General features: G+C 49.3%; 7 protein-coding genes and 1 non-coding gene across 13 annotated transcripts; 3 read left to right on the forward strand and 5 right to left on the reverse strand.

The window, feature by feature from the left end:
• Positions 1 to 6,671: 6,671 nt before the first annotated feature.
• On the reverse strand, positions 6,672 to 12,390 carry LOC138374333 (sialic acid-binding Ig-like lectin 11). Of its 2 annotated transcripts, XM_069457066.1 has the most exons (11): positions 12,336 to 12,390; positions 11,885 to 12,265; positions 11,526 to 11,795; positions 11,184 to 11,231; positions 10,765 to 11,028; positions 10,451 to 10,498; positions 10,064 to 10,321; positions 9,707 to 9,991; positions 9,396 to 9,492; positions 9,020 to 9,071; positions 6,672 to 7,512 (listed from the first exon to the last, which is right to left on the reverse strand). In XM_069457066.1, exons 1-11 carry the CDS (start codon positions 12,373 to 12,375, stop codon positions 7,348 to 7,350), a joined length of 1,908 nt encoding a protein of 635 aa, XP_069313167.1. In that variant the 5' UTR covers positions 12,376 to 12,390; the 3' UTR covers positions 6,672 to 7,347. The 2 variants fall into 2 exon arrangements, with proteins under 2 accessions (XP_069313167.1, XP_069313168.1); XM_069457067.1 differs by lacking the exon at positions 9,707 to 9,991.
• On the reverse strand, positions 6,949 to 7,159 carry LOC138375223 (small nucleolar RNA U3). The gene has a single exon (XR_011231471.1). It is a non-coding gene; the product is annotated as a small nucleolar RNA U3 (small nucleolar RNA).
• An 8,553-nt stretch (positions 12,391 to 20,943) lies between the features above and the next one.
• On the forward strand, positions 20,944 to 24,345 carry LOC138374559 (sialic acid-binding Ig-like lectin 16). The gene is made up of 8 exons (XM_069457496.1): positions 20,944 to 20,983; positions 21,054 to 21,434; positions 21,524 to 21,793; positions 22,278 to 22,541; positions 22,808 to 22,855; positions 22,985 to 23,233; positions 23,714 to 23,837; positions 24,180 to 24,345. The coding sequence occupies exons 1-8, from the start codon at positions 20,944 to 20,946 to the stop codon at positions 24,250 to 24,252; spliced, it is 1,449 nt and encodes a 482-aa protein (XP_069313597.1). The 3' UTR covers positions 24,253 to 24,345.
• Positions 24,346 to 29,788: 5,443 nt separating this feature from the next.
• On the forward strand, positions 29,789 to 35,278 carry LOC138374557 (sialic acid-binding Ig-like lectin 8). 3 transcript variants are annotated; one of them, XM_069457495.1, is made up of 8 exons: positions 29,789 to 30,255; positions 30,454 to 30,732; positions 30,917 to 30,964; positions 31,496 to 31,753; positions 31,841 to 32,125; positions 32,340 to 32,436; positions 32,761 to 32,812; positions 34,589 to 35,278. In XM_069457495.1, the coding sequence occupies exons 1-8, from the start codon at positions 29,826 to 29,828 to the stop codon at positions 34,745 to 34,747; spliced, it is 1,608 nt and encodes a 535-aa protein (XP_069313596.1). In that variant the 5' UTR covers positions 29,789 to 29,825; the 3' UTR covers positions 34,748 to 35,278. The 3 variants fall into 3 exon arrangements, with proteins under 3 accessions (XP_069313596.1, XP_069313594.1, XP_069313595.1); XM_069457493.1 differs by having other exon boundaries at positions 31,841 to 31,978; XM_069457494.1 differs by lacking the exon at positions 31,841 to 32,125.
• Positions 35,279 to 37,367: 2,089 nt separating this feature from the next.
• VRK3 (VRK serine/threonine kinase 3) lies at positions 37,368 to 77,024 on the reverse strand. 2 transcript variants are annotated; one of them, XM_069457270.1, is made up of 15 exons: positions 76,966 to 77,024; positions 71,961 to 72,023; positions 69,198 to 69,337; positions 66,497 to 66,646; positions 64,986 to 65,180; positions 59,106 to 59,170; positions 56,763 to 56,829; positions 55,712 to 55,796; positions 55,341 to 55,446; positions 53,716 to 53,808; positions 52,319 to 52,451; positions 51,069 to 51,189; positions 45,220 to 45,278; positions 40,465 to 40,624; positions 37,368 to 37,847 (listed from the first exon to the last, which is right to left on the reverse strand). In XM_069457270.1, exons 3-14 carry the CDS (start codon positions 69,334 to 69,336, stop codon positions 40,476 to 40,478), a joined length of 1,362 nt encoding a protein of 453 aa, XP_069313371.1. In that variant the 5' UTR covers position 69,337; positions 71,961 to 72,023; positions 76,966 to 77,024; the 3' UTR covers positions 37,368 to 37,847; positions 40,465 to 40,475. The 2 variants fall into 2 exon arrangements, with proteins under 2 accessions (XP_069313371.1, XP_069313372.1); XM_069457271.1 differs by having other exon boundaries at positions 37,369 to 37,770.
• Positions 77,025 to 77,672: 648 nt separating this feature from the next.
• Positions 77,673 to 93,846, forward strand: ZNF473 (zinc finger protein 473). Of its 2 annotated transcripts, XM_069457752.1 has the most exons (6): positions 77,673 to 77,765; positions 80,099 to 80,177; positions 81,025 to 81,178; positions 87,742 to 87,868; positions 88,396 to 88,485; positions 90,993 to 93,846. In XM_069457752.1, exons 3-6 carry the CDS (start codon positions 81,119 to 81,121, stop codon positions 93,377 to 93,379), a joined length of 2,664 nt encoding a protein of 887 aa, XP_069313853.1. In that variant the 5' UTR covers positions 77,673 to 77,765; positions 80,099 to 80,177; positions 81,025 to 81,118; the 3' UTR covers positions 93,380 to 93,846. The 2 variants fall into 2 exon arrangements, with proteins under 2 accessions (XP_069313853.1, XP_069313854.1); XM_069457753.1 differs by lacking the exon at positions 80,099 to 80,177.
• A 7,644-nt stretch (positions 93,847 to 101,490) lies between these two features.
• Positions 101,491 to 109,628, reverse strand: LOC138374576 (zinc finger protein 665-like). The gene is made up of 4 exons (XM_069457527.1): positions 109,543 to 109,628; positions 108,621 to 108,747; positions 106,603 to 106,704; positions 101,491 to 103,695 (listed from the first exon to the last, which is right to left on the reverse strand). Exons 1-4 carry the CDS (start codon positions 109,573 to 109,575, stop codon positions 101,819 to 101,821), a joined length of 2,139 nt encoding a protein of 712 aa, XP_069313628.1. The 5' UTR covers positions 109,576 to 109,628; the 3' UTR covers positions 101,491 to 101,818.
• A 6,539-nt stretch (positions 109,629 to 116,167) lies between these two features.
• IZUMO2 (IZUMO family member 2) lies at positions 116,168 to 129,151 on the reverse strand. Its single transcript, XM_069458169.1, has 7 exons — positions 128,920 to 129,151; positions 128,691 to 128,765; positions 121,716 to 121,802; positions 121,475 to 121,495; positions 120,025 to 120,105; positions 117,519 to 117,645; positions 116,168 to 116,210 (listed from the first exon to the last, which is right to left on the reverse strand). The coding sequence occupies exons 1-7, from the start codon at positions 129,149 to 129,151 to the stop codon at positions 116,168 to 116,170; spliced, it is 666 nt and encodes a 221-aa protein (XP_069314270.1).
• Between the last annotated feature and the right edge of the window lie 9,906 nt (positions 129,152 to 139,057).

Consider the following 139,057-nt stretch of genomic DNA (forward strand, 5'->3'; position numbering starts at 1 on the left):
GCAACTGAAATCTCTCTGTTCAGTTCCTTTAGCCTTATCTGGGTTGCTTGGGGTGTCTGAGATGTGCATGCATTTCACAAGGGTCACCAGAGATTTGGGAAGAGTTTATATGAAATATATGGGCTCCTCTCTGTGACTCTCTCCTTTCTAAGACGGTTCCTTCTATTTCCACCCACTGTGGTTGCCAAACTCTGTCTTTTAGGTCAAGCCAGTAAGACGGCAGGTTTCTAGCAAAGATTTTTTCATCCCTTGTGATGCCAGCTGAGGTCTTCCCTCAGGCAAAAGTCCTTACAAAAGGGGAACTAAGGGGAACTAATGTCCCCTTCACCCAAGTGTTGACTCGGCTTCAGGAGCTGCCTGCCATTTGTTGCTCTTCACTGTTGGCAGGTGATTGTTTTATATTTTGTCCAGAGATAATTAGTTGTTAATTATCTATGGGAGGGCTGGCCTGAAAGGAGCCACCTGCCATTGGCAGTGGGGGCGTCACTCCTTATTCCCTCTGGCTGTCAAGGAGGAAGAGTCCTATTTATTTCTTTTATACCCCCCTGGAAGCCAGCAGTATGGCTGAAGAAAGGATAACTCATCCCACCTCCTTCCCTGTTTCCAGGGATCTTGTCCTTCCAACATCATCGCATTCTGACAGCACTTTCATTTCTGCCTTCTAAGTTTTCCAAATATTGGCCATTTCTTAATTTTCTAAGCTGTTGAATACATTAATCAATCATCAAGTTCTTTCCCCTGGAGTTCTCTGAGCTCAGCTCAGAGCTTTCTTCTTCCAAGAAGACCACCCATCCCTTGTCATTTACACACTGTGTTAGTTTTCATTGCTGCTATATCAAATGACCACAAGGTTAGTGGCTTAAAACAACACATATTTCTTCTCTGACAGTCTGAGTCAAGGTGTTTGCAGGCTGGTTCCTTCTGGAAGTTCTAGGGGAGACTCTGTTCCTTGCTTCCTGCAGCTGCGGGTGGCTATGAGCAGCCTTTGGCTTGTGGCTGCATCACTCCAATCTCTGCTTCTGTCGTCACACATCTTTTTACCCCTTCTGATGTCACATCTCCCTCTGCCTCTGTCTTGTAAATTTCCTACCACATTTAGGACCCTCCTGGATAATGCAGGGTAATCCGCCACCCCGAGAGCCTTAGCATAATCTCACCTGCAAAGTCCCTTTTGCTGTGTAAGGAAACACATTCACAGGTTCCAGGGCTTAAGATACGGATGTCTTTGGGGGCCTTCGTTCAGCCAATCGCATGCATTGCCTTCTTGAATCCTCCACCTGGAGTGTGGCATTTTCTCTGATTATTTCTATGGCACGAGAGAGAAAGAAACAGGCCCTCTCAGCCCCACCCCTTGCCACTCCCTCTGCCTCTCCCTGGGCAATGCCCCATCACTGTAGTCCTGGAGGTCCTGTCCCTGCACCCGGTCTGAACTCCTTCCACCCCTCGGCCCCCAGGAGCATAGCCAAGACCCTGGGTGGAGTCTGGGGAAGTTACCTGCTTACTCAGCACCTGTGGGGTCCCTGCTCATATTCTTAAATGTGAATTCCCTTTCATGCCCTGACTCTACCTGGGACAACTCCAGGATCCTAGAGGCTCAAGATTTGCCCCCCCCCCACATCCCCCCGCCAGGCCAGCGCAGCCTGACAGAGAGGTTGCTGTCAGTGCAACAGGCCAGGCACCAGGCTCAGAGATACCCCTTGCAAGACAGGAAGGGAGGAGCCTCATCGTGCAGAATGAGTCAGAGGCTGGGGTCAGTCACTCCTGGGTCTTTTCCAACAGGTGACCACATAATATATTCATAATTATGAGCACAATTCTCCTGCTCGTAAACGCTTTATTATATTTACAGAAATAATGACACAAATCCTTAATGTGGTGCCCATGATGCGTATGGTCTCTCTCAATGTTAGCCCATGAGGCTAGTTTCAAATGCCTAGCATGTGCGTGGGTGTGTGTGTGTGCGCGCGCATATACACACACTCACACACACATGGATATTTTCACCCCACGTCAACACACAGGTACAAAACATGCACTCAGAGCCACAGACATGCACACCCACTGGCAGATACACATGCAAAGACACATAGACATGCAAGCAGACGGACACTTTCAGACACACATAGATCGATACATGCACACACGTGCACGCACGCAGATACACAAACTTACGCATACAAATTTGGGTGTTTCCATTGTGAGCACTGTGATAGACTCTTCACCCTCCTACTTCTCCTGGGAAGGCTGAGCTTCTGTGTCTGTGCAACTAGACCTGGTTTCAGCCACTGTCAGTCAACGCCGTATGGTCCTGGGACCCTGGGATCCTACCAGTGGTTGACCTCCCACCCCCATTGTTTCTTGCCATCTTTTGGAAAAATAATGAATACCTTACTTGACTTTAAAGGAGGGCACTTTTGGGGGCCTGCTTTGCATTTTGCAGAAATAAAAACCTGACTCACACCAAGACTAGGAAGAGTGACCGAGTCAGAGACAGAGGCCCGAGAGTCCCCTCCCTGCAGACCCTGCCCCGAGGCTCCTTCCTGGGCTGCTCTCCGTGGAGTCCTGGCTGGGCTGTGGGTGATTGTGTCCTTGTGGTACAACCTGGGACCATTTACTGAAAAGTGACAAATCACCTCATGTTTGAGAACCAAGTACTTGGGAAGTAGAGTGAGGACTTGGTGAAAGATGAGGAGGAACTGATGCTTTCTCTCTGTGGTTTTGGGGGACATCATCCCATTTCCCTTTTTTTATGATAAACTCAGCAGTTTTCTTGGTCAGCAACTTTCCATCTTAGACAAGATCAAGGCCTGTTGGGCGGGACACTGCGCATCCACCAGGGCGCGCGGCACTGAGACCGCTGGGCTCCCGTCGAGAGAATCAACAGACCCAGCTGGGCAACGTCTCGCTCACATAGAGAAACAGTGGCTTCCTGTACCGTAGACTGAGGAGGAGAACGGGCTGTTTTGGGGATCCCCCAGACCATCCTGAGATTTGATGATTCATTAGAAGGACTCACAGAACTCAGAAAAGCTATAGATTCATGGTTATGGTTTATTATGGCAGAAGATTACAGACTAAACCAAGGACTGTTGCTGCTGCCACTGGCAGTGACCCCACTGCCCCTGGCCCAGGAACAGGGCCACAGCGCACTTGCACATGCCCCAAGGACAGGCTCTCTGTGCCAACAGCTGTTGCTGCCACCACCCAAGGCATGCTGCCTGGGGGTGTGGGGAATGCTGCGCCCTGCCCACCACAGCCTGCACCTGTGCGCACCACCACAGGGCCTGCCCGGCCTTGCGCCACCCCCCTCCAACGCCCAGGCCTGCTGCCCAGGTGCCTGGGAATTGCCACATCCACCAGTACCGGCCTCTGTATACTCCTCCTGAGGGCCTCAGGATGGGCCAACCCAGCCTGCCATCACCACCATGACTGGCACACGCCCACATTCATTACCTGGGGACCTGGGGACTGGCCCATCAAGGCTGTCTCAGCCACTGCTAACACCAGTGTGTGCTGCTTGGGAAGGTGAGGGTTGTCTCGCCACTGCTACTGCCATCACCCATGCCACGCATGCTGCCCAGGGAATCGAGGACCTGCCCACCCATCCAGCCAACCATTGCCACTGCTGGCACCCAACCAAGCCACCTGGAGGCCCAAGAATCAGCCCTCCTGGACCTGCCAACACCAGTGCCTGCTTACACCACCTGGACCCAAGGACAGGTATGCTTGGCCTGCTTCTGCCACCACTGGGGCCCAAGGATTGACCCACCTGGCATCCCCATCCCTAGCAAAGCCTCACCATGGTCTCTACTAACAACTGCAGCCTAAGCCACTGAGGAAATAACAGACACTACTGATGTTGTTTACAGCTGAAGAAATCGCATGGGGACTACACTACTGCATGCACCCCGAACCAAAGCTAAAGAGCCGTACCCATCTAACGCCATAGATACATCTTCAGGAAAAAGTCTTCCTCTGTGAAAGCCAGTCCAAAAAATTAGAAGTGACTGTAATACCAGATGCACAGATATCAACAGAAGGACACAAGAAACTTGAACAAGCAAGGAAATATGACATCCGAAGGAACACAATAATTCCTAAGTAACAGATTCCAATGAAGAAGAAATTTATGAAATACCAGAAAAAGAATTCAAAATATCGATATCAAAGACACTCAGAGGGATGCAAGAGAACCCAGAAAAAATACAAACAAATCAAAAAATAATTCAGGATATGAGTGAAAAATTCACCAAAAAGGTAGATAGCATAACAATGAACCAAACAGAAATCCTGTAACTGAACAATTCAATGAAATAAAAAATACCTTCAAGAGCTTCAACAATAGACTAGATCAAGTAGAAGAAAGAATTTCAGAACCTGAAAGCAGGTCTTTTGAAATGACCTAGTCAGATCAAAAAAAAAAAAAAAACAAATAAATAAAATTAAAAAATTAAAAAAATTAAAAAGTGAGCAGAGCAGAGCATGGGGAATATGCTTAGAGTCCCTGCTACTTGGGAGGCTGAGGTGGGAGGATCACCTGAGTCCAGGAGTTTGAGGTCAGCCTCAGTAACATAACGAGACCCTGTCTCTAAACAAACAAACAAACAATGAACAAAGTCTATGTGACACATAGGACACCATAAAGTGACTAAATAGTTGCATTTTGGGTGTTCCAGAAGGTGAAGAGAAGGACAAAGGCATAGGAAACCTATTTAATGAAATAATAGTTGAAAAATTCCCAAGTCTAGTAAGAGATTTAGACATTCAGAATTCCAAAATAGATATAACCCCAGAAGGTCTTCTCGAGGGAATGTTATAGTCAAACTGTCAAAAGTCAAAAACAAAGAGAGAATTCTAAAAAACAGTAAAAGAAAAGCATCTAGTCACATATAAAGGAGCCCTTATCTGACTAAGGATGAATTTCTCAGCTGAAACCTTACAGATAGGGAAAGAATGACATGATATATTCAAAGTACTGAAAGGGAAAAACCCCGGCTACCCAGCAAAGTTAGACTTCCTTACTGAAGGACAAATAGAGTCTTTCCCAGACAAGCAAGACCTGAGGGAATTCATTACCACTATACCAACCCTGTAAGAAATGTGGAAGGGAGTCCTACACCTGGAAGAAAAGGGATGATATCTACCATCTCGAAAACACATGAAAGTATAAAACTCATTGGTAGAGCAAACACACAAATGAGGAAGAGAAAGGACACAAATGTTACCACTACAGAAAACCACCAAGCACAGTGATGAACAGAAGATAAGAAGAAAGGAATATAGGATATATAAAATAACCAGAAAACAATTAAGGAAGTGACAGGAATAAGTCCTCACATACCAATAATAACCTTGAATGTAAATGGATAAAATTTTCCACTTAAACGATATAGACTGGCTGAATGGATAAAAAACCATGACCCAACTCTATGCTGCCTAACAGAAATTCACTTCACCTATAAAGACAAATACAGACTGAAAGTAAAAGGATAGAAAAAGACATTTCATGTAAACAGAAACCAAAAGCAACCAGTAGCTATACTTATATCAGGTACAACAGACTTTAAGTCAAAAACAGTAAAATGAGACAAAGAAGGTCATTATAGAATGACAAAAGGATCGATTCAGCAAGAGAAGATACCAATCTAAATACTCATATGTTGTGCACCCAACACTAGAGCACTCAGATAGATAAAGCAAATATTATTAGCTCTAAATGGAGAGATAGGCTCCAACAATAGTTGGGGACTTCAACACTCTAATCTTAGCATTCAATAGATCATCTAGACAGAAAATTAACAAAGAAACATGAGATTTAAACTGCACTTTAGACCAAGTGAACCTAACCAGTGTTTATAGAAAATTTTATCCAACAGCTGTGGAATATACATTCTTATCACCAATCCATACAACATACTCCAGGATAGACCATAGATTAGGCTACAAAAGAAGTCTCAATGAATTTTTAAAAATCAAAATCATGTCAAGTATCTTCTCAGACCATAGTCGAATGAGGAAGAGGAGGAGGAGGAAGAGGAAGGATTCGTCTTGCCGTCTCAGGGGTTGCACAGGCAGAAGAAAATCTGTGTATAAGTGGATCCACCCAGGTGAAACCTGTGCTGGTCAAGTACCAACTGTATACACCCACACTCCCACGCAAACATACATACATACAACGGGATATTATCTAGCCAGAGAAAGAAAGAACTGTCATTTGCAACAACGTGAATGAACCTTGAGGACATTATGCTAAGTTAAATATGTCACACAGAGAAAGACAAACACTGTATGATCTCACTTATATGTGAACTGTAAGAAAGTCAAACTCATAGAAACAGAGGGCAGAATAAGAACGATGGTTGGCAAAGGCTAGGGGAAGAGGGATATGGGGAGGTGTTGGTCGAAGGGTAGAAACTTCCAGTTACACGATCAGTAAGTTCTGGGGGTCTGCTGTCCAGCACAATGACTAGAGTTAGCAGTATCGTATTGCACACTGGAACTTTGTCAAGAAAGTTGATGGTTAGTGATCTCGCACACACACAAGTGATCACTATGGAGGTGGTGGAATGGGATGGCCAGCTAGTTCATGGTCATCATTTAACAATGTATACATATAGCAAAACATCGTAAGGGTCACAGTAAGGATATTCAATTTTTATTTGCCAATTATACCTCAAAAAGTCTGGAAAAAATACCTGCAGAGTGGAGGGGAAGGAAGCAGGCGGGGCAGAGGCGGGCTGTTCTGGGAAGAGGTGTGTGGGGTGAGGCCTCTCTGCAGACACCTGTGCTGGATGCCTTATGTTAATCATCTCCTTTCTGCCCCACCAGAGCCCTGTGAATTAGGCTCATTGTGTCCAATTACAGAGGAGAACACTGAGAGGTAAAATAACTTGCTCAAACTCAGAAACTCAGGCACTTTTTTTTTTTTTTTTAAATGTGAAAATGGGAATCACTAAAACTGCGTTCTCTCCTTGTTTCTCTCACAAAGGAGGAGAAGGATCATCTGTGCTAAACAGCAGTGGCTACAAGGTGACATCAAGAGCCAGCTTCTCACTCCAGAGCACACTGTACCTCCTCCTCCTGGTGTCTGGTGCTCTGCGCGTTTACAGAAACTTCTCCAGTAACAAACTAGAGAGGTGGTCCCTGACAGTACAGTCTTCAAACTCAGGCTCTCAGTGGGGGCTGGGGCTGAAATTTGAGGCCAGTTCTGCCTGCACAAGTGAGACGCCCATACGCCCATCCATACGCTAGTTGGTCTCCTGTTTACATGGAGAACTGTGATTCAGGATCTGTCCCTGACATCTCCCTCCCCAGAGAAGCCCTTGCTTTATTGGAGGTCGCAGGCTGTCACTTGTGGATCTTGATCTCTGAGTACTCCGTGAAGCTGGTGGCCTCCTGGTCCTGAGCCTCCCGGGGCCTCAGCCCATGGAAGCTGAGGGAGGCGTAATGGAGCTCCTCCTCCTCCTCCTTCTCTGAGGTGGGGATGGCCTCAGGCGGCTCTTGCCTGTCACCCTAAATGGAGGAGAGAAAAGGGGGGTCAAATTAGGATGATGGTGCCTGGGGGACAGCAAGGAAGATCCACAGGTGGACCCGGAAACCAAGCATTGAGAATCTCATCTGTGCATTCCATAAACGCTGGCTGGGCCCTCATTCTCCATTCATTCATACATTCATTCAGCAAATACTTGGCAGTAACAACGCCTGGCCCTTGGCAATTGATTGCCGGTCTCATAAAATCCTCACAGCAATCCACTGGGGAGACACTATTATCCTGTTTACCAGGTGGAGAAACTGAGGCAAAGTAAATGCCCCCAACCACACATCTAATTAGTGGTCAGGCCAAGACTCATGGCCAGGTCTGACTCCAGTGCCTGCCGCCGTATGGAGCGGCTCCCCTGTGCCAGCCCCTAAACACTCAGGGGAACTGAGCAGACACCAAACCTGCCCTCATGCAGCTTGCAGAGTGGAGGGAGAAGCAGGCAGTAAGGAACAGTTAATGAAGTTACTATCTAATTGCAAATTATGATAGGATGCATAGGAATGGGGTGGTGTGAGAAGGACAGGAGTTTGCTCAGACCTGGGCTGCACTCAGGGACCGCAAGGGGTCAGTTATTCAAATACAATTTTGAAATTGAGCTGTGAGCCCAAGAAAGAAAGCATAACTGTGCAGTAAAGGAGTTACCTTGCCCAAACAAAGGTTACTTAGACAATCTCTAACTAAAGAAAGCCCTTGGAATATCAGCCTGACGGAAATATCTTTGTTCACCTGGGAACAATAGCCAGGCCAGACAGTCTATGGCCAGGTGGCCTCAGTTTGACTCTGGAGGGTCTGGAGACTGAGGAATTGTCAGCCACACAGTGCCCCACGCCTATGTGACCAACCCTCAGTAAATACCCGGGACACCAAGGCGCGGGCGAGCTCCCCAGTTAGCAGTGCTTTGTGAGCGCTGTCCCACATTGTGGCCGGCGGAATTCAGTGCTGTCCGTGTGACCCCACTGGGAGAGGACGACCAGAAGCTACAGGTGTGCTCTCTCCTAGACCCTGCCCCATGCACCTCTTCCCGTCACTGATTGTCATCTCTGCCTGTCCGCGGTATAAACTATACGCTATCCCCATGACTATGACACTTCCGCTGAGTGCTGTCGTCCTCCTGAATTATCAAATCTTAGGGTGGGTCTTGGAGAGCCTGGGCTTTGTGGTGGACAATAATTATTTTGGGAGGACCTCTCTGCTATCTTGCGTTGAGGAGGGACAGCAAGGAGGGGCAAGGGGATCAGGGGTCTGAAGAGAAGAGAGGGACCGGGTAGGAAGGGTCCACTGGAGCTGAGCACGGTGGCGGAGATGGGGAACAGTGGGGAAGGGTGGACTCCAGGTCACAGGACTGGGGGCTGCATTGATGGGGACCCAGGCGACACAGCCTATTTGGGGCATGATGATCCTCTAAGTCACCAATTGGAATGTGGCCTCCGTGGGATGTAGACAGATGGGACCCTGGTGCACAGTGGGCTCCTCACTCACCTGGGAGACGGGACCCAGGGCAGAGGGTACTTCCTTCCTGCAGGTCTTCACCCTGAGGGAGGGGGACAGGACATTTCAGCACCCGCTGGCTCAGAGCCTGGGGTGACTGCTGCCCCCCTGCTGAAAAGCACTAGAAGGCCACCAAGGCCATGGAAGTGAGGACACATCTAACCAGGTGACTTCACGATGGGAACAGGTGACCCTCCCGGGTGGTGGGATCAGAGGTGGGAACAGAGCCCTGCTCTGATCCTCTGGCCCAAGCCCCAGTTCTCCCGACCCCTGCCCTGCCCAGGTTCCTGCAGCCAGGACTGTGTGGGCCTTGAGGACCCGCACCTTCCCCGCCCTGCACTCCCCGCCCTCCAGCGACCACACTCACCTGGGGAAGGCCAGGCAGCAGCAGAGAGAGAGCAGGGCGGCGACACCAGCCCCCACCACGGCCCCCAGCGCGAATCCTCCCTGGGGCTCTGGCTTCCCTGCAGACCAGGGGCGCAGGGTGATGCCCCTCCGAGCCCCGGGACCCTCGTGCCCCCTACCCCCACTGAGCTCTGGGGTTCTCCCTCCCCCTGCAGCCCAGGAGCAGGGCCTCTGCCCCCACTGTGTCCCACCTGGCCGCCCGCCCCACCCCGAGCTCCAGCAGCCCGGGCCACGCTCCTCCCTCCCGGGGCCTCAGCCCCACGGGGCCCTGACCTGGCAGCAGCAGGACGGTGCCGCTCCAGGTCCCGTGGACATTGTGGGCCTCGCAGCTGAGCCTGAGGCCGGAGCTGAGCTCCCCTTGGAGGCTCAGGGAGCTGTTGGCCCAGGGTCCCGCTGAGCTGGGGGTGGCCCTGAAGGAACCTTGGCTGCCATTCCCCTCCCACAGCTTGTCCCCGAGCCACCAGCGCAGGGAGGGGGCCGGCTGGGCTCGGGAGCAGCAGCTGCAGCGCAGCCCCTCGGCCTCCCAGGAGCAGGAGGGGCCCAGCATCTGCGGGGGGTCTGTGGGGACAGAGGACAGGACTCAACAGGGGCCTCCTTCCTGGCACCCACGCACCCCCCTTCCCCACTCACAGTGCACAGAGAGGCTGAGAGAGACGTGCCGGGAGCCCAGGGGGTGCTGGGCGTGGCAGGTGAATTCTCCTTCGTGCTCCATTTGGACCCGAGGCAGCTCCAGGACCCCAGGGTCTGAGGGCTGGGACGGGCTCAGGGTCTGGCTCCCCCGGGCCCAGCTCAGCGTAGCTGGGGGATTGCTGAGGGTGACACAGACCAGCCGCAGGCTTTGGCCCTCCAGGACCAGGAGGGACGTGTCATTCCCGAGGGTTTCCAGGACTAGGGAAGGGAAGAGGCAGAATGGATGCCCTCCTGAGGGCACAGGGACCCTCCTGCTTGGGGATCCCCAGACACTGGGCCACCCATTTGGATCTGAGAGGTCCTGGTCCCTCTGTCCCGCTTTCCTACCTGTCCTGTTTGCTTGGGACACCACCACTGTCAGATTCTCTGGAGGATCTGCATGAACACAGGGTACCGCTCTAGTGGGTCCAGGGGCTTCCCTCGGGGCAAAGGGAAGGTCCCTGGAGACTGAGATTGGGGATAGGATGGGATGGGAGGGCCTGAGTCACCCACTGAGTCTCACACACCAACTGCCCAAGGGTGAGAAGGCCTGGTCCCCTAGGCCTGGGTTCCCAGCCCCCTCAGAGCTCTGGGGCCCTGACCTGACCCTGGCCCCTCCCCCTCTCCCTCCAGGACACCAGGCCCCTGCTGGTCACACTCACACTGCACAGAGAGCTCCAGGCTGAGGTTCTGGGAGCCAAGCCTGTTCTCTGCTAGGCAGGTGTAGCGCCCTGAGTCCCCAGCCCTCACCCCGGGCAGCTCCAGGCCCAGGGTTCTGGGGCCCCAGGGGTGGGACCAAGACAGGACTCTGTCCCCCAGGACCCAGCTCAGCGTGGCAGGGGGCTGGCTGTCAGCAGCACAGAGGAGCCGCAGGAACTGGCCTTTCTGGGCTTGCACACGTGGGACGGTGCCCTGGGGCTGCTGGGCTGGAGACAGAGACAGACAGAGACAGAGAGACAGAGAGATAGAGAGGACACGAGGGCTGCAGGGAGCAGCACAGCACGTCCCCTCAGCCTCACCCCCAAAGTCTTTTCACCCCCGAAGAGGACTGGCCCCGCCCCACCCAAAGGGACCTCAGTACCTGGCCCGTTGTCCCAGGAAATGCTGACAGCCAGGTCTCTGGGGGCGTCTGCAACAAGGTTGTGAGGGGGTTTCAGGGAGGGATGTTTTGTTCCCCAAAAGTGCTAATAACTCCCGCAGGGCAAAGAAAGTGTGACTAGCCTGGTGAAGAGAAATGACAAGCCAGCGCCAGAGCACACGCCATTCCCACCCCCCTCCCAGGGCTGAGGCCGCATCCTGGACCCCGAGGCTTCCTCTCCGTGGACCCTCCTGAGCTCGGAGCCGCTGGCTGCCCCGCGGGGCTCCTCCGCCTCCCCATCCACCGGGCCTGTTCGCACACCGCACAGTCCCACGCCACACTCACGGGCCACGCTGAGTAGGACGGTCTTCCGTAGACCCACGCCCCTTCCAGAGAAGGTCACTCGGCAGGTGAGGTTGGTGTTGTGGTCCTGGAGTCTGGGCGTGAGGCTGAAGTGGGAGGTGGTGGGTCTTCGGGAGGAGAGGGCGGGCCCCGTCCAGGAGAAAGAAGGGGCTGGACATTCCTCGAAGGTCCAGTTAAACACACAGATGACTGTCACCGGCCGCCCGGGCTCCAGGGTCTCCGGGATGTAGACATCTGGCTCCTGAGTCAGGGCTGGGGCAGAGAGGGGGTCCTAGTGGCCTGAGAGCCCTCCCTGCTCAGCCCTTCACCCGTCCCCTGGGGGTTCCCACCCCTTTCCATACCTGTCACTTTCAGAGAGAACACGTTCTTGAAATTATATTTTACTTGGCTTCCTCTCTCCACCCGAAAGAAGTATTTTCCTGCGTCTCCCCACCGGGCCTCTCTGATCACCAGGGAGCAGCTCTGGTTCTGGGGGTTCCCGAGGAGCTGGAAGCGGCCCCGAGTCAGCGTGTCCACCTCTCGGTTCGGGTTGTTTGTGGCCACTGGAGCAGCAGTCTTTGAGTTGGCTTTTTCTTTGAACCAGTAGCCATAAGCTGGGGTAGAGTCGCTCCAACCATCCCGGGGGTAGGAGAGGGTGCAGGGCACGAAGACACACAGGCCCCTCTGCACTGAAACCGACTCCTGCACTTGAAGGTCGTAACCTGGATCCTTCTGCACAGAGCCTGGGGGGAGACAGAGGCTGAGCTGCTGTCCCAGACCCCACCTGGGACCCCCGGCCCCTGACCCACTCACCCGCCCCCAGCACGGGCAGCAGCAGAGACAGAAGCAGCATCTCCAGCTCCGAGGGGCTGGGCCTGCCCGGGGACCTCTGGCTCCTGGGTGTGCCTGTCTGGGAAGGAAGCTCCTACAGGGGGTCTGGGGGAGGGGCAGTGGCCACTCACAGAAGAGGAACCTCAGGAGCCGCCAATGTCCTCACAGGTCCCCTCTCCCGACTTCTCCTTTCTGAGAGAGAAGCATCAGGGCAGGGGCCGTGAGGACCTGCCCCAAACCAGGGAGGCCACCCTGGCTCAGCCTTATGGGCGGGAGCCCGAGCAGGGTACCCTCGGGGGACAGCAGGGAGCCATGGCCCAGGTGAGGTGATGCAGGCTCCCATTCATTCATTCATTCATTCGTTCTCCAGGCCAACATCAGGCTGAGGGCAAGGAGAACATGAACAGCCAGCTCCTGCCCCCAGGGGCCTCACTCTCGAGTGCCCCCATACCCAGGGACCCCCCCGGCTCCCCAAAGGCACTGAGTTGCCCTGCCTGTCTCGGGGCATCTCTGACGCCCACAGCAGGCTCCCAGCTCCATGGTGAGAAGCGGGGCAGTTGTACGAGACCTGGCACTCAGAAGGAGGTTGGGGTTTAATGCTCTGAGGCTGCCATCTTGAAATTCTCAAGGATTTTGTCTTTGAATTGGGTTTTGTAAGTGAGGTCTATGGGAATCATGGAACCCACACTGGAGAGGGGGAGGAGCGTGGACCTTGGATCACACAATCTCGCCTTGTCACCTGCCTGCCTCCTCTATCCCCTAGACAGGTTCTTGGCCCCAGCCCACTCCCATTCCCCCTCCTGGGCACTGAGAGGGTCTGGGTTGTTCTGAGTCAAAGGGAAGGGGCCCCGGGCACCTTGAGGGTCTGCACTGCCCAACCGCCAGTGTCCCAAAGGCTTAGGGACTGGATATTAACTAGCAAATAAAAAACACCATGGACAAAATGGGGTCTGTCCATAGAATGGAATCATATTCCGCCATGGAAAGCAATGAAGCACTGAGACCTGCTACCACATAGGTGCACCTGGAAACGTTATACTAAGTGACAAAAGCCAGACGATATTGCAGGATCCTTTCACATGAAATGTCCAGAGGAGGCAAATTTATAGAGACAGGAAGTAGATCAGCGGTTGCTGGGGTAGGAAGATCTGGGGGGAGGGGAGAATGGGAAGTGACTGTTTAATGGGTGTACGGTTTCCAGAAAGGTTCTGGAGCTGGAGGGAGGTGATGGTTGCACAACAATCTGAATGTACTCAGTGCCAACGAATTGTACGCTTTAAAATGGTTAAAATGATAAATTTTATTTTGTGTATATTTTACTGCAATTTTTTCATTTTCTTTTTAATTGACAAAAATGTATATAATTATGGAGTACATTTTGATGTTTTGATATAGGTTTACATTGTAGAATGATTAAGTCAAGCTAATTAACATATCTATCACTTCACATACTTACTGTATTTTTGTGGTGAGAATATTTAAAATCTATTCTTTTAGGAATTTTGAAATATATAATATATTATGATTACCTGTCATGACCATGCTGTGTATTAGAGGTCAAAAACTAGCTGGGCATGGTGCCACAGGCCTGTAATCCCAGGGAATAGGGAGGTTGAGGCAGGAGGGTCACTTGAGACAAGAAGCTGGAGACCAGCCTGGGCAACCTAGCCGCAGCCTGTCTCTTAAAAATAATTAGGCCGGGCGCGGTGGCTCAGGCTGGTCTCGAGCTCCTGAGCTCAAGCAGTCCTCCCGCCTTGGTCTCCGAGAGTGCTGGGATTACAGGCTTGAGCCACCAAGCCTGGGCAACAAACTTTTTTAGATTCTACATATAAGTGAGAATATGCAATATTTGTCTTTCTGTGCATGGCTTGTTTCACTTAATATAATGACCTCCAGTTCTGTCCATGTTGCTGCAAATGACAGTATTAAATTCTTTTTTATGGCCAAATAGTATTCCATTGTGTATATAGACCACATTTTCTTTGGCCATTCATCCGTTGATGAACACTTATGCTGATTCTGTACCTTGGCTATTGTGAATCGTGCTGTACCAAACATGCGGGTGCAAGTATCCCTTTGATACACTGATTTCCCTTCTTTCAGATAAATATCCAGTAGTGGGATTGCAGGATCTTATGGTAGTTCTATTTTTAGTTTTTTGAGAAATTTCCATACTGTTTTCCGTAATGCTTATACTAATTTATATTTCTACCAATAGTGTAGACGACTTCTCTTTTTTCCACATCCTTGCTAGTATATGCTATTTCTTGTCTTTTTGATAGTAGCTATTTTAACTGGGGTAAGATGATATCACATCATGGTTTTGATTTGCATTTCCCTGATCATTAGTGATGTTGAATATTTTTTCATATACCTATTGTCCATTTGTATGTCTTCTTTTGAGAAATGTCTATTCAGGTCCTTTGCCCACTTTTTAATGAGATATTTTGTTTTTGTTTGTTTCTATCTTTTTAGGTAGACAGAGTCTTATTCTGTCACCCAAGCAAGAGTGCAGTGGCACTATCACAGTTCACTGTAACCTCAAACTCCTGGGCTCAAGCAATTCTCCCAGTTTAGCCTCCCAAGTAGTTAGTACTACAGGTGTGCACAACCGTGTCCAGCTAATTTTTAAAAATTTCTTTTTTTCTTCAGGCAAGCATGAAAATGAGGTTTATTAAGGAGAGAAAGATAGGATTATAGGGCAAGAGCCAGATATAGGTTTAGAGCGCATGATACAAACACCACAGATGATGACCAGACCCACTGTTGCAGCAAAGGAAGGGTGCAAAAAAAGGACAAGTTTCTTATATAGATGTGCTCTCACTATGTTGCCCAGGCTGGTCTTGAACTCCTGGCCTCAAGTGATCCTCCTGCATTAGCCTCCCAAAGTGCTGGGATTACAGGCATGAGCCACTGTTCTCAGCCAAGATTATTTGTTTTTTGTTGTTGAGTTGTTTGAGTTCCTTCTATATTCTGGCTGTGAGTCTGTTGTTGGATAAATAGTTTGCAAACATTTTCTTCCATTCAACAGGCTGTCTCTTCACTCCGTTGATTGCTTCTTTTGCTGTACAGAAACTTTTTAGTTTAATATAGTTCCATTTGTCTATTTTGGTTTGTGTTGCCTGTGCTTTTGAGATTTGAGCCATAAAATCTTTGCCTAGACCAATATCCTGGAGTGTTTCCCCTATTTTTTTTTTATAGTAGTATTATAGTTTCTGGCCTTAAGTGTAAGTCTTTGATCCACTTTGAGTTGACTTTTGTGTGTGGTGAGAAATAGGGGTCTAGTTTCATTCTTCTGCATATGGATATCCAGTTTTCCCAGGACCATTTATTGAAGAGGGTGTCCTTTCCACATTGTATGTTCTTTGTTTCTTTTTCAAAAATTAGTTGGCTGGGCCGGGCGCGGTGGCTCACGCCTGTAATCCTAACACTCTGGGAGGCTGAGGCTGGTGGATCATTTGAGCTCAGGAGTTTTCGAGACCAGCCTGAGCAAGAGCAAGAACCCATCTCTACTAAAACTAGAAAGAAATTGTATGGAAAACTAAAAATATATATAGAAAAAATTAGCCGGGCATGGTGGCACATGTCTGTAGTCCCAGTTACTCTGGAGGCTGAGGCAGAAGGATTTCTTGAGCCCAGGAGTTTGAGGTGCTGTGAGCTAGGCTGATGCCACGGCACTCTAGCTCAGGCAACAGAGTGAGACTCTGTCTCAAAAAAAAAAAAATTATAAAAATTAGTTGGCTGTAAATATATGGATTTATTTCTGGATTCTCTATTCTATTCCATTGATTTAGGTGTTTGTTCTTATAGCATTACCACACTGTTTTGGTTACTACAGACTAATAGTATATTTTAAAGTCAGGTAGTTGATACTTTTAGCTTTGTTTGTTTTTTTTCGCTCAGAATTATTTTGGCTATTTGGGCTCTTTTTTGGTTCCGTATGAATTTTAGGATTTTTTTCCTATTTTTGTGAAAAATTACTGGCATTTTGATTGGGATTGGATTGAGTCTATAGATTGCTTTGGATAATATGGTCATTTAAAAAATATTAGTTATTGCGGTCTATGAGCATGGGATGTCTTTCCATTCATTTATGTCCTTTTCACTTTCTTTCATCAGTGTTTTGTAGTTTTCCTTGCAGAGGTCTTTCACCTCCTTGGTCAACTTTATTCCTGGGTATTTTTTTGGTGGCTACTACAAATAAGATTCCTTTCTTGGATTCTTTTTTAACTAGTTCATTATTGATGTATAGAAACTCTACTGATTTTTGTATGTTGATTTTGTATCCTGCAATTTTACTAAATTTGTTTATCTCCTCTAAATTTTTTTGGTAGAATCTTTTTTGTTTGAGAATCTTAAGGTTTTTCTAAATATAAGATCATGTCATCTGCAAAGGAGGACAATTTGACTTCCTGTTTTCCAATCTGAATGCCTTTTGTTTCATTCTCTTGCCTGATTGCTCTGGCTAGGACTTCCAATACTATGTGGAATAGAAGCATCCTATGAAAGTGCACATCCTTGACTTGTTTCGGTTCTTAGAGGGAGGCCTCCAGCTTTTCCCATTCAGTATGATGTTCAGTGTGTTTGTCATCTATGGCCTTCATTATCTTAAGGTCTGTTCCTTCTATGCCTAGTGTGTTGAGAGTTTTTATCATGAAGGGATGTTGATTTTATCATTTTGTTCATCCTTTTTATTTTATTAATTTTTTTATTTTATTTTTTTTTGAGACAGAGTCTCACTCTGTTGCCCAGGCTAGAGTGAGTGCCGTGGCGTTAGCCTAGCTCACAGCAACCTCAAACTCCTGAGCTCAAGCGATCCTCCTGTCTCAGCCTCCCGAGTAGCTGGGACTACAGGCATGCACCACCATGCCCGGCTAATTTTTTTCTATATATATTTTTAGCTGTCCATATAATTTCTTTCTATTTTTAGTAGAGATGGGGTCTCGCTCTTGCTCAGACTGGTCTCGAACTCCTGAGCTCAAATGATCCGCCCACCTCGGCCTCCCAGAGTGCTAGGATTACAGGCGTGAGCCACCGTGCCTGGCCCATCCTTTTTATTTTTAGGCTCTATTTCATGTAGTTATGCGCTGATCTTTATTATTCTTTTTCTCCCCACTAGCTATGAGTTTGATTTGTTCTAGCCTTCCTCATGCACTACACTGCCTGTTCTGCACGGTGCAGGACATTGTGTGTTGTAAAGTGCTGGAGTCACTTCTGCTCTGCTGTGTCCAGCTGGAGTCGTACCACTGCAGCCCTCTTGTGGACATGCGGAAACGTCAGTGCAGCCCAGGGCTGTGGAAGTGCAGGAGCTGTTGGGTTCCAGGCAGGATGTAGTCTGGTGGGGGCTGGGTTCTCAAAGTGGCACTGTGCTGCAGCTGTTTGGGTTTTGGGGGTGTGAAGGACCCCATGTGTGCTCCCTTTCTGAAGCAATGCTGTTGTGTGATCTCCGGGTAGCTCTCTCTGCTAGTTTCAGGGTCTGTGAGGGCTGAGGATCTCTCCTATGGCTAGGGTTGCATAAGTCTGCAGTGGGGATGTGCACCACTGGGACTCTCTCACATACCCTTTCCCTGCGTTAGAGAGCCTCCTCGGGCTCCCAGCGACTCTAGCCGAGCCAGCTGCCTTGCTTGCCGCCCCTTCTGAGCCTCAGGTGTTTCCTGTCACTTCTCTGTTGCATTCAGTGTTCTCTCTTAGATGCTGTATTTCAAGTCTGAGTATCTACTTGCAGTTTTGGTTCTTCTTTGTGGAAGAGGCAAGTGCCAGTTTCCTCTAGTTGGCCAGATTTGGACCGCACAGGGGGCAGGTTCTCCTCACCCCAGTGTTGTGCAAGGGTCAACTATACATACATACATATATATGTGTGTCTATATATATAAAGTTTCTTTATCTATTTATTCATTGGCAGACACTTGGGTTGTTTCCTTGGCCACTTTGAATAATGCTTTAGTGAATATGGGCATACAGTTGTCTCTTCCAGAGACTGATTTCATTTTCTTTGGATATAGACCCAGAAACAGAATTGCTGGATCATAAGGTGGCACTATTTTTAGTTTTTTGAAGAACCTCCATACTGTTTTCTAAGTGGCTGTATTAACTTACATCCCCAACGACAATGTACAAGTGTGTCCTTTTCTACACACCCTTGGCAGCACTTGTTATGACTTGTCATTTTGATAAGAACCATCCTAATAGGTGTGAGGTGATATCTCGTTGTGGTTTTAATTTGCATCTCCCTGATAATTAGTGAAGTGGAGCACATGTTCATGTACCTCTTGGCCTTTTTTTTTTTTTTGAGACAGAGTCTCACTCTGTTGCCCGGGCTAGAGTGAGTGCCGTGGCATCAGCCTAGCTCACAGCAACCTCAAACTCCTGGGCTCAAGCGATCCTCCTGCCTCAGCCTCCCGAGTAGCTGGGACTACAGGTATGTGCCACCATGCCCAGCTAATTTTTTTTCTATATATATTTTTAGCTGTCCAAATCAGTTCTTTCTATTTTTAGTAGAGACGGGGGGTCTCGCTCTTGCTCAGGCTGGTCTCGAACTCCTGACCTCGAGCGATCCTCCCGCCTCGGCCTTCCAGAGTGCTAGGATTATAGGCGTGAGCCACCGCGCCTGGCCGTATATATTTTAAAATTGCTAAAAGAATAGATTTTAAAGGTTCTCACCACAAAAAATTATAAGCATGTGAAGCGATGGATGTGTTGCTTAATTTAAACTTGGAGGAGGGGCGATGCAGACCCTCGAGGTGTTCAGAGCCCCTGCCCCTTGACTCTGCACGACCCGGACGCTGTCTGTGCCCGGGTGGGAGAGTGGAGGAGGCCTGGGGCAGGGGGGAGGTGGGGAGGTGACAAGGCATGACCGTGTGATCCAAGGTCCAAGCCCCCCGTGCAGGCTCCGTGATCTCCTTAGACCTCACTTACAAAACTGGCTTAGGAAAACTCCCCAAACCGTGTTTTTCCTCTGCTCTCACATGACAGCAATCATCAACACAGAAGAAGACTTCTGCAACCAAACGTGGCAATTTTCCGCCACACACCAAGCAGCAGACACCAGCTGGCTGCTGTCTAATTTGATTCTGACAGTATCTACCTGGAGATAGCATCCAATCCTACGGCGTGAGGACTTAGTCCTTACATCTGCCCCAGCCCCAGACACCAGTGGCAAATCTAGCCCTCTGGAACTTCTGACTGACTGGCTTCAAGTTGGGGTTCCCATGACACCCCTCTTTGGGTTTGGTGAATTTGTTGGAGCGGCTCACAGAACTCAGGGAAACACATGTACCGGTTCATTACAAAGGATATTGCAAAGGATATAGATGCAGCGATGTGTAGGGTGAGGTATCGGGGAAGGGGCTTGGAGCTTCCCTGCCCTCCCCCGCTTGCCACCCTCCAGGAATGTCCACGTGTTCAGGTGTCTGGAAGCTCCCCGAGCCCCGTCCTGGGTTTTTATGTTCAACTGTGTGGAAATGTCATTAGGCTTCAGGGTATGGGGCAGAACCCTCTCTGGAATGACAGTCTTAATGACCCACAATCAGAAAGATGGGAGGTTAGTCAGTTCCCTGAGGGTCAACACACTGACATTATAACAAAAGTCTGTAGCAAGGGCTGCGGTCTACGGGCCAGGAACCATGGATGAAAACCACGATCTGTACATATCATAGCACTGGAAAACCCAATTCAAAGATAACACAGGGCTCAGTGGTTCACGCCTGTAACCCCAGCCATTTGGGAGGCCAAGGAGGGAGGATCACTTGATGCTGAGAGTTCTAGACTAGCCTGAGCAACGTAGTGAGACCCCATCTCTAAAAAAAAAAAAAAAAATTAGCTGGCATGGCCCAAGACTGTGGTCCCAGCTACTCGGGAGGGTGAGCCAGGAGGATCGGAGTTTGAGGCTGCAATGGGCTGTGATCCTGTCACTGCACTGCAGCCTGGGAGACATAGCAAGACCTCATCTCAAAAAAAAAAAAAAAAAAAAGGTAATATTAAGCATTTCGAGATGGAAACCTCAAAGCATTAAACTCTAAGGGACAGGCCCAAGCGCCGGGTCTCATGCAACTGCCCTGCTTCTCGCCATGGAGCTGGGAGCCTGCTGTGGGCCTTGGAGATGCCCTGAGACATCAAGGCAGGGCAGCTCAGTGCCTCTGGGGAGCCTGGGGTTCCCTGGGTTTGGGGGAACTCGATGGTGAGACCCCTGGGGGCAGGGCTTGGCTGGTCATCTTCTCTTTGCCCCCAGCCCTGCATGGAGTAGATGTTGGCCTGGAGAACAAACGAATGAATGAATGAGTGAATGAGAGCCGGCATCACCTGACCTGGGCCATCGCTCCCTGCTGTCCCCCGAGGGCCCCCTGCTTGGGCTCCTGCCTCCGAGGCTGACACAGGGTGGCCTCCCTGGTTTGGGGCAGGCCCTCACAGCCCCTGCCCTGCTGCTTCTCTCTCGAAAAGGAGAAGTTGGGAGAGGGGACCTTTGAGGACATTGGTTCGTCTTCCGTGAATGGGCACTGCCACTTCCCCACACTCTCTATAGGAGCTTCTTTCCCAGACGGGCACATCCAGGGGCCAGAGGTCCCCAGGCAGGCCCAGCCCCTCGGAGCTGGAGATGCTGCTTCTGTCCCTGCTGCTGTCCGTGCTGGGGGCGGGTGAGTGGGTCAGGGGCCGGGGGTCCCAGGTGGGGTCTGGGACAGCAGCTCAGCCTCTGTCTCCCCCCAGGCTCTGTGCAGAAGGATCCAGGTTATGACCTTCAAGTGCAGGAGTCGGTTTCAGTGCAGAAGGGCCTGTGTGTCTTCGTGCCCTGCACCCTCTCCTACCCCCGGGATGGTTGGAGCGACTCTACCCCAGCTTATGGCTACTGGTTCAAAGAAAAGGCCAACTCAAAGACTGCTGCTCCAGTGGCCACAAACAACCCGAACCGAGAGGTGGACACGCTGACTCGGGGCCGCTTCCAGCTCCTCGGGAACCCCCAGAACCAGAGCTGCTCCCTGGTGATCAGAGAGGCCCGGGGGGGAGACGCAGGAAAATACTTCTTTCGGGTGGAGAGAGGAAGCCAAGTAAAATATAATTTCAAGAACGTGTTCTCTCTGAAAGTGACAGGTATGGAAAGGGGTGGGAACCCCCAGGGGACGGGTGAAGGGCTGAGCAGGGAGGGCTCTCAGGCCACTAGGACCCCCTCTCTGCCCCAGCCCTGACTCAGGAGCCAGATGTCTACATCCCGGAGACCCTGGAGCCCGGGCGGCCGGTGACAGTCATCTGTGTGTTTAACTGGACCTTCGAGGAATGTCCAGCCCCTTCTTTCTCCTGGACGGGGCCCGCCCTCTCCTCCCGAAGACCCACCACCTCCCACTTCAGCCTCACGCCCAGACTCCAGGACCACAACACCAACCTCACCTGCCGAGTGACCTTCTCTGGAAGGGGCGTGGGTCTACGGAAGACCGTCCTACTCAGCGTGGCCCGTGAGTGTGGCGTGGGACTGTGCGGTATGCGAACAGGCCCGGTGGATGGGGAGGCGGAGGAGCCCCTCGGGGCAGCGAGCGGCTCCGAGCTCAGGAGGGTCCGCGGAGAGGAAGCCTCGGGGTCCAGGATGCGGCCTCAGCCCTGGGAGGGGGGTGGGAATGGCGTGTGCTCTGGCGCTGGCTTGTCATTTCTCTTCACCAGGCTAGTCACACTTTCTTTGCCCTGCGGGAGTTATTAGCACTTTTGGGGAACAAAACATCCCTCCCTGAAACCCCCTCACAACCTTGTTGCAGACGCCCCCAGAGACCTGGCTGTCAGCATTTCCTGGGACAACGGGCCAGGTACTGAGGTCCCTCTGGGTGGGGCGGGGCCAGTCCTCTTCGGGGGTGAAAAGACTTTGGGGGTGAGGCTGAGGGGACGTGCTGCTCCCTGCAGCCCTCGTGTCCTCTCTGTCTCTCTGTCTCTGTCTGTCTCTGTCTCCAGCCCAGCAGCCCCAGGGCACCGTCCCACGTGTGCAAGCCCAGAAAGGCCAGTTCCTGCGGCTCCTCTGTGCTGCTGACAGCCAGCCCCCTGCCACGCTGAGCTGGGTCCTGGGGGACAGAGTCCTGTCTTGGTCCCACCCCTGGGGCCCCAGAACCCTGGGCCTGGAGCTGCCCGGGGTGAGGGCTGGGGACTCAGGGCGCTACACCTGCCTAGCAGAGAACAGGCTTGGCTCCCAGAACCTCAGCCTGGAGCTCTCTGTGCAGTGTGAGTGTGACCAGCAGGGGCCTGGTGTCCTGGAGGGAGAGGGGGAGGGGCCAGGGTCAGGTCAGGGCCCCAGAGCTCTGAGGGGGCTGGGAACCCAGGCCTAGGGGACCAGGCCTTCTCACCCTTGGGCAGTTGGTGTGTGAGACTCAGTGGGTGACTCAGCCCCTCCCATCCCATCGTGTCCCCAATCTCAGTCTCCGGGGACCTTCCCTTTGCCCCGAGGGAAGCCCCTGGTCTCTCTAGAGCGGTACCCTGTGTCCATGCAGATCCTCCAGAGAACCTGACAGTGGTGGTGTCCCAAGCAAACAGGACAGGTAGGAAAGCGGGACAGAGGGACCAGGACCTCTCAGATCCAAATGGGTGGCCCGGTGTCTGGGGGTCCCCATGCAGGAGGGTCCCTGTGCCCTCAGGAGGGCATCCATTCTGCCTCTTCCCTTCCCTAGTCCTGGAAACCCTCGGGAATGGCACGTCCCTCCTGGTCCTGGAGGGCCAAAGCCTGCGCCTGGTCTGTGTTACCCTCAGCAACCCCCCAGCCACACTCAGCTGGGCCCGGGGGAGCCAGACCCTGAGCCCGTCCCAGCCCTCAGACCCTGGGGTCCTGGAGCTGCCTCGGGTCCAAATGGAGCACGCAGGAGAATTCACCTGCCACGCCCAGCACCCCCTGGGCTCCCGGCACGTCTCTCTCAGCCTCTGTGCACTGGGGGAGAGGGGCACCTGGGTCCCAGGAAGGAGGCCCCTGTTGAGTCCTGTCCTCTGTCCCCACAGACCCCCCGCAGATGCTGGGCCCCTCCTGCTCCTGGGAGGCCGAAGGGCTGCGCTGCAGCTGCTGCTCCAGAGCCCAGCCGGCCCCCTCGGTGCGCTGGCGGCTCAGGGAGGAGCTGCGGGAGGGGACCGGCAGCAATGACTCCTTCAGGGCCACCCCCAGCTCAGCTGGGCCCTGGGCCAACAGTTCCCTGAGCCTCCGAGGGGAGCTCAGCTCCGGCCTCAGTCTCAGCTGCGAGGCCCACAATGTCCTCGGGACCTGGAGCCCTGGGTTTGCTGCTGGGCGGTGAGGCCATGCGGCACGGGAGGCCTGGGCGTGTGTGTCGCACATCCAGGGAAGCAGGAGAGTCTGCAGAATCCACGTGCAAGTCCTATTGGAACAGGAAGGACACAGGATTGTGGTTTCACAGGTCAATCTGGCTCCTCCCACTGTGTCCTGGGGAAATCGGGGCCCCTGGCAGAGGTGGCTCTGGTGGCCATCGGGGTTGTGACTGTGAAGATCCTGCTTCTCTTCCTCTGCCTCATCTTCCTCAGGTGACTGCTGCCCCAGGGACCCGGGGGACGGGGGGAGGGCTGGGGACACGATGTGAACCCCACAGCCCTGTGCTGGAAGGACCAGAAAGTGGCACTAGGGCCTGGGCCAGGCAGGAGGCTGAGCTGGTGGTGAGAATCCCACAGGGCCAGTGGTTTCTGTCCCCAACTGTGGCCTAGTGTCCAGAGTGGGGAGGTTCCTGCTGTCATCAAGGGGGCCTTGGGGGCTAGACCTGCTCTCTCCTCCTCAGTCCCCTCCTGCCCCTGACAGGGCACAGGGAGGTGAGGCTGCTGTCCTCTGCACCCTGGTCGGTCCCCCTCACAGGCTCTGGTCTGTTCCCCCAGAGTGAGGTCCCGCAGGGGGAAGGTGGCTTGGGCAGCAGGGGGCATGGAGGATGCAGACACTGTCATGGGCTAATCCCTCAGGTGAGTGACATGGCGTCTCACCCTCCCACATCCCGCTGGACACCTCCCTTGTGATGGCCTCCATGGTTGCTCTGCTCAGCATGGCCAAGGCTGAGCCGCCCATCTCCTCCCCAAGCCCCCTTGTCCTGCTGGGACTCTGTCCTGCTGATGACTCGGTGGCTCAATCTCTATATGCAGAACCAGGGAGAGGTTCCCCACCTTGACTCCCCTCCCCCACACCCGTGAGTCACTCACTCTTGTCCCTCCTTCTCCTGAGCACGGCTCATCCTGGTGCCCTTTTTTCCACCCTGGCCCTGGTCATTCCTGAGGCCTCCCCTCTTCCCTGCTCCCTGAGTCCACCCCACCCCCTGCCTCCGTCTCTCCCCAGCACAGGCCTCCAGACTGTGCTTCCAGATGCGTCCTCGTCCAGCCCCTGTGCAGTGTGAATGGCCGTGTTCCCCCATTGCTGGGGAACGAGGTGCAAACGCCATGCCTGGGACTGGGGGCCTTGCAGGGTCTGTCCCCGGCCGGACTGTCCTCCTGATGCCTCCCTTCCCTGCATCTCCCAAGGTGTCCCCACATCCACCGGGCCAAGTTCTCTGCAATCTGACACTTTGCACATGCAGTTCCTTGTCCTGAAACACCCTTCCCTCCCCATTTCTGCCTATACATCCTGCTCATCCTTCAGGCTCAGTCCTAAATGTGACTCAAGGTTGTGTGTGTTCCTTGCATGCATTTGAGTGGAAGAGGGACACTCAGTCCTTCAGGCATTCCTGGATTCATTCAGGAGGAATTATTGAACACCTACTACGTGCCAAGACTGTCACAGTGCGAGAGTTGCATCAGTGAATATAACTTCAGCAATCTCTGTCATCCAAAGCCTTGAATAGTCGCATTTCCAAAGAAGAGATTCAATAAGCCATTGAGCACATGGAACGATGTCAACATCATAGTGATTTGAAAAATACAAATCAAAATTACAAATGAGATGCTACTGCATGCCCATTACAATAGATGTTATTTAAAGAAAAGAAGAATACAATAGATGTCTGCAAAGCTGTGGAGAAACTGGGATCCTTTTGCATTGCATGTAAATTGTTGTAATCCTGTGGAAAACCCCTTGGTATTTCCTCCAAAAGTTAAGCTTAGAATTACCAAGTGACCAGCTATCCACTCCTAGACATGTTCCCTGACTCAGTGTAAAGCAATGTTCATAGCAGCATTATTTGCAGCAGCCAAAAGGGAGAAACAGCCCAAGTGTCTGCTGACAGATGAATGGAGAAACAGAAAGTGCTACACCCATAAAATGTGATATTCTGATGTCTTAAAAAGGAGTAAATGGACATCTGGCACATGCTACAGCTCGGAGGAACACGTGCTCAGAGAAAGAAGCTGGATGCCAAGGGACACATAGTGTCGTTATTCTGCTAGAACAGGCGAGTGGGTGGACACAGAAAGTAGAATGGGGGACCAGGGGCTGGGGACAGGGCAGGGATGGGGAGGGACTGGGCAGCTGGTGCAGAGTTTCCCTTTGGGATCCTGAGAAAGTTCTGGAAATAGATAGTGGTGATGGTTCCACAATGTTGGAAATGTACTTAAGGCCACTGAATTATACCCTGTACAAGGTAAAAGATGGCAAATTATATGTTACATTTACTTTACCAAAATAAAAATGAGAGCAAAAAATATTTCTTTCATCAAGGTGATGTCATTCTGAAGGCAAAAAGGAAAAAATAAATAACAAATGATAAGTCAAGTGAGAGCCAGTGGGATGGTGAAGTGTGTTTGGGGAAACATCGTGCAGGCAAAGGAGCTTGTGACATTTTGGGGACAGTTTCCGTGTCTGACGGTGTGAGGAGGTGATGTCTGGGCACAGAGGTGAGGGCGGTGAGGAGTCAGACTCCGAGTCTGAGTAGGGAAAAGCGTCCCAGGAGGAGGGAAGAGGGGAACAGCGAGCGCAGTGCTCAGAGGCAGCGGCAGGCCGGGTGCTGTGGACATGCCAGGGGCCGGTGTCTGAGAGCAGAGGGCAGCGGGAGGAGGAAGCAGCGGGGAGCACGGGGCTGACACCCAGGACCCCGGAGCCTTTGGGGACAGCAGAGACACGACTGCACTCGCACTGTGACAGGTCCTGCCAACTGCCCTGGGCAGGGAGCCACTGGACCCCCAGGGCGAGGGATGGTGGCTAAGCAGGGAGGCGGGGCCGGGCTGAGGATGTGCTTTGGGATATGTTGAAGGTCAAGCTCACAGGGTGTTCTAATGGGCGTGGTCAGTGAGGGGACAGGAAGACACAGATGATGCCAGAATTGTCCCCTGAGCTCCTGGAAGGAAGGAGCTGTGTCCCCAGAGGACTGCGGGGGGGAGGGCTTTGCAGGGCAGGGCCAATCCTGAGAGTCCACCTGGCGTCTGAGTGGAGACACCAGGGACACAGCTGGACACGAATGTCGGCAGCTCAGTAGGGGACTCCAGGGGGAGCGTTAAGGGGCATAACACGGCAACAGACGAGGCAAATGAACGGGGAAATGTGAGTAAGTAATTCCTCATAAATCACAAATAGCATTAGCATGATTCAGCAAGTGCACTTCTGTGTATATATGAAAATCACTGAAAGCAGGGACTTGATCAGATACTGGAAAACCCGTGTCCATAGCAGATTTATCCACAACAGCCAAGAAGTGGAAGTGACCCAGGTATCCAGCATCAGATGAATGCATCAGCAAAAACATGGCTATCTGTACACAAAATATTATTCTTCCTTCTGAAAAAGGAATTTCTGACACATGCCAGCAAATGGAAGGACCTTGAGGACATTGTGCTAAGTGAAATATGCCAGTCACAAACAGACCAGCACTGTGGGATTCCACTTATTTGAGGTATCTGAAGTATTCAGTTTCCCAGAGACAGAAGCACAGTGCTGGTTACCAGGAAGTAGGGGATGGGAAGACTTAGGGAACTGCGGTTAATGGGGGTAGAGTTTCGGTTTTGCAAGATGAAAAAGCTCTGGAGATCTGTTGCAGAACACTGTGAATCTACTTAATACCACTGAACCGTATGCTTAAAAATAGTTAAGATGGAAATTCTATGTTATGTATTTTTTCCACAATTAAAATTTTGTAAAAAAACAAATAATGTATTTTATTCCTTTAACAGAGCAAAGGAGGAAAACCACATGCAAAATCACTTGACAAACTTTAATACCAATTGGTGATTAAAATTCTCAGCATCTGGAAGCAGAAGGGCACATCTGCAGTCCGAGGATGGCATCTGCAATATCCCACTTTGACCTGAAAGACTGAGAACTTGCTCCCCCGGGATTGGCAACAAGGCAAGAGGGGCTGCTGTCGCCACTTCTAGTAAACATGTAGCTCCTTCCCGGTGCAACAGAAACAGGACAAGACATAAGAGCTATTCAGATCTTGGAGGTGGAGGAAAATCTGTTTTTATTCACAGACAACATGACTGAGTACAGACAAAATCTACAGTTATCCACAAAGAAGCTACTAAACCAATAAATGACTGAATGAGGTGGTAGCATATTGGTTCAAACTACAAAATTCTTTTGGATATCTGTGTGTCAGCCAAGGACAATTAGAAATAAAATAGTTTTAAAAGTACAATTCACAGTAATAATATGAACATGAAATCAATTTATTAATAACAAATATTAATGCAAGACCTGTATTTGAAAAATATAAAACATTGCTGAGACAAATGAAGACCTAAATAATATATATGTGTGTATGTATATATATGTCTATTTCGGACATATTGTACATATGTATATACAATGTTCATGGAGGGGAAGACAATATTCTTAAGATACCAGTTTTCTCCAAATTGATCCATAAATTCAGTGCAATTCCAAACAAATTTTCAGGCAGAGCTTTTGTGGAAATTGACAAGTTGATTCTAAAACGTATATGGAAAATCAAAGAACTAGAATGTCCTAACAATTGTGAAAATTGCCACTAAATCCATTTAGGGACACTCCCTGAATTCCCGGTCCCGTCTCCCGGGATCCCCACCACTTCCTCCGCAGCCCCCACCCACACAGCAGGGACATGTTCTCCACATCCAGGGGCAGGAGCTGTTTCCCAGCAGAGCCCGATGGCTCCCGGTGGTGGGTCACTCCCTGCCTGGCAGTCCTCATTCCATGTCCCTGAGCACAAACTCCCAGCCAGAGGGGTCTGTGTGAGCAAAATCCCAGAGCCAGGGCAGAGTGACAGGTTCTGGGACAGGGAGGGGAAGGAGGGCCAGGCACGGGGGCAGCTGTCTAGAGATCAGTCTCAGAGGCCGGTGGCAGTGGTGACCAGGGGGCACTGGTCCCTTCTCTCACCTCCCGCAGCCCCAGTGCTCAGAAGGTCCCAGCACCTCTGCTGAGCGCTCACCTGTCCCAGGCGCTGCGCGGTGTGGTCTGCGCCATCCCCCCTACTCCTCACCCCCCCACCCTGGGGTCCTGGCCACAGCCCTCTCCCACTGCTTCCCCAGGACTCAAATTCAGCCTGGGGGGAGCAGCGCCAGCCTCTGCCTGTGCAGCCCCCATCACAGGTTCCTCCCGGGGACCCGGCCAGCTCCCTGCAGGACAGTGAGGGCAGCGGCCGGGTCTGTCACCTTCACCTCCTTCTCTCCCCGGCCCCCCCCCCACAGAGAGAGGACCCCTCCCTATGTGTCTGGAGGAACGAATGACACAGTAAGTGAACCAAAGGTGGCCTCCCGCTACTTACAAGAAACAGAACTAACATGTAAGGTTTCAGAAAGGTTAAAATTAAAGAAGACAAATGATACACTCTGCAATAGTCAACAAAACACAGTTGGTGCCACTTACTGAATATCAGACGGATGAGTCTCCAGGCAAAGTGTTTTACCACAGGTGGAGAAAGGGAACTTCATAAAGATGGAAGGTTTAACCATCAGAATAAGATAAAAGTTCTGAATCCGTGTGCCTCTACTCATGGAGCTTTAAAACACACAAAACACCGATATTCACAGAGTTACAGCTCCTGTCGTGAGACGCTCCAGTTGCTGGGAGACCTAATGTTTCCCCAGATGGACGGTGACTCCATGAGGACAGCACCCGGGTCTGCTGTGCTGACCTCGATGTGCAGAGAGGGGACGGCCACACGTGGTTGCTGAGGGGGGAGGAGGCTGCTGCCCACCCCTCCTGGGCCACCACCATCGCCATGTCCCTGAGCCCCAGCTCTGACCCCACAAACATCCACAGCCTGAGACTCAGGGGTCTGGCCAGATGGAACCGTTGTCATCTTTTCAGAAAATGTCGCCCGAGGAGAATGGCGTTGACAGGGAGGCAGGAGATGTGGTCGGGCCCCACATGCGGTGGGAACTTGGGTGACTCTCACCCTCTCTGACCAGTGTCCCCAGGAGTGGACGTGGGTGGTGACAGTCGGTCTCCAAGGGCTGCCCCGGCCCTGACAGTGTCTGGGTGTGAAGTTCCTCCTCTGAGGAGAGTCACGGTTCTGACCTCGCCCCCGTCTTCCCGTGGGGCCTCCTCTAAGCCCTGAGCTCTCAGTTCCCGAGAGAAGAGCCCCGAGGAGCAGCCTCTCCCCGGCGGCCCTGGCACCTGCCCCCGACATGCTGCTGCTGCTGCTGGCCCTGCTCTGGGGGAGGGCGGGGGTGGAGGGACGGGGAGGGTACGGGGAAGGTTACAGGCTGCAAGTGCAGAGGGTGGTGACGGTGCAGGAGGGCCTGTGTGTCCATGTGCCCTGCTCCTTCTCCCCCCAGGACAGCTGGAACGACTCTGACACAGTTCATGGCTACTGGTTCCGGGAAGGGGCCCAATCACACAAGGAGTCTCTGGTGGCCACAAACAACCCAACTCAAACATTGCAGGAGGAGACCCAGGGCCGATTCCGCCTCCTTGGGGATCCCAGAAGGCACAATTGCTCCCTGAGCATCAGAGACGCCAGGAGGAGGGACAATGGGTCCTACAGTTTTTGGGTGGGCAGAGGAAGACAGGAGACATGGAGTCACACATCTCCCCGCCTCTCTGTGCATGTGACAGGTAAGGCTCGGGCTCCAGGGGTGCCCACAGGGGGCGGTGGTGGGGGCCGCAGGGCTGGGCTGGGACCCTCGTCCTGGGAGGGGCTGGGGGTGAAGCCTGTGGGGCTCAGGGGAGGAGCTGGACCAGAGCCTGAGCTCCTCTCAGGGCCGCATCTCGGACCCTCCCTCCTGATCCCGAGTGTCCCCCTCTCCTCCCCAGCCCTGACCCACACGCCCGACATCCTCCTCCCGAGGACCCTGGAGTCTGGCCGCCCCACGAACCTGACCTGCTCTGTGCCCTGGGCCTGTGAGCAGGGGACACCCCCCATCTTCTCCTGGGTGTCACCTGCCCCCACCTCCCTGGGCCCCAGGACCACCCGCTCCTCGGTGCTCACTCTCACCCCACGGCCCCAGGACCACGGCACCAGCCTCACCTGCCAGGTGACCCTGCCTGGGGCTGGTGTGACCACGTCGACGACTGTCCACCTCAACGTGTCCTGTGAGAGCCTAGCGGGGACACCCGGGGCCCTGAGGGTGCGGGTCGTGGCAGGGAACAGGGCAGGGCCAGGCCAGGGGTTAAAGGTGGGACCTGGTAGCCAAGCAGGAAAGGCCCCCTGTCCCGTCTCCATGGCTCCTGGGGGGAAGGCCAGGGATGTCCAGGCTGCCACATCTTTCTGTCCCAGATGCTCCACAGAACGTGGTCGTCAGCATCTTCCAAGGAAACCGCACAGGTAGGAACGAGCCTGTCCTGTCCCTTCAGGGGCTGGGGTGGAAGCGGGGTCTCTGCTGGGACAGGCCCGAGCTGGGTCTCAGCGCTCCGGCTGACCGGGCGGGAGTCGGGTGTATGCGGGAAGCAGGTCTGAGGTCAGACTCGGGACAGCGACAGCGGAGGGGAAGGGCGCCGCCTACTTCCTCACCCTGAACTTCATGTTTTACTCCCCCGCGGCTTCTGTGGCCAAACCCAAGGGCAGCTGCCACAGCCCTCTCCTCACCTGCTCTCTGACCTGCACCCTTGTCTGCTGTCGCTGGCGCTTCCTCTGTCCACGAAGGGCATTTGTTTGCCACATCGCTGTCCCCAGCCCTCTGCCCTCCGTCTGCTGGGCAGCCCGGGCAGCGCTAGGGAAGTGGTCTGGGCTCCCCAAGCCCTGATGCGCTAACTCTGCTAGGCCCCTCCTCAGAGCCAGTGTGGACACCCCCAGAGGAGAGGGACAGCAGCCCCTGGCCCCCGACCCCATCTCTGTCTCTGCACCCCCTCCCCACAGCCCTGCAGATCCTGCAAAACACCTCGTCCCTCCCCGTCCCGGAGGGCCAGGCTCTGCGGCTGCTCTGTGCTGCTGACAGCAACCCCCCTGCTCAGCTGAGCTGGGTCCAGGGGTCCCCAGCCCTGAACGCCACCCCCATCTCCAATACCGGGATCCTGGAGCTGCCCCGAGGGGTGTCTGCAGAAGGAGGAGAATTCACCTGCCAGGCCCAGCACCCCCTGGGCTCCCGGCACGTCTCTCTCAGCCTCTCTGTGCACTGTGAGTTTGGGGGACACCTGGGGCCAGAACTGCAAGGTATTCAGGAGGGGAGAAGCCCCTGCTGAGTCCTGTCCTCTGTCCCCACAGACCCCCCGCAGATGCTGGGCCCCTCCTGCTCCTGGGAGGCCGAGGGGCTGCGCTGCAGCTGCTGCTCCAGAGCCCAGCCGGCCCCCTCCCTGGGCTGGTGGCTCGGGGACAAGCTGTGGGAGGGGAACGGCAGCCATGGTGCCTTCAGGGCCACCCCCAGCTCAGCGGGACCCTGGGCCAACAGCTCCCTGAGCCTCCAAGGGGAGCTCAGCTCCGGCCTCAGGCTCAGCTGCGAGGCCCACAATGTCCACGGGACCCGGAGCGGCACCGTCCTGCTGCTGCCAGGTGAGGGCCCCGGGGGGCTGAGGCCCCGGGAGGGAGGAGCGTGGCCCGGGCTGCTGGAGCTCGGGGTGGGGCGGGCGGCCAGGTGGGACACAGTGGGGGCAGAGGCCCTGCTCCTGGGCTGCAGGGGGAGGGAGAACCCCAGAGCTCAGTGGGGGTAGGGGGAACGAGGGTCCCGGGGCTCGGAGGGGCATCACCCTGCGCCCCTGGTCTGCAGGGAAGCCAGAGCCGCGGAGAGGATTCGCGCTGGGGGCCGTGGTGGGGGCTGGTGTCGCCGCCCTGCTCTCTCTCTGCTGCTGCCTGGCCTTCCCCAGGTGAGTGTGGTCGCTGGAGGGCGGGGAGTGCAGGGCGGGGAAGGTGCGGGTCCTCAAGTCCCACACAGTCCTGGCTGCAGGAACCTGGGCAGGGCAGGGGTCGGGAGAACTGGGGCTTGGGCCAGAGGATCAGAGCAGGGCTCTGTTCCCACCCATGATCCCACCACCCAGGAGGGTCACCTGTTCCCATTGTGAAGTCACCTGGTTAGATGTGTCCTCACTTCCATGGCCTTGGTGGCCTTCTAGAGCTTTTCAGCAGGGGGACAGCAGTCCCCCCAGCCTCTGAGCCAGCAGGTACTGAAATGTCCTGTCCCCCTCCCTCAGGGTGAAGACCTGCAGGAAGGAAGCACCCTCCGCCCTGGGTCCCATTTCCCAGGTGAGTGAGGAGCCCTTGGTCCACCAGGGTCCCATCTGGTTCCCTCCCCAAGATGGTCAGGGCCACGTTCCTCTTGGTGACTTAGAGAATCATTTTGCCCCAAAGAATCTGCCTCTCCTGGGTCCCCATCAACATAGCCCCCAGTCCCATGACCTGGGGGCTCCCTTCCCCACTGTTCCCCATCTCTGCCACCGTGCTCCGCTCCAGTGGCCCCTTCCTATCCTGTCCCTCATTTCTCTGCGGATCCCTGACCTCCCCTTTCCCTCTCCTTCCTGCCTCTCTTCCTCAACACAGGATACCAGAGAGATCTCCCCAAAATAATTATTGTCTACTAGAAAGCTCACGGGTCCCCAAGACCACTGTCACTTATTATACCAACTACAAGTTGGGCGGTCCCCATGAGCACTCTTCGGTTGGATAATTCTCTAGAAGGACTCAGAGAACTCACTGAAAGCTGTTACACTCATGGTGACAGTTCATTTTATTTTAAGCAATAGGTTCTTGCTTTGTTGCCCAGGCTGGTATGCAGTGGTGCAATCACAGCTCACGGCAACCTCGAACTGATGGGCTCAAACCTCCTGCCTCAGCCTCTCGAATAGCTGGGACCACAAACGTGGGCCACCGAGCCTGGCCCTGAGAGTTTAAACAGTGAGTGCATTCAGATGAAAATCAGTGACAGGAAGAGGCTCATGGGGCAGAGTCTAGGAGAGACCAAGCCCGGAGCTTCCTGTTGTCGTCTCCTAGTGGAGTCACTTGGATGGCTCTTACTTCTCCCAGCAACTTCGTGTGACAACATGCATGAAGTATTGCCAGAGAAGCTCCCCTGAGCCTCAGTGTTCAGGGTTTGTTAGGTCAGACACACAGACAGGGAGCACCTGTGTGACTGACTTCAGCTTGTCAGTCTCCAGCCACCCAGAGTCAAAGTGATGCCACATGGCCCACAGCGCCCGCTGTAAGTCACACTGCCGGCACAGACTGTGTGGCATGGCCTGTGGTTCCCAGGTGAACAAAGATACTTCTACCAGGCTTAAGGATATTGCAAGGGCTCAAGTTAGAGATTCCCTCCCAGGAGCTGGGCACAGAGAGTCAGACCTTGCTTTGGGCAAGCTAAATCCTTCACTGCACTGTGTCCTCTTTTGATGGGCTCATAGTTCAATTTGTCAATTGTGTTTGAATAACAGATCCTCTGTGATCCCTGAGGACAGCCCAGGTCTGAGCAAACTCCTGTCCTTCTCACACCACCCCACTCCTATGCATCCTATCACAATTTGCGATTAGATAGTAACTTCATTGACTATTTCTTACTGGCTGCTTCTCCCTCCACTCTGCAAGCTTCACAAGGACAGGTTTGGTGTCTGCTCAGTTTCCCTGAGTGTTTAGGGGCTGGCACAGGGGAGCTGCTCCATACAGCGGCAGGTACTGGAGTCAGACCTGGCCATAAGGCTTGGCATGACCACTAATTAGATGTGTGGTTGGGGGCATTTACTTTGCCTCAGTTTCTCCACCTGGTAAACAGGATAATAGTGTCTCCCCAGTGGATTGCTGTGAGGATTTTATGAGACCGGCAATCAATTGCCAAGGGCCAGGCGTTGTTACTGCCAAGTATTTACTGAATGAATGTATGAATGAATGGACGAATGAGGGCCCAGCCAGCGTTTATGGAATGCACAGATGAGATTCTCAATGCTTGGTTTCCGGGTCCACCTGTGGATCTTCCTTGCTGTCCCCCAGGCACCATCATCCTAATTTGATCCCCCTTTTCTCTCCTCCATTTAGGGTGACAGGCAGGAGCCGCCTGCGGCCATCCCCACCTTGGGGGAGGAGCGGGAGCTCCTTTACGCCTCCCTCAGCTTCCGTGGGCTGAGGCCCCGGGAGGCTCAGGACCAGGAGGCCACCAGCTTCACGGAGTACTCAGAGATCAAGATCCACAAGTGACAGCCTGCGACCTCCAATAAAGCAAGGGCTTCTCTGGGGAGGGAGGTGTCAGGGACAGATCCTGAGTCACTGTTCTCTGTGTATACAGGAGACCTAGTAGCCTAGGGGAGTCTCACTGGTGTGCTGAGGCCAGAACTGGGCTCATAGTTCAGCCCCACCCCCAATCAAGAGCCTGAGTGTGAGCAAGTGGCTGTATGCCTCAGTTTCCCACTCTGCAATGGGACACAATAAGCCTAACTCGCCAGGCTCTGGTGGGGCAGGAAGGAGATGATTAACAGAAAGCTTCCAACACAGGCGTCTGCAGAGAGCGCCTCACCTGGTCACAGCCCCTCCCAGAACAGCCCACTCGGTATAAAATCTGACCATCAGGCCCAAATGGGGACCCTCTGCAGGGCAGTCCTGGCTTCGGAGCTCCCCCGTGCTCCACTCTGCCTCTGTTCCACCCCACAGGGGCTGGTCCCTGGGGTATCACACTGGTCCCTCACAAACACCCTGCTGCTAGCGTGTCTCCCCGGGAACCCAACCTGTGTCTTTTACCACACGCACACAAATCATTCATTGCTTATCTGAAATAAATTATAAATATCTAAATTACACAGGTCTTTCTTTAATTATATTTCCCTGAGGATTTGCTTCTCCTTAATAGTTTCATCTTTTTGCAGGATTCGCTTATAAGATTCCTTGCAGTGGCAGTCTGTGTTCTGTTCACACTCTAATGTGGTTTTTGCGGTGACAAAATCCAACGTATTTTGTCCGTTTTTCCACGGGACATTCCTTAGTGAGAAAACGCACGCGACGTGAGCATTCACAGCAGGGAGATTGCACAGGAACCGGCAGAGTGGAGGATGTTGGTCACGTGCGCTGCACGTCTCACTTGCTGAGACACAGAAGTCCACCTTTCATGCAGAACTTGCTTTTCCAGGCCTCGGGATTAGGTTCCAACTCTTGATTAATGGCTTTTGAAAATAGTGTCCACAGACTGGCACTGTTGTCAACCGTTGTCCCCCTTTCCAACACTGCACGGTTCCTGCTGCTACAGTGTCTACTAACGTCTACATAAAAGAATCCAATTTGGCAAGGGATAAAATATTTTCAAAAGACAATCATGCCAAATGCTGCAAGAATTATGCCCTTTGAGAAATCAAGAATTTCTTTTCCTGTTCTAAGTAACGTCCCTTGCCTTGACACTTGGAGACATATTTTTCATTAATTCTTTAACACATTTAACAAGTTCTTGTAAGCAAAGGTGCTCTTAACACTGTTTTCTGTTCTTGAAACTTGCATAATCCTGTTAAACATATTGGAAACTATGAAAAAGAAATAGAATGTGTTTCTCTCTATGGATTACTATTTTTTTTAAATATCTCACTGGTAGACAAACTATGGATTATTTTAAAAGTCAAGAATTTTGAGGGCCTTTTCTTCAGAATTAAAGTATAATTTCGGTGATTGACATAAATAAACTGAAGATTCTCTCAGTTTCATTTGTTAAAGAGAGTCGGTGGGGTCTTGAAGGTGAGAGAATTAAGAATACTGAAGGGCAACAAAGCCTAAAAACCCTTTAATCGCTCAGTTCAAACAGGCGCGCGCCACACCTGACTCATTTTTCTATTTTTAGTAGAGAAAGGGTCTCGCTCTTGTTCAGGCTGGTCTCGAACTCGTGACCTCAAGTGATCCTCCTGCCTCAGCCTCCCAGAGTGCTTGGATTACCGGTGTGAGCCACCACGCCCAGCCGGCTTCTGCTTTTATTCTCTTGGCGCTCTGAGCCTCCATGTAAGTCTAAATACCCTACTGGAGAGAGAAGTGCAACCAACCTCCCCCTTCAAGGCACTCCACGGGGAGTGCCAGGCGGGGAAGAGGCCATCTGGACCCATCTGGACATTCCACCCCCATCTCCTAGCTGAATGCAGCCTAATGACTCCCAACACCTCGTAGAGCAGATCTACCCAGTCAAACCCAGGCCACTCATAGGATCATGAGAAATAATAAATTGTTGCTTTAAGCCATCACGTTTTAGGATTTGTTTTACAGCAAATTCAAACAACCCTAGAGTAGCAATTGCAATTGTTGCCCCGTCTCTGTGCCCAGGCTCTCCCCAAAGGAGCCCCCCATCCCTGTGCCCCCTCCCTCTCCAGCACAGCCCCGTGTCTGTTCCTCAGAAAGTTGTCTCATTTAAATACTGTCTCCTTTTACTGGCTGTACACATTAGCAGCACAAGGACCCGGGGATGTCTTGTCCGCCGGGAGCCTCCACGCAGCAACGTGGCTGTCACGGAGCACTGGTGAGTGCTTGCAGAATGAAAGGCAAGATAAATGTACGGAAGAGAGGAAGAGGAAGGGGAAGGAAGAAGGAGCAGTAAATGAATGGATGGATGAAAGAACTGATGAATAGAGGGAGGGACGCATGGAGGAAAGGGTGGGCGGGAGAATGCGAGGATGGAGAGAGAATGGAAGCTGGATGAATGGGCGTGTGCACGAAGGTTAGGACACATAAACGAGGGGGTGGACGGATGGATGAGAGGTTGAAGGGATGGATGGGGGGACGGATGGGTGGATAGATGGGGGGACCAAAGGGTGGGTGGGTGGATACGGGGAAGAAGGGTGCATGAGTGTGTGCATGAGAGTTTCAATAGATGAACGAAAGGGTGGATGCTTGGATGGAAGTCTGAAGGGACAGATGAATGGGGAAAAAAGGAGCTAAACTTTCCCCAAAATAACTACTTTTGCATACGCTGGACTCCCCAAGCTCCACAGAAAGAATTTATTACCAAAGCACAGTGGTGCCAATGGGAGGAGGGGTCCCCCCGTGGGGCCGGGGCAGCCGCGTCTGGGAGTTGGAGTCCTCTCCGTCTTCACCCCAGGGGCTGGCTGGGGACCACGGCTGAGAGGCAGGGCTGGTCGAAAGGAGGAACTTCACATTGGCTGCAGGTAGCTGCCGGGTTCCCTGACACTCCTCAGGACTGATGAGCATCGCCTGAACAAGTGGCAGGAATGCACATTCCAGGGATTGTTCTAGAAGCTTCTCTGTGATTAAACAGCAAGCCTTGAGTCACATTGCTTCATTTTTTTTCTTTTCTATTGCAAACTGCAAACTGAAAGTTCTTGAAAATAATAAAACGGCTGTTAGTGTCTCATTCATTCAAGAAACACCCTCTATGTCCTCATTATGCGCCAGGCACGGGGACGACACGGTGAACAAGAGGGACGAGGAGCCCCTGCAGGGCTTACAACGTAGAGAAGTGGGAGGAGACAGCACCAATTAAACATGTGCTTCCCTCCAGACGGGAACAAGGGCTGTGCAGGAAATAGGCGACACCTCACGGGGTGACCTGGGAAGGAGCCAGCTGCGTGAACTCGGGGGCCGGGAGGAGGAGTCCACAGCCCGGATCGCCAGGTGCAAAGGTGCCAGGGTGGGGTCCAGCTCGGCCTGGTCTAGAGCTGGAGGGAGGACGGCGTGGCCGGCACGGCATGGATGGGGGTCAGGGGAGCAAGGGAGCCCAGCTGGGCAGGCCGAGGCAAGGAGCTGCCCCAAAGCAGAGGCAAGATGACCTTCACGTCACTCAAGAAATCACTGGGCTCCTGAAATGGCATCTCCGCATTAAGTTCCCAACCAAGGGACAGATGTGCTGCGGAGTGAGCGGTCTCCAGGGAGTAAGCAGACCTGAAATGGTGGTGATCCTGGAAGCGGCTGCTAAGTTTTGAGGTGGTCCACCGTACTGGTGGAGTGGAAGGCACTTAAGACAGGCTGGCACCGGCGGGACGCCTGGACTCGCTCCCTCCATAAATAGGGAGGCAGCCTCTGCCCTTTGCCACACCAGAAACACAGAAACGACAGACACAGACGCGCGCCCACCCTCGCGGAGCTCACTGCCAGGGGGTGACTATGACAAGTGACTGCAGTTGGCCTCATCTGGAACAGGAGACCTGGAGGAGGCCACCGAACGGAACCCAAGGTGTCTGGCCTGGACAACTGGGTGGGCGGGGCATGAGCCATCTACGGAGCTGGAGAGGCGGGGAAGGAGGGGTGGGCGGAGAAGGCCGTGACTTCACTTTCGGAGAGTATCTGGCTAAGGCAGATGCCTACCACTACCCCACTACAGAGAAAAACGCTCCAAACCTGGGTTTTTTGGCGTGCTCCGTGCGCAGGCACCGTGCCAAGTGCTTTGCATATTGTGTTATCTCATATTTTCAGCCTTGGATGTAAGGACAGGTGGTGAGAATGAAAAAGCACTTGTAATCCAAGTGCCGACAGAGGGAGATCGGCCGCCACCCGAGGAGATGCTATTCTCAAGAGCAGCACTGGCCGGGCACGGTGGCTCACGCCTGTAATCCTAGCACTCTGGGAGGCAGAGGCAGGAGGATCGCTAGAGGTCAGGAGTTCGAGGCCAGCCTGAGCAAGAGCGAGACCCCATCTCTACTAAAAATAGAAGTTATTTGGACAACTAAAAATATATATAGAAAAAATTAGCTGGGCATGGTGGCACATGCCTGTAGTCCCAGCTACTTGGGAGGCTGAGGCAGGAGAATCGCTTGAGCCCAGGAGTTTGAGGTTGCTGTGAGCTAGGCTGATGCCATGGCACTGTAGCCGGGGCAACAGAGCCAGACTCTGTCTCAAAAAAAAAAAGAAAAACAGCGGCACTGCTGACACTGGGGCTGGTGACTCTTTGTTGGGGGCAGAGGTGGGGGCCGTGCTGGGTGTGGTAGGGTGTCGAGCAGCATCTTCGGCCTTTACCATCAGATGCCAGTAGGACCCTCCCCCCGAGCCATGACAACCAAAAATATCTCTAGACACTGCCAAATGTCCCTGGGGCGTGGGGACTGAGTTAGACAAAGCATTGAGCTTTGATGCCAGCCAACCACAAGAGGAATGACAACTCCACGGAGAGAGGAGGGGCTTGGGGAAGCTGCTCCTTCAGGCCACATCCCTGCGTCCTTGCCAAATTTTTTTTTCATCCTTCCAAAAATTCTTGCTCTCTCACTCGGGGCTCATGGGAGCACAGACAGGTCCAGGCCTGACGGACAGTAATCTAGTTATCACTGCCGAGACGGTAACTCCATCCACGGACACACGCACGTGCCAGCAGCCAGGCTGTGCACACGCGTGCTCACGGCAGCAGTGTTTGTAAAACAAAAACCGGGAGACCAAGCAAACTCCCAGGCGCTGGCATGAGAAGTGTCCCCCACGCGCACCACGGGGGACTGCGCTGCTGTGAACAAGACTGGGGACGTTCTGTGCCAACAAGGGAAGAGCTGCAATAAGTTCTGTGACGTGAAAGGAGCAGGGCGCGGCACAGGGCACACGGCAGCTGACTTTTGTGTGTGGGGAGGACAAGGAGGGCAGCCCGAAGGAAAGCAGAGACTACAGGTGCGTGGGTGGAAGGCCGGAGGGAGAGAGGGGTGGATGGACACAAAACGGGACAGCGGAAGGAGGTGATAGACAGACAACAACATCTTGATGCTAATTTTGAGGGGCTGAATCCAGTCGTGCCCGAAGCTTCCCCTCTTAGAATTTTCTAGCTACAACAGCCAATCAACCCCCCTTTTCTTAAAGCCAAGTTGAGTCGGGTTTCTGCTATCCGCCATTCCTGGGGGTTGGAAAGTTCAAGAACCTTGTGGAGAAATCCAGCGTCTAACTGGGAAGCTGGGCACATCCGTTGGCGCCTGGGGCAGGGCTGGGGCAAGGCAGGGGAGGGGTTAAGACTCTCGAACTCTTCCCACCTGGATTCCACCTATGGCACCATCTGGAGGTCAATGGGGTCGTAGGGCGACACTCGCAGATCCTGCAGAAGGACTTCTAGATTGTTCCTCAGCATGGCATAGGGCGGCTTCTCGTCGTACTTGAGGGCCATCACCACCTTCAGGTACTCCTGCAGGGTCTCTGTGGAGCAGGGGAGAGGCCTGAGAGGTGCGCCCGCAACCCCGAGCCTGGGGGGCTATGCCTGGGGTGGGGGGGAGGCCTGGCAGGGGCTCCAAGGGACACGAGGGTCTCAGCCACAGTGCCCACTTGCTCAGTGCTCTGCTCTGCACTGCCAGAGGACTTAAACTTTTTTCTTTCAATTTTTGCAAACAGCAAACATAGGCACCAGTGTGACATGAACACCCCAGGACCCATCACTCAGTTTCAACAATGATCACCTCACAGCCAGTCTCGTTTCATCGAAACCTTTGCTGCTTCTCCGTCCTGCACGGTTTTAAAGGAAATCCCAACTAGCAATGCCATTTACCTGTGTGCAAATGGGGCCCGGGAAACTTCCACGGTAAAGTGCCAGACAGGAAATTTTTTTGGCTTTGTGGGCCAGGTGGTCAACTCAGCTGATGTCGCACACAAGCAGCACAGACAACACCTGGGTGCGTGGGCGTGGCTGGGCGCCAGCACGCTTTACTTATGGACGCTGCGGCTGGAATGTCAAGTAAGTTCCAGGCTATGAAATGTTCTTATTTTGAAAATGTCAACAGTTTCAAAATGTAAAACAATTCTTAGTTCACTAGCAGTACAAAAACAGGTGGGCCAGCCCGCAGGACACAGTTTCCCGATGCCTGCTTTGAAAGGTAGGCCGGGTGCAGAGGCTCACAGCTGTAATCCCAGCACTTTGGGAAGCTGAGGCGGGAGGATCGCTGGAGCCCAGGAGTTCGAAGTTACAGTGAGCTGTGATTGTGCCACTACACTCCAGCCTGGACCACAGAGCAAGACCCTGTCTCTCTTTCAAAAAAAAAAAAAAAAAAAAGAAAAGTCAAGTCTCTCTCTTTTCTCCCCTCAAGCACAATACCATTGTTACACTTTTAAAAAAGTGTCAATGATTGGATTGTGAAGTGTAAGCTTAGGTATAAAAAAAAGTGCCAATTATGATGTCAGCAACAATCATCACAGTGGCCCCTACTTGGGGACTATCTGCTGCAGCCCAAAGTCCGCACCGAGCACGGTTAGTTAGGGGCTGCGGCAGTCGTGAGCACTTGCCTGGGCCCGCAATGTGCACAGCGCTCTGCCCTGAATCCCTGGGACAACCCTGGAGGTGGGGCTAGTATTGGCCTCCTTTTATACACGGGGGAGCGGAGGCTCAGAGGGGGCGCATTTACCTACTGAAGGTCCCCGGGCTGGTACGCGCAACTCTGCAGAAGCCGAGGCCGTAAAGACCTCCTCACCCAGGAGGGCCGCCCCGGCCCCAACACGTCCCGTCCCACCTCCAACCCCCTTTGATTGGCTTAAAATGACTGAGGCTCATCTGACCTGGAAGGGAGTGTGACTTGAGCAGCTGATCCATGATTTGGACCCTGAGGATTTAAAATAACTCAAAAATGAGCCCTTACAGAGCCAGCAGGGACAAACGATCTGTTTCTATCGGTCTATTTCTGCCTGCAGTTTAGAGAGCAACGCAGCAGCTCTTCAGAAGGGGTATTGCAAACGACAGCAGCAATAACACCTCCCAGACAAAAACAATCTGAATATCCAGTAACAGTGATTGGCTTTAGAAATTATGCTGTAGCCAAACCGTGAATATTGCACAGCTGTCAAAAAACCCAGCTGCTGTGGATTTATGTGTAAGGAAGGACTCGGAAGAATAGCCTCAGGGCTAAGTGAAAAAAGCAAGAGGTCGAACAAGATGCATGTAAGGTGAGCCCATTTTTGTTCTTAAAAACAAAAACAGTTTTATAAAAAACAAAATACGTATGCATATTTATGTTTGCTCTATATGTAGAAAAAGTACTGGCAGCAGATTGTGGGGGCTGTTTGCGGAGTTGGTGGTGATAGCTCCTCTCATACCTGTAAGAACAACTCTTTTTTTTTTTTTTTTTTTTTTTTTTGAGACAGAGTCTCACTCTGTTGCCCAGGCTAGAGTGAGTGCCGTGGCGTTAGCCTAGCTCACAGCAACCTCAAACTCCTGAGCTCAAGCGATCCTCCTGTCTCAGCCTCCCGAGTAGCTGGGACTACAGGCATGCACCACCATGCCCGGCTAATTTTTTCTATATATATTTTTAGCTGTCCATATAATTTCTTTCTATTTTTAGTAGAGATGGGGTCTCGCTCTTGCTCAGGCTGATCTCGAACTCCTGAGCTCAAACGATCCGCCCACCTCGGCCTCCCAGAGTGCTAGGATTACAGGCGTGAGCCACCACGCCCGGCCAAGAACAACTCTTTATAATGTGACTTCGTGTCACCGAAACCACCCCTCACGAAGCATTTCCCCATCCTGAGGTGGAGTCTATTTCCCCACCTCTTGAGTCTGGGCTAGGCTTGTCACTTGTCTTGGCCATGTGAAGCAGCCCTGTCTACCCTACTGGAGGATGCATGACCCGGTGGAGCAGAGATGAGCCATCCCCGCTGAGGCCTCCTACATCTGCCAGTGGCAAGCGAGCACCCATCCCACATGGCAGAGTGAGGAGCCACTTGAACCCTCCAGCTCTAGCGGAGCCACCAGATGGCTGCATTGGCATGACTGTCCCCTGGTAAGATCAGCAGAAGAACTGCCTGGCTGAACCCAGCCCGAATTGCTACCCCAAAGAATTGTAAATGAATAAAATTGGGGTTGTTTGAGGCCATTATGTTTTTTTTAATTGACATATAATAATTGCACGTATTTATGGGGTACATAGTAATGTTTCAATACATGCAGTGTATAGTGATCAGATCAGGGTAATTAGCCTATCCACCATCTCAAACACTTAACGTTTCTTTGTATTAGGAACATTGAATATCCTTCTAGCTAGTTGAAAATATATATTATTATTAACTATAGTCATCCTACAGTGCTATAGAACACTAGAACTTACTCTTCCTATCTAGCTGTAATTTTATATCCTTTAAGAAATCCCTCCCTATCCTTCCCTTCCCCCTACCCTTCCCAGCCTGTAGTAACCTCTGTTCTATTTTTCACTTCTACATGATCAACTTTTTTTAAGCTTCTGCACATGAGAAAACGTGGTGTTTAAATTTCCGTTCCTGGCTTATTTCACTTAACATAATGTCCTCCAGTTCCATCCATGTTGCCACTAATGACAGAATTTCACTCTTTTCTTTGGCTGAATAGTATTCCATTGTGCACATACACACCACATTTCTTTATCCATTCATCTGCTGCTGGACACTTGGGTTGATTCCGTATCTTAGCTATTGTGAATAGTGGTGCAGTAAACATGGGGGTGTCAATATCTCTTCCATATACTAATTTTCTTTTCTTTGGCTAAAAGCCCAGTAGTGGGATTGCTAGATCCTACGGTAGTTCTATTTGTGGTTTTTTGAGGAACTGCCATACTGTTTTCCATAGTGGCTGTACTAGTTTACCTTCCCACCAGCAGCACATAAGAGTTCCCTTTTGCTATTTCTTGTCTTTCTAGTAGTAGCCTTCCTACCTGGAGTGAGATGATCCCTCACTGTGGTTTTGATTTGCATTTCTCTGATGATTAGTGACGTTGAACATTTTTTCAAATATTTGTTTGGCCATCTGTATGTCTCCTTTTAAGAAACGTCTGCTCAGATCATTTTAGGCCACTATGATTTGGGGTGGTTTGCTGTGAAGCAGTAGGTAGCTGACACACGTACTCACCATACTATTAACATTAACAGAGATTACTCTTGAAAGTAGGATGGGGGAGGGGGCTGGGAATTCACTTTTTATGCTTCCCATTTCAGTTTGGTTTTAATTATTTTATAAGCAAACATTATGGTGGCATTTAAACCAAAACCCAATAAAGGAAAAAAGGAGGAAAATGTTTATAACACCAAAAAGTTGCAGACAATCTAAATGTTTTTCAATGAGGAACTGGTTAAATCAATTGCGGTATATTCATACAATGGCTTGTTGTACCCGCACACAGATACACCAGTGTTTTTCATACATTTTCAAACTGAGGCCCATGTTAGAAACACATTTTACATTATGACCTGGTGCTCACATGCATACACAGAAATATAAATATGTATCATTGAAATCACCACTCGCAAACATTTCCTTAGCTCCTAGAAGGCACTCATTTTTTTTGTCCTTTTTAATTTTTAAAAATCTTATTCTTGACCAATTAAATTCATGACTGACTAATGAGCCATAATCACAGTTTAAAAAATACTGACATTATATATATTTTATGACAGTTTAAAAAAACTGACAAAATTCTACATGTACAAACATAGGAAATCTCCAAGATTACATCTTTTTTATTTATTTATTTTTTTTTAAGGACAAATCAAGATTACTTCTTAAATTAAAACAAAGTCGGATACTAGGTTGCATATCCACATTATGGACATGCATAATACGATTCCATTAAAATATTATGTGTATGTGGGTTTTTTGTTATTGTTGCTATTGTTTAGAGACAGGAGGTTTTTTTTTTTTTTCCTTTTTTTTGAAGATTTGTGTTTTTCTGCAATGGGTACTTATTACAAACCCAATTTGGAAAATTCAAGGAAAGAAAACAAAGAGCGTAAAGAGATGCAACCCTAAGCCACCTCGCCCCCACCAGGCCCCCTCCTGGACATACCTGAGGGCCTGATGCAGCGACCGCACAGTCCCACCAGGGCCTCTGGGTTGTCAAGAAACCTGAAGGGACAGAAAGACATGCGAAAGGTCTTTTAGGGAAAGGAGAACAACCTTTTAACATTACGTTCTGCAGAGTCGCTGTGAGTGCGGAATCAGCCAATCCAGAACCGGCGCTCACATTCCATCAGCTGATCAATACCTAACCTTGTTTTAGGTGTGTTTCTGGTGAAAGACGTCTTATTTAATAAATATTGTTAATTCATTAGCATTGAACTCTGTTTTAATTTAGGATCTTTAAGATGGAGAGGGCCATCTTCGATGATTAGGAGAGACAGGCGAAGGAAATAAAGATTTTATTACTTACAGGTCCTGGAGGGTAGACAGCACACCCGGAAACCACACACACACACACACACACACACACACACACACGGGTCAGAGAGTATGTTGGGGGGGGCACCCATGGACCAACGCCTTTATTGGGGTCCGGGGTATTATCCAAACAGGTTTCCCGTGAGGAGTTTTAGTTGGCGGGTTTAAAGCACGCTGGCTTACAGGCTTGAGTTCCAGGAGGTCATGCTGTGCCGGAGAGGTGGTCACTGAGGCCTATGTGCACAGTCCACGTGGGGTGTGGGGACCAGCAGGACTGTCAAGTAGGCTGCATCGAGCTGTCCCATAGGGAGGGGGTCACCAGGAGGCAACGGTGTAAGGCAGATATCTGGATCAACCACACTGAGGAAGTGGAGATGTGGAACTGGAAACTGTGTCAGTGGTGACTAAGCCCTTCTTCTGGTGTGAGGAAGTCCTCCTTATTTCAAATGGATGCTGAGGCAGCATGAAATGATAAGAGTTCACGGCCAACAGCGCTGTCACTCATGCCCGAACAAAGCCGATCTAACACACGTGTCATCAGTCTCCTTGTCATCAGACAGCACCTAGCACTGTGCTAGGCAGCCATTTTACACACCACAGCGCCCACAAAAAGCATAAAAACGGGAAAAGTGTGGCATTAAGTAGACAGTGAAAAGGACACTTGTTTATGACAGCATGACAGCTGAAACGAGGAGGCAGAACGCTGCCTGGTTCCACCTTCAGCTGGGAACTTGTGTGTCGCGTGACTCAAATTTGTCTCTACTCTGTGTGTGTCTGCAAATGACCACAAAAGCACCGCGAGAATTGATTTTGGCATCTCAAATGCTTTTAGGGAGTAGGAGAATTCACAAATATGGACTCTGTGAATGATGAGGATCAACTGCATACACATACACACATATATACAAACACGCACACACGTCCCTCTTGGACCACTCAGGAAAATGAGACTTTGTCCTCTGCCTCTGCTCCATCCTGAGCCCCAGCCACATCATTTCTTCTCTGGCCCGGCCCACCAGGCTGGCTCTCACCACCCACCCAGTCACCGGGCGCTGTCCTTGCCTTTGCTGTCCCCAGTCTCCCCCAGCCCCACCCTCCTGCTCCCCAACTCTCTCTACCCCATTTCCCCCCGTCCCACGGCTCTGGGCCCAGCTCGGACCCCACCCTCCTCCTGGCCTCCTGTGCATCTCCCATGTGGCCCCAGAGGGTCTTTCTATGTCCAGAGCTGCCCCTGCCCCTCCCGGCTCCCAGTGCCTTGAGGATAAAGACACACATGGCCACCTGGCCACCCTCTGGCTTCGTCTCCCCCACGGCCTCCTCCCATCTCATGCTCCAGCCACACCAAACTACTCCTAGTCCCCAGCAGGCCACGCGTCTACTCACATCCTCCCACCTCTGCACATACTGCTCCCGCTGCCTGGGGCGGCCTTCCTCACCCTGACCTCTAGCCCTGGCACGTGGCTGTTTTCCCTTCAAGACGCAGCTCAAGGGCTTGGTCTCCTAGGAAGCTTTCCCCAACCCCTCCAGCCAGGGGAAATCAATTCCTCCTGGGTGCCTGTGTACCTGTGCCTAGGTCTGCTGACGCCCTATGGCAACTGTGTGTACAGGAAGGGACAGTTCAGACCCTCTCTCCTCCCAGCGAACTCAGGATGTGTGTGGCGAGTAAATGAGTGAGCAAGTGACGATACAAGAGTTGTGTCATCGAGAGACTGCACAAGCAATTCTGCCACCATCGTTGTCTGTCCATGGGATCTCCCTGACCAGCCAGTCACAAATCTGACTCATATTTGTGCTTTGCCCAGCAAGGAGCTTTGCACACCAGAAAGCCTTGGGGATGCAAACTGCCCCTCTTCTTTCATTCCTTCCTTCCTTTATGAACTGGAATGTACAAAAAATGATTAAATACCTGTTGACTGAATAGAAAAAGGCCACGCACACCAGTAAAACGTCCTGGCTGAGGACGCGTCACGGTGGCAGGAAACGTGTACGTAGCAACATCACCCGCTCTAGATCCTTTTGGTTACGGCCTCCAGTCGCCAACAGAGGCTGGGCTGGGGGCGGGGCAGGGCATCTAGGGTACAGCATCAACATCACCCACTCTCCCTGGAGCATTTCCACGTGCCCGGCCCTCCACAGCGTGGTCAGGAGCTGGGGGTCTGGAATTACTGTTATCCCTGCTGGTATCATTGGTCTTCAAATTATCATCATGACTTATTTACCCTGCACCACCCACACCGGCAGTGCAGACCCTTTTCGTGAAGCACATCACATTCATCCAAAGCCCCTTTAGGTGGGAGAGATGTGAAAAGGGCGATATAACTGTTCGTAGGAGCGAGGGGAGCTGGAAGGGGAAGATTCAACCTAGAGGAGCCCCAGGGGCTGGTCTCCCTGACGAGTGGAGAGCAGAGGCACCAGCTGACTCTTATCTGGGTCTCCAGCATGGGGACTGACACGCGGACACCCTCAGGAAACAGGTGAATGAATGAATGCATGAATGGAGACTGTAATTATGTGCTGTCCTGTTCGCCTAGAAATCTTGCCTCTTCCGTGTCTGCCTGGGAGGCTCTTGTGCTGTCTACAGCCTGGGTCAGCCATCCCCAGCTGCGGGGTCACGTGCCTCCCCTCAGCTCCCACAATGCCCCAGGCGACCTCCGCCCTCACAGGCAGCACCTGCTTGCTGTGTCTCCTCCCAGCCTGGGAACCCCCCACACTGGGGCCGCATCTGCCTCACCTCTGTGTCCACACAGAAGCCTAGGCTGGCTCACGCATTCACTTCCTGTTGCCGGGAGACAGCAGCACAGAAGGATGGACCCGAGAAGGACGTGTGTGTGCTGCCCTTGCTGTCCTGCCTTGGGACCGTTAGTGGGAGAGGAGTGAACCTCTCCTTCATTTAAGCTGCAGTGGTTTGGGGTCTCCTCGTGCAAGCAGCCGGGACTGTCCCTAACTAACCCAACAGAGCGGGTAAAGGGGCACTTCACAAACTGCTGTAGCCTCAGGCTGTGTGTCCACCCTACCTGTGCTACTCATGCTGTGACTGTTTTCACCGGGCTTCATTTTGACAGGAACTCTCACTACCATAAGCAGACAACCAGCACCATCTGTCATGACTTGAAAGTAAGTGTAAAAAAAGTTCCAAGTAAATAGGGCAGTGGACTTGTGTTCTAGTGGGTTCTGTGAGGCTGGCTTCCAACGCAGAGGTTGCCTGTGGAGGCCTGAGAGCTGAAGGCCTCTCTCTGTCTCTATGAAGAAATGTTAGGAGCATGTCTGGGCTATGCTGAGACATTCTCCTTGCCACTATTTAAAGCCTCATCGCCCCATGGGGGTAATTTACCTGTCATTGTTGCCAGAGACTTTCCCTGGACATTAAACCTAAAAGCGTGGTGCACACCCACACTGTGGCCGTCTCCCTGGTGGACACCCAGGGGTCTGGCTCCACGGCCCCCATCGGTCTGATCTCTGGCATGCTGCATGTTTCAGCCTTCAGCTCCTTACTGTCCGTCTCCCCCACTAGGGTGTGAGCTCCCCGAGGACGGGGATTTTTGCCTTGTCTACTCCTGTGCCCCCAGGGACTAGAACAGAGCCTGGCACATAGTAGGTGCTCAATAAGCATTTGTTGAGTGAAGGCAGGCTGTATCCAGGCACCACCAATCCGCCTGTGATAAGGCTCCTGTGCTAGGGAAAAGGCCTCGAGGTGAGAGGGGCTGTCTCTGAAGTTGAGTGGCCTGGGGTTGAGCCCAAGCGCCTCCATTCAGCAGCTGTGTGACCTGGGCTGACGACCTAAGCCCTCTGTGTCTCAGATCATGAGAGCACTCAGCTCAGGTGTTCTGAGGACGACACAGGGAAGTACTGGGTGCAGTGCCCAATGCAGACAGGGTCACCATAAGCAGGCCAACATGGTGGGGATACAACCCTTCCTCTGAGCAGGGACAAGAAGGAGATCTGATGTAGTGGGATGAGGAAGGGCTCCCTGGGAGAGTGACAATTAAGCTGAAACCTGGAGGAGGATGGAAACCAGGGCACGGTACCATTTGTGCCAATCGAACACATACCCAACACCACGCAGTTTTCAAGGACATCGATACATCTAAACAGATTTAGAAGAAGGACTCAGAGACAGTGAAACAGCAATGTAGCTAAAGTTTACAAACACAGCACTGAATGAAAGCAAGAAACAGAATGAGATTTAGAGCATAGTACCATTTATGCAAATTAAACACACACAGTACCACCAGGTATTGTTCCAAGACACCCATGTCTATATAAAACAGATTCAGAAGTAGGAGTCAGAAATAGTGAACTAAACACACGTGTAAAGATGTGGTTAAAGTTGAAAAGAGTCAGAAACAGGTAAGATACAGAGCAGAGCATCATTTATGCAGATCGCACATAGCACCACCATGCAATTTTAAGGATACAAATACATCTAAGCGAACATATCAGTAGAACATACATTACATGTGTCTGAGTGGCTGTCCATGAGTGACAGAAGGAAGACGGGAGATATAATGGGGTAGAATAAAATAAGAAAGGCTCATGAACAAGTGACACGGCATGCTAAAAACTGGGAAGTATGACGGACTCAATGCTGTTCACTGGAAAGTTCCCTCTTCCCACCCCCTACATTTTCCCAGATAATCTCACCCTCTCCTGGGGCTTTAGCTGACAACTCCTGAGGTATCCCTGAGGTCTGAGGTCCACTTAGACCTCAATCCTCCTGTTCAGACGTGGATAGCCAACTGCCTCGTGGGCAGCCCCTCCTAGATGACTCTTTGGCAGATCCTCCAAGCCCACACTAGATGGTGAATCCCAACCTCTAGACCTGTGGGGCTTCCCGGGATCCAGATGCCTGCTGTCCTTGGTGCTGAACCCACACCCCCACATACTTCCCTTTGTGGTCAACTGCCCACTGTCCTTGGTGTTGAATATCACCCCAGAACTTCCCCATATGTCCCCTGCCCACTGTCCTTGGTGCTGAGTGGTAAAACACAAGTGGCAAGACCTGGTGGTTTCACACGCAGAGGTAAGGGCACTGACACTGGTGGCATGGACACTGGGTGGCTGGTGGTGCCAGATGCTGAGGCAGGGCCTGGGCCTCACCTGCTCAGGTCGCTTACGTGTTCGTGAATAAATGTGTCATGACGGCCTGCACACAATGAGCACTTTCTACGGGCCAGGCCCTGTGCTGAGTACTGTGAGTACTTGACTCCCCCAAAGCCCTCTAGAGCCCTGGGAGGCGGGTGCTAATGGGACACCATCTCACAGAGGATACTGCTCACCCAGCACCCACGGCGGTGGCTCCAGAGCCCGTGCTCTTGCCTGCTGGAATGGACAGCGGAGCATGCGCCTGAGAATCCAGAGGCCTCTGGCTCTCTCGAATGCCACCTCCCCTTCCTTCCTGCTCCCTGCTGGGTCCTGGGCTCCTGCCCTGCCTGCAGGGGTGCGGGGCCAGCGCTGGGTTCTGCTGACCCCCAGACTCACTTCTGCTTCTGCTTCATGATATCCTCAGTGTTGGGAAGGCAGTTTGTCCACGGCAGAAACCCACACAGCCACTTCAGCATACAGTATCCCAGGGTCTGGAGGTCACTGCGGCGGGACGGCCCTGGGGAGGGAGAGGAACAGGTGGCAGCTCAGTTGAGATGCTCCACTCACTGACAGGCCCGTCCCTTTCCTTTTTTCTCTTACTGACTCAACCGTGCACTCGTGCCCTCAGCCGTCCAGCCACGTGGGCTGTCTCACCTGTTCGTTCAATTTCCATTCGCTTACTCTCACTCTCTCACTCTTCATTCAACCATCCCTCCACCTGCTCTGTCACTAGCTCACTCCCCCATCACCTTTCATTCACGCACTCAGTCAACAAGTCCTCAGCGCCGTGTGCCAGACCCTATCTCATGTTCTGAAAACCCGGACAAGAGTTTGGTTGGGTCCCAGCCCTTGACGATCTAGGGGAGCGATGGTTACAGTGTAGGATTACCTGAGCTACAAAGGAGACAGAACAGGACCCGGGGAGCCCAGAAGGATGGGTACCAAACCCAGCCTCCGTAGGGGAGGGTAAAGGAGACTATGAGGCTTTATTTTCCTCACATCTCCTAAATCACACAATTTAGACAGCTCTGTGTAAGCATTCCATACACCCCGAGTTGCTGACTGTGCTGACCTTCTGTCACTGGATGCTGGGGGCAGAGGTGCCATCCCTGGCCTGGGGGAGCTCAGCCTGGTGGGTGGGCGTGGGTAGGCACATGGATGGCCATGATACAAAGGGATCTGAGAAAGAGGGGCTCAAGAGATCTGCCCTGGGACCTCTCCCTGCTTTGTACACCTTCCATAGATAATCTCGTGCTTTCCTAGGGCCTAGGCTGATGACTCCTGAGCTCCTGCACCCCTGTGTCCATGCCACCACGCTGCGGATGTTGAGACAACCACCTTCTCAGCAGCCCCTCCTGGATCATGCTTAGGCAACTCTCATCTCCCAAGTTTACACCAGATCCTGAACCCCAACCTCTGGAACCCAGGGCTCCCGGTGCCCAGCTTCCCTGCTGTCTGTGGTGTGAACTGCTGCCCCATAGCTCCCTCTGTGGCCACGATGCTGTTCCCGTTCCCAGTTCCTTATCATGGCACCCTTAGCGCCTCTTCTGTGTCTGGCGCCTGCTGTTTGTGGTTGTGAACCCCTAGAGCTGCCCTGTATGAGAAGCTTGTCCCCACGGTACTGAACCCCTCCTCCAGCCACATACCGCATCCCTTATGCAGGTCCATGCTAATGAACTCGAGATCTCCCTCATGTGGGCTCCTGCTGCCTTCCTTGTAGGCCACGTGTTTGCCACTTGGGCAATAGCGGAAGGTGAAGCCATAGCCTGCCAGGGTCACCTGGGGACAGGGAAAAAGCCATACAGATTGCAGGTTAGAAGTGCAGATTCTGGAGTCAGAGATTTCAATCGTGGGTGCAATCTGAAACAACCCATCCATTACAGACGATATTTTTAACTTATAAAACTAAGCCATGCTCACAGTAGAAATGCCAAACACTATGGAATGGTGTGAAAAGAACCCAAACCAGTCATCCACATTTCTTCCCAGTCCCCCAAACCCAGAAGTAACTGCCCAGAAGTAACCACTAGTGAAGTTTCTTACGCATCATTCCAAATTGTTTTCTTTAAATACTCAGGTAAACATATGTGGATGGGGAAGGGCTCTTGTTTTCCACAGAGACATCACACTGTAGCTCCTGTTGGGCACTCAGCTTTTTGCACTTTAATAGTGGCTCAGGGCATTAACTCTGGAGCCAGATGGTGTGGGTTCAAATACCAGCTCAGCCTTTGGGTGGCCATCCAACCTTGGGCAAGTCATGGAAGTTCTCTGTACTCTGTACTTCGACTTCTCCATTTGTAAAATGATGAAAATAATAGTACCCACCTCAAAGGGTTGCCATGAAGTTTAACTGGGAGCTTTGGTTTGGATGTTTGACTCCTTCACACCTCATGTTGAAATCTGGTTCTCACTGTTGGAGGTGGGGCCTAATGAGAGGTGTCTGGATCGTGGGGCGAATGCCTCACCAATAGATGCATGCCCTCCCTCAAGGGTGAGTTCGTTCTCGCTCTGTTAGTTCCCAGAAGAGCTGACTGTTGCAAAGATCCTGTCCCCCTGCCCCCTGCCGCCTTCCTCCTCACCATGCAGTTCTGCACATGCCAGCTCCCCTTCACATGGAAGCAGCCCAAGGCCCTCGCCAGATGCCAAATCTTGAACTTTCCAGCCATCACAATCATGAGCCAAAGAAATCTTTTTTTCTTTATAAATTACCCAGCCTTAGGTGTTCGTTATAGTAACACAAAACAGACTGAGACACTGAGTTTAAAACAAAAAGTATTTTTAACTGCATTTCTACGACTACTAGAGAGGCTGAGTATCTTTTCATATATTTAACCTGTGGATTTTTCTATGAACTGCTTTTCCTATCCTTTGCCCATTTTTCTATTAAGTTCCTTATCTTTTCTTATTTACTCAAAGGAACTCTTTATATATGATGAACAGCAATCCTTTGTCTGCAATAAGCACTGTGAAATAAGTACAGGTTTAGAGTCAGATGGAACTTGATCTCAGAGACCTTCCAGAGTGGGGAGGACCCGGCCCTTACCTGACTCAGATCCTGGGGATTCACAAAGATATTCTCAGCTGTCACATTTCCATGAACGTACTCATTCTCATGGAGGAACTCCAGGGCATCCAGCTAGCGGAAGAAGCAAGCAAGCATCTCCATCAGCAGCATGACTAACATGAAGAGGCTGTGATGCAAAGCTGGGTGAGGGAACCCTGGCTGTTAGGCCTGGGGATGTCTGACACTGTCTGGGACTGGGGCATTAAGCCTGACTAATTCTGGGTGCAGCATTAGGAAGCCCTCCGTGATAGCACACCTAAACACACCTTTAATCAGGCTCTCAGAGGATGCGGCAGTCAAGCTAACATGTGGCTTTCCATCTACCTCCTCTATCTATCTCTTAGCTGACCGCAAACTCAGGAGAGGAAGGGTGCCCCTCTGCAAAAATGACCTAGCACCTATGTACATCAAGGAGTTCTTCTCATTTCTCCTAGAGAGCAGAAATAAATTTAGTTAAGCAATTTATATCTTTATTTCCAGCTCCAATTTTTCTACTGAGTGCCAGACTCCTGTACTAAGCTGTCTGGTGTGAGCTACATCCTGGTTATAGCCCCAGGCCCCTCCTTGACCCCAGGGCTGAACTTTCCACCAAGTTCTGCTTGTTCTAATTCCACAAACTCTCCATCCTCATGGCCTGGGACCCTCCTCAGGCCTCATCCTCTCCCACAAGGACCCTCACTCAGCGTAGTCTCTCCCCTCCAGTCCATCCCCACATGGCCCCTGAGGGTCTTTCCGCCCCAGAGCCGACCTGTCCCTTCTCTTCTCTCAATCTTCCCATGGCTCCCCAGCACCCTCAGGACAGGGTCCCAGCCCCTCAGCCTGGTGTATGAGGCCCCGTGTGACCTGGGCAATGTTGACCTCCCCACCCCCACACCATACAGTAGACACTCTGAACACAAAGACTCCAGGACTCCCCTAACATGTCACTCCCACGGTATATCTATCCCTCCAGCCATTTACACTGGGTCCTCTTATTCGCCATCACAGCAGGGGGACATTTCTATCCAGAGTACTTGTCACCATCTGTGCAACTGTTTATTTAATAGTGCCCTCTCCCACCAGACTGTGAGCTCCAAGACACAAAAACCACGTCTGTGCTGCTCCCTGCTCTACCCCCAGCCCCTGGGACAGTGTGGCACTCAGCAGGTACCTGACAAATACTTCAGGAGAGGATGAATGAATAAATGAATGATTGAACAAATGCCTGATGCGCTCTCCCCCTTACAAGCCTTTATCTCAGCTGCATCCTTGGCCTGGAATATTCTTTTCTCATGTATTCCCACTCCTACTCCACCCAGCACCTTGCTACTTCCCACGTGTCTTGGGAGTGCTGGCTTGGAAACAACCTCCACCAGGAAGCACAACCTAAGCCTTCAGTTGGAGGCTGGGGCCCCTTTCTCCATGCCCACGGCCCCCCCGAGAGCCCTCCACGGCAGTGCTCATCAGCCCGGTTCTAACCTTCCGCCTGCGGCAGTTAGCGTCCAGCCCCCGCAGTGTTCAGCAGAGGGAAGTGGGGACTGGATGTCCACAAATAAACAGCCTGATAAACTAGGATCTGATGCGCCCTCCTGCATGCGGGGGCTGAGCAACTTCTGGGTACCTACCAGCCGGCAGGCCACCTGGAGCACAGACCTCTCCGACATCACGTGCTTTGGGTTGTCATCCAGGGCTGACTGAAGGCTCCTCCCCAGGCTGGGGAACACCAAGAACCTGAAGACATGAGCATCGCAGGAGGTGGGAGATAAACAGGGGAGGGGAACAGTCCACCAAGATGGAGGGTGAGGAGGGGTTGCAAGGTCCTGGTCCCAGATGACATTAAGGGCTCTGATTGGTTGGTACCAGCTTGGCTCAAACGTGGGGGAAGGACAGAAGCAACTAACTGGCCAATGGCTCCAGGCTCCCAGCCCTGCCCGGGCACATGAAAGGGACAGAAAGAAAGGGGCCAGTGAGCGGGGCAGCGAGTGAGGCGGCTCACCTGTACTTATCCTGGTGAACACCAAAGCCGATGCAGGTGGGGATGGCCAGTAGGGGGGTCGAGTTCAGCTTCTTCCACTTGTTCACTGTAGGAGGCAGGGGCTTGAGATTAGAGCCCACCTGGCCCCAGGCCCGTGGCAACAATAGCTCACTCTCAGACCACAAGCAAAGGAGTGCCCAGACCAGACCCTGGGTCTCCTTGTAGGAGATGACATCCTTGCAGGTGGGTGACAGTGGGACAGGGGTTCTGAGAGGGTGGGTGTGGGTGACCCATGAATGTCAGTGATCCATGTCTGCAGGTGACTTCTGAGGAAGCATATACAAATCTAGAGTAAGTGGGAAGGCTAAGAATGACAGAGTAACTTCTAAATTCACACACAGAGCTGATGAGATCAACGACTGTCTGAACTGGCCATGATGGGGCCAGACTGTGCCTCTGTCTACGTTCCAGTGGGGTGGCAAAGAACCAATGGTGTGCTGAGGCAAGTTGAACGCTGGCTGTCCAGGGAACAAGTCTTGACTGGCAGCATTTGCAATCTCTGTGGTGTAAACACCTCCCACCACGGCCAACTTCAAGCTACCAATGTGACGTGACTGAATGTGAGCCGGGAGAGACGTACAGCAGCTGCCACTAAGCAGTATTGTCACCACACGGGGCAATACGTGTAAATAACCTCTAGAGTACAGATAACAATGTAGAAAAATAATTAGGACATGATGAGATTTTGAATGTTATTACCTTTGTTTTGAATGTAATTTATTTGACTATAAGTTTATATAATTTAATTTTCAATAACGGCTGTATGTAACAACCGGCTTACAGTATTCCTGAAAATTTAATACTTGACTCTCAAGAGCTGGGAAGACCCAGGCCCAGCACATGCTGTCTTTCCTCTGACACCCAAGGCCTGAAGGGTGACAGGCATGAGGCTTTGGGCACAGATGGGGTGCAAACCTGGGCCTTTGTTCCCTACCGTTCCCACACCTACAGCAGTTGTGACCACGCTGGCACCCCTAACTCTCTCCCCCTTGCCCACGTCCCTGTGGAATACCTTGCAGAGGCTTGGCAGCCCGCTGGAAGAAGTTCTGCTCGTTGAACAAGCGCCCATCCTTGGCATCCTGGTGGGGGACAGGAAGACTGGAAGGCTGTCACACTGAACTCTCTTAGACAAGGGCCCCCAATCCCCACTGGCCATTTGTCACCCCAGGGTAATGCCAGTGACAACCAAGTTCCTCAAGTCCCCCACATCAGAACCAAATTCCTAGGGTGCTGCACGTGAACACATACCAGAGACTGCGAGCTATACCTCCCAGTACCCAGGCTCCTTTTCTTTCTTTTATGAAAGAATCTGTAAGTTTCCCCTAGAATGTGGCCTTCAGCTAAAAACCACATTTCCTAGCCTCCTTTGCGGTAAGGAATGGCCACATGACCAAGTCTTGGCCAAGGGGGTGCGAGCAGAAGAAATGTTGGAAACTTTTAGGTTATTCCCTTAAAAGGCTGGGACAGGCTCTCCCTTTTTTCTCCTGTTCCAGGTGGCCAGAATGCAGAGGTGACAGTGGGGGTTGAAGCAGCATCTCAAGAGATGGAGGTTATGAGCTGAAGATGTTGGAGCGATAGGAGAGAAGGACACTGGGCCCCTTATTTACGAAACCATCACATCAGCCCTGGACCACCGCCCCAGACTTTTAAGGGAAAAAGCAACAAAATACTATCTTGCTTAAGCCATTATTAATATTGGGTCTTTTTTAAAAAATCACAGTCAAACCAAATATTTTAATTAAACGCAACTAGTGCAGCTGGGTTCTTACGAGGGCAGGTCAAACAGAGCTAGGTTCAAATCGCAGCCCCGTCATTAATTCATTCTTTCTACAGAGCCTCCATTAGGGCTGAGAATCGTCTGGGCACCGTGGATACAGTGGTGAACAGAGCGACATGCACGCTGGGTGCCCCTGAGCAAGTGAGTCTCCATTTCCTCATCTGTTAAATGGGAACACAGCAGCCACCCCGTAGGCTTCACAGTGCTTGTCAAACTCTCAGCCCAGGGTTTGTCACACAGGCTCTCCGCCAGCAGGTGCTACTAGTCATTAGTGAGCCTGGCTCCCAGCCCCTGCCCATCCTCCTGTTGCCCTGGAGTCCCCTCTGTGACACGGGTGAAGCCACCGTGAGCTCTGGGTAAATGCGAGCTGACGTGAGCACAGCCTCTCGGGCCCTGATCAATCCACGGGGTACATTCACGCCTGTGCCCCACTCCCCCACCGGGGCAGCTCCCTAAGGGCAGCAATCGGGTCTGATCGTCTCTGCAGATGTCCCCAGCACTCAGTTCACCGGGGGCCACAGGAAAGGTTTGGTGAACAAACGAGTAAGTGAATGGATGAGCACGCTGGGCAATAAGGACTTGCCCTTTCAAAAACCCCAGGATGGGGAGGCTCTCCATGTGCTCTGGTTGGCCCTGTGCCCCATGCTCCCTCCCTGGCAGCATGTCCCTCCACTTGATGGGACTGTGGCATGGTGTCTCCCCCACCAGACTGGGAGCTCTTCCAGGGCTGGGCCTGGAGCCGGCTGACAGCCCAGCATCACCCAGCTCTGAACCCCAGGAAATGCTGACTAGGTCACACGGAGGAGCAGAGAGCAAGGCTTCACTTCTGCTTCCCTGGTGAGGATGGTGGTAAAAATAACAGTAACAGGAACCGTGCAGACTGGTGGGGTGTTTACTGTGCCAGGCCCCACGTGAACCCTTCTGAAAAGAGTGAGATGGGGCGTGGTAGCTACCCCATGGAGAAGATTCAACAAAGCGGTGCTTGTGAACGGCTTGGCCTGGGCTGGGCACGTGACAGGCTCTCAGCAGCAGGTGCTAGCTGTCGTCAGTGAGCCTGGCCCCAGAGCCCACACGCTGACCCACTCACAGGGCCTCTGTCTAGGGCTGAGAGAGGGCAACAGACCCGGCTGCCCTGGGTTTTTTGGGGTATGAGACAATTTGGATAAATGAAAAGAAGAAAATAAAAGTCACCCATAATCCCAGCACCCAGGGATGACGATGAGGCTGCGAACCACATGCAGAGGCAGGTACTAGCGGGCAGGTGGCCACCCGATGCGGGTAGTAGTGGCTCCATTCCACAGATGAGGAAACCGAGCTCTCAGAGGGGAGGAGCTTGGCCACATCACACAGCCAGGTAGCACCAGAGCCAGATTCCACGAGACTGCAGGTTTCAAACAGCCCCGAGTGAGGAAGAACCGGGAGCCTGCCCTGGGCTCTTGCTGCTTCTTGCAGGCCGGGCAGACCCTGGCCCCCAGGCTGAACTCTCCCGCTCAGGAGGGGCTCAGAAGTCAAGGATGCATTTGCCAAAGCCCCAGGCCATTCTCTTGGCGCTGCTCCCCACCCCTCAGGGCCACTCACCAATTTGAGCGAGAACTTCTGTTTCTGGGGATCTGACCCACAGGCGAGGATGGAGGTGGGCTCAGCTGTGGAGGAACAGAACAAGCAGGCAAGGTTATAACCCGCGGGGAAGGTCAGAGTCATCGTCCTCAAACTTCCCAGCAACGAGGTTCTTCTCCCTCTTTTTCTCGCTGTCAGTACCCTGCTGTGCAGGAAGGGCTACCACAGCAGGCCAGGGACTCTCTCCGGGCGAGGTCTGGGAACTGGGTTTCAGGAGGGCTCCCAGCATTCCCTGGCTGATGAGAGGGGCTCACGGGGCCTGAACCGTTTGTGCAAAGGATGTGGTTGATGCTGAACACCTGCCTTCCTTCTGGGAGCCTGGGATTTGGATACCTGGTAGGCAGAGGGGGCACTGAGCCTCTGATGAGCTTCCCTGGTGGACGATTCCCACAAATTGTCACAACTTGTGGGGGAATTAAGTGCATCGTGTGCAGAGTGGCCTCATCCAACAGTGACCCATATCCAATGATGGATCGAAGGGGACCCAAAGGCCCAGCCATCCTGGCCCGACGCGGAGCCACGCTGCAGGGCCACTCTTGCTCCAGACCCCTGCAGGGTCAGCTGAAGCTATCGCTGGGCTGCATTGCGGCTCCACCTCTCCCCCTGCCCCACGTGCTTCCTTCCCCTCCCTGCCACAGGCTCCTTATAAACACCACGTGTGCTTGTCCCACCACAGAGCCTGCAGCTGGGAACCCACCACATCTCTAGTGCTGTGCTAAGTGTGGGCTTTCCACGCATCCTCCTCATTTGACAGATGAGAAAACAAGAGAGCTAAAGCTTAGAGAGGCCAAGAAATGTCAGGTCGACCTGGGTTCAAATCCCAGTTCCTCCGGCTCTCAGTTCCTCTGTGTGACTTTGGGCGAGGTGCTAAACATCTCTGGGCCTCCATTTCCACGTCTATACAATAGGAGTAATGAAGCCTACCCTGAGATTGGCTGCAAGCATTCAGCAGGCTAGCAGAAATAATAATAGCACCGGCTAAGCGTGCAGCCAGAGCTTGCATCACCCTTTATGCGCACGGCTTAATCAACCCACTCACAGCCCCACAGCCCAGCGCAGAGCCTGGTGCATCCAGATTGCTCAACATGTGGCAGCTTTTTAAAATATCCCCATTAACACCAGGGTCCCACAGCTGGTAAGTGGCAGAGCAGACTTGGCCCAAGTCTCGCTCATTTGAAGCCCACGAACTGAACCATCATTGCCTGTCCACCCTGACTCACTCCTGTGTCCCTCCTTTCTTTCCTCTCATTGTTCCCACCTTTCCTTAATCATCAAGGTTGGTATCACCTAAGATGCTGAGCTAAGGGATAAGGAGGTGAGCAAGTCACCTAGAAGCCATCCTTGCCTCCTTAAGAAGCTCCAGCTGGAACAGGGCTGAGACCCAGTTCTACATGTTCAAGGCCAAGGATACTCTGGGCCCAGCAGAAGAGGGAAGAGTGTGCAGGGTACGGATATCAGAGATAGAAGATCCTTTCTGGCTGTGGGAGGGAACTTGGGGGATCATCCAGGGGTGTCCTGGAGCTGGCTGGGACAGCATGGCCAAGAGCCTGCTCCTCACAGGAACCTGAGCGTAACAACGGTACCTGTCTCACAGGGTTAGCATGAGGTCAGAAGACAATTCGTACGTGCCTGGTGCTCGGAAGCAGGCAGGAAAAGCTGGCGATTTAAATACAGTTTTCCTGCACTGCTTTGCAGATTATTGTAGAGCAGGAAGGAAAACAGGAGTAACTCCATGACAGACTGGACCTCTTAGGAAAGGCCTAAGTTTTGGTTTCCCCAACGCAGGCCCTCCCCCTCCCCGGAATGCCGCTGGTAACAACTGAGGGCCCTGGCTTGGAAACTGGCCAATCAGGAGCCAGAGCCCTGACTTGGAAACTGGCCAATTAGGAGCCAGAGCCCCGGCTTGGAAACTGGCCAATCAGGAGCCAAAGCTATCGGCCACTTTTGAGGGAACAAATGAACTAAAAGGGGGGTGGGGGGGGTGTGCCCGATACATGTAACCTATTGATAAGTATAAAAGCTTTGTTTCCGCCCCAGGGCGAGGTCCGGGCTCGTGGAGAGACCACTGCGCTGGTGCTCTGAGCCTTGGACCCTAGCCTGGGCTAGAAAATAAACTCCTTTGTCTGTTGCAGCCTTGGTGACTCTGCCTATCTGTTCCTGGGACTGAGGGAAACCGGTTCTTACATTATAAAGAGTTCTTCTCTTCCACTTTTCTAACTGACCCTCCCACACTAACAGCCTGGCGAGCTGGTTGGGCCATTTTCATTGCAGAAGGAACCAAGGGAGGCCAGACCGGGGCAAGGGCCCTAGCAGAGACCAGCCACAAGCCCAGGGCTCCAGACTCTGTGATCTAGGGTGACCCCTGCTCGACACAACGTCCCCTTCCACACAACATGCAACATCTTCATATGTCAAATGGAGACCAGAGCATGGCAGGCAGGCAGGTGGGAGCCTCTGCTTGCCAAAGGAAGGGCAACATTGAACTTGGAGCAAGAATGCTCTTCTGGACCTATCATAACCATAACACCAGAAAGCGCTTATACAGCGCTTGCTATTTTCCCAGGCACCATTCCACTCATTTAACTCTCCCAACAACAGCTGTATGAGGTTGGTAGTGTTACGATCTCTCCTCTGAAGATGAGGAAACTGAGGCATAAGGTCATAATGTCATTTGAACAAGGTCAGACAACTAGCTGCCAGCAGAGGCAGGAGACCTGCCCACACAATTGGGTTCCAGGGTCCCCCACGTTTTCCTGCCTCCCTAATCCTTGCTGGGGACTCCAAGTGACTTCTCCCTTAGAGCCTCCAAAGGAACCAGTGCTTTCAGCACCCAGACTGGATACCCAATGATCTTGGACTTCTGACCTCTGGGACTGTAAGAGAATATATATGTGTTGTGTTAAACCACGAAGTTTGTGGTAATTTGGAATTACCACCTAATTTGGAATAGGAAACTAACACAAGCCCCAAACCTCCAGCCACAAGGGCCTGGACCTGAACCTGAGCTCTTTTACGGGGCGACTTTCCTTAGGCATGCCACGGTGAGCAGTTGCAGGGATTTATGCGACCGACAATGGATGATGGTTCTCCCATACTGTTCCAGGGAGGCCGGGAGTATGACATTATAATACAGTATTTGACAGATAAGAGTTAACAGACATAAAGTGCTTAGAACTTGGCGGGGCACAGAGTGGGATAAAAGTGTCCACTGCTATGGTAACAATAAAGATTTGGCTTGCTGTTGCTATTTTACTGTTACCGTTTAAACTACAGGACACTATCTCCTCTCGACTGGTGCAAACTGGCAGAAGATAAGGGCGATCTGCCCTGGGGTAATGCCGCCCGACGGTGCAGCCTCCCCAAGTGCGAGCAGGGTCGGCAGGGCCTTCGCCAGCCCCACTGTGTCTGGTCCGGCACCGGGGCCCGGCACACGGTAGTTGCTGCTTAAGGATCCGCTGAAGGAATGAGTGACTCGGGCAGGCTGGGCACCAGGACGGGGTTTGTTATTTTTATCAAACAACCTAAGTCACAAAAGGTGAAGCCACACGGCCCAGACTTCCCTTCCTGTACTTCCCACCGTGGTTTCCGGTGAGGACAGTGTGGTTTCTCCCTTTCAGGTGCTTCTGGCCCTGCGTGTCTTCCCTCCCCTTCTTCCTTCCCCGCCCTCTTCCTCTCTCCCCTCCATCTCTTTCTTGCCGTTGGTTTTTCATCCCTCTCCCTCTTTTTCCTCCCTCTATCCTTCTCTGCCTGTCATTCCTTCTCATTCTCATTCCTTCTCTCTCTTCCTTAGGAAAAGCCAGACTGCCTGGGTTCAAATCCCAGCTCTGCCACTTGCAGGCTGTGTGCCCTTCGGCAAGTGGCTTCCCCTCTCTGTGCCCCAGTTGTAAGATGGTAATAAGGGCGCCTCTCTCACAACACAGCTGGGGGCATCACGTGGGTTATGCATGGAGGAGCAAGTGCTCCCTAAGCGTTAGCTCATGCCCCTCTCTTTCATGCTCCTCCTCGCTCTCTCTTCTCTCCCCAACCTTTCCCTGCCTCGCCCTTCTGTCCCTCCGTGATTAACACTGCCTATCTTGGCCTGGGAAGGTCCCTTTACAGTTTTCCAAACGCTTTGCCTCCATCCTGTCATCATTTGGAGCCGACAGCCTCAGGAGACAGGCGAATGGGGCATCATCTCTTACTTTTCCAGTGGGGGACATCGAGGCACACAGTGCTCGAGCTGCTTGCCTGGGCTCACTCAGCATGTCGGAGCCAAGCCAGGACTCAGCCCAGGGGCTGTCCCAACATGCTGCCTTGCCCCTCCCCAGACTCGAAGGCAGAGCTAGCCAGCGGGAGGCTCAAAACAGCCTCATGCCCATCCGGCCGGCCAGCACATCCAAATCAAAGGTTTCCTATCAAAACCTAGGTTTCTGGTTTTCCCTGACAACTTGAAAGCTCTCTGGAGCCCAAAGCCTGGCTAGTTATTAATATCTCTGGAATCCATTTTCCTCATCTATAAAATCGGGATAATGGAAGTACTTCAGGATAATGATGTCCTAAGGCTGTTGTGAGAATTCTGTGAGTTAAGAAGAAAGCAAATATATGCCCATCTAAAAACGTGTACACAAATATTCACAGCAGCATTATTCGTAATACCCCAAACACTCAAATGCCCATCAACTGATGAATGGATAAGCCACATGGGGTCTACCCATACAATGGAATATTGTTCAGCTACAAGGAGTGAAGCACTGACACATGCTACAACATGGATGGACCCTGGACACATGACGCTGAGTGAGAGAAGGTAGACACAAAAGACCACATATTATATAATTCTGTTATATGAGTGTCCAAAATCGGCAAATCCATAGAGACAGAAAGATTAGTGGTTGCTGGTGGATGGGAGGAGAGGGAAATGCAAGTGGCTGCTTAAAGGTATTGGGTTTCTTTCTGGAATGAAGGAAATGTTCTGGAATTAGATAGTGGTGATGGTTGCCCAACACTGTGAATATACCAAGCGCCACTCAATTTTACTCTTTAAAAGAGTGAATTTTATCTCAATTAAAAAAGTACCAAAAAAACCCATATAAAGTGCTTAGAACAGGGCCTGGCCTTGCATAAACACTCAATAAACATTAGGTATTATTAATACTAATACGAACACCACGGTTGTTATTTCCCTCATTGTAATAAAGAATCTGACTCCATTGTTTGAGGTTTCACTATTTACAGCTTTTAAGCCTCACCCCTGCACTTCCCCAGCCTCCCACCTGGGCAAAAGGTGTTGGTACAGGAAACCTCACCCAGCCCCACCCCAGCCACGTGAACCACCCAGGCCAGCCTCCCCCCCTCGCTCTCTCCAGGCATTTCTGACCCACGTGGCAGGCCTGCTCTGCTCTCTGCAGAGACCCCAGTCATGTAAGGAATAAACCTCTCATATCCTCTTGGTGTGGAACATCATTAGTCTCAACATCTGAACCAAATTTTGGGTGAGAGTCCATTCTATCTCTGTAGGCTGATCAACTGTCCTGATCACTCGGCCACCGGGCCTGCACCCCGTGACAGCAGGTGGGGGCGAGGAGGAGCACACTGCGCAGGGCACACGCTTTCCCGCTGGCTGCGGTCCCACCACTCCCAACTGCCGTCCTCCAGCCTCCCGCACTCATTTCCACTAGTTGCCAGCCCGGGTAAGCAGGGAGGTGTAGAGTCCTGGGTCTGAGGGAAAGCTGCCTAGAGGCAGGTCTGCAGCTAGGGACATGGCTTCCACTCCCATTCTCAGGAAGGGGTCCCCTCCCCCTGTCCTGGTGCTGCAACGGCCCAGCCTAGCCCAGCGCCTGCCCGTTCGTGGGCAGGGTGTACCTTCATAGAGAATGCCCTGGTCGTCCCTGGTCTGGAGGGATCCCAGCTTCCACTGCCGCCCACTCTTGTCTGTCAGCACCGTTCCTGTGGGCAAAGCCTCAAGTGAGGTGGTCACCCGGCTCCGCTTGAGTGTCTGAGGGCTTCGCCTGGTGGGCTGTGGGCTGCATTTGGGCGTTGGGGGCCTGCTCCAGGACCCTGTAGGAAGACGGTCAGAATAAAGAAACAGTGGCATCCAGGAAAGAAAAGCTGGACGGAGAATGAAATAACACTCATAATACAGTTCCTTTATTTGTTCATTCAACAAACACTTCCTGGGACCTTTCATGGTCAGGTCCTCTGTGTGATGAAGCTGGAGAGCCAGACATGAGTCAGTCTTGGTCCCTTCTCTTGGAAGCCACTAATTTGGTGGGGAAGTCTGACCTAAACACCATCAGTCAGAACTGAGTCTGAGACAGGGCAGTACCGAGGGATAAAAGGACCAGAGGAAAAAACATTGACTGTGCCTGGAGAAGTCAGGGAGGCTTCCTGGAGGAGGGCACATTAGTGTTGGTCTTGTTGGACGAGTAGAAGTTTGCCAGGGGAAAAGGTATATTCCAGACATTTACCCAAAAATAGGACTTGGCCCTGTGCTGAGACTGAAGAGGGAACAGAAATGTTTTAGACTGAAGCCTTGCCCTCGAATGGCTCCCAGACTGGCAAGAGAGCGGGGTGGGTGTGGTAGAAGACAGACTTGGACATAGGAAAAGATAACATCCCTTACCTCGCTCCTCCCACCCACCATCCCTGCAAGACACATAATGACAACAGGACTCTGGGGCTGGAGAAAGGGGAGGCCCCATAGGCTGTGACTTCAGATCTAGGGGCCCAGTAGGCAGGAGATAAGCACACAGTCCTCAAGCCTCCCACGTCCTGGGCACTGGTTAGGACCCTGCCCCCAAAGGACTCTCAGTCCAGAAAGTGAGGCCAAAAGGGACGTGGAGCCTAGTGACACATGTGCTCAGATGAAGGCAGCAGCCCTGGGCATGCTGGATAAAGAGGTTGGAGAGAGGCCCTGGCAGTGAGGAGGCCTTGACGCAAGCCTATGACGTGCAGCAAAGGCTTCTCAGAGATCAGACCCTCTGAGTGTTGGGAAAGGGGCAGCACGCCAGGCCAAGAGAACAGACTTAGCAAAGACCAGAGCCTAAAAATCTCCAAAAATGAGTTTTCTGTGCACAGGGTTGAGGTGAGAGCTAAAGCAGGAACCAGATCATACAGATGCCTGGCTGAAGAGCTTGGACTGTGGGTGACAGAAGCAACATGGGGCTGCGAGCAGGGAGGGGCCAGGGCAGCTCTAGGTACAGAAAGCCCTCTCTGGGGCCATTTAGAGATGGGCTGGAGGGAGAGACCGGAAGAGGGTCCAGGCAGGGGTGGATGACGTTTGAGCTGAGGCTGCGGCAGCTCTGTCCCAAACTTCGTCAGATGACCCGCCTTTGCTCCATCTACAGTCAGGCCAGAATGACCCTAACTCTTACCTTTGGATCTCTCAGAAGGACTCGAGGTATCTTCAGACCCAGAACTGTTACCATCTGAGAAGAGGGATAATTGGGGAGAGGTGACAGTGCTAGACCATTTCACTCTCTTGGGAGAAATTTCAGAACTGAAGTTCAGCTCTCTCCTGGAGCCTGGAGAAAGGCAGATCAAATGTAGACTTGAGTTACAATGGCCCTTACCGGGCACCATTAAACCAGAAACCCTGAGGTCATATTCAGCTATACTCTTCCCTTTGGCCTTCGTGGCCAATTCTTGCTTCTTCAATCACCTAAATATCTAAGCAAACTGTTCCTTTCTTTTAGTTATTCTTTCTTCCATAGCTCTTAGCCCTTCTTTTAAATCTTCCATTACTTTGTGCTCTCTTCTGGGTAATTTCTTCAAATCTATCTTCCAGTTCACTAATTCTCCCCTCAGCTATGTCTAGTCTGCCATTTAAACCACCCATTCCTTTTTTTTTTTTTTTCCTAGAAACAAGGGCTTACTTGTTGCCCAGGCTGGAGTTCAGTGGCCTGATAATAGTTCATTGCAGCCTTGAACTCCTGTGCTCAAGCAATCCTCCAGTCTCAGCCTACTGAGTAGCTGGGACTACATGCATGCACCACCATGCCTGGCTAATTTTTCTTATTTTTTGTAGATACAGGGTCTCACTCTATTGCCCAGGCTGGTCTCAAACTCCTATTCTCAAGCGATCCTCCTCCCTCAGCCTCCCAGAGTGCTGGGATCACAGGAATGAGCCACTGTGCCCAGACCATCTGTTGAGTTTCCAATTACAAAGATGATATATATATTCTTACCACTAGAGGTTTTATTTGGTTCCTTCTCAAATCTGCCTGGTCAATTCTAACTCTTGTTCCTCCCTCCACTATACTTTCAATTTATTCTTTTATTTCTTTAAACATTAAATTTACATTGTAAATATTCTCATCTGTTAATTCTAAGGTCTGCAGTCTTTGCAGTTCTGATTCTGTAGTTTGTTGTTTCTGTTGACTCTCATGACGGCTTATTTCACAGTGTCTTTTTAGGTCAACAAATACTGGGACTCATGTTCCTTGGATGTGGGAATTCTCTGAAATCTGTCTTTAAAGGGTGTTTTTCAAGAGAAAATTTGTTTATGTGGGATGGGGGGTGGTACCCATATCTCACCACTTAAATTAAATGTTCAGCTTGCATTTTTGGGAGGCCACACAGATCAGTATGAATTCTGGCCCCAGACTGGTGAGAATGCGAGTGCTTGGTTAGGAATACTCAGAGAAGACCTTCTTCCTTTTTTCACCCACCACCAAGGCTGAGACCAACAAATGTCTCCCCCAATTTTCTCTGTGGAGCAATTGTTTTATTCTAGTTTACCCACTGAGGCATCCCAGATTTAAGAGGTGGGTTTCCAATCTCATCTCCTGCACTGCTCAGGCCCTAAGCTTTGCCTCCTGTACCCCAATGAAACCCAGGTTCGAGGCCACCATCAAACAGCCCCAGGACAAATAACACCTACAACACTTGCTTAGCCCTGTGGATCTGTTTTATTTACTGTTTCTCACTTCCATGGAATTCCCTTACTTTCCTACCACCCAGCCCTATATTTAAAAAAGACATCTTTTATATTTTATCCAACATATTTGGGGGCGCCAAACCAAGTGCAAAGACTCAGAGACCCATGTGTGCCTGAGGTATTGAGGAAGAGCAGGGAGGCCAGTGAAGCTAGAACAGCGTAAGCAATAGCAGGGGGGTTGGCAGGTGAGGTCTGAGAGGAAATGGGGACCCAGTCATGCGGGGCTTCACATGGGAAGGTGTGAGCAGAGGAATGATGGGTTCTGACTCCACATTAATAGGATCTCCTCTGCTGCCACATGAAGAAGACTGCAACCACACAGGCCAGAGGTGAGGGCGGGATGGACCAGGGAGGTGGCATTGGAGCTGGACGGAAGTGAGCTGATACTGCATTGATTTTATAGGACAACCAACAAGATTTGCTGAAGGGCCGGAGGTATGTGAGGTGGGAGAGAAAGAGGACTCAAGGATGACCCTGAGTTTCTGGCCCGAGATACTGGATAAATGGAGTTGCTGGTTACTTTGATGGGGAAGGCCATGGAAGGAGGCAGATGTGGGCAGCAGTAATATCATAGCTCAGCTCTGGGTATGTTCAGATTGAGATGCAGGTGGGACATCTATCAGGTTGAACAGCCTAAATCTGAAACTCCAAAATCTACAACGTTTTGAGTGGCCACATGACACTCACAGGAAATGCTCACTGGAGCACTCCAGATGTTGAATTTTCAGATTTGGGATGCTCAACCAGTAAGAATAATGCAAATATTCCAAAATCCAAAACAACCTGGACTCCGAAACACTTGTGGTCTCAAGCATTTCAGATAAGGGATACTCAACCTGCAGAAGTCAAGGAGGCAGCTTGCTATACATAAATCTCCTCCAAGCAGGAGGCAGTCCAGGCTGGAGATAGGAATACATGAGTTGTCAACATATAGACAGTGTTTAAAGCCATGAGACCAATAAGATGCCAAGGGACTGAATGTAGATAGAGCAGTCCAGGCCTGAGCCCTGGGCTTCTCCAGTAAAGGCAAGGGTCTGACAGGTGACAAAGGTGTCCTCCCCACCCCCCTACCCCCCCCACACATATATGTGTACTTCACCCCTACTGCAGGGATAACTTCAAAACCCTGTTCTTACCTCGGAAGGATGACACACGTGGCTTGACAAAGGTCTGGGACCCCACACACTCCTCTGTAGGTAAAAGTTTTCCACAGTAGGGGCAGAATTTGAATGTTGCTTCAATACTTTTGCCACAGTCTGGACAGAAGGAGATCATGCTACAAAACAGAATTGGGGGCAGGGAGGACAGGAAAGAGAAAGAAAAACTTAATCTACTACCCATGAATAGTCATCTAAGTTCTCCACAGTAATGAGGTTACAAAGGGAAGAAAAATGATCACACCCTGAATATACTCCCTAAAGTATATTCCACTTCCTTTTTTTTTTTTTTTTGTTTGACACAGAGTCTTACTGTGTTGCCCGGACTAGACTACCGTGGTGTCAGCCTTGCTCACAGCAACCTCAAACTCCTGGGCTCAAGCAATCCTTCTGCCTCAGCCTCTCGAGTAGCTGGGACTACAGGCATGCGCCACCATGCCCGGCTAATTTTTTATTATATATTTTTAGTTGTCCAGCTAACTTCTTTCTATTTTTAGTAGAGACAGGGTCTTGCTCTTGCTCAGGCTGGTCTCAAACTCCTCAGCTCAAACGATCCACTGGCCTCAGCCTCGCAGAGTGCTAGGATTACAGGCGTGAGCCACCGTGCCCGGCCGTATATTCACTAAGAGGTCCTGCCCAGTGCATTGAGCCTCTTGCCACTTGTCCCATCCTAACAGCCCAGGGTACACTCAAAGCAGAATAAATACAAAGTGAAACTCCATGCCTTGAGGTCAGAGAAAGCAACGTCAGAGAACTGCTCCAATCATAGGACAAGTGCCAAAGAGGCACAGTGTCGCCACTTGTTTGTGAGGCTCACTTCTTAAAACATATGATGGGAATGGGAGAGACAGTCAATGTTCTCTGAATACCCATACACTCCCCTACACTTCCCAGCCTCCCTTGCAGCTAGGCTGCAGCACGTGACTAGATCTGGCTGATGGGGTGTGAGAAGTCATCTCCTGGCTGAGGCAGTTAAAGTTCAGAGCACCTCCTCTGTCCACCCCTTCATCTGCAGGGATGCCCAGGAGGCCACGTCTCCCAGGTGATGTAGCAACAAGATGAAAGAGGGTTGCCTGGTCCACACTAGAACCTCATGATTGACAAATACATTTCTGTCATATTAGGCCACCAAGATTTCAGGGTTTGTCATTGCAGCACAGATTATCCTATCCTGACTAATTTAGTAGGACAGTGGGTGTTCACGACATTATTCTCTACACTTTGTGTATCTCTGAAATATTTCCTAATACTTTAAAAAATCCAAATCACACACAGAGCCTGTGACAAATGATATGGCAGCATTAGGCCAGTTAAGTGAAGAAGAGAAAATCAACAAGGATGACAGCGCAATAAACACCCCAGATGGATATCTTATAAATAGCAGCAACAAAAAAGGGACATTTTGTTTGTTCTTATATTCTAAGACTTAGTGTACAGTAGCTTAAAAAGATAGCATATCAAAATAGAATTGAAACAAACACGTGCTCATGAATTTATTTCACCTTGCAGGAGAAAGTTCTGATCAAACCCTTTTCCTTTATTCACTGTGAAGGTTGGCCACTATTGCAACTGCGAACAGCAGAGTCCTTAACATCACAGGTTTGGTCCTAGGCTGCTGGATTTGCATTCCAGATCTGCTATGTGTTAGGCAAGTTGCTTAACTTCTCTGTGCCTCAGTCTGACCAGTAGTAAAATGGGGCTTCTCCCAGTACCTATCTGATGGAATGGTTGTTGAAGCCTAAATGAATACATTTCAGTCAAGTGCTAAGAAAAGGGCCTGGCCCACAGAAAGCCTGGTTGCTATAACTATATTGTGCCCTGTATCCCAGTTACTATAAAATTCCAGTTAATATGTTTGTTCTTCCCTTTCCTCTTTTCCACATTGTAAGTGCTGACTTAAGGAATTCTAGCACTTGCCCTTGAAAATCACAGGCCATCCAAGCAGCTAGTGAAAGCCGTCTCACCAGAGGAAGAGAAAAGGGTTCTTCTTTCCCTGGGGCTGCAGAAGAGTGAAACCGCCATGGCATAAAGCTGCCCCTTCTCTTCTTTCACACAAAGGAGCTGCGCAGGACACCTGGACCGCAAAGGCTGCTGTCCAGTATCCTTCACTCCCTAGGAAGTCTGTAACTCTGGTTGTCTTAGTGATCTGTTGTCTTGGTAACAACACATAAATGGACACCTCTGCCTTCTCAAAGGTCTAAGTACTGGTGAGCATTTTTGTTAAGCCAGAGGACCACCTCTCCCTTCTCTTTTCAGGCACTTGACAAACCTGAAGCCCAGGTGTTGACACAGAAGCCACAAGATCAAAATTGCCTAGAGGCTGGCTGCCCTGGAGAGTTGTCTAGACTTTATCAGTGAGAAAAAACTCATGTTTGTATTAAGCCACTGGGCTTTGGGGGCCGTTTGTTACCGTGACATAGCCTAGCCTAGCCTGACTAATATACCTAGACTCTGCTGGGTTTCTTAAGTAAACAAAAGGTTTGCTTGGAAATTCGTGGTGGTTTTAAGTGGCTTCACGTTAAGCAGAATGTCCCCAGGTGCCAAGCACCCTCAGTTAAGAATCGTCTCCAGGATGGAACAAGTGCCTAACCAGGTGAGCCCTGCCATGCCCACGACAAAATTCCTCCTGAGAGTGAAGTCTGCTAGCAGCAACACAGAGGAGATGAGCAGGAGCCAGCTGTCGGGGTGGGGGGGGGGGGGGAGGAACAGGCCTTACAGAGCATGTGCCCAAGGGGATGGTACCTTTATGGGGTCACGGTCTGGCCCTTGGATTCACTGGGCTGGAAACTCCATCTGGACAGTGCCCTGTAAGTGAACAAAGGTCGAGAAGCTAACTTATGCCTCTTTCACATATAAATGAAAGATAGTAGCTAGTGTTTACTGAGCATTGGCCATGTGGCCAGCATGTGCTAAATCCATTCATTCACTCATTCATTCATTCAGTATTTATTTACTGAGTTTGTGGTTTGTGCCAGCCACTGGGAAGATAGCAGCAAAGGAAACAAACACGCCCCTGACCCCAGGAAGATTACATTCTGGTGGGGAGAGACAAGCTAATAAATAAGTAACTGCTGAACAGGTCACATGGAGATGGTGCTATGGAGAACCATAGCACCATAGGAGAGGAGAAAATGTACCATAGGAGAAAATGGGACGCCAAGGTGGTTGGTGGGTCACTATTTACATAGGGTGGCCAAGGAGGGCCTCCCCAGGTGGAGACATTTGAGCAGAGACCGAAAGGAAACAAGCAAGTGAGTCATGATATTTGGGATGGGGGGAGTCCTCCAGGCAGAGAGCTTTCTATGTATTATCTTATTTAGTCTACACAATAGCCCAAGAGGTAGGTTCCTGAATTATCATCATTTCTTAGGACAGGGTGGCATCTGCATTTTCCAAAGAGGGCCACAGCAACATTTCCAGTCCTGTGTGCTCATGGAAACCTTGTAACCTGTCCCATCAAGAGGCAGGGTCTCTGGTCCCTCCCCTTTGGGCCTGGGTGAAGCTTATGCTGCTTCAGCCAATAGAGGACTAGCAGAAGATGCCATGAGACTTCCAAGGCTAGATCGTAAAAAGATTACAATGTGCACCTGGCTGGCTCGCTCAGGATGCCCACCAGTGGAACCTAGTTTCCATGCTATGAGGCAGCCTAAGGTAGCCCAGGCGAGAGACCACATGGAGAGGCCCAAGTAGAGAAGTGAGGCCCCCAGCCGACAGTGAGCATCTGCTGCTATGTGAGTGAGCAAGTCTTCAGGTAATTTAAACTCCAGCCTTTGAGTCTTCCTCCTGAGGCCCCAAACGTCATGAAGCCGAAACCAGCCATCCCCGCTGTGCTCCTCTGAATCCCTGACCCCATGAATCCATGAGCGTGACACATGGCTGTTTTACACCACTGAATTTTGGGATAATTTGTTCTGCAGAGGTAGTAACTGCAACAGGAAATCCCCTGCAGCACAGAGAGGTTAAATCACTTAACAACAGCTCCCGGCCGGGCGCGGTGGCTCACGCCTGTAATCCTAGCACTCTGGGATGAGGCGGGAGGACCGCTCGAGGTCAGGAGTTCGAGACCAGCCTGAGCAAGAGTGAGACCCCGTCTCTACTAAAAAATAGAAAGAAATGATTTGGACAGCTAAAAAAAAAAATATATATATATATATATATACACATATATGTGTGTGTGTGTGTATATATATATATATATATATAAATTTGCCAGGCATGGTGGCGCATGCCTGTATTCCCAACTACTTGGGAGGCTGAGGCAGAAGGATTACTTAAGCCCAGGAGTATGAGGTTGCTGTGAGCTAGGCTGATGCCACAGCACTCTAGCCCGGGCAACAGAGTGAGACTCTGTCTGGGGAAAAAAAAAAAAAAAAACAGCTCCCATTTCTTGAGAGTTTAATACATGCAGATCACTGTGCTAAGTTCTTGGTAGGTATTATCTATGGAATCTTCACAATCACCCTTGAAGGCAAGAATGACTCTCCCCTTTGGGGAGATAGGGAAGCAGAGGCTCAGAGAAGGAAAATGACTTACCCAAGGCCGCATAGCTCTTAAGTGGCAGAGCCAGATACATTATTTTATTTAATCTTTCCCCCAAGTTTTATGAGGTAGGGATAATCATCCTATCTTTGAAATCTACAAACTGATGCTCAAAGGGATGAGAATACTCCCCACCCCAGACCAGACTCTACTCCTGTAGAATGCAATGGGGACAGAACTCAAATCCAGAACTCTAAAGCCCATGTTCTTAACCTTGTACCAATTTATAACATAGAAATGAAAAACTGGACTGTTTTCTTGGGGCTGCAGGTCAGAAGATTCTTGTAGATTTTAATCTGCAAGTTGATGCTGTGTGTGGAATCCAGCCATGAGAGATAGTGGGTGTTTTTAGCCATGTATCCCCCAGCTCTGACATACTGGCACCAGTCTGGTCTAGGCCACCATCTCTCCCTTGTGCTACTGCAGCAGCCTCCTAACTAGATTTTCTTCCCCTACCCTTGCCCCTATGGTCTATTCTCAATTCAGCATCTAGAGGGATCTATTTAAAATCTAAGTCAGACCCTATCCCTGCTCTGCTCAAAACCATACAGTGGATTCCATTTCAGACAGTAAAGGCCAAAGCTCTTACCATGGCCCACAAGGCCCTACCTGATCTCCCAGTTCCCTGTTCCCCCTCTGACCTCTCCCACCATCTCCCCTTGCTCACTCTGAGCCTGACACACCACCTTGCTTTCCCCCAAATGTGACAAGAACATTTCTGCCTCAGGACCTTTGCGCTTGTTCTGTTCTCATGTCTACCTGGAATGTTCTCCCCCTAGAGCGCCCACGGATCATTCCCTCATCACCTTCTTTAGGTCTCTGTTCAAATGTCACCTTCTCAGAGAGAACTACTTTGAAACTATTTTATTAATAGTACACTCTATCCTCCTTTATTTTTTTTCACAGCACTTATCACCATGTGACACATTTTGACTTACTTATCACTGACTCCCCTAACTAGAATGTAAGCTTCGTGATGGCAGGGACTGTCTGCCTTGTTCACCACAGTACGCACAGAGCCTCGAATAGGCCAAGCACAGAGCATATGCTTGATCTGTGTTTGCTGAGTGAATAAACAATTGTCTCCTCTGCAGAAAGAAACTTACCAAGAAGGCAGGAGAGTCCCCAGCTGTGTTAGCACATATTCACCTTGCAAACAAGTCTAGACAATGAGCCAGAGAGTCAAAGCTTAGGACCAGAATTACTTAGCTGGATGACCTTCAAAAAAGGTCTGCCACTTAGAAGCAGAGCAGTGTAGGGGTCAAGAGCACGGATTGGAATCTAATCGGACTGGGTTTGGATCCTGCTTCTGCCACTTACTGTTTGATGATGCTGAGTAAAATTCTTTTAACACTTCTGTACCTGTTCCTCCATTTTTAAACTGAGAACAACAGAACTTACCTCTTGAATTTTGAAGTTTAAGGTTCCTTACACATATTGTATATTTGATACATCAGCTCTTCTAATGATTCTGTTCCACTAATTTCTAGTCACATGGCCTCAAGCCAGTTAATTCCTGCTCCAGAACCCTTGCACGGGCAGCTCCCTTTGCCAGGAATGCTCTTCCCACCACTTCCTCTGTGGCTGGTTCCTTTTTCGTTCTTCAGGTCTCAGCCTATGAGTTCTTCCCTGACCTCTTTTATAAATTGCATCCCCTAACCCTCCCCCTCCTCCTTTGTTTTTCTCCTCAGCACTTAATACCATCTAAAATAGATTCACAATTCCTTATCCTAATCACCTGGTGCCAGGTGTGTTTCAAAGTCCAGTATTTTGAAAATTTTTAGATTTTAGAATAGCACATATTACACTACCAGCAGGATCTAGAGATAACCTCCTATAATCAAGTATATGATTTTTGTGCAGCAAAATCTTTAAAGATTGTAAATAGCCACATATCAGGCCCCATAGCTCAGGGGTTAGAGCACTGGTCTTGTACATAGCCACAAAGGAGTTCAAAGCCAAGTCAGGTTGGGCGACCAAATAAGTTGCAAAACAGAAAAACACCTTTCAGTTTTCACAAGTTTTTGGACTTCAGAGTTGTAGATAAGGGATTGTGAACCTGTAAATATTTACTTTGCTTTGTTACTGGCTGGCATCTCCAGCAACCATTAGAATGTAAACTTGTTGGGCAGGATTTTTGTTTCAGATAGCATTAAGTTTAGAACTTTGCCTATCAGAGTAGGCACCTCAAGGCAGAATAAACAGCAATGTCTGTTGCACATAAGCCTTACATATAGTAAACGCTCAATAAATATGGAAGAAAAAAGGGCATTATGCTTAAGTGGCCTATCCAAGGTCACGTGGCCAGTTCCGGACTTGAAACCCAAGGCTCCAACCCTCAGGACAGTCTTCCCCGGCCCCGAGACTGTCTCGTTCTGTTGCCCAGGCTAGAGTGCCATGGCGTCAGCCTAGCTCACAGCAACCTCAAACTCCTGGGCTTAAGCAATCCTTCTGCCTCAGCCTCCCAAGTAGCTAGGACTACAGGCATGAGCTACCATGCCTGGCTAATTTTTTCTATTTTTAGTTGTTTGGCTAATTTCTTTACATTTTTAGTAGAGACGGGGGGGGTCTCACTCTTGCTCAGGCTGGTCTCGAACTCCTGAGCTCGTGCGATCCTCCCGCCTCAGCCTCCCAGAGTGCTAGGATTACAAGGGTGAGCCACCGCGCTTGGCCTCAGGCCAGTCTTTATCGTTCATTCATCCATTTATTTTACTTATTTGATAAATATTTACTGAAAATCTGCTATGTGTCAAACACTGTATCGTGTTCCTCCTAAAAGGGTCCGGAGACAACACAGCAGAAGGGCTAGATCCCACCCCAGCTCATGAAGGGCGTTGCCTTGGTGACAGTCTCCTTGGCCTCGCCCTCTACAGAAACCAGGGATGACGTAGCTGCCAAGGCGGGGCGTCTTTCAAACTCTCCGTAAGCTCTAGTCTAGCTCAGCACCTAGAGCCAAAAGTGCCTTTACGACACGCAAGGGTTGGCGGTGATCCCATCAACCAGGAGCGGCTCTCGTCCCGATCCCCGCCCCCGTCCCACAAAGAGTCGAACTGACGTCACAGGCACCACGGCCGAGCTGTGGCTAGGAACTGGGAGACTCCCCACTGCTTCGCCTTGTCTTCCCCTCACCCCTGTACTTGAATAGAGAGGTGGACTACGGAGTTTCTGAGGCCAGACCCTTGAATCCTCCGCAGTTACCAAGACTCACCTTCTCAGTTACCCCACGGAAACTTCCGCTGGGCGGAACGCGCTGCGCGCGCATCCTGGCCCTAAGTCCAGACTCGCCCGCGCAGGCGCAGCTGACTTCCCGACCACCCCTCGGCTACACCTATCTAGGAACTCCATTTCCCGGAGGCCTTCGCGGCACGCCGCTCCTCCGCGTCGGGACAGAGGGAGGGATTATTTCCTCATCACCGCCCCCATTCCACCCTCTTTGGAACGTTTCTTTGTTCTACTGCGCATGTGTTAACGTGGAACCAATCGGAATGAACTGCAAGACATCTCTCCACCAATCAGAGGTCAAATTATTACTTCCTCAACTCCGCCTCTTGCTTTCGCGCGTCTTGTCAAGAATCCCGTCTTTGTTCATGCGTTTCTAATGGCAACCTACTGTTGTCTTCTTCAGAAATGGAAAAGCCTCCCAGTATTCTAGGAAAGGCAGGAGAAGTTTGATTAGATGGTCCTTTAACAGGCTAAAATGTGGACTACAAAAGCCTGAAGTCACCTGGTCCTGATTACGTTTCTACTCTATTTCCCCCACCCCACAGCGCTCCAGCGAGGTCTCTGAGGATGAAGCGGTGGGATATGGGAAGGCAAGTGAAGTCACCCGCACAGCCCTCTGGGAAATATAGTCCTGGCGTTGGCGCGAAGGATCCTGGGTCCGGTAGCTCTATGGAGAGTCGCGCGGCACCGGAAGTTGCTGTGAGTAGGCGCGTGTAAGGGGAGTTGGGTCTCCAGCTCCTTCGCGGATGGGTCGCGTCTGTTAACTCGGCCCACGACAATCTCGAGGTAGGAAGAGGCTGGAGCTGGGGGTCGCTGAGGACCCTGGAGGCTTTCGGGCTCGGTTCTTCCTGGGAGGGGTGACACAATACTGATGCGGTGATTTTGGCAAAGGGCGCGTAGCCTTGCGCGGTGGTTGTGTTAGTGGAGGCTTGAACCCTTGTTGACAGCTGGTATGAAAACCAGTAAAGTGGTTTCCAGTCCTCACTGGCAGCCCTGACAGTAGAGGGCTGCTTTATTTTATTATTGGTTGGGGAAACTGATGCTAAAGGAGGGGGGATGAGTTGCCTGAAGTATACAGATCTGGGATGATGAATGAGAGTTCTTCGGGAGGCCGAAGATTTTAATATTTATGGTATTTGAACGCTTTCTGTGTGCCAGGCGTCGTGCTGTACGGGCTTTCTCTCTTCTAACCTCCACAACGGCACCGAGACATGAATGCACTTCCTCGGTCTTATCGGATACTCTTGGCACCAGGATCATTTCGGGAATCAGAATTTTTCAGATTTTAGAACATTAATGGGGTGCATATTTCGTAATTAGGCAGCACCTTAGAGGAATCTCGGCCAATTCTTTTATTTTTTATCTATCTATCTATTTATTTATTTTTAGAGACAGGGTCTCACCCTTGCTCAGACTGGTCTCGAACTCCTGAGCTCAAGCGATCCTCTCGCCTGGGCCTCCCAGAGTGCTAGGATTACACGAGTGAGCCACCGTACCCCTCCTGTGGGCCAAATTCTTGATCATTAAATGTTTCTGTGGGGCAAGGTGTGATAATTCACACCGACAGCAATAAAAACTACACATGGCCTATGACAATGCAGGTTAAGTGTTGTTGGCAATTTATGAATAAAGTTTCCATTTTCTGAGCCTTTTGGTTTTTGGAATTGTAGCTAAGAGACTGTGGACCTGTTGCATCTGCCCCATTTTGTATGTGTGGAAACTGAGGCTCAGAGAAGGTAAATGATCTGGCTATGGTCCCACACTAAGAAGTAGCAAGACTCCCAGACTCCAGGGCCCAGGGTTTTTCAGCCCCATAATTGTTTGGCTTAAGTCACCGTGACAGGCTGGATGACTTTGGGCTTTCCCTCAGGGCCCCTGTTTCTTCCCTCTCAAGTCTCAGGAGTATATGAGATGTGAACAGAATGTGGGTTGGAAACTAGACAGAGGTCTGACACTCGGGTGTGAGGGTCAGGCAGGTACAGTAAAGGAGAGAACCCGCCTGGGTGAGGCTGTGGGGAGTTGGGGAGCATTTGTCTCACCTAAGAGGGGGAGCTTTCAAAGGGCTCCAGTGAGCTAACTTTGTGGAAATGCTGACGCAGTGTTGCCAAATCCTGGGATTTTTCAGAAGTTGGAAATCTAATTTTTAGGCGAAATTTCTCAATTTTCAAGTTTGGGACTACTTAAAGAATTTTTTTTTTTTTCAAAACATTCTGTCAACATTGTGGGCCACATCAAACATCTGTCAACTGGGTTAGTCTCACAAGTCAAGGCTTCCCTAACTCAGTTGGGTGGGAAAACTCATTGTTTAGTAAATATTAGCAGTCATAGGTTTACCATATTCTCTTATCTGCAGTCACAAAATCTAGAAAGCTCTGAAGAGCAAATTTTTTTTCATAAATTTGGTATCCATACCTGACCTGAACTGCTACAGGGCACTTATAACCTTTAATGGCCTGGCTAGCATGAATATTTTTTTATTTGAGACAAGGTCTGAGTCTGTTGCCTGGGCTAGAGTGCAGTGGCATCATTATCGATCACAGCAAACTCAAACTCCTGGGCTCAAGTGATCCTCCTGCCTCAGTCCCCTGAGTAGCTGGAACAACAGGCACGTGTCACTGTGCCCAGCTAACTTTTTGCTTTTTTGTAGAGACAGAGTCTCGCTGTGTTGCCCAGGCTGGTCTCAAACTAAGGTCTCCCAAAACGTTGGGATTACAGGCATGAGTCTAGAATGAATATTTATACCTTTCTCTGTAGAATGTTAAAGTGTTCAAGTAGGAAGTGCTGCCTGTTCCACACCACACTGGGATTTTAATGAAATATGCTATATATATTCTGTATCACTTTTTTAAAATTTTAAAATTTCTAAATTTCTAAATTTTAAAGCCTATCTAGCCTCAGAGTTTTAAGAACTTGTGGACCTGTGTCACTGTTAAGTCATCGTGCTGCTGTGTGACATGGAATGAAAGCACTCCATGGATGTATGGTATTTGGAAAATACACAGTGGATACAAATGTGTAAAAAATGCTATGGTGTGACATTTTGCAAATTATTGGTCATGAAAATAACTCAGTGGGCAGTGACCATAATTTTTTTTTTTTTTTTCACTTTTTCTTCCCAGCTCTTCCATGGAACATAATTTTTTTTAAATGAAGTAGAATAAAAGAGACTAGAAGACATCCAAGTACTATGTTGCAAGAGTAAGTATTGCTCATGAAGCTTTTGTTTAGTTACCATGTGTGTGCATAGTCATGATACCTATTGTCTTCCTTACTGTGGGTCAAGGTTAAAAAATTAAGAAACATTGTTGTTACAAAAGTAGCCAGTTGGCCAGGCGCAGTGGCTCATGCCTGTAATCCTAGCACTCTGGGAGGCCGAGGCAGGAGAATCGCTCGAGGTCAGGAGTTTGAGACCAGCCTGAGCAAGAGTGAGACCCCCGTCTCTACTAAAAATAAAAAGAAATTATATGGACAGCTAAAAATATATATAGAACAAAAATTAGCCGGGCATGGTGGCGCATGCCTGTAGTCCCAGCTACTCGGGAGGCTGAGGCAGGAGGATCCCTTGAGTTCAGGAGTTTGAGGTTGCTGTGAGCTAGGCTGATGCCACGGCACTCACTCTAGCCCGGGCAACAGACTGAGACTCTGTCTCAAAAAAAAAAGGAAGTAGCCAGTTTTGGAGGCAGACTCACCTGGATTCAAATCCTAGAGATGATAATGAGAAATCCCAGAAGCACTGTCCTGTTTATTCAGTTAGAGAGACACATTTGTTCTGTCAACAAATACTTAAAAAGCAGTGCTGGTGCTAAGACACAGCAGTGAGCAAGATGGAAGGTCCCACTGAGCCAGTGGACTTGCATCACCAAATCTCCCAAACATGTATTTACTGATCGTGTTAAGTGGTAAGAATGGTTGCAGAGTTACTTTGTAGGATCTGAAACACAATGGAAATGTGGGACTGGGGTCATTTGAATAAATACAGTTGTCATTGTGATTCCTGCAGGGAGACTCACTTTGGAACTTTCTTCCTACTGCTGGATATTTTCAGGGCTCATCCAGCATGGACAGGGAGTCAGCCATAGGAGGAAGAGAGACTTTCTCACAGCTCCCTTGTCTTTCCTGAAGCCTTACCAGCCAGAAACATGGAGGGGAAGGACGAGGAGCTTAAAGAGGCCATGGGGACCCAGTCGGCTATGACTGAGGTGAGTTGAGGGTCTCTCCATCTTAATTGATTGCCCCTAAAGACAGGAAAACTGGCCTGCCTTTGTTCTGGGTTTTCTGTCCCATGGTGGCTCCCAAGCAGTCTTTTTAATATAAAACTCTCATGCTGTTGTTCTTTTGCTTGGTGTACCCTTCCAGGAATCCCTATTGTTTACAGGATAAATTCTAGGTTTCTCAGCCCGTTCACACGTGATCTGGGTTTCGCCCACCTCCTCGGCATCTTCTAGCATTTACCCAGACAACCAATACTTCCTTTTGGCTTGGTGGTAAAATATTACACTGTATATTCCAGCTTCCTGGCCTTTGCTCGGGCTGCACCCTCTGCTAGAATACCCTGCCCTCCTTTTCCATCTGGTAATGCCTTCAAGACCAGCTTGGTATCTCCCCACCCCACTTTCCTAGGCAGAGTCCCCTCTTTCCTGCTGTGGCCTCCCATAGCACCCCTGCTGCCTCCATTGTAGCGCAAGCCCACCTAGATTTGGTTATCTCTGTGCATATCAGTCAGCCCCACCAGAGTAGATGCTCCTCAAGGACAGGAACTGATTGGGATTCATCTCTGGGTACCCAAGGCCCAGCACAGGCCTGGCACACAGGAAGCCTTGTGAGGTGTTGAGTGAATGAATGCATGAAACCATTTCTCTATCTAATAAATACCTGCTGTCCTTAATGATCCAACTTGAAAGTCCTCCTCCAGTAGGCTTTCCCTGTTCCCAGGGCAACATCCTCCCTGCCTCCCCAGCCCACACAACCCCCGATACCTCCCTCTGTCACAGCCCCACTGCCTCATTCTCAGTGTCAGCATCCCTTATGTCTCCATCAGACCAGGAGCTCCTCAAGGTCAGGGACCAAGTCTGATACATGTCTGTGTCCCCGGCACCCACACTGTGGTCTGGCATATAGGAGAAATGATTGTCGAATGCATGTTCTGACCTTGTCACTCTCCTGTATACAACTCTTCTGTGGCTCCACAGTGCCTCGGGGATCAAGTTTGCACTCCTTTCTCCCCACCACACCCCAATCACTGTGACCAGAGGCCACGTGCAGCACGGTCTGGCAGTCTGAGGAAAGGAAGCCCTCAAGGCCCTCTGTGATCTGGCTGCTGCTGAAGAAAACTTCTTTGGCTCATCCTTCTCAACATGGGTGACAGCAACAGTTTCAGCTATAAGTACTGACATAAACAGTCAGGAAACTATATAGATCACATAACCAAAAGTCCACAGGTGGGGCTGGCTTATCTGCTAGTATGATCGGGACTCAGTTTATTGTCCCCATCCGTCAGCCCCAATTAGTATTGGCTCCATCCTTGATGAGCTCCTTCCTTATCCCAAACAGCTGCCAGGACTCCATGATTCCTTGCCTTACTCAACAAATATTTATTATGTGCCTACTGTATATGGGCTTTGTTCTGGGGGCTGGAGTAGGGAACCAACTTACGTGGTCGCTGCCCATATGAAGCTCACATGTTATTGGGAGTGACAGTGTATTCGTTTGCCAGGGTGGTTGCAGCAATGCACTATAATCTGGGTGGCTTGAACAACAACAGTTTATCCTTCACAGTACTGGAGGCCAGAAGTCTGAGATCAAGCTGTCGGCAGGGCTGGTTCCTTCTGAGGGGCCGTGAAGGAGAATCTGTTCCTTGCCTCCTCCTGGCTCCTGGTGGTTTGCTGGTGATACCTGGTGTTCCTTGACTTGTAGAAGCATCACCCTGATCTCTGCCTTTGCCTTAACATGGTGTTCTCCCTGTATCTTCACATCAGTCTTTCCTCAGCGTGTGTCTATCTCTGTGTCCCAGTTTCCCCTTTTTATAAGAGCATCAATCATGGATTAGGGCCCACACTAATGGCCTCAACTTGATCACCTCTGTAAAGACTCCATTTCTAAATAAGGGCGCATGCTGGGGTACTGGGGGTTAGGACTTCATCATATCTTTTTGTAGGGTTACAATTTAACCCATACTAGACAGTAATATACATAAGTAAATCTCATAGAATGCAGGTGGTATTAAGAACTATGGAGAAAATAAAGGAGGGAAGAGGATAGGAGGGCAAGGGTAGGTTTATTGTTTTATGCAGAGGGGTCAGAGAAGGCCTCATTGGAGAAGAGGCATTTGAGCAGAGAACCAGGGAGATGCTCTTAAGCTCTGAGTGGGGAGCAGGCAGGCGTGTTCTGGGAACAGCAAGGAAGCTGGCATGGCTGAAACAGAGTGGATAAGCAGGGAGGGGAGAAGGTGAGGCCTAGAGGGTAGCTAGGGCCAGATCCTTAGGGCCCCATAGACCATTGCATGGCCTCTGTCTTTAAATCTGATTGAGCAGGGGGGCCATTGGAGGATTTGGAGCAGAGGAGGGACAGGATCTGCTATCGATAGAAAGAGGATCCCCTGTCTTGTCTGCCTAACATCACCATTTGGATGACTGTATTAGTGTCTTATTGCTGCTGTAACAAATTACCACAAACTTGATTCTTAAAAGCAACAGAGATTTATTCTCTTAAAAGTTTTGAGGTTGGAAGCCCAAAATTAGTTTTGATGAACCTCAAAACAAAGTGTCAGGAGAGCTGGGTCCTTCCAGAAGCTCTAGGGGAGAATCTGTTCCTTGTCTCTCCCAGCTTCTGGAGGCCACTTGTATTCATTGGCTCCTGGTTCTGTCATTCCAGTCTCTGTTTCTGTCATAGCATTGCCTTCTCCCACCGGTGACTCCCTTTCTCCCTCTTATAAGGCCCCATGACATTTAGGGCCAACCTAGATAATGCACGATAATTTCCCCATCTCAAGATCATTAATCACACCTGCAAAGTCCCGTTTGCCATGTAAGGTAACATTCGTGGGGATTAGGACATGGACATCTTTGTGGGGGCTGGGGGAATTACTCAGCCTACTGAAATCTAAAGGCTATCTCAAACTTTACATATCCCAAAACAGACTCAGACGTTCTGCCCCGAAAGCTGCTTCTCCCACATTTCAGTAAGTGGCAGCTCTGTTCTTCCCGCTGCTGAGGCTAAAAACTTAGAGACATCCTGTGCTGCTCTCCATCTTTCACACCCTGCATGTCACCTGTCAGGGAGTCTGGTCAGCACCAGCATCAGACCATCCAAACTCTCACCGCTTCTCACTCCCTCCACCCTTGCCATCGCTTCTCACCCAGATCGTTGACTTGGTCTTCTTCCTTGACTCCCTGCTTCTGTCCTTCCCACCTTCTGTCTTTTTCCACAAAGCAGCCAGAGGAGGATCCTGGTTAGTGTATGCTTAATTTTTTAGAAAATCTTTTTACGTAAAATAAAGCACAGAAGCAGAAACCAACATGCATCAAATATATGACCTAATGAAGACAAATAACCACTTCATTCTAGAATGAGAACTTTTTCTGCCACTCACTCCAGAAGTCCTTCGTGGACCCCATGAGAGCCTTCTCCCATCCCTCATAAGGGATGATTTTTATGTTTATTACTTCCCTACGGGTTTTTTAAATAGTAGTTTTATTACCCAAATGCATGTCCGCATTGCCTCCTCTTTTTTAAAAAATGTTTTTTATGACTCTAGATTCCTCCTCCATCCCCTTCCGTTCTTAATTGCTTGTCCTTTGAAGAACCAGGGTGGTTTGACCTGTAGAATTTCTCTCAGTCCGTTTTTGTCAGTTCCATCCTCCTGGTGCAGTTCAGTTTGTTCCCAGTTGGCAGCTGGATCCAGAGGCTTGATCAGACTTAGGGCCAATCCTTTTGCTAAGACCTGAAGGAGTCCCAGAATGTCTGGTTCTCCATGTTTGTTATCCTGACAGATGCTGAGTTTACTGCCTTATCATCTGTGCATTCACCAGGGGTTGCAAAATGGCACGGTTCTAGTGCTATCATTTCTTTTCATTTATTAGTTGGAACACTTTTCTTTGTTTGTTTGTTTGTTTTTCTGAGACAGAGTATCACTTTGTTGCCCTGGCTAGAGTGAGTGCCGTGGCGTCAGCCTAGCTCACAGCAACCTCAAACTCCTGGGCTCAAGCGATCCTCCTGCCTCAGCCTCCTGAGTAGCTGGGACTACAGGCATGCACCACCATGCCCGGCTAATTTTTCTATATATATTTTAGTTGGCCAGATAATTTCTTTCTATTTTTAGTAGAGACGGGGGTCTCGCTCTTGCTCAGGCTGGTCTCGAACTCCTGAGCTCAAACGATCCACCTGCCTCGGCCTCCCAGAGTGCTAGGATTATAGGCGTGAGCTACCGCACCCGGCCTAGTTGGAACACTTTTTAAAAAAGACGTCTCCCCTCATCTACTACTTGGCTATGCAGTGGTATACGTCACATGGGACAGGTGGGATAAATGCTTGACTCTTTCCTTTTGTGTTTCAGTTTCCAATATAAGGAATTGGTTTCTGACTGTCATCCTTGGAAGATGACGAATTCTTTTATATGCACCTTTGTGTGTGTGTGTGTGTGCATGTGTGCACGTTGCTTGTTATTTTAGAGTTTACAAAGCATTTTCACAGATGTCAATGTGACATACCCAGACAAATCCCACGAGGACAGGAACTGGCTGCCTCCTTCTCTCTTGCGTCCTGTGCCTGTTCAGGCGCCAGCTCATAGTAGCTGCTCAGTCATCGTTGGACAAATGGTAGACAGCAGACGCCACTTGCTCAGCAGATTCCTAATGGGTTGGGTCCCTGCTGAGCACTGTACGGGTATCAGCTCACTCCATCCTCACAGCAGCCTTAGTTTAGAGATGCGGAATAACAAGGCCTCACAGCTACTAGATGCAGAATCTGAACTGGGGTCCCTCTGACTCCAAAGCCAAGCCCCTAACTGGTCGGCTTGCTGGGGTCACGTAGCAGATGCTGGGTTGCGTTCCGTTTATCGCCTCAGAAACTCATGTCAAAACTCAATTCCTGACGTAACGGTATTAAGAGGTGGGGCCTTTAAGAGGTAATGGATTATCACGGAAGTTGGGTACTTAGCAGGAGAATGAATCTGTTGTAACAGCCGGTTTGGCGTGCTCTAGCCCCCTCATTATGTGATGCCCTGTGCTACCTTAGGACTCTGCAGAGTCCCCACCACCAAGAAGGCCCTCGCCAGATGCAGCCCTTTGGCCTTGGACTTTCCGGCTTCCAGAACTGTAGGAAATAAATTTCTTTTCTTTATAAATTACCCGGTCTCAGGTATTCCGTTATAGCAGCAGCAAACAGACTAATACACAGTGTGACTTTGGGCGAGTGACTTTGATTCTCTGGGTCTCAGTCTTATCTTCTGTAAATCAGGGATAATCTTGCCTCAAAGAGAAGTCAGGCAGTTCAGTGACTCACTGCACCTACAGCGTCGAGTCCATTCGCAGCATAAAGGAAGCTCTTGGTCAAAGGAGGGCCTTTGTAGTCAGACACCTGGAGGGTTGGGACGGACAGTGTAAGCTGGAATGAAATTGCCTGATGAGATAGAGCTTACGGGGGGGCATGCAACTTATTTAACAACAGTCACCCACAGGGGAAAGTAGAGGGGCCAGGCCTCAAATCCAGACTAGAGAGTTGGTTTCCATTCTTCCCTAAAACGTGCCTGTGTGTGTGCGCGTGAGTGTGTACCTATGTATATGTTTTGGGGGGGGCGGGGGGTCCAGATGGGACACACCAAAAAGTCACAGTTTCACCTGGAGATAGAGTGTATGGGAGCAGGCTGTCATTACTTCTTGAATATTTGAATTTTTATTCTAAATACCTATTAACTAGGAAGTTTTAAGATGAAGAAAGATGGCATCACTAAAAGCCGGACAGCCGAACATGAGCCTTAGGTAGTCACGTGGCCTGAAGTAGACCTGGCACCACCTGTGAGAGGGGGTCTTGCCCCCAGAAGCTGTTCTGACTCCAGTCAGGCCTCTGCTCTACTAACGAGCTTATGGAAAATGCAGGGGCCAGAGGAGCGGCCAGGTGACACCGTGAGGAAGCAGTCTGCCACATCCAGAATGTGGGACCTTAAATCAGGCACGTGTTAGTATAAAGAGGGCACAAGAGTACAGCTATAGATTAAAAACCTTCAGAGCCGTATCAGCCAAATGCCGGGTGTGGGTCTCCTTGGATTCTGAATCAAACAAGCTAGCTATAAAAACACAGCATTGGGATGTCAGACAAATCAGTGTACAGACTTTGAATGTGGTCTAGGTATTCAGTGATATTAAGGAATTACTGTTCATACTGAAGTAGTCACAGGTAAAATCAGATGATCCCTGGGTGATGGGTCCATGGGAGTTAATTACATGCATCTCTCTACTTGTACATGTTTGAAAATTTCCATGATAAGTAAAACTTAAAATCTTGAATGAACACTAAAAACAAAAAAAGCAAAAGCAAGAAATACATGGATTTTAGGATCAGGCTGACCTGGATTTAATTGCTAGCTGTGTGACTGTGAGTTGATTTGTTTCCTTACCTACACAGTATGGAGGTTTCCAATTTCTTCCATCTCAAGATTCTTCTTCTGAGGCTGAGAACAGGATGATTTTTGCCAAAAGCCTAGAAAAATGAGGGCTGGGATTACTTTGAGTGATCTCCCCCAAGTGACCAGCATTGTGTTGTGTTTTAGGAATTTGTGACCCTCAAGGACGTGGCCATGGACTTCACCTTGGAAGATTGGGAGGAGCTGGGGCTGGACCAGGGGGACCTGTTCTGGGACACAGCACTGGACAACTACCAGGATCTCTTCCTGCTGAGTGAGTGTTGCCCGTCCCAGGGCCCCAGTCACTGCCCTGCTTGGTGATCACTTACGCTCCCCATCACGCATAGGATGAAATCTCAGCTCCTAAGCTTCTCAGAATCAGCATGACCTAGCCCAGTGGTTCTCAGCTGGCTAAGGGGACATTGGCAATGTCTAGAGACATTGTTGATCGTCACTGCCTGGGAAGAAGGTACATGGAATGAAGTCCAGGGAAGCCAGACACAAGCTTCCAGAATTCTCTCTGTAGAGTCACGTGGAATGAACTTAATTTCCCTGGCAATGAGGTGTGACAATGTGTGAAATGCTGTCCACCAGGGAAGCTGGTCACATGGCCCCTCTTGCCTGGCACGTACTAAAATTGCAGACTCCCGGAAGGGAAGCAGATGCTCAGTGTAAACCAGTGTTTGTACAGTTTAGGCCCAGTGAACCCCTCTCATCAGTTCTGGAGATGCTGGGAACCCTTCTGCAATCCAGCCTTGCCAGCAGGCCTGAGTGGATGACATTGCTCTTCTCTCCCTGCAGACCCCCTTAGCCCCAACCTGACCTCCCACCCGGATGGCACGGGAGAGCCGGAGGCCCTGGGGAGAGCAAGCCCAGAAGCAACGGGCCCTGGTGAGTGAATGGAGTAGGGGGATGCTTGCATTTACCCTTTGTCCTCAGGACCTCCGTCCAAAGGCTGTGTCCAGTCCCCCAGAAGATCTACCCAGATGTCTCCATGCCTGGCTTCCGGGCTTCACTGCCATTTGCTGGCTTCCATCCTCTTGTCCCAGGGGCTTGGTGTGGATCGGGACATTTGGATGGACCCTCACTCTGGCATGCTCACCATGTCTTCATCTACCTGGGCGTTCAGCACAGGGCTGTCTTGTGTCTCCTCTTTCCTTCTGAACTCCGCAATGGGAGGCCTGCCACTCCCTGAGTCAGTCTCTCTACCTTCCAGCCTTGTGCTCCCTGAGCATGTGGACCAACCCCCTGGTCTACCCCTTTTACCTCCCTTTGTATAGGCCAGGGCATAGTATATGGCTACGTCTGGTAGTAACTCAAGTCCAGGCCTGAATGCCACCAAGAGCATCCACTCTGCCATCCCCCAGGCCAGGGTTCCTCTGGGTGGATGAGATTAGGCAGTGAATATTGCCAGAATATTCCCCAAGTGGGAGAAAGCAGCAGCAGGTGCCTTACCTGGGCATGGGAAGCTTTTCTCATTGTTATTTTATCTACATGAGAAGGAGGGCCCTGAATCAGAGACCACAGGAGTCGTAGGCTCCACTCCAGTCAGTGAGTCTGCAGCTCCCTTCTTGGCTCACCACCCGTGAGCTCATGAATGTGGGCCCTCTGCGGCCTTCTCTTCAGCACACCAGTGTTCCATGTAGGTGACTAACCCAGGCACAGGCTCTTGCAACCTCTGTTTTCTGTTTTTGCCACCTCAACATATTGGCCATGTCCAAACAGGCAGCCATGCCTTTACTAACCTCCAGTAATAACACTTGTAGTGCTTTGTTTTCATTTTTGTCTTTCCTCCTTTAACAGTACACCTCTCTGGGAAGTAGAGCTTAGCTGATTCATCCTGTATTCCCCAGTACTAACACCATGTTGTGCACATAAGAGGTGCCTGTTACATCTGTCAGTGCATTCTAGGCAGGGGGAACAGCATGAGCAAAGGTATGGTCAGGAGAATGAGCCAGATATCGTGGGCCACAAGAGCAGAGGCAAGAGTGACATGGTTTTGGAAGGCAAGTTTCAATTGCGGGCTGAGAGAAATTAAGCAGTCCCACAGATACTCAGTAGATGATGAGGCACTAAATCTCAGAAAAAGGAACAGGCTTGAAAAGATGTGATGATAGTGCAAGATGGAGGAGAGGAGGTGGGGAGACTGGAGGCATGGAGTAGAGCAGTGAAATTCATGCTTTAGGAAGGATCCCAGAGAGCACACAGCTTGGTTATCGAGGGTATGGGGTCAGACGAGTTCAAATCCTCACTCCACTGCTCACTGAGCTATAAGAAAGGAGAAGCGTGCTCACCTTACAGGGGGCTGTCGGGAGGAACTGAGGCTCTTCTGCCCGAGAGCAAGTGTGCCATTAGTGGGAATTACTCTGTCCTGTGAGCCTTTCCCGTGTGCCAGGCCTGGCCCACTGGCACTGAGGACAGATAAGCGACGAAGGGTCCCCATCAAAGAGCTTGCTTTCTGATCAGGGGTCAGACCCACACATAACCAGTTACAGTAAAGAAAAGTGAGTGCTTGGCTGTTGTTCAGAGAATACAGGACAGGGCACTTAAAGCAGCACAGGGTGTGGAGCTGGCAGAGAAGGCTTTCCAAGGAGGGTAATACTTAAGCTCATCATTAAATGGCATAGAGGAGTTAGCTCGGGAAGTACAGTCCAGCATGAGGGACCAGTAAAGGCACAGGCGAGAAAGTCTGGTAGATTCAGGGAATCACAGGAGTTCTGTGTGGCTGGTACAAAGAATGCTGGGCTAATACACTTGCATTTCTCTTCCTCAAGTAAGAAGCCATGGGAAGGTTAAATCAGGGGAGTGGTGTAGTCCGATCTGTTTATTATAAAGCCCTTCAGGATTAGTGTGGAAGACTGGCAAGAGAAAGGAGAGGCCAACAAGGAGCCTGGGGTCAGATGGAGTCGGTAGAGAGAAGAGGAAGGTAGTTGAGGCATTTTGAAGGAGACCAGACAGGAAGTAATGCCTGAGTTGAGGAAGGGGGGAGGTTTACTACTAGGATTCTGGCATGGAGGACTGGATGGGTGGTGGTGGGGTTTTCCAAGATGGAGGATGCAGAATATGAGGAGCGAGATTTTGGTGACAGTGCAGGATAGAGTGGAGGGGAGAAGCAGGTGAGTCCAGGAGACTTTAGGGTGCTTTGTCAGGTAGCTGTGAGGGTGATGGTAGAGGTTTTAGTGCCCTGTTGAACTCTTGTGGTTTTCCAGTTCCCCTCCTAGGAGTGAGTTCTCTGTTTTCTGTGATGCCAGTTCCAGACAGGTCCCTACTTTGAGGCCCTTGACAGATAGCCTGGACTCAAGAACCATCACTCCCATTTCCTCTTGTCTGTGTTCTCATCCCACAGCTCCTGCCTTTCCTCTTTTGGGAACAGGAGACATTTGTACTTTCCCTTTCAGACATGGTTGAGACCCCGAACTCTCCTCTGATGGAGGATTTCTTGGAAGAAGGACTGTACCAAGAGATTATGGAGACGTTTTCCAAGGATGGCCTTTGGAACTCCGATTTTGGAGAAGATTGTATAGGCGAGAGCTGGTTAGATAGTTTGTTGGGAGATCCAGAAAGTCTTCTGAGGTCTGACGTTATCACCAAGGGAAGTGCCACAGAATGCAAGAGTCACGAATGCAAGAGAGGCCTCAGTCCCGTGTCCCTCCTTTCCACAGGAGAGGACTCTGTGGTGCATGATCTTCCTGAAAAGAGCCTCACACCAGCTAAGTCTAAGGAATATATGAGTAACTTTGGCTGCTGCTCAGACCAGAGCCAGCAGGATTCTGTCCAGGGAGGGGAGAAAGCATATAAGTGTAGTGAATGTGGGGAAAGTTTCAGCCAGAGTTACCATCTTATCCAGCACTGGCTTATTCATGCTATGGAGAAACCTACTGTGCACCAAGAGCATGAGAGAGGTTTCAACCAGAGTTCTTGCCTTTTTTTGCATCCGATGCCTCACATGAGCTACAAATCATATGTGTGTGATGAATGTGGAAAAACTTTTAGTCAGAATACTCACCTTCGACGGCATCAGAAAACTCACACTGTAGAAAAACCACGTAAGAGTCGAGATGGTGACCAGACCAGGCATGGCAGACGGCCTGCTAAGCGTCACAAAACCTACACAGGTGGTAAGTTCTTTAAATGTAATGAATGTGACAAGGCTTTCAACCGGACCGTTCTTCTCATTGAGCACCAGAAGACCCACACTGGGAAACGCTATGAATGTGCCAAATGCCAGGCGACCTTCAACTTGAGCAAACATTTCATCCGACATGAGAAAACTCATGCTGTTAAAGCTACCTCCGAGTGTCAGGAGTGTGGGAAGGCCTTCAGGCGGAGTTCCCTGCTCATTGAGCACCAGGCTCTTCATACTGGAGAGAAACCTTATAAGTGTAACGAATGTGGCAAACCCTTCAGCCATACCTCTACCCTAAAGATCCATCAGAGGGTTCACAGTGGAGAGAAGCCTTACAAATGCAGTGAGTGTGGGAAAACCTTCTGCCGAAACACTCACCTTAATGAACATCAGCGGATTCATACAGGCCACAGACCCCACAAATGTCAGCAATGTGTCAAGAGTTTTAACCGGCCCTCACATCTCATTCGACATCAGTCCATTCACGCCACTGAAAACCCCAAAAGCTGTGCTGAATGCAAGAAGACCTTTAGCTGTAATGAACACCTTATGCAACACCAGAAAACCCACACCATCCAAACCCCCTATGAATGTCAGGAGTGTGGAGAACGCTTCACTTGCAGCTCAACCCTGAATTGCCACCAGAGCGTTCACACCAGAGAAAAACAAGGATTTGATGTGAGCAGGAAGATCTTGGAGCAGAACCCAGAACAGAGAGCGCATCTAAGGCTCGCTGAGAAGTGCTTTAAGTGTAACAAATGTGAGAAAACCTTTAGCCACAGCAAATACCTAACTCAGCACAAGAGAATTCACACCATCGTGAAGCCCTTTGAGTGCGACCAATGTGGACAAGCCTTTGGCCAAAGTACTCAGCTCATTCACCATCAGAGAATCCACTCTGGGGTGGGGCCACGTGACTGTGGTGAGCATGGGAAAGCCTTCAGCAGCAGCACCTCCCTTGCTGATCTTCAGTCCTTCCACACAAGCGAGCACCCCTTTAAATGTAACAAGTGTGGAAAGACCTTCAGCCAAAGTGCATGCCTCTCAGAACATCAGTTAGTTCATGCTGGAGAGAAACCCTTTAAATGTAACAAGTGTGACAAAGTCTTCACCCACAGTCATTACCTTATTCAGCATCAGAGAACTCATGCTAGAAAGAAGCCCCTTGAGTGTAAAGAATGTGGGAAAACATTCCGTCAGAGCTCATGCCTATCCAAGCATCAGAGAGTTCACACAGGGGAAAAGCCCTATGAATGTGGTGACTGTGGGAAAGCCTTTCGCCTAGGCGCTGAGCTCATCCGCCACCGGAGAGTTCACACTGGAGAAAAGCCTTACGTTTGTCAGGAATGTGGGAAAGGCTTCAGCCAGAGCTCATGCCTTGTTACTCACCAGAGAATTCATACCGGGGAGAAGCCCTATGTGTGTAGCAAATGTGGGAAAGCCTTTGCCCAGAAAGCAAATCTAACACAGCATGAGAGAACTCACACTGGGGAGAAGCCTTATGCCTGCAATGTGTGTGGCAAAGCCTTTGGCCTCAGCGCCCATCTCAGTCAGCACCAGAGAATTCACACCCAGGAGAAACCTTATCAATGTCCACATTGTCAGAAAGCCTTTGGGTGCTGCTCAAGTCTCAACCGCCATCAGCGAGTACACAGGTAACAAGCAGCTACACTGCCTCCTGCCACTGGGTGACAGCAAAGTCCCAGACATGTGAGACCATGATCATCTGACGTCAAAAGTTGAAACCATCACACTCACTGCAAGCTCCCTCCAAATAAATAGATCTCTTTATTAATAAAGATTGATTAGAAAGTTTGCACACATGAGTTTCATTAAAATAATAAAAAGAAAAATTGAGAAGCTGTACAACATTGGGATTTAGAGGTAGACTCTGGAGCCTGTCTGCCTGAGTTAAATCCCACCTCTACTGTCTACTACCAAAGTGACCTTGGGAAAGTTGTAAAATCTCTCAGGACCTCAGTGTCCTCATCTGTAAAACAGGCATGATGAAATTTACCTACCTCAGAGGGCTGTTGTGAGGATCAAACAAATGTGAAGCACTTAGAACTGATAACCAGCATATTAAGTACTCATCTAGTGTGAGCTACAAATTTATGTCAACTCTAATACAAACATACTCTTTTATATTAAAAGAATTAGTAACCTGTCTCTGTTTACTGCAGTTAATGTTCTTATAATGTTACTGCTTTTAATTAAAATTTTACTTTTAAAAAGTTTCCAACATCTTACTCTTTTAAAATGTCTGGTCTTTTCTGGCCTTCCATTTCTCTCTGTCATCGTTTTTTCTTAACTGACCTCCAGAAAGCCAAGAAGAGCATGTAAACTCCTAACCTGAGCTAAAACTTTCCACTCCCAACCTCCCGAGCCTGTCACTCAAAGGACTCTCCTTCCCACATGCTGCCTCATCCCATAATCTTCCTCCATTAAAAGCGGTTGGTTATGCCATGTGAGACCAAATTTGCCGTGGAAGTTAATGATAACTGAAAACACAGCTGGATTCGGTCAGTAAAGCTGCATTGATGTTGCCACACATGAAACACACGGAAGACATGCTGGGGGAAGGGGGGTGAAAATTGTGGTGTGCAGAAGGGGTTGCTGGAATGTTTATCATACACCGTTTATGCTACTCACCAGGCAATTTGCTAGGCTCTGGTGAGTAAAACCAATACAATAAGACCTGCCCCTGCTCTGAAGCTTCTGGAATCAGAAAGGGAAATGAATGTCCCCATTTTCATGGAAGATAGCCATTAATTGACAAGTGACATCTTAAAAATGCCAATTTTGCGACCACCAAGAGTTGCTGGAGAGCCCAAAGAGATGGAAACACGACAAGCTCCCTCTTGACAGTGCCTTGTCAGCTCTGGGATTTTGTGCCCTACCCACTAAGTGACCCAGTCACATGTTTGCTGAAGCATGACAGAATCTTATGAAAACAATGGACCCTCATACTTTCAATACCTTTCATATTTTCGGTGCTTAAAATAGTTGGAGTTTGGGGGTAGTTGCTCTGTACCCTTGGACTATTTAAATCTTGCACCTTGAGTTCTGCTGGTTGGTTTTGTAGTTGAAACTGGGAACCTTATTTTGGCTGACCGTGGGGCCCACACCACAGTAGGGCACAAACTGTTTTTCTTTTTGCTATTCTTTTTTTTTTTTTTTTTCAGCACCAGAACCTCCTAGACATACTGTTTTTCAAATGGCCAAAACATTTAACTCCGTGCACATAGACCCTGGAATTCATCTGGTCTAGGAGATGAGCATGTTATATACAAAAGGGGTGTACAAAGTATTGCAGGGCAGGGAAACAATTGGTAAGTGTGTTCAATGAGAGTTTTTACACTGATGATAGAGATTGGAGGCTCCCTGGAAAATCGGTAGCCATTGGTACTGCGGGGGGTGGGGAGGGGGGTAGGGTAATCGCTGTAATCTGTTACTATGGGTCAGGGTAGAAATGTCTTTCACGTGTGCATGTTGGTTGGTTCTCTGATTAAAATTTTGAATCTGAAAGTGTTCCTTCTCTCAGCCTGGTGCCTCACACCCAGCCAGGTGCCAGGCATCAGAGTTCCTGCCTGGCAGGCACTCACGTTCTTGTGGGGGAGGGCTTATGATGGCGAGTGTTGCCCAGTAAGAGGGAGCAGCTGAGTATGTTTTCCCACAGACTAGGCAGGGTACAGACCTCTAGGGACGCACACAATTTCAGCCGGTCCTCAGATGCGTCATCAAACAATGCTTTTCAATTCTGTTTAAGCTTAAGTGACCAAGGAGAGAGCACAGGCAGCACGTAGTTCACTCCTTTAATTACAAACAACAGGGGCCTCAGGCTCAGGTAATATTTTTAATTAGCATTCAATAATATGTACATTTTGCTCTCGGTATTTAATTCCCTCCCCCCCTTCCCTTTAGTGACAAGAATACTAGTTTCCTGCTCACAGTAGTGGGAGCAAGTTCTCTTTATATTGACTTAAATTTTTTTTTGTAAAAAGGTAAGCTGATTTAAAGGAAAATACTGGTGGTACACATCTGTGGCAAAAAGTTGACAGTGGAATATGGCTGAATGAAGTTAGGGGGAGACAGTTAACAAAGGCCTTGCACCCCTCTCAATGGCGTATCCTGTCAGGATGAATGAGATGATGCCATGGCAACAGGTTTTGGTATCAAATCTCAGTGGCTGAACAGATGTTTATTTCTCTCACTCATACGACATGTCCACTGTGGGTTGGCAGGGGTTGTGGGGAATCTGCTCTATCAAGAGACCAGAGTGGTAAATGCCCCACCATTTGGAATGTGGGCAAGTGCTGCATGTCACTTCTATTCATGTTCCCTTGGCCAGAACTAGTCACACTGGCCCAATTGCAAAAGGGCTAGAAAGTGTCGTCTCTGGGCCCAAGAGAGAGGAACTGAATGTCGGTAGGCCCAGTAATGTCTAGCACCATACCCGCTCTTGAAAACTTTCTGATTATATTGGGAAGGGCTCATAATATAATACTAAGTGATAAAGCAGGATATCAGCCATTATGTTTAGAAGATTTCCAAATAAAAATAGTTCTATGATTGCAGAAAAAAAAGTTGAAGGAAATTCGCCAAAATCACGTTTCTGAGTTGAGGATTTTTAGTTTCTTCCTCATATTTTCAAGTATTTTCCAGACTTTCCATAATGAATAGGTGCCATTTTCTATTACAGAAGTAATGCATTCTTTAAAAAGAATGGTGGTTGCTTAAGGCTCAGTGGAAGGATGGGGTTGCTAGCTTAAGACTATGGGGCTTTTTTCTGAGGTGATGAAGAGGTTTTAAAACATCCTAAATTGACTGTCGTGATGGTTGCACATTATCAGTGAATATACTAGAAAAATTGAATTATGTACTTAGAATGGGTAAATTGCATGGTGCGAGAACATATTCTGATAAATGAAGAAGAAGAAATGTAATAGAAAACAGAAATCTACAGGAGCCTAAACCAAGGAAGGATGAGATGGCAAAACTCAACACCTATGAGGCTGACATGAGGACAAGCTCACATGAGGGCAGGGTATAAGGTAGCAGGAAAGTCTTCCAGGGCCAAAGTCTCCCCTGGTGTTTCAGAGGCGGCGACCGCTTTTCAGAAGTGGAACCCAGCTAAGAGCCCATCGTGAAAGGCTGGAATTCAGCTTGACCTCTGGAGGGGCTGGAGACTAAAGTCAGCCACATGGTGGTGAGCCATGTCTGTCTATGTGACCGGCCTCCAATAAAAGCCTTGGGTACCAAAGCTTGAGTGAGCTTCCCTGGTCAGCAACACTCTGTATGTTGTTACACACCATTGCTGGGAGCATTAAGTGCTGTCCATGTGACTCTACTGGCAGAGGACGACTGGAAGCTCATGGGATGGTCTCTCCTGGACAGCAGCCTATGCACTTTTTCCCATTGCTGATTTTAATCTGTATCCTTTAGCTGAAATAAATGCAACCATGAGTATAACAGCTTTGCCAGTTCTGTGAGCCCTTATAATGAATTAGTGAATGAGAGGGTCCCCTGCTTTCTCTGGGCCTCAGTTTCCCCAAAGGACTCAAGAATGATACTGGGTTTAAGGATTATCAGACACGCATTGGCGGGTTCCGCCCACTCCGGCCTCATTGGCTCAACACCCCCCCCCCATGCTGTCCACGCCTACTCCAGCCAATCCTTGCAGTAGCCCGGCTCCTAGCCCCGCCCCCATAGCGTCACGCCTCTAGTCCCTCCCACTCTCTGCTTCAGGCCGGCGCGCCAGGCACGCGCCCGCAACTCGTTGGCATCCGCCAGATTCAGGCGTCCTTCTGTTCCGCTCTGTGACCTAAACCCCGGAGGCGGCTCTTTGGGCCAAAGATGGGGAAGGTAAGTGGTGAGTGTCATTAGGCAGTCGGCCTATGGGCGTAAAGTCGGCCTCCCACACAAAGCTGGCTCTCCATGGCGATCCCCACGTGGGCAGCGCCACTGCCCCTTCACCTGATGAATTACACTTCCTGGAATCCCCCGGGATTCGGGCTCCTCAGGGCGACTGTCTTCTGTTGGCAGAGTCAAAAGAAACCCTGGCGCCCAAGTGGCCTTCGCGTGGGTTACACGATGTCAGGGCTTACTGGGGCTTCCGTATTTGGCGTGGAGACGACAGCTACAAAGGATGCGTTCGCTTCCCATTACGAATAATCACAGGCTACGTCCTGTAAGGCGCCCCCCGCCCCCACCAGCGTTCGTCTCCAGGGCAACCATCAACTCAGGAAACAAACGCCTGAGTTTTACTCCGTGGCAACTGTCCATGCGCTGGCTCTAGGCGAGGGCCTCTCATTACAAGTTGCCAGAAAGCATACCTGATCAAAAAGGAAGCAGAGCTGAGAGAAGGAGAGAATAGATTGTTGACAGGTCCTTTAAGCACCTGGATCCATTTGTTCCAGAAGGTGAAACTTTTCAATTACACGGGCCAAGAAATTCTCTCTCTTCCATAAGCAAGCAAAATACTCTTGGCTGATAATAATTCTCTATTTCATACCATAAACCATAAAAACTCAGATGGAATAAAATTTTAATTGTTAGAAAATTATAAAAGTACTAGAATAAAATATAAGAGAACTTTTTTTTTTAATAATCTTGGGGGTAAGGAAGTCTTTACTATAAAGGAAATACAAATAGATTTGAATACCTAAAAATTTTTAAATTCCATATAGCAAAATATACCACAAACAAAATTGAAAGGGAAATAGAAATTGAGAAAAAATGTTAGTAACACATATACCAAAGGGTTAATGTGCATAATATGTAAAGACCTGCTGTTATAAATCAATACAAAAGGCTGCCCAATTAAAAATGGGCAAAATACATAAATAAGCAATTCATAGAATACATCAATAAACACATAAAAAGGTCATTAATGTCACTAACAATAGAACGTTTTTACCTATCAGATTAAAACTGTTTAAAAAAGGACTAATACCAAGTATTTGAGAAGGAAGTAGAGGAACAGAAAATCAGGCACTCATATACACTTCCAGGAGTCATTTAAATTGGTTCATTCTTTCTTGGAGAACTATTTAGCAATAACTCTGAAAATTTAAAATGTGGGCAGGACATTCTATGATCCCACAGGTATACGTGTAGGAATTCATCTTATGGACATACTTACATGTAATGTCAAATAATAAATATCCAATGATGGAGAAGAAAATGGAAACAACTTAAATGTCCATTAATAGGGATTGTTTAAATAAATTAAAGAAACCCTAACATGAAATATTATGCAGCTGATAAAAATGAAGATACATATGTATGTATATACATATGTATTTTTGTATATGTAAAATATGTATATATTTTGTATTAATATTATTGTGGAAAATTATCCGCATTATATCAAGTGAGAAAAGTAACTTCTAAAATCATGTTTGTGTATGATTATGCTATATATTCTTTTTTTTCGTTTTTTGAGACAGAGTCCCACTCTGTTGCCCGGGCTAGAGTGCCGTGGCATCAGCCTAGCTCACAGCAACCTCAAACTCCTGGGCTCAAGCAATCCTCCTGCCTCAGCCTCCCAAGTAGTTGCGACCACAGGCATGTGCCACCATGCCTGGCTAATTTTTTCTATATATTTTTAGTTGTCCAGCTAATTTCTTTCTATTTTTTTAGTAGAGACGGGGTCTCACTCTTGATCAGGCTGGTCTCGAACTCCTGAGCTCAAACGATCCTCTCGCCTTGGCCTCCCAGAGTGCTAGGATTACAGGCATGAGCCACCGTGCCCGGCCTGGTTATGCTATATAAACATACTATATGTGAATATATATGTATAATCAGTTTCATAAAAGCAAAAAGGGGAATTCACATTTACAGAAAAAAAGTCGAGGATCTTTGGAATGAAATTTACAGGGCACTATAGCTTTCTTCATTTTTGTTTTGTCTGAATTATTCACAATGAATATTACTTCAATCGTGAAAAAAAAGTTCCAGAAGATTAGAGGAAATATCTGGGCAAGGACTTTCAAATATAATAGCACAGATGAGGGCTGGTGAGACAGAGCCTGACACACTGCCAGAGTGCCAACTGATACAGAGCTGCTGGCAGGCCACTGGCAATATGCATAGGGTCATAGAAATGTCCTCCCCTTCCATAGAAGGCATGTTCTATACTACATTTATAAAAATCAACAAGAAATAACTGAAATTCCCACATGGGACCGGATAATGTGTTGGTTGAATACATGTAACTATGTGAAACTCTAAAACATCAGGTTGTTAAAGATTATTTAATGATATTTAAATAATTGACACTTGCTGCTGTAAAAATGTAGTGCAACTATGGTTCTTACACCCAGCTTGTGGCAGCTGGGTGAAGTTCAGCCTCTTTAGAAAGCAATTTGGCAACGTGTTTGAGGAATCAGGAAACTGGTGGGAGATGTAGAGATTCTGAGAATTTTACTTCAAGAAATAATCCCGGCCGGGCGCGGTGGCTCACGCCTGTAATCCTAGCACTCTGGGAGGCCGAGGCGGGTGGATTGCTCAAGGTCAGGAGTTCGAGACCAGCCTGAGCGAGACCCCGTCTCTACTAAAAATAGAAAGACATTATATGGACAACTAAAAATCTATATAGAAAAAAATTAGCCGGGCATAGTGGCGCATGCCTGTAGTCCCAGCTACTCGGGAGGCTGAGGCAGTAGGATCGCTTAAGCCCAGGAGTTTGAGGTTGCTGTGAGCTAAGCTGACGCCACGGCACTCACTCTAGCCTGGGCAACAAAGTGAGACTCTGTCTCAACAAAAAAAAAAAAAAAAAAAGAAATAATCCCCCCAAAAGAAGGGAGGAAGGAAGCATGGAAATGCCCATTATAACCTTATTCATAATTGGCAAAATTGGTCAATAAAATGTGTCAGTCAGGATTTTAGAACAAAAACCTAAAGGGGAATTGATTTGTAAATTATTCTTCACTTGCTCAATGACATATCATTAGCCCTAATAATGATAAATATGGTGTGTATGTGACAAGGACAATGCTTATGGCATAATGAGGGCAAAATTGTCTCTACACTGTCATTGCAATGAAATAAAGTTATATTTGTTTAAAAGATTTGGAAGGAAATATAAAAAACAAAAACAATATGAGTTCTAAGGTGGCCAAATTATGACTATATGGCTTTTATTTTTTAATCCAAAATTCCTGACAACTAAACAGACCATATAGAATATAGACTAAAAAAACATAAAGAAACACACCTAAGAATGACTAATGATTCTCTATAGCTGTGGGATTACAGGGACTTGGTATTTTATTGCATGCTTCTCTATACTTTCCAAATTATCCTTATGATGAGCATATGTTATTTTACCCCCAATTTTTCTGTTATAAAAGTATAAATATTATTTTTAAAATAAAAAAATATTATGTTTAAAAATATGATGAAAAATCTGCCTTTGGGCATGAATAAAAATGATGCTTAAGAGCATGATGTTTAATAGGGTAATAGCTTTGTAAAGCATAAATTCCTGGAAATGTAATTAAACAAATAATAGGACATTAAAGTGGCTATAAATATATGAAATATATTTACTGTTTAAGCCAACTACAGATTGTGAAATTTGTAGCTTAAAGTTTTAAAGGAAAGTAAACTCATTACTTTAAAGGGTTAATTTCTATAGCTGTTTTTCCCTCTGAATATTCAGGCTCCAACTTAAGTAAAGATCAATCAGTTTAAAAAGCTCAGAAAGAGCTGTTTTTATTAAAGATCTCAGATGAGGTGGCATCTCTTTTAGACCATCCCCTAATTATACTACCATCTGGGAACATTGTAGGGTTGAGGAAATATGTGGGGTAACCCCTCCCCAAACAATCATAAGCTATCCCAGCTGGTAATAAACTGTGCCACCCTCCCTCTAGGGAACAAAGTAACAAACTATCTCAACATGTGGTGCCAACATTCCTCCCTGGGTAGGGGGGTTCCTGGTGTTGATGAAGAACACATTGCTTAAAGGTTATTTAAGCACGCGGATCCATCTTTTCCTGAAGATGAATTTTTTCCTAGGGTTCCTAGCATTGATGAAGGCTGAACTGAATCTAACAGCAGAACTGCCAGTTTGTCACATGCTCAGGTTCTCTAGTCAGCATGAGTTCTCTGATGATCAGCAAGCTGTGTGCCCCAAGCAAAGGCTTTCTCAAAATCACCACATACGTAGGCATTCTGCGCAGTGTGAAGTCTCCGGTGTTCAGTAAGGTGTGAACTCCAGCTGAAACCCTCTCCACATTCTTTACAGGCATAGCGTTTGCCACCAATGTGGACTTTCTCATGTTGGAGAAGGTGTGAGATCTGGGTATAGGTTTTCCCACAGTCATTACATTTGTAGGGCTTCTCTCCAGTATGAATCCTTTGATGCTGAATCAAGTGGATGCTCTGATTGAAGGCCTTTCCACACTCCTTACAGGCATAGGGTTTCTCACCAGTGTGAATTCTCTGATGTTGAGTGAGGGATGAGTTGTGACTGAATGTTTTCCCACACTCCTTACACTTGTATGGTTTCTCGCCAGTGTGGATCTTCTGGTGCTCGATGAGATGGGTGCTCCGGCTGAAGGCTTTCCCACACTCGCTGCACTCATAGGGTTTCTCTCCCGTGTGAATCCTCTGGTGTTGAATGAGGTGGGATATCTGGGTATAGGCTTTCCCACAAACTTTGCACTCATAAGGTTTCTCTCCCGTGTGAATCCTCTGGTGGCGTGTGAGTGAAGAGTTCTGGCTGAAGGTTTTCCCACACTCAGTACATTTGTAGGGCTTCTCACCAGTGTGAATTGTCTGGTGTTGAGTAAAGGATGAGGTGTGGCTGAAAGCCTTTCCACACTCATTGCATATATAGGGCTTTTCCCCCATGTGAATGCTCTGGTGCCTCATGAGGTGGGAAATCTGCGTGTAAGCCTTCCCACACTCGTGACACTCGTAGGGTTTCTCACCAGTGTGAATTCTCTGGTGCTGAGTCAGAGACGAGCTGTGACTGAAGGCTTTGCCACACTCCATGCACTCATAGGGTTTTTCTCCAGTGTGGACTCGCTGATGCTGAGTGAGGGATGAGCTGTGGCTGAAGGTTTTCCCACACTCATTGCATTTGTATGGTTTCTCCCCAGTGTGGATGGTCTGGTGCTGGGTCAGGGAGGAAGTGTGACAGAAGGCCTTGCCACACTCGCCACATTTGTAGGGCTTCTCCCCTGTGTGGATTTTCTGATGGCGGGTGAGGTGGGAGACCTGCGAGTAGAACTTCCCACACTGGTCACATTTATAGGGTTTCTCCCCAGTGTGGCATCGCTGGTGTTTAATGAGGGAGGAGCTCTGGGTGAAGGCCTTCCCACAGTCCTTGCATTTGTAGGGTTTCTCTCCAGTGTGAATCCTCTGATGCTCAGTAAGTGATGAGCTCTGAGTAAAGGTCTTGCCACATTCATGGCAGGCATAGGGCTTCTCTCCTGTGTGAATGATGTGGTGCTGAATGAAATATGAGCTGTTGCTGAAGGCCTTCCCGCAGTCATCGCACTTGTACGGTTTCTCTCCAGTGTGAATTCGCTGATGCAGAATATAGTCTGAATGGTAAATGAAGGCTTTCCCACATTCTGTGCAGTTAAATGGTTTCTTCTCCATGAAGGTCCTTTGGTGTTTCAAGCTCTTCCGTGGCCCACTCCACTTCCAGGGCCTCTCTCCACCAGGCACTCTTTGCTTCCTGATGAGGGCAGAGGTCCACCTGAGGCTTCTCCCAAGCTCATTACCCCTGAGGCCTCTATCTGCCAAGGTGTCTCCATTGGGAGTAGCAAATAAGCACTTCAAATGCCTCTCCTTCTTTCCCAGGTCCTCCAATGGACGGCAACATGCCCGGAGTTCCCCCAACTTGGCATCACCAAGTACAGCCCTTAAAATTCCTTCCACTGGAGAAGCTGACTCTTTAGAAATGCTCTTTTCTGGAGGTGTCTCCTGAATAGCCACAGAGATTTTCTCCAAGTCTGAAAGAAATGGAAAATAACAATATTATCTATCCCAGGACAAAGAAAACTGATTATTTGGCAGTGGCAGAATAAACTTATAAAGAAAGGTTTTAAAATTTACGTTGCTAGGCCAGGCACAGTGGCTCACGCCTGTAATGCTAGCACTCTGGGAGGCCGAGACAGGTGGATCGTTTGAGCTCAGGAGTCCAAGACCAGCCTGAGCAAGAGCAAGACCCCGTCTCTACTAAAAATAGAAAGAAATTATATGGACATCTAAAAATATATGCAGAAAAGATTAGCTGGGCATGGTGGCACACGCGTGTAGTCCCAGCTACTCAGGAGGCTGAGGCAGAAGGATTGCTTGAGCCAGGAGTTTGAGGTTGCAGTGAGCTATGATGATATCATGGCACTCTAGCCAAGTGACAGAGCAAGACTCTGTCTCAAAAAAGAAAAAAAGGGGGGTTAAACATAGAATTACCCTATGACCCAACAATTCCACTCCTAGGTATTTACCCATAAAAATGAAAACATATATTCACATAAAAACTTGTACATGAATGTTCACAGCAGTATGATTCACACTAGCCAAAAAAAAAAAAAAAAAGGAAATGACTCAATGTTCATCAACTGATTATAAAGTATGGTACATCCATACAATGGAATATTATTCAGCCATGAAAAGGAATGAAGCTCTGCTACATACTGCAGTGGGGATGATCCTTAAATGCATTATGCTAATTTTTAAATACACTAAAGATACTGGGTTGAACATACTTGAAGGAACTATATTAAAATGTGAAAAGTGAATTTTTTGGAGAGATAAGCAGGATTATGAGAGATTTTCATTTCCTGCTTTATCTTACTTAGATTTTCAAAGTTTCTGTGATTAAACACACATAGCTTTTATTTGATTTGAAAACATTGATAAATGTTAATTATATTTGAGGCTTTTATAGCATGAGCTTGCAATTTGTAGAAAGGAAGATATAGAGAAGAAACAATGAGCAGAAGGCAAAACCACTTGGAATTTGTTGGAGGGTATTGATTTTTTGACACTAGTAGGTTGTTCATGGAACATTACATATGTGCTAACCACAGTGCTGGGGGTGGGTGACCTTGTGTTGAAGACGTCTGGTCCTTGCCCTCTCAGAAGAGGGAAGTGAAAGCTTGTACTTGGATATTTTGGACAATACTGCTTTAGCATCCCTACCTTTGAACAACCACTGCTCCCCTTTCCCTATAGTGTTAGTGGGGCTGGTAATCACAGTCTCCCTCATCCCCCACCTCAGGAGTGGGCATGAGACTCGGGCTGGCCAATCACAATACTCCATCCCCCAGGCCACATTAATTGGTTCAAGATCCAAAGGGAGCTAATCAGAGTCTTCCTTGAGATTGATATATGCGGTTGCTAGGCAGAATATAAGTTTGAAATTGTGGGTAACCATGTTGACTGCCACTTGAAAAGGCCTGTAGACTGAATGAAGCTCAAAACAGAGAGAATCAACATGTTCTGGGAGGGAAGGAAGGAGAGAGAGAGAAAACAAGTGAGCTCTGACAATACCACTTAAGGCCTCCGATCCATCTATGCCCAAAGTCTTGCACTACAAAACTTCCCAGTTATATGGGTCAAAACAATCTAATATTTCTTAACCTATTTTGATTCTTCACATTTAAAAGAGTCCTGATAAATATATCAGATAATTACAATAATTATTATAATTGTAATAGGTAAGTAACATTTATTAAATGCTTACTATGTGCTAAGCATTGTTCTAAGCTTATAGAGACAACAATAGATTAAACCATTTGCTCACAGTCCCACAGCCTGTCAGTGGCAGAGAGGGGATTTGAACTCAGAACGTACACTCTTAACCATGATATGTACAAGTACAGTAACAGTACCTTGAGCAAGAAGCCATGAAAACACTGAGAAGCAGGGGCCTAGAATCGTGGAAGGCTTCCTGGAGGAGGTGACCTGTAAGCTTTGTCTTGAGGAACACAAAGGTGTTTGTCAGGTATGCAAAGCAGGGAAGGGTGTTCCAGGCAGAGGGAACAGCATGTGTGAAGGCCCAAAGGTGAGGACACCCAGTCAGGTTCAGGTAGGGACAGATGCTTCAGTGAGGTCAGGGCATGGGGTGGATGGTTAAGATGAGGAAAGAGACAGTGTTGGACAGCCCATACAGGGTGCCAGGCTGAGGGGCTGGGGCTCCATCTTGGGAGTGCTGGGAGCCATGGGAAGGCATGAGCAGGGGAGGGATGGGGTCAGCTCTTAGTATAAAAAGGCCCCTCTGTGCTGTGTGGGAGACAGACTGGAGTGGGGAGGCCTGGAGGCCAGGAGGCCAGGAGGCCAAGGAAGAGGCAAAATAAGAGTCCAGGGAGAGGAGCTGAGGCCTGGCCAGGGGCAGAAGGGACAAGGCTGAGGACTGATGGGCTGTGGGGGGAAGGACGAGAGGGGAGGGTCTGGATGGTGCGGGAAACATGGATGTTTCAGCCCCTCCTCCAGTGGAGACCAGGGTCCATAGGGAGGCTTTTTCTGGCTTCTTCCTGTTCCCTCAACATGGTAGGCCAGGTCCTACTTCTGGGTCTTTCCAAAGGCTATTCCCAATAAAGAATTACAATGACGACAACCATCAAAGCCACTACTGTCTGGGGGGTGGGGTGGTGCTCCGTAGCTGTTAACTCATTGATTCCTCCCAACCCTCAGTACTGGTATCAGCCCCTTTTTACAGACGAGAAAATCAAGGGACAGAGAGGCTAAGGCCACACAGCCAGGAAGTGGGCAGCTGGGATCTGCACCCAGGCAGCCCGACTCCAGGGCCAAGATTACTGCCCATGTGTTCTGCTGCCCCATTCCCGAATGACCCTCACTGACCATGACAGATCGGGTAGGAAGAGGGTGTGCACCTGCTAGGCATCCTCACCCACCTGGACAGGGAACTCGCTGGGCTTCTCTCTCCTCCATCTTTGGCGCTTCCCCTCGCTCCAGACGGGAGATTACATCAGGTTTGGACCCAAGAAACTCTGCCCCTGGGGAAAGATAGGACAGTTGGCCGTGGGTGCTAGAATCACAGGGAGGCCTGGGTGCTGGGCCCTGGGTCTGCAGGGGAGATGCATACAGTGGGTGCCTAATGATTGGTACCAATGGCCAATGCACGGCTCATTCGTTGAGTGCCTAGTAAACTGCAGTGAGAGACTGAGCTGTGACGAGACTGTTTAAGGCCCTGGGCCCGTGCTGTCCAAGGCAAGTGCGACGTTAAAGTGTAAAAACCAAATGTTCTGTGTTTTGAAGACTTATTATGGAAAAAATCCATAAAATATCTCAATAATTTGTATATCATGATTTCCATGTGTCGAAATGATAATACCTCGGATAGCTTGAGGTAAATAAAATGCATGATTAATATTAATTTCACTTGTTTCTTTTTATGTTTTTAACCTGACCACCAGACAATTTAAAATGATCTGAGTGGGTCATGTCCTATTTCTGATGGCCAACGTGGCTCTAGATTCATCTATGCTCAAAGCCTTCCATTCCAAGAGTTCTAGAAACAGAAGTCAAAACTTTCTCGTTTTGATGAAACTGTCTTGAATCCCTGTAGGCAAACATTTGATCCCTGATTAAAACATGAGATAATTACAATAATAGGGTAATATGAAAAATTTAACATCTATTAAGCACACACTATGTGCCAGGCATATTTCTACGCTAGTTAAATGTATTAGCTCATTTTTACCATCCAAACAGGAAACTGAGGCACAGTCTAGTATGGTATAAGCTGGATGGAAGAAATACTTGGTGCTGCAGGAAGTCATAGCGAGTGGAGAAATCAAAAGAGGCTTCCTGGAGGAGGCAGCCAAAAGGTGACTAGGACAGGGGTGAGGGTGAGAAGAATTTTGGTTCAACAAACATGCCCAGGGGCCTCCCACGCCAGCGCGGGGCTGTGCTGGGGATACAGAAATGATCTGGACACGCCTATACCCTTGAGGGGGTCCCAAGCTGAAGGGGGAGGCAGACCTGGACACAGCCACTCCTGGAGTCCTCTCCTGCAAGGATCCCATCCCCCTCCACCTCAGGCACCCGCTCCCACGGTCACATCCTAGACCCCTTCACCACTGGTTAGGACCTCACCTCCCACATCTTAGCGTCAAACCTCCCCTCCCTCCTTCCGGCCTCCTGGCCACTTTCCCTACTTCTTGACTCCAACTAACCTTCCATGGACTAGCAGCCGCCCTGGAGTGTGGCTCGGTGGCTGGGGCAACCAGGAGGAAGAGGAGCAGAAGCCCAGGATGGCGAGTTCTCTACGCCATCCGTGGCCTCCCCCACGATTTTCCTTCTCTCTTTGCAGCCTGGCATTTATGCCTCACCCTGAAACCCCTTCCCTGCCGCACCCCCCACCTGCACTGTCCTTGGCCCGCACCGAACTCACCAGGTAAAGGCCCCTCGGTGCTTAGGGCCAAATAGCCTCCGACTTAGGTGCCGGCGCCCAAGAGGCTCAAGAGCGTTTCCGCCAAGGTCTTACTTGCAACTTGGAAGTTGCGATGGACAATTGTGTGTTTTCTTCCCATTCTCCAAAATGATCGTTTCGTCATTTCTTCTCTTCCTTGTGCTATACCTCACCCCCTCCCTGCAGCTGTGACCTCTGCTCATCACTCGAAGACGCCATCGGATGCCGGCCTCCGCCCTATCCCACCGTGAGTCCCGGCAACCAACCTGCATCTCCACCCACGCTTCGCCATCGCGCCCGTTACCCTGGAAACGGCCCCTGCTCGCAGCCAAGGTCAACCCCAGCCAGCAAAAGAAGGAAAGGAAGGGAGAGGCAGGCACGAGGCACCAGTAAGAGTACAGAGGGCCCCAGACGGCCCCAGTGCCTGCCTGCACAAATGAGAAGAGGGCGCAAAGGGGCACAGGCCCCTCCCTGGGGAAGGCTGGGGATGGGCCTCACCCAGTGAGAGAAGGTTCTGGTAGTTCTCCAGCATCACGTCCCGGTACAGCTCCCTCTGGCCAGGCCCCAGCCGGCCCCACTCCTCCAGGGTGAAGTCCACAGCCACGTCCTTGAAGGTCACTGATTCCTGCAACGGCCAATTTTACACGGTGGAGGGGCATGTGCTTCCGGAACTCTGGGGCAGGAGACGTCATGGGTCAAGGGCCCACTACTGGCTCCTGGGCTGGAACATTCTGATTCTGCAGATTTGGGATGACTGGCCCATGGGGACAGAAACCATCTAGGGCAGCCGCCAGCCCATAGGCGCCCTGGCATAAGGCGGAACAAGGAGCCCTTCCACGCGACTCTTTAGTGCCATCTGTTGGAGAGTCATTGTAATGGACCCATTATTTTAGTATATGACAGTTTACTGCCATCTGCCTGAAAATTGCCACAATAAATATACCAATGTATGAGGTGTAAGATGTGAATCCTGCCCCTGAGATGAGGCGCCCTTATGCAGTGCATAACCTGCACACCTGTACATGAGATCCCTAAGAAACACTTTTTTTAAAACTATCAAGCCATTTTGTGCAAGACATATTCCTATGTCCCACTCTATCCCAGACCCCATCCCTGATCCCGACCCCTATTCCTGACTCCAAGGATAAGACTCAGGGGTGAAGCAAAACCATCCACTGCCCATTTCGTCTGGTAACCAAAAGGCTGCCGAGTGTTCAATGACTGTGTCATGAGGGCCCAGCTCACAGCATTCTGCACCCGCCCCTGCCTTCCCTGCACCCCCCAGCGCCAGAGCTCCCTGCTCCTCATAGCCTTTTTTCCAGTGCTGGGGAGGGGCAGAAGCGCTTCGGATCATGCACAGAGATGGAGAGGACCCTCTGAAGTCCCCAAAGTCATCTTGGAAGAGGAAGCCCAGACTAACCTGGTTCTCAGCCATCAGGGTCCCAGTGGCCATTGCTGGGTCCTGGGCAGGCACCTCTGGGAGGAAGATCCAGGCCGGAGTCTGAAGAGCTGGAGGAGGGGACCAGAGCAGAGAAAGGGTTGTGGCCCAGATAGACAGATGCCTTCCCCAAAGACACCTGGTGACATTGGGGTCTCTGGTGTCCTAAGGGCCAAAGCAAAAGCTCAGGACAGGCCACTTGAGGCCCTCATTTCATACCAGTAGCAACAGCCATCCACCATGGGGTTCAGCTCACCTCGCCCACACAACAGCTCTCAGACATGGGCACTATAGTTATCCCCAGATGAAGAGATTGAGGTCACAAGAGGTCAAGGCCCTTGCTCAAGGTCATAGAGAAAACAAGTGTCAGAGCAGGATCTGAACCCAAAAGTCTGGCTGCAGAGTCACCTGCCACCCCTTTTTTGGGACAGAATCTCTGTCACCCAGGCTGGAGTGCAATGGCTCCATCATAGCTCACTGCAGCCTCCAGTTCAAATGATCCTCCTGCCTCAGCCTCCTGAGTAGCTGGGACTATAAGTGCATGCTACCATGGCTGGCTAATTTTTTAAATTTTTTATAGAGATGGGGTCTCATTATGTTGCCCAGGCTGGTCTTCAACTCCTGGGCTCAAGTGATCCTCCCACTTCTGCCTCCAAAAGCGCTGGTATTATAGGCATGAGCCACTGCACACAACCTCCTCATTTTCTTCTTATAATTTTTTTTATTGTGGTAAAATATACATAAACATAAAATTTACCATCTTAATCATTTAAAGTCTACAATTTAGTGGTATTTAGTACATTCACAATGTTGTGTAACCGCCACCTCTATTTAGTTCCAGAACATCTGCATCGCCCCAAAAGGCAATCCTGTACCCATTAAGCAGTCGCCCTCCAACCTCCCCATCCCACCCCTCCCCAGCCCCTGGCAACCACTCATCTGTTTCCTGTGTCTGAATTTGCCTGTGAATATTGTGGATGTTCCACATGAGGTCAGCAGGAATCACACAATATTTGGCCTTTTGTGTCTGGCTTCTTTGACTTAGCATGGTGTGCTCAAGGTTTGCCCACGTTGCAGCCTGTATCAGTGCCTCATTCCTTCATGGCTGAGTGATATTCCATTAACAGACAGACCACATTTTTTGCAGAGGCCCTTCTGTCTGTCTTAAAAATGCTACTTAAGGATTCTGGGCTCCTGCTTAAGATGTTGTTTGAAGAACAGCTCCAATTGCTAAAATAAAGTTTAAGAATCCCTGCCAGAGAGAGGTTGGTGCTCAGACTGTGGGGCTACTACCCTCATTCATTCATCAAATGGGCACCGAGCCCCATGTGAGCCAGGGTCTGGGGATGACAGAGATGAGTGAGACTCGGCCCTGTCCTCAAGGCCTGACCCAGACCAGGGGGTGGACTGAATAATGGCCCCCAAAGATATCCCTGGAACTGGTGAATCTCACTTTGTATGGAAAAGGGACTTTGCAGGTGTGATCAAGTTGAGGATGTTCAGATGGGGACATTATCCTGGGTTATCTGGTAGGCTCTAAATGCCATCACAAGTGTCCTTATAGGGGGGAGGTGGAGGGGCAGCTGACACAGAGGAGAAGGCGGCCATGGGACAGAAGTGGGGAGAAGCAGAGGCTGAGAGATAAGACGCTATGTCCCTGGCTCTGAAGATAGAGGAAGGCGCCACAACCTAAGGAACGCAGGTGCCACTAGAAACTGGAAAAGGTGAGGAAATAGATCCCCCCTGAAGTCTCTGGAGGGAACGTGGGCCCGCTGACACCTTGATCTCTGCCCAGTAAAAACCCATTTCAGACTTCCGGCCTCCAGAATGGTAACAGAATAAATTTGCGCCATTTTAAGCCACTGAGTATACAGGAATTTGTTACAGCAGCAATAGGAAACTGACACAGGCCACAAAATGAAAAGATTCAGTGCCTCACACGTGTGCCCAGGCAAACAGCCACACATGTGCCCAGCCACACAGGAACGCACACACCTGAATGCTGAAACCATCAGGTGAAACTCTGACGAGGAAATGAGGAACAGAGTCTTAACCATCTCCCCCCAAATCACTTATTAATTACAAGAGGATGGTAACTTCAGAGAGGAGAACCTTGGCAGGCACCGCCTTAACTGAGTGAGCGAGGTTGACATGGCCTGTGATGGGACAAACCCACCTCAGGGGCCCCGATCTGACGAGAGGGACACAGCATCACTCCCAGAGCATTCCTGCCAAAAGCATGTGACCTAAATCTAATCAGGAAGAAACACTGGACTAGCCCAAACTGAAAAACCTTCTGAAAGTACATGGTCTGTAATCTTCAGAACTGCCAAGATCATCACAAAGGTCAAGAAAAGACCGAAAAACTGTTCTAGATTAAATGAGACCAGAAAGACCAACAACTAACGCCATGTGTGATCTCAGATTTTCTTTTGCCATTAAAGACACTGTTGGGAGCATCAGCGAAAATTTGAATAAGGTGTGTAGATTAGCTAATAGCATTGTATCAATGTTGTTATAATTTCCTCGTGGTGATCATGGTGCTATGGTTATGTAAGAAAATGATCTCGTTTTCAGAAAACACAAACAGATTCACTGAGTGGGCTGGGGGATGGGAAGAGGGCTCACAGACTCCGGGGGGAGGACAGAGACTGTGAGAGAGGGGGACAGAGATCCAGAAAGAGAGGGCGACAGAGACTCAGAGAGGGGGGACAGAGACCCAGAAGGAGGGGACAGAGACCCAAAGAGAGGGACAGCGACTTGGGGAGGTGGACAGAGACCCACAGAGGAGGGGAGAGAGACACCTAGAGAGCGACGGACGCACACGGGGAGGTGGGGGGCGGACGAGACCGGGGTGTGTGTGTGGGGGGGGGACAGAATCCGGGGCGGTGGGGCTGAGGGGCACGGACACCAAGGGTGTGCCTGCAGTGTTGTTCTCAGGCTTTGGGGTCAGAACCTCTGGGTTCCAGGTCTACCACTTAGTAGCTCCGTGACCTGAGAGAAGTCGCGGAGTCAACCCGAGGCTCAGTTTCTTCACCTGCAAAGTGAGGAAAGGTAGGTTCCCCTTCCTAGGAGATCGCAGCTGTCCCGCGCTCGGCCGGGCTCCTGGCAAACAGCAGGCGCCCAATGCTTGCACGCTGAGTAGTCTGGGCCGCGCAGATCCTGGGGGTGAGGGGGTCTGGGGCTGGCTCGCGAATGACAGGAGGGGGCGGGGCGTCACCCTCAGCCCTTCCCCCTCCCACCCAGGCCCGACAAGGGCCCGCCCCCTGAGCGCCCGCCAGCCAGCCTAGCCCAGCTCGCACCCGTCTGCTCCGGTTGGGTCCGCTGGGTCCGGACTCACCTGTGCACCTGGGCGGGTTCCGCGGGGCAGTCAGGCCTTCCCTCCCTCCCGCAGGCCGCGGAATGCGCCTGCGCGGTCGCTGTCCGGGACCTCTCGTCCCGGTACTTTAAACTCGGCATCGCGGCTGGACTACATTTCCCAGAAACCATTGAGGCTCACGCTCCTCCTGGTCTAAGATCTCTGAGTGCGGGGGATGCTGGGAAATGGAGTCTAGGCATACAGTGTGGGGCGGGAGAAAGACTATTTGGATAGGCAGCTGTTTTGCAGCTGGAGGAAACCTGGTATTTGAGACATGTCTGGCTGTATTGGCTCCGCGAATATCCTCATTTTAGACAGAGTCTTTTCACCGTCCTTCACAGGAGGCGATGCCATAGTCCATTTAATCCAAATTTCTCCTACCATAGCTGAGGTCTTCAGGACAGATAAAATTAGCACTATCTAAACCAATGGTGAATGAATCGAGCTTCTGTCATTTAATTAGTCAATTTCCCTGGGAATCTGCCTTTCTGTTTGCCTCAGTTTCACCCATCACCTCTTAAAGGGCAGTGTGGTAAAGTTGAAATAGAGTCCTATGCTGGGGGCTAGGAAATGTATGTTCAGGAATGCAAGGACGGTTTAATATTAGGATATAAAACTTACCTATTGATATATCAAAATAATGGAATCATATCTATAGATACTGAAAAGGCTTTTAATAACATTCAGTAAGCAGTCATTTCTAGATAAGCTTAATAAATTAAGAATAGGCCAATATTGAACAATAATAACAATGCTGAAGAGTTACTGGCCTCTTCTTGTGTTTAATTATATACATATAATCAAAACTTAATATCAGCCTTAATGGTAAAACACTAAAAGAATTCCCGTTAAAGTCAAAAACAAAATGTCTACTCTCACTACTTTTGGAAGAACTAAAAATGTAATTAGATAAGAGAGAGAAACAAAAGACATCACTGAAATAGAGAAGTCTGGATTCTCATTCTTCTTTTCACATGGTATGATTAAGATCATGAAAATGAGAATTGACTGAAACACTAAAACAACAAGGTAATTCTGTAAATGGGTACAAAATTAATTAAAACCAATAGGTTTCCTCCCGTTAAACAAGAACCACAGGAATGTAATAAAAAAAACTTTCTCTGATTCCCACCAAACCCACCTGGAGTTGGCAACTCCTTCCCTGGGTTCCCACAGGATCATCCCAGTATCCTAGCCCTGATATTATAATCATCACTGTGTTGTAATTCTTCAGACTGCGCTCTTCAGGAGCTCTCATCACACCATAGTTTATGCACAATTTAATTATCTGTTTATTGTGCACTTCCCCAGGAGAGTCTCATGAAGTTAAAGGAACGTCTGGACCTGCGGCGTGAAGAAATTTTTTTAAAAATCCATAAGAAAATTATCTTTAGGCCACTAATTTGCGACCCCTCAAGACTGAGTCTTTTCCAAGTGGGTTGCGGTCTGGCTACCCACGTAGAAGGTGCGCGTTAAGTCAAGCATTTTGACTCGTCTGCAGTAGCGGGCCAGCACACAGGTGACTGTGACGTCATACGCGCCTGGAGGGCCGTCGCCATGGCGACCAGCGCCCGTTGCCTAGACACGCCCCTTGCAGGCTGGAGGCTGCTCCTAGTGGGGGCTTGGAGTCGAGAGAAAGAGGAGGGGGCAGAACCTGCTCAGAAATGGAGAGAACGAGACACTGGTGCCTACCTGGTTCCCGCCGACTTTTCGAACACCACCGAAGGGGCAGCGCCAGATGAAGGGAGTGCGCCTGCGCAGCTGAGGCCTGAAACTACCATTCCCAGAATCCTTTCGGTTGGAGCCAGCTCTATTTGATTTTCATGGTACAGGGAAAAGAGACGGGGCAAACTTGGAAGCAGTAAAATATAGTGGTTGCACAGGTGGGCTCCACCTCGTAGAAAACACCCCCATTCAAAGCGCACTCTACTGCGCATGTACTAAAACTGGTATCTTGGCAACGAGTGGGCTGCAACAAAGAAGTCGAGGTTTCGGCCAATCAGAAGTTGCGGTTTACATACACACCCGCGTACTTTTAAAGACAGTGGGATGACAGTATCTATGGCAACAGACACTTGTGCAGGCAGTGGATTCTGGGAAATGTCGTTAAGTAGGGAGGCCAGCGGAATTTATCAACACTTAAAAGTTTCTTTGCTAATGTCTCACTAATGTAAAATCTACAAAAAACACCCAGCCCCAGAAGTTTTCCTGTCATCTCAGAGAGGTAGCAAGATGTATTTTGGTCCTTGAAATAAATTAGTTGCCAACAATACTTAGAGAGAAATTTGACATAAAAATCCGAATTTCTGGGTTCTCTTGAAAAATCTGAAGATCTGAAAACACTGACGCTGTTATTTCTCCACGACAACAATAGCGTGAAGCTGAGTATTTTCCATCCCTATGAATGGGGCGTTGTAGTTTGGATCCATAATATATTTGTTTCAATCTCAGATCCTAGAAAAAAACCACCGAACGACTTTCCCTAATAGTTAAAGCCCTTCAGTGTATAGATCAAAACGTCTTTGTAGGCTTTTCCCCGCAACACTACCACCCTCACTTATTCAACAAATATTTATTGAGTGCCTACTTGAGTGCCATGCTTTGTGCTAGCCACTGAATCTTCAGCTAAATTCAGCTTTTCTCGTCAACCCTTGCCCATCCCTTCATACATCCCTCATTACCCGAATCCTAGACACTGATAGTTCTGCTGGCAGGTTCAGAAATAGGATCCCATGTTTTCCAAATCTATTTGGATCCTTCTTTGTTTTAGCGAGTAGTGATAGTTCCAATAGCAAAAGATTTGCATGAAAATGTATCCGAATCTAGTAGTTAGGTACACAGAGAGTGAAAAATCAGAGTTCAGATAGGGAGGAAAACCTGTCCCTCCACACTGACCACTGATCTTCCTGTGCTTGACCATCCTTCAGGGCCTCACTACATCATCTCCTTTTGGATGCATTTCCTCCCCGGGGAAGGGGTCGCTGTCCCTTCAAACCCTCATAGTAGGCTGTCCATTCCTTTTGAAGATCCAAGTCATTTCTATCTTGAATTAGGATAATTGGTGGCTACAGATGAGTGAGACCTGGTCCCAGCCCTTGAGGAGCACCCAGCTGGGTAGAGAAACAGACCTGGACACCAACTGGGGGGAGGAGGGCCCAGGAAACTGATAGCACATTGAAAAATTTGTCACAGATTTTATTAAACTTCTTTTCTTTTCTTTTCCCCCTTACAAACCTCCAAACCATCGCCCTATTCCAGCAGGAGTTTTCGGTTTTGCCTGTACGTACAAGCCCTAGTAAGAGAGAAAAAGACTGGAGGTTAGAAAAGAATTTCAGGCTCTTCATGCTCAACTGACCCTTACCCCGCTGCCCAACTTCCTTCCAATCATTGGCTTGAGTTGGTTCAGCCCGTGACGTCATGGGTCTCTGGGCAGATTTCCAAAGTTCTCAGCCAATCGAAGTTGGTATCTGAGGAGGGTGAAAAGTTGGGACTAAGAGTGAGAGTAAAATGTGGGACCAGGAAGAGTCAAAAAAGACAGGAGGAGACAGAGAGAGAGAGGGAGAGAGAGAGAAACTAAAAAAGCAAGGACAGACAGAAACGGAGAGATAAAAGGAAGAGACGGGGATAGTGGAAGCAGAGTATAGTGGGTTAAACTATGTCTTCCCCCCCCAAAGATACATCCAAGTCCTAACTTCCGGTAACTGTGACCGTGACTTGAATTGGAAATAGCGTCTTTGCAGACGTAATTAAGTTAAGGTGAGATGAGATCATCCCGGTTTAGGCTGGGCCCTACATGCAGGGACAGATGCCCTTGCAAGAGAAATGAGATGGAGATTCGAGACGTAGACACAGAGGAAGAAGCCATGAGAAGACGGAGGCAGAGACTGGAGAGTCAGAGGCGGAAGGGAGGCTGACACTCCCGGAGCGCTCCTACGTGCTAAGTGACTCAGTGCCCACCACCACCCCTGAGGAGGAGGCACTGGGATCACCTTCATTTTGAATATGAAGAAATAGAGGTGTCAGGGAAAGGAGGCTAGTGGGCCGCTTGGAGGAGGCAGAGAGAAGAGGAGAGGGGCTGGAGAAGCGGTTGAGGGGCGCATGGGCAGGTGGAGGCAGGGAGAAGCCCTCAGAGGTGGAGAGAGGAGGGTGAGGGCCACCTCTCCCTGGGGACGGGGCCTGGCGCCCATGAAAATGAAAGCCGGAAGATAACACATGAATATAACAATGATGATGATGATGATGAATATATAATAATGAAGCCAACTTGGATGATCTTTGTCTTTATACCAATGCATTTGGAAAATATAACTTGTAGTACTTTTATATGGAGGAAGGAGTCCGCAATGACAAAAGTGCTGAAGACCCAGGAAAGTCATAATGTGGCTTAGAAGTGGAGGAAAGAAGAGATGAGAAAGAGAGACAGATATCAATGAAAAAGAGGGCGCGGAGAGGGAGAGGGAGGAGGAGGAGGAGACAGAGACACATCAAATGCATGGGGAGGAGACCCCCAAAGTACACAGTGGCCCATCCAGGGAAGTGCCATTTTTCAGGCACCCAGAGGGACATCTCGGGGACCGAGGAGGGGGCAAGGATGACTCACGAGACCACAATGACCATGAAGACAAAGACAGCCAGAAACACGGAAATGAGGATGCCCATCAGAGCCAGGTTCCATGGGGACTCTCTGTCCGCGTGGTACTGCAGGGCCACTCGGGGCTGCCTGTTAACTGGGATGGGTGGGGGAGACAGCCCAGACCTCCAAGTCACCACCCTTCCTTAGCCTTGTACCCACCCCTACCTGTCCCCTCAGCAACCCGGGGCAGGGGCAGGCTTCTCCCTCCCTTCTTCCTACTTGGTCCCTGCCCTCTCCTGGAGTCTGACTCCCCATTTGTCCACTCCCCAAATGCTGTGTCTCAGGCACCATTGAAAGCACTCGGGATACAGCTGGGAACCAAACTGGCAAGCTGCCCTCACGGAGCTGACAGTCTACCCAGCATATCAGTTACAGCGAGGAGCCAGCGCTAAATCCACCTCATTTGATGGGGTGGGGGGTGAGGAAGACTTGGGAATTTTGACTCAAAACCAGAGACACCATGCACATGAGAAGGGGCTGAAAACTGCTGACAATCTCACAAGATTAAAGTCTGCCTGCATCTCAGCTGGCGACACTGAAGGTGGCCTTGGAAGACCCACTCTCCATCTTCCACTCCCCTCCTGCCCCCAATTCTTTCCTTCCCTCAGCAAAGCCTCTTGATTCGACCTTCAAACTGTATCCAGAATCGAATCCACCTCCATAGTTACCAACTTGGTCCAGCCCCCCCCCCCTTGCTTCTCTAGGGGGAGTGCTCCCTGAGGCTCTTCCCCCTGTACTCCCCCATTTGGCCTCCAGATGGCGCTGTTAACACATACCTCAGCTCCCTCCTCCGCTCAATGGATCCCATCTCACTCAGGGCAAAAGTCGAAGTCCTCCCGTTTCTCCAGCAGGACCTGAACGATCTGGTCTCCATGTGACCTGGCCCTCGTTCTAGCTGCCCTACTAATGTCCTTCACTCACTCAGCCCTGGCCACACCACTCCTCTTCCTTGTTGCTTAATCATGTTGGATCTCTGCATGTATTGTTCCCTTGTACCATTCACACTGTTCCTGTTACTCCCTCGCTTCCCTCAGTTCTCAAAGGTCACCTCTTCATAGAGGCCTCTGCACCTGTACTCTCCAAAGGAGCACCACCCAGATACACTCTATCAAATTGTTTTGTTTTCATTAGAGCACTTAATGCCTTTTGGAATCAGTCCATTTATATTTCATGTAATTACCTTCTAAGCCAGTGGTTCTCAACCAGGGGCAATTTTTATACCCGAGGGGACATTTGGAAGTGTTCGGAGACATTTTTGATTGTTATGACTTGCAGGGGTCTGGTGGATCTTGGCATCTGGTGGGTCGAGGCTAGGGATGCTGCTAAGCATCCTATGAGTTAGGGGAGAGTCCTCATAGCAAATACCCAGCTCCAAATGTCCACGGTGCTGAGGTCGAGAAACCCTAGTCTACACCTTGCCCCACTAAAATGTGGGCTCCACGAGGGCAGGAACTGCATCTATTTCCCAGTCTGCCGACCACTAGTTTGGGGCATTAAATGCCATCCAAAGGAAGCAAACAAACAAATCTGAAAGTGGAACATTCTATAGAACACACATCCTGTTTTTTTCAACTAGCCAATGCCATGGAGGAAAAAAAAACTGGTAAGAGAAACTCTCTAGATTAAAAAACAGAAGTGAAAAACCTAACAATTGAATGATATGAAAAGTCCTTTCATTGAATCCTGCTTTGAAGAAATCAGCTATGAAAGATACTCTGGGGACAATCAGGGGAATGGATAGAAGGACTTGGAATTATCTGCTGTTGAGGAACCATTGTTAAGTTTCTTGGGTGTGGGGATGGCTTGTTGTTATGTAGGAAAATGTTCTTATTTTTAGAGGTATATGATATGTATAGGTGAAACTGCATAATGTCTGCAGTTTATTTTCAAATACTATGACAAAGAATAAAATAGGTAAAGTAAATTTGGAAGACTGTTCACTGGTAACATAATTTGATAGTGTGATATTAGAGAGTGTGTTCAGAGAGGTCTCTCTGAGGAGGTGACCTTTGAGACCCAAATGAAGTGTGAGAGTGAGGGGAACAGCATGACAGAGAGAGGGAACAGCATGTGAAATGGTCTAGCGTGACTATTCAATCTGGATGAATTTATGTGGATCCGTTGTACTATTCTTTCTGCTATAAGGATATGTATTTTTTTTTAGATCAATGAATGAATGAATGAATGAACGAGTGAATTCAGCACATCCTTCCAGACTCCCCAGGTATGGCAATGGCTAAGAATAAAATGTTTCTCTAGCACCTGCCATTCTGGTGTTAGGGGCATTTTAAAGTTCCAGAGGAGTCTTCCCATTTAACAGAAGGGGGAAAGTGAATTTTAAAATGTGGAAGCAACTTCTGGGCCACACTGTGAGCAAACAGTAAAGGCAGAATTCAAGGCTGCATGTAGGAAGCCTCATAACCCATATTCAGTGAGTCATAAATGTCTTCATCTCTCACCCTTAGGAGCTTACCAAAGCAGTACTTTTTTGGGATACATTTGGGTCTGATCTTCTGGCAATGTAAACAGTCCAAGACCTCTTCTTCCAGTTGGTCTAGACAAGGGGAAAGGGAGAAGTAGGAGGAGGGCAGAAATCACAGGATTGGCAAGGGGTGGTAAGGAAGAAGGGGAAAGAGGAGATAGGGTCCCTTGGCTCTCTTGATTTTTGGAGATTCCACTGCACAGCCAAGCAAATTGAGCAAAATGCACTGACAATTCACTTGAAAAATAATTTTCATATAATCATTGAAGAGTTAAGTTGCAGTTGTCCAGTTTTGGGTTTTTTTTTTTTTGTTTGTTTTGTTTTTTTTTGCTAGTCAAGTGAAGCAGTGGGGTGGGAGTGGAAAAGGAACAAAGGAATCTATAACTGGTTGTGATCAATTAGTTGTAAACACCACTGTACTCAGACCAGCCCCTGTAATTCAGTAGATCCAACATTCTGTTTGTAAACATTTAATTAAGCACTTGCTAATTTTGAGTTGACACTTTTCTTTTTCTTATTTGGAGCCCCCTATAGCAAACACTGGTGAGATGCCTCCTCCTCTTCCTGCACACACAGGAAGACTACATCTCCCAGGTTCCCTTGCACTAGGCTGCAACCATGTGTCTAGTTCTGGCCAATGGAAAGTGAGCAGAGTGATGTGCGTCACTTTCAGGCCTGGCCATAAAACTCCAGTGTGGTTCCCTATTCTCTTTCCCTTCAGAAGCAAGCTAAAACCCTGCAATATGTGTGCAGCCTGGATCCCAGAGTCACTACTCCAAAGAGCTGCTCAACTCTCAGTGGAATTTGGTGAGAGAGAAATAAGCCTTTGTTGTGTTAAACCACTGAGATGTGGGGGCTTATTTGTTAATACAACATAGCCAATCTTATCCTGACTGACTTCCTCCAAAAATATTTTTTTGCAGGTCGCAATTATTCTCATAAGCCCTCAAAAAGCAGGCCGGGCGCGGTGGCTCACGCCTGTAATCCTAGCACTCTGGGAGGCCGAGATGGGTGGATTGTTTGAGCTCAGGAGTTCGAGACCAGCCTGAGCAAGAGCGAGACCCCATCTCTACAAAAAATAGAAAGAAATTATATGGACAGCTAAAAATATATAGAAAAAATTAGCCGGGCATGGTGGTGCATGCCTGTAGTCCCAGCTACTCGGGAGGCTGAGACAGGAGGATCGCTTGAGCCCAGGAGTTTGAGGTTGCTGTGAGCTAGGCTGACGCCACGGCACTCACTCTAGCCTGGGCAACAGAGTGAGACTCTGTCTAAAAAAAAAAAAAAAAAAAAAAAAAAGCAGATCTCCCTAGGTGCTATGGCTTTGGGGTGAGGGAACCACCGAATGGAGGTGTGGTAGCAGGGCTTGCTTTGGGGAGACAGGATAAAAGGATGTATGAGGGTACAGAATGGAGGGGTAGACAATAAATCCAGGACTCACGGCAAACTTTGGGATTGCAGGCTGCAAGAGAAAAGAGCTGAGGTGAGTCAAATCGGGATGGCAACTTAAGAATTTAATTGGGAAGGGAGAGGGAGGGAAGGGTGAGTGTGGGAAAGGAGAGATGAAGAAGGCTGAGTTATAGGGGAGGTGAAGAAGGAGTTTGGGAGAAAAAGTGGACGAAGTGGATCAAAAGATCAGTGGGCAAGGAGGGAAGGGGGCTTGGTGGAGAGATACGCTGCACCTTTTAATTCATATGATCTTAAAACTGTCTTGAGTTTCTTGACCACGTTTGCCCTAAGAGTCACCAGCTCTTCCAGCAGAGGCTCATCTGAGGAGAGAAAGAGATTCGTGTGGATGGGAGGCACCCAGCAAGCCCACCCCCATCTATAGCTTCCAGGAGAAGGGTTGAGGAAGCTCCTCTTCATTTACTAGAAATAACGAAGACCAGGTATTACTTAGGGTCCCCTGGGCAAATCTATGGTTTAGGAAATCCTGCTTCTAGCTTCTGATTCACTGTGGGACCCCAGGCTAAACAACCCTCCTTTGGCCTCAGTTTCCTCATGTGGTAAGTGGATTTGGACGCGACAACCTCTTTTCTTTTTTCTGTCTACGCTTACTCCTTCATGATTCCAGTCCAACCTCATGGATTTATATACGAACTAGACTTGCACTGTCTGGTCTGGTAGCCACTAGCCACACATGGAACACTTGAAATGGGGTAGTCTGAATTGAGATGCGCTGTAGGTATAAAATGTACACAGGATTTCAAGGACATAATACAAAAAAATATATAAATTGTCTTAATTTTTATGTCAATTGCACACTGAAATGGTAATAGTTTAGATATTGGGTTAATAAGATATATTATTAATTTCATCTGCTTCTGTTTACCTCTTTTTTAAAAAATGTGGCTACTAGAAAATTTTAAATTAGGTGGCTCCTACCTGTGGTTCACATCCTATTTCTGTTGGATAGTGCTGGTCGATACCCTGATGCCTCCCACATTTATATCACTAGCCTAGACCACTCGCTGAAGTCCAGATTCATATATCCAACTATCAAGTCAAGATCTCCACTTGGATGTCTTGCAGGCATCTCAAACTCACTAAGTGCAAAACTAAACCCTTGGTATTCTCCTCCAGACCAACTCCCAATCCCCCAGTCTACTCCATCTTAGTAAATGCCATGATTAGTTGCTTGGGTCAGAATCCTTGGTGCTATCTTTGACCCCTTTCTTTTCCTCACATCCCACATGCAATCTGTCAGCATGCTTGGCACCAAATCCTGTTTGCTCAGTATTCAAAATACCCATCCCTTCCCTCTTAATGCTAGGACTTCATCTTTCACAGAAATGGTCTCTCCCTCTCATTAAACTCTAGCCTTCCTGGTCTTGATGTTCTCTGAATATGCCAAACATCATCCCATCTCAGGAACTGTGCTAGCTGTTCTTTCTGCCTTCAACCTTCCACTCCCAGACGCCCTCACGGCTTCCTCCCTCTTCCCTTCATGTTGCTGCCTTTTCAGTGACGTCTTTCTTGGCTACCCCATTTTAAGCTGTAACCCACACTCCTACTCCCAGTATTCCCTAGCCCCTGGTCCCTGCTTAATTTTTCTCCATAGCATTTCCCCCCATTTGACATATTAAATTGTGCAGATTAACTGAGCAGATCTGGGTTGTCCAAACCCTGCACATTCCAAAAAGTTTGGCTCTTGCCTGATTCCCAGAAGGTAATCTCTATGTCCTTGGAATATCCTGCCTCTTAAGAGTGTCTTGGTTTACCTGGGAGCCTTGAGCCGTGCAGTAGCAGCTTGACCTCTGGAGGGGCTGGAGACTGAGTAATTAAAGTCAGCCATGCCTATGTGACTGACCCCCAGTAAGGACCCTGGACACTAAGGCTCAGGTGAGCTTCCCTGATTGGCAATACTCTGTGCATACTGTCACACCTCAGTGCTGGGAGAATTAAGTACTGTCCACATGACTCCACTGGGAGAGGACAACTGGAAGCTCACGCCTGGTCTCTCCTGGACTTCTCCCTAGGCACCGTTTTCCTTTGTTGATTTTAATTTGTGTCCTTTCATTGTAATAAACTGTAACTGAGTATAACAAGTTTGCTGAGTTCTGTGATTTTCTAGCAAATCTTTGAACCTAAAAGTGGTCTTGGGGGCCCCCAAACACACATGTATATTATATTGCTTTATCATATTTCCTGTCTGTCTCTCTATCTCTAGCATATACGCTCCACAGAGGTAGGCATTTTAGTCTGTTTTATTCACTGCAGTATCCCCAGCTACTAGGACAGTGCCTAGCAGAGAGTGACTAGCATATAGTAAGCGCTCAATAAGTGTTTGTAGAATAAATGGATTGAGTAAATTTTTAAGTGCTATGCCAGCCAAACGTCTGTAGCCATCTAAGTGCCATTGTAACAGTACAGGTCATGACGGTATTCTGGGTGACTTTCCAGGTCACTGAACCAAAGGATTTCAGCTTGGGGGCCGAGTCTCCCCTACTTGCTCCATTAAGTCATTTCCCCTCAGAGAACCTCATTTTCCCTCCCACAAAAATAGGAGTGATACTTTTAGCTTAAGTAAGTGCAAGGCCTGCATCCTTACATTTTCTGTGTAAAAAGTGAGCCACTACAAATGAGGCGTTTGTTTGGGACCTTGTTGCCATCAAATTAATGGGGGCCTTTGAGGGTTCTTATATGGGAGAGGTAAGAAGAGGCCACAGAGGGGGCCTAACACCCTCGGCCAGAAAGGGGAAGGATGGGGAGGAGGCAGGCATTTTATATCTAGATGCAAAATTCACAACTCAGCCACATGTTAGAATTATCTGGATAAACTGAGGCAGGGGTCATTCATGGAGACTAAAACCTTGGGAGGAAAGACTTGGGAACGTGGCACCCACACCGTCTCACAGCCTCACAGCACAGATGGAAAAGAAGGAAAGATATCTTTACAGGGGTTAAACATGGCAGACTCCACCTTAACCAGACAAGTAAACTTTGCTGGCATCAGATGCCCCAAGAGGCACACAAGGTCCTATCTGTGACAGTTCTGGAAAATGGGCATAACCTGAATCTGATACCAAGGAAACACTTAGAAAAATCTGAATTAGGGATTGTTGGCAGACTGGTTGGCCTGGGCTCTTCAAAAACGTCAATGTCATAAAAGACAACGAAGTGCAATGCATGATTGCCAGAACAGATCAAGGATTGAAGGAAAACTCCTGCTGAAGGGCATTATTGAGACAATTGGGGAAATGCAAATGAGGACTGATAGTATGCAATCGATGATAAATTTCCTAGTTTCCCTCGTTGCGCAAGAGAATGTCCCTGCTTGTTCTTAGGGGCTGCCTGCTGCAGAGTTTCGGGTTGAAGTGGTGTGATGTCTGCCACTCACTCTCAAGTGGTTCGCACTCACAGATGCGGGGGGAGGAGGAGAGAGAGACAGAAAGCAAATGTGGTAATATGTTAAAGTGGTGAAATGGTAACAAATGGTGTACAGGTGTTCATTGTATTCTTCTTGCAACTTTTCTATCCATTTGAATTTTTTCAAAATAAAAACCAGTTGGAGAGCTTTAAAAATTACTGATGTCTGGGTCCAATCCCTGCCATTCTTACTTAATTGGCCTGAGCTGCTGCTTCTAGATTGTTTCAGAAGCTCCCAGTGAGTTCCAATGTGCAGCCTGAGTTGAGACATGCTGCTCTATTGGTATTGGGTTGGTTTGTTTGTTTTGTTTGTTTAGGAGGCAGAGTCTCACTCTGTTGCCCAGGCTAGAGTGCAGTGGCATCATCATAGCTCACTGCAACCTCAAACTCCTGGGCTCAAGTGATCCTCCTGCCTCAACTTCCCAAGTAGCTGGGGCTACAGGTGCACACCATCACGCCCTGCTAATTTTTCTATTTTTTGTAAAGATGGGGGGGTGTCTTGCTCTTGCTCAGACTGGTCTCAAACTGCTGACCTCAAGCGACCCTCCTGCCCCAGCCTCCCAGGGTGCTAGGATTACAGGCGTGAGCCACTGCACCTGGTCAAGACTTGATGGTCTAGATCAAGGCTCAACAACAAACTTTTTCTATTAAGGTCCCGATAGTAAATATTTTCAGCTCTGAGGGCCAGCCCTCACCATTACAACTACTCAGCTCTGCCTTGGAGAGCAAAAGCCAGCCACACTACGTAAGTGAATGTCTGTGGCTGTGTTCCCATAAAACTTTATTTACAAAAACAGGGGCCTGGTAGATTTGGTTCGCCAGCTGTAGTTTGCCAACCCCTGCTCTAGACAGGCGACATTGAGCATGATAATCTCAAGAGCTAACATTTATTGAGCACTTACTGTGTTGCTGACTTTGTTCTAAACACACATGCACAAACTCATTTACTCTTCTCAGTGACTATGAGGTGCTATTATTTTCCCATTTTACAGATAAGAAAACCGAGGCACAAAGAAGTTCAACAGCTTGCTTAAGGTTAGCCAGGCTTTGAACCCAGAGCAGTCTGCCCTCAGGGCCTCCACTCTCTACCATCTCTCTCAAAGGTCTGGAATGGGAACCCACCCTCCCTGCCCGCTCCCCCGCTGACGAGGGTATTCCAGTGTTCGATTCCCCAGGAAGGGGCCTGAGTCTGGTCAAACGGGACTACATATGTCTGCATTTTAAAAAACAGCTCTGTTGAGATATAATTCATATGCCATACAACTCCCTCATTTAAAGTGTACAATTCAATGGTGTTTAGTACATTCACATATTTTTCAATCATCACAATTAATTTTAGAATATTTGTTACCCCAGAAAGAAACCCTGTGCCCATTAGCATGTATTTCTTTAAAATATCATATTCACTAAATGGTAGGGTTATTCTAGAAAGGAGATAAAATTATTACATAATTAGCACGATTATTATTTTTTTCTGATTCTATGACTATTTCTCATTCATTATTTAAAAAGGTGGGAAGAAACAAGAAATTGAAAACTACAATTTGACAAGCACAGGGAAGCAAGCAAGCATCACCTTCTGTCCCTTTAACCTAGTACACCTACAATCGGTATTTTGGTTACTCACGGCAGATTAAGGTTATTAAGTATGAAATGTCCGATTTCCTTAAATGCTAAGTTTGACTGTTGATATCGCTGACATTTCACTTTGACACTTCTTGCTTTCTTTTTATTGTGGAGGTACATCCTCCGTCTTTCAAATGTACATTTTGGCTTGTGATTATCTTGCAAATGTTTTTTAGAGCAATTTTTGTGAAACTATGGATAAATCAAACATTTGTATTATTTTCAAATATGAGTTTCGTCATGGAACCAATGCTGCGCAGACAGCTTGAAATATCAACCAAGTGCTTGGAAAGCATGTAGCTGATGAACGCACAGTACGTCGATGGTTTGAGAAGTTCCCTTCTGGTGATTTTAATCTTGAAAATGAGCCATGTGGGCGACCTGAGACCAAGGTGGATCATGATGAGCTGAAAGCTGTAGTGGAAGCAAATCCATCTCAACCTACACGTGAATTAGCAGCAAGGTTTGACGTTACGATTCCAACAATATTGGACCACTTGCAACAAATCGGCAAGGTGAGAAGCTGGATAGATGGTACCACATGAATTAAACAAGTGACAGAAGAGAAAGCCTCTGGAAGCTTGCCTTTCTTTGCTGTCACAACATAAAGGTGAACCATTTCTACACCGTACGGTTACCTGTGATGAAAAACGGATTCTTTTTGCAAGACAATTGCAAGAGTTCAGCACAATGGGTGAATAAAGATGAAGGCTAAAACACAGTCCAAAACAGAATATTCATCAAAAAAAGCTAATGGTGACTGCTTGGTGGTCCAGCGCTGGTATTATCCACTACAGCTTCATGAAACCTGGTCAATCAAGTACAGCAGATGTCTACTGCAACCAATTGGAGGAAATGATGAAGATGCTGCGATTAAGCAGCTGAGATTGGTCAATAGAAACAGGACAATCCTCTTGCAAGACCACATGTCACACAAACAATGCTGCTCAAACTACAGCAGCCGAATTTGGAAACTCTGCCATCCACCCGTATTCATCAGAACTTGCACCATCTGACCACTTCTTCCAGGCTTTGGACCACTTCTTTTTTTTTTTTTTTTTTTTTTTTTTAGACAGAGTCTCACTCTGTTGCCCAGGCTAGAGTACCGTGGTGTCAGCCTAGCTCACAGTAACCTCAAACTCCTGGGCTCAAGCCATCCTCCTGCCTCAGCCTCCCGAGTAGCTGGGACTACAGGCATGCGCCACCATGCCCGGCTAATTTTTTCTATATATTTTTAGTTGTCCAGATAATTTCTTTCCATTTTTAGTAGAGACGGGGTCTCGCTCTTGCTCAGGCTGGTCTTGAACTCCCAACCTCAAGCGATCCTCCCTCCTGGGCCTCCCAGAGTGCTAGGATCACAGGCATGAGCCACCGCGCCTGGCCTTTGGCCCACTTCTTGCAAGGAAAAATAGTCCATTCTCAACAAGCTGTGGAAAAAGCCTTTCCTGATTTCATCCAGCCTTCTTCGCTGCTGGCATAAACAAGCTGCCGTCAAGATGGCAAAACTGTGTGGATAGTTTAGGCACATACTTTGATTCATTGCACTGCTTCTTGTTTGAGATATAATAAACTACACTTTGGACTGGGAATCAGACATTTCATATTTAATGACCTAATACAAACTTAACACACAAACACTTTTACATCAAAAAATATATATACATATTGGGCTCCTCCTGACGTCATCCACGCCTCAAGGTGGGGCGGGGCTCCGGGCTCGGACCACGCCCCCCGAGTCCACGGAACCCTCTACTGCCCTCTGCTGGGAAACGTCAGAACAACCACACAAATCTGCGACAACTAATCCTGCGCCTGGCGCCCTAGGAGTAGCCGAATGCAAAACCAGAAGCAGCATCTGAGGGCTGGTGGTTACGAACAGTGTCTCAGCCGGAGGTCCCAGGCACAGATCTTCAGCTCTGTTACCTCCTAGCTGTGTGTGACATTGAGCGGGTCCCCTAACCTCCTGAGCCTCAGTTTCCCCTTCGGTGAAGGGCGCATCACAGGAATGGCCAGCTCCATGAATTGCCGTAGACTTTTCTAAGTGAAGCACTTAGGACCGGGCCAGACGCAGCGTGAAGCCTGTGTGCGCGTTTGCTTTTATTTTTGCACCCAGGGGAGGCGGGGGAAGGGTGCCGGGGAAAGGCGTCCCTCTCGGCTCCTACCTTTCAGAGAAGTAACCGCTAAGTGCTGCGTTTGGGCCTTGATAAAGGACGCCACCAGGTCCAGCTGATCTGTCCCTGGGGACAGGAAGGGAGGAAATTCCAGTGGGTCCCCTAGAGAGCCGAGTGACTCCCCGCTCCTCCAAGCCTGGCCACGCCCTCCCCCCTCGGAGGCTCCTCTCGGGGGCGCGGTCCCCGGAGCGTCTCCCCGACCCCCGTCGCCAGCGCGCACCCACTTGCCCCACAAACGCGTTCAGCGCATAGTCCCGGAAGAAAGGCCCCTGCATGCCCAGCAGCAGGGCCCGGGCGCGGGCCTGCAGCTGCCCCGGGTGGAAGCGACTGGGGATGAGGGCTGAGCGCAGCTCATTTAGGGCCTCCTTCACCGAGCGGTCACACTGCAGGCAGCCCCGGCCTCCGGGGGCGCTCAGGCCCAAGAGCAGCAGAAGTGTCAAGGCCAGAGGCATGGCTGGGTCTTTGTGACGTCGCAGAGAGAGCCCGCAGGCCCCGCCCCCCAAGTACGGGCGGAGGCGGGGGCGGGGAGGGCCAGGGAGCATCTCAGGTGTGTTCAAGCACGCGCTTGCTGAGCACCTACTATGTGCCAGGCATGGTTCTAGAACCTAGGGAGAGAGTCAAAAAAAAAAAAAAAAAAAAACCAAAAACAAAACAGAAAGTCTGCCCTCATGGAACTTCCTAATTCCTATTGAATTTATTCATTCAACACATATTTATTGAACACCTACTATGTTCCAGGTGCTGTTCAAGGCCCCCCAGAGCTAGAGGTGAGAAAACAGGAGGTCCCTGCCCTCCTGTTTTAGCGAACCAATGGATTCACAGGGGAGGGGACTGCCTGGGGAAGTGTACTTTGTTTTTTCCCTGAACTTTTTACCCTGAAAATGTTCAAATCTAGAGAAAAGTTGCAAGAATGGCACAATAAATACTCAGATATGCCTTCCCACTTTGCATTCGCTGTATCTCTTTACATATATGTAGATTAATAAAATATAATTTAATGATACAGATTAAATGAAAAGACATTAAACATTAGCACATGGATACAGCAAATGTAAATCAATTTATATTATATTTATATATAGATTAATTATTAATTTAATAGCTGTTTAAATCAATAAAAACTAAATAAATATTAGTGTATACAGAGAGAGTGACATGGGGGGAGAGGGAGAGGGAGGAGAGGGGAGGAGAGTTGTCTTAGTTCAGGCCCGTGTAACAAAGTGCTGTAGATTGAGTAGCTTATAAATGACAGAATTTATTTCTCACAGTTCTGGAAGTCCAAGGTCAGGGTGCCAGCAGGGGCAGGTTCTGGTGAGGCTGCCTTCTTGTATCCTCACATAGCAGAAAGAGAGTGAGAGAGCTCTCTAAGGTCCCTTTTATAAGGGCACTGGTTGTACTTATGAAGGTTCCACCCTCATGACCTAATCACCTCCCAAAGGCCCCACCTCCTGATATCACAATGGGGGCTGAAATTTAACATGTGAATTTTGAAGGGACACAAACATTGAGTCTATCGCAGGAGGGGAGGGGAGAAAAGAAGAAAGATATAATTGTGTATTATATATGCATAATTTATTTTCCTGTTTTGCACTCTGCTACATTATAATTTGTTCTCCTATTGGTTTCCTTCAGAGCACCATAGATATGTTTATTTTGATCCATTTGAAAATAACTTGCAGACACCAAGACACTTCACCCCTAAATTCTCCAGCATGTATCTCTTAAAGAACGAGGACCCTCTCCTAGAGAAATCAGAGTTTGGTTATCACACGTAGGAAATTTACCATTGGCTCAACACCAGACATATTCAGACTTCCCCATATGTCTTCTAACTCTTCTCTGCTTCAGTGTCACCTCCTCCCAGAAGCCCTCTCAGATTATGCTCTGAACAGTAGATCTATCTGTTATTCTCTATCTTAGGGAGCAACAAATATTTTCTCTAAATAAGCACCAGAGTGTAAATATTTTAGGCTTTATGACTCCTAGGTTCTCTGTCACCATGTAATAGGCAAGCAGCCATGGACATTGGGGAAATGAATGAGTGTGGCTGCGTTTCAATAAAACTATTTATGCACATTGAAATTTGAATTTTATATAATTTTCAAGAGTCACGAAAGATTATTCTGCTTTTGACTTTTTCCAACCATTTAGAAATGTAAAAACCATCCTTAGCTTGTGGACCATAGGTGGCCAACTCCGGCTCTAATTCATTGTCCTGTTGCCTTCCTTTGTAGCACTAATTATAATTTTTTTCCTTGTCTTTTTTTTGTCTCTCTCCCATATCAGCCCAATAAACCCCTTGAGGCCAGGAACCATGTGTATATTGCCCTGAACTCCCAGGAAGGAACCCGGCATATAGTGGGTGTTCAATAAATATTTATTGAAGGAAATAAAAGGAAAAAAGCCAGTTCCCTTTTTAAGCCTCAGTTTACCCCTCTGTAAAATGAGGATACTAAACCGCCAACTTTATCCCAAGGGTGAAGTGGCATAAAACCAATGTCGGCTTTGTCCAGTATGGTAGCCACTAGTCACGCACGACTGGATACTAAGCACTTAGAATGGGTATGACCGAGGACTTGCACTTCTAATGTTATTTAATTTTAACTAGTTTAAACTTAAAAATTTTTAAAATGGATCCTTGATCCTGTTATTGGGAAAATTTTAGATATGTTTGAAACAACCTGAGCATGTGAATCCACTTCAGCTACAAACTTTATGAAATCTAAATACAGATCAAGTGTTTTTAATGCAAGTGTAGCATCCAAATTGATGTGTGCTCTTATGAGAACATTTCAAAAGCTTAGTACAAAGAAGATCAAATAGCTCATTAATAATTTTCATATTAGTTGCAAGTTGAAATGATAATAGTTTGGATCTATCGGGTTAAATAAATGTATTCGTACAATGAATGTCACCTGTTTCGTTTTACCTCTTCGATGTGGCTAGTGGAAGGTTTGCAATCACATGTGGAGCTCATCATATTTCGATTGGACATCGCTGGTCTAGCGTGGAGAAGGTACCCAATAGACTTCATTTGAATTGAATTAGACATGATTAAATCGACTAGGGGTTAATGGCGGATAAAAATCCCTCAGGGTGTAATGAGGCTATTAGACCACAAGGCGGTGCTCACATCCGAGAGAAAGTCTCTCTTCTCCCCACACCTGAGAGAGGGCCTTGGCTGCCTCGCCTACCTTTCCCAGGATCCGCCAGTTAAAATACTAGCTAATGCAGCTGATAAATGAACCTGAGATATTAACTTGGGTGACCTTTTCCTCTTCCCCTTTTACCCCTTTGGGAAAGCTGTTATTTGCCCTCGGAAGGAGCTGTCAGAAGGGATGGGAAACAGAGGCCGAACATTCCTCAGCTTCTAAGCCCCAGACCCCCAGGTCCAGGGCTGAGGCAGGAAGAATCAGGACACAGAACTGGTTTTGTTTCTCGGATGCAGCCATGCGAAAGAGCCAGTTGGTAGAACATAGTTAAATGAAGCATCATCAGATTTCGCACCCCAGCAGAAGTGGCTGCAGAAGTTCCCACGCTCACCCATGGGGCACAAAGGTGTCCATGGCGGCGTTGCTTACGGTGCTTGAAGTCAAAGGCAACCTGGGTGTCTGTTGGGGGGTGCAGGTGAGGGTGCCCGTAGGGTGTCCTTGGCAGAAGCCCGACCCTCCAGCAGCAGGAAGAACAGACCAGACTGTCCACACCGTGACATGAATGGATCTGAGTGACAACAGCACAAAGCACAGTGAGACCTACAATTCAATACCGTTGACGTAAATTAAAATTCATCCAAACACAAATACACAGTGTGTACGAACGCCTACAAACAAAAGGCTACAGAATGGTGACTTCTGGCAGGGAAGCAAGAGAAGCAGGCAAGCGAGTGGGGGGATAAAAATGAGTCAGAAATCAATAAAACGGGCACAGGATTGAGTGTGAACCACTGATGATTATGGGGGCAGTGGGGACCAGCCTGCCTGGGTTTGAATCCTGGCTCTGCCATTTAACATGGATAACCTCAGGCAAATTAGCTAACTCCACCTTCCTCATCTATAAAACGGGATAATGATAGTTCCTACCTTGTAGGGTTGTCCCAAGGATTAAATGACATAGAATGTGTAGTTTAGAATAGTCCATAGCAAGCACTATCTAAGCACTAGCTATTTTTCTAAGTTTCGTAAACTGAAGATCATGATGATTTACTTATCTTTCTGCCCCGAGGTTACTAAAAATGGAAGGGGAAAATGGAGGTCCTTGGAACTAGGGGTAGGGGCAGAGGGAGAGGTTCAAGAAAAAGAGAAAATGATCTATTTGGGTGTGGAACTTGGGGCCTCTGGAGTCTGGCAGGGGTGAGGGGACATGAAAGATGTCTGCATTAGGGTGGGTGGGGTTGTGCTGCTGGAACAGACAGCCCCAATATCTCAGCAGCTTAAACCAACTAACTTCTTTCTCACTCATGTCATGATGGTTGGCTGGTCTGCACTTTTGCAGGGGGAAAGAGAGCAGCAATCATTTTAAATACTCCCATCCACGAATGACAATTGTGTCACATGGCCACACCTAACTTCACAAGAGTGAGCAGGAACAATCCTTCACATGCCCAGAAGGAGGGAGAGTTGAGATATTTGTGAGCATCTCCAACAACCATCTCGAACCCTGCTTTGAGTTTAGGGATCTGTGGGCTGAGACAATTTGTACCTCCAGCCTGGGGGTGGCTCCAAGAGAAGATGAACCTGTCAGGGAGGTTCCCTCAAGCATCATGATGGGGCAGTGTAATAGTCAGCTATTGCTGCGTAACAAATGACCCCCCAAATGTGGTGGCTAAAAACAATAACAAACATTTATTATCTCACAGTTTCTATGAGCCAAGAATTTGAAAGTGTCTTAGCTGGACAGTTCTGGCTCCGCGTCCCATGAGGTTGTGGTTGAGAAATTAGCTGGGGCTGCAGTCACTGGAAGGCAAGACTGGCACTGGAGAATCTGCATCCAAGATGGCGCCTGTGCTGGGCAGAACACCTTTCACCTTTACTCCTTGCTGTGTGGGCCTCTACACAGGCTTCTTAGAGGTCCACAGGACACAGGAGCCAGCTTGGCTGGGAGCAAACATTCCAAGAGCAGGCCAGGGGTAAGCAGCAATGTCATTTTATGGCCCAGCCTTGGAGCTCATGCGCCATCACTGCCACCACATTCTGTCCATTAGAAGAAAGCCATGGGCTGGGCGCGGTGGCTCACGCCTGTAATCCTAGCACTCTGGGAGGCCAGGGCGGGAGGATCACTTGAGGTCAGGAGTTCAATACCAGCCTGAGCAAGATCGAGACCCTCGTCTCTACTAAAAAATCAAAATAAATTAACTGGACAACTAAAAATATATAGAAAAAGTTAGCCAAGCATGGTGGCGCATGCCTGCTGTCCCAGCTACCCAGGAGCCTGAGGCAGGAGGATCGCTTGAGCCCAGGAGTCTGAGGTTGCTGTGAGCTAGGCTGATGCCACGGCACTCCAGCCCGGGCAACAGAGTGAGACTCTGTCTCAACAAAAAAAAAAAAAAGAAAAAAAGAAAGAAAGAAAGAAAGCAAGCAAGCAAGCCATGAAGCCTGGCCCACATTCAAGGGAAGGAGAATTAGGCTCCATCTTTTGAAGGGAGGAGGGTCAAGGAGTTTGTGGATATATCTTATTTTATTTTTTATTTATTTAGGCCTCCCTAGCTTCAGTTGTGGATATATTTTTAAATCACCCCAGGCAGCCATGTGGTGGAGTGGTGGCGCGTGTGTTTGGTCCTAGAGGCCTGCAGATGGCTCTGTTAGTGTCCCAAGGGCTCAGGTGAGTTACAGGAAATGAGACAGGGACTGTTTTTACCCCACTGATAAAGGAGGAAATTGAGGCCCAAAGAGGTTACACGGAGAGCTGGGATTTGAACCCAGGCTGGGATTTGAACCCAGGCAGTCAAGTTCCGGGATCCCTGCGCTTGACCACTACACTATAAAAAAAAAATGTTATGTTTTATGCTCATCTGAGTTTGTGACTGTAAAAAGTTGTGCCTGTTGCTCTGATGTTTCCAAAGGGTTAACTTTGCCCCATGACCCTTGTAAGGTAATGTACATAAAAACGTGTGTATTGCCAGAGGGAAGCCTGCCTTACAGCATTCCACCCCACACCACTTTTAATTCGTAATCCTCATTTCACAGATGTGGAAACTGAGGCTTAGCTCGTCAATCCACTCGCACAGGGTCGGCAGGCAGAGACAGAGGCAGGTGTGGGGGCCAGGCAGCCAGCGTGGGGTCACGATACAAAGCCCTGCCGAGCGACACTAATGGCCTGATTTGGCGTTGGTGTTCGGCAGGCGGAAAAGAATGCCTGGGAAATGGTTATAGAGGGATTGGCTTCGAGCCCAGCCGAGGGGAGGGAATTAGAGGCGCTCCCGGGGCAGCGGGTGGAGGGTGTTTTCCCACCGTCCACTGCCCACGCCCAGCCCTGTCCTGGGTCCATACTGTGTGGTTGCAGAAACTGTGGCTCGTTCTCATGCACGGCTGTGGGAGGATGGACGGAGACGACTACATTGGAAAACTGGCAGCGTCCAGGGAAGCTGGGCCCGTGCACACCTCCCCTGGGCATGTGCCCGCGAGACATGGGTGCTCGCGTCACCAGGTAATGAGTCAAGCTGGAAACAACCCAAACATCCGTCAACGGAAGACTCACTAGATAAACCCACCGTGGCGTGTGCATCCGAGGGAGCTGCGCGCAGCAGTCGGATGAAGGGTCTGGCTGCCCGCACAGCGCCCTGGGGACATCGCTCAGGCATGGTGTTGAGCGAAGGAAGGAACAAAGGAAGACGTGATCTGCGGTTCCACTGATGCAAAGCGAACGGCGTGGCCGGAGCTGCACGCACGCCTGCTCTGCGCCCTCTGCCCGGACAGCGGTCGAGGCGGAGGGAGGAGAGAGGTTTTCTCTGCAGGGAGAAGCGGGCTCTGATCAGGGCGGCTTCTGGGGCGCCGCGGGGTCTAGTTCCTGACCTGGGTGCCAAGGACAAGGGTTTCATTTTATATTCATCCATGAAACTGCACCTTTTTAAAAAATGATTTATATATTTTATTGTAAGAGTAAGGGTAAAGTGACATGATTCAATTTCCATTTTTAAAAATTATGGTAAAATACACATAACAAAAAATTTACCATCTTAACCATTTTAAGTGTCCAGTTCAGTGGCAGGAAGTTCATTCATATTGCTGGGCAGCCACCACCACCATCCGCCTCCAGGACTTTTCCACCAGCCCAAACCCAAGCTCCTGTCCCCGATGAGCAATAATCCCCCCCTCCTGCCAGCCGTTGCAACCACCGTTTCACTTTGTCTCTAGGAATCTGCCTCCTCTACATACTGCATGCAAGTGGAATCATACAGTAGGTGTCCTTTTGTCACTGGCTTATGTCACTTGGCATAATGTCCTCAGTGCTCATCCATGGTGCAGCATGTGGCAGAATTTCCTTTCTTGTTAAGGCTGAATAACGTTCCATTGTGCGGAGACACCACTCATCGTCAGTACAAACTTGAGACTCTCGCACAGTATGTTTTGCTCTCTTTTCTGGCTGTGTATTATATTTCATGACAGAAAAACACTTTGGGCCGGGCGCGGTGGCTCACGCCTGTAATCCTAGCACTCTGGGAGGCTGAGGCGGGAGGATCGCTCGAGGTCAGGAGTTCGAGACCAGCCTGAGCAAGAGCGAGACCCGGTCTCTACTAAAAAATAGAAAGAAATTATCTGGACAACTAAAAATATATAGAAAAATTTAGCTGGGCATGGCAGCGCGTGTCTGTAGTCCCAGCTACTCAGGAGGCTGAGGCAGGAGGATCGCTGGAGCCCAGGAGTTTGAGGTTGCTGTGAGCTAGGCTGACGCCACGGCACTCTAGCCTGGGCAACAGAGCGAGACTCTGTCTCAAAAAAAAAAAAGACTTTAAAAAGAAAAATACTTTAAAAATAAAATGCTGTGCTCTGTTATTGCTGAGTGAATAGCGCACGCACCTCATGGCCTGGGTCTGAGTGCTGTCCCGAGGCAGAGGTGGGGCTGCGATCTGTCTTGTGGGGCACCTCTCCCCAAGTTCAGTGATCTCACACCCACGGGTGGGGCCCCTCACTCCCACACCAACTCTCACTCCTTTGCCTGCCTGGGGCGGCTACTCCAGCCTCTGCTCAGACACTGGGCTCGGAGGCTGCCCCTCAGGCTGGAGTGCCCCGAAACCTCCCCAAGCTCAGGGCTTCGCCGCAAACTGCCCCCCTGCCCCCCCACCTCCCACTCTCTGGGCAGAGCTGTGGCTAAGCTGCTCAAAGCCAGTCTAACTGCCCCTCTTGTTCCTGAAACTCACTGTTTTTCTCTTTGTCTTGCTCTCTCTCTGTCACCCTCTCTCTGGGTCTCTGTTCCCTTCTCTTTGGTCTCTGTCCACGCGACCTTCCCTCCCCCACCCACTCCAAGTCTCCGTGTTTCTGTATTCCTCCTTTCCCTGGCTTGCCCTGCCTGCCTGCCTTTCAAACTCTGATGGCCACATACTCTCTGTGTGGCCTTGGGCAAGAAGCTCCATCTTTCTGTGCCTCAGTTTCCTAATCTGTATCTTGGCACCATGGCACTCACTGGGCTGACATGAAACTGGAGGGAGTGACTCTGTCCCAGGGGCCCCTGGTATGTAGTTGAGGCTTAATCAGAACCACAGCCAACATTGGCCAGACCATGTGCTAAGACCTAAGACATGGCAACTCATTTAGTCCTCGTGGCACCCCTGCGAGAGAAGGGCATCGTCCCAGCTTACAGATGGGGACACTGAGGTTTGCCCCAAATCAGACCTTGAGTAAGTGGTGGGGACAGCATTTGAACTCAGGCTGCCTTGCCCCGGGAGCCTGTGCCCCTAACCCTGCGCCATGAGGCCTCCATTATGTTAGTTGTTCTGTTTATCAGTAAACATCAGGATTTCCCAATCTCAGCGCTGCTAATCTTTGGAGCTGGAGGATTCTTTCCTGTGTGCTGTAGGGTGTTTAGCAGAATCTCTGGCCTCTATTCACCGATGCCAGTAGCACCCTCACCCCCAGCAGGAACAATTATCGATGTCTGTAGATGTTGCCAAACATCTTCGTTTGTGGATCACTGTATCAACATTCGGCAACAGTACGCAGCGATCAAGAACAAGGACTAGCGAGGACTTACTCAAAATTTAGAAATTGGGGCCGGGCGCAGTGGCTCACGCCTGTAATCCTAGCACTCTGGGAGGCTGAGACAGGAGGATCGCTTAAGCCCAGGAGTTTGAGGTTGCTGTGAGCTAGGCTGACGCCACGGCACTCACTCTAGCCCGGGCAACAGAGAGAGACTCTGTCTCAAAAAAAAAAAAAAAGAAAAAGAAATTGGAAGTCCTTTGGGCTTCAAAGGATACCATCAAGACAGTGAAAAGATGCCATGTATGAATATATTTGCAAATCATTAGTTAATAAGTGACTTGTCTCCAGAATATATAAAGAGCTCTTACAATTCAACAATAAAATGATAAATAACCCAATTAAGAAATGGGCAAAGAACTTGAATAGACATTCCTCCAGAGAAGATACACAAACGGCTAAGAAGCACATGAAAAGATGTTCAGCGTCACTGGGCATCGCAGAAACACAAACCAAAGCTGCAATGAGACACCACCTCACACCCACTGGGGTGGCTCAGAAAGTCACCGAGAAGTGTTGACGTGGATGTGGAGAAATTAGAACACTTGTGCGTTGCTGGTGAGAATGTAAAATGTTGCCGCTGCCGTGGACGTAGTTTGGCAGTTCCTCCAAAACGTAAACACAGAATTATCATCTGAGCCAACGCAATTCCTCTCCTAGGTACATACCCCAAAGAATTGAAAACATATGTCCATGCAGATGCTTGTACATGAATCATCCTAGCAGCATGATTCATAATAGCCAAAAAGTGGAAACAACCCAAATGTCCATATTGTACATGTTAAAATGGTGAATTTGATGGTATGTGGATTATACCTAAAAAAAAGTTTTAAAAAATAGTTTCAAAAAAGGAGTCTGGATTGTGGGGTCAGAGTCTCAGCCTTGCTCCTATGAGCTGTGTGACCCGAGGCATAACCCCCACCCCGACCTGAGCCTCAGTGTCCTTGTCTATAAAACGAGGACATTAGCATCTCTATAATAGTTTTGCTGTGAGGGGCAAAAGGGAAGATGCATTTAAAGTCCTTGGTCCCTATATGGCTCCAGAGCTAACCTGCCCCTCCCCAGCTCCTCCCCTGCTCCCAGCCCTCCTGTGGCTTCCAGTGCCCCCAGAACAGAGCCCAGCCTGCCGTTGGAGACAGATGGCCACACTCCCCTGTGCACGTTTCATCC

This window comes from Eulemur rufifrons, chromosome 24 (genome assembly GCF_041146395.1).
Source record: "Eulemur rufifrons isolate Redbay chromosome 24, OSU_ERuf_1, whole genome shotgun sequence".
Lineage (NCBI taxonomy): Eukaryota > Metazoa > Chordata > Mammalia > Primates > Lemuridae > Eulemur > Eulemur rufifrons.

What these genes read in the sequence shown, in the direction of transcription:
- ZNF473 (XM_069457752.1), top strand. Translation starts at nt 81,119, where the DNA reads ATGGAGGGGAAGGACGAGGAGCTTAAAGAGGCCATGGGGACCCAGTCG. An exon ending in CCAGGATCTCTTCCTGCTGA is followed by an intron (nt 87,869 to 88,395) that starts GTGAGTGTTGCC and finishes CTCTCCCTGCAG; the next exon opens with ACCCCCTTAGCCCCAACCTG. An exon ending in CCCAGAAGCAACGGGCCCTG is followed by an intron (nt 88,486 to 90,992) that starts GTGAGTGAATGG and finishes TTTCCCTTTCAG; the next exon opens with ACATGGTTGAGACCCCGAAC.
- LOC138374576 (XM_069457527.1), bottom strand. Translation starts at nt 109,575, where the DNA reads ATGGCCACTGGGACCCTGATGGCTGAGAACCAG. An exon ending in CCAGAACCTTCTCTCACTGG is followed by an intron (nt 106,705 to 108,620) that starts GTGAGGCCCATC and finishes ATCTTTCCCCAG; the next exon opens with GGGCAGAGTTTCTTGGGTCC. An exon ending in CCAGCGAGTTCCCTGTCCAG is followed by an intron (nt 103,696 to 106,602) that starts GTGGGTGAGGAT and finishes CATTTCTTTCAG; the next exon opens with ACTTGGAGAAAATCTCTGTG.
- IZUMO2 (XM_069458169.1), bottom strand. Translation starts at nt 129,151, where the DNA reads ATGCCTCTGGCCTTGACACTTCTGCTGCTCTTGGGCCTGAGCGCCCCC. An exon ending in CGCGTTTGTGGGGCAAGTGG is followed by an intron (nt 128,766 to 128,919) that starts GTGCGCGCTGGC and finishes TCCTGTCCCCAG; the next exon opens with GGACAGATCAGCTGGACCTG. An exon ending in CCCAAAAAAGTACTGCTTTG is followed by an intron (nt 117,646 to 120,024) that starts GTAAGCTCCTAA and finishes CACCCATCCCAG; the next exon opens with TTAACAGGCAGCCCCGAGTG.
- LOC138374557 (XM_069457495.1), top strand. Translation starts at nt 29,826, where the DNA reads ATGCTGCTGCTGCTGCTGGCCCTGCTCTGGGGGAGGGCGGGGGTGGAG. An exon ending in CTTCCAAGGAAACCGCACAG is followed by an intron (nt 30,965 to 31,495) that starts GTAGGAACGAGC and finishes CCCTCCCCACAG; the next exon opens with CCCTGCAGATCCTGCAAAAC. An exon ending in TGCTGCCTGGCCTTCCCCAG is followed by an intron (nt 32,437 to 32,760) that starts GTGAGTGTGGTC and finishes CCCCTCCCTCAG; the next exon opens with GGTGAAGACCTGCAGGAAGG.
- VRK3 (XM_069457270.1), bottom strand. Translation starts at nt 69,336, where the DNA reads ATGATCTCCTTCTGTCCAGACTGTGGCAAAAGTATTGAAGCAACATTC. An exon ending in ACGTGTGTCATCCTTCCGAG is followed by an intron (nt 66,647 to 69,197) that starts GTAAGAACAGGG and finishes GCCTTTCTCCAG; the next exon opens with GCTCCAGGAGAGAGCTGAAC. An exon ending in AGAAGTTCTCGCTCAAATTG is followed by an intron (nt 56,830 to 59,105) that starts GTGAGTGGCCCT and finishes GTCCCCCACCAG; the next exon opens with GATGCCAAGGATGGGCGCTT.
- LOC138374333 (XM_069457066.1), bottom strand. Translation starts at nt 12,375, where the DNA reads ATGCTGCTTCTGTCTCTGCTGCTGCCCGTGCTGGGGGCGG. An exon ending in GTTCTCTCTGAAAGTGACAG is followed by an intron (nt 11,796 to 11,884) that starts GTATGGAAAGGG and finishes TCTCTGCCCCAG; the next exon opens with CCCTGACTCAGGAGCCAGAT. An exon ending in TTCCTGGGACAACGGGCCAG is followed by an intron (nt 11,029 to 11,183) that starts GTACTGAGGTCC and finishes CTCTGTCTCCAG; the next exon opens with CCCAGCAGCCCCAGGGCACC.
- LOC138374559 (XM_069457496.1), top strand. Translation starts at nt 20,944, where the DNA reads ATGCTGCTTCTGTCCCTGCTGCTGTCCGTGCTGGGGGCGG. An exon ending in GTCCCAAGCAAACAGGACAG is followed by an intron (nt 22,856 to 22,984) that starts GTAGGAAAGCGG and finishes TCCCTTCCCTAG; the next exon opens with TCCTGGAAACCCTCGGGAAT. An exon ending in GCACGTCTCTCTCAGCCTCT is followed by an intron (nt 23,234 to 23,713) that starts GTGCACTGGGGG and finishes GTGGTTTCACAG; the next exon opens with GTCAATCTGGCTCCTCCCAC.